General features: G+C 34.6%; 1 protein-coding gene across 1 annotated transcript; it reads left to right on the forward strand.

Annotated features, from left to right (window-relative positions):
• Nucleotides 1–30,442: 30,442 nt before the first annotated feature.
• On the forward strand, nucleotides 30,443–121,141 carry PCDH17 (protocadherin 17; the record flags this gene model as incomplete). The annotated part of the gene is made up of 4 exons (XM_084234983.1): nucleotides 30,443–33,004; nucleotides 62,999–63,057; nucleotides 63,191–63,363; nucleotides 120,459–121,141. The coding sequence occupies 4 exons, from the start codon at nucleotides 30,443–30,445 to the stop codon at nucleotides 121,139–121,141; spliced, it is 3,477 nt and encodes a 1,158-aa protein (XP_084091109.1).
• Nucleotides 121,142–144,179: the final 23,038 nt, after the last annotated feature.

Below are 144,179 nucleotides of genomic sequence, written 5' to 3' on the forward strand. Positions count from 1 at the left end.
AAGCCTCCTATCCATGACAAAACACTCTAATTACAGTCCACCAACAATTAGCAAAAGGACCAATACCTTATGGATATGGGTTTCTTGAATGTTTTGGAAGACCTGGGTCACAATTGTATACCACCTTTTTTTAAATCAAAATCTCAAAGATCTTCCTTGGTTGAAACAAATCTTGTTCTTCTTCATAGGTATTCTCGACTGACATATTATATTTGCAAGAGTTAAGTAAAGGCTTTTGGATTCTAGAAGTCGAGGGTGGCAGGGTGGGTGGTGACCCAGTGGAGTATATTGGGGCTTGGTTAGTGGGAATGTTGTGAAAACACATATTTGTAGAAGTTTGAATCTATAACTCCTAAAACAAATGCAATGTTGTAAACCAACTTTACCTTAATAAACTTAATGGGAGTAATATATATAAATGTTTGTACTTTCAAAAGATATTTTCCTTGTCATTTTTTATTTTGTGTATTGGTCTTTCCTTTCTTTATTCATGATTATGTTAGCTATTGGTCTGTCTTTTAAGTTAATTACTTTAATACATCTGCTTGGTTATTTATCTATTAGTTATATCTTCTTGTTTTCTAACTTGTTAATTTCTTATGATAATATAGTTTTATTCATTCTGCTTTTTTTCTAATTGTCTTGTTCTTTCTCTAGCTTTACAAAGTGTATCCCATCTTCCAGTTTATTATTATAAGAGCTATGCATTTTCTTCTGCATACTGTTTTAACTATATTCTATAGATTTTATTTTATACAACTTTGAACATTTCTAAAAGAACTTTTATTTAAATTTTGAATTGTTTTCTTCCTTCGACTCGAGATGTTTATGAGGACTTTAAAATTTTAATTGTAGAGATTTCCTCCTCTTTAAAAATTAACTGCTAGATTAATGTATCATGAGATTGTTATTTATATTATTCTTTTTAATGAAACATATTCTGCTTTATCCTATTTTTATCAGCTAAAACTTATATATCCTTACTTAATAATTTTTTATCCCAATTACTTAAAAAGCGGGATCTTGGTTTATCTACTCTATTTTGTACTACCTTTACACACATGAATCTCTCTCATATATAATCCAAGGTCTTTCCAAAGTGTAAGTCCACAGTCAGATGGTAAACAAGATTATTTTCTTTCATGGTGTAAATCACAACACAATTTCTCTGATATATAACATAATTTCTCTGATACATGAAATATTTTTAAAAATGAGTAAGTTACCTGCCATATTAATAAAATATGTAAAAATAACCTAAACTAAATGGTTTAATTATGTTAACAGTTTGAATAATTATTACCAAAGATTGATAAAAGCTAAAATAATTTTTACAAGTTGGAATCTTCCTTACTCTATTTAATATTATTTCTAGGTAATTCTAAATTATGATAAACATAAATGAACATGGAGTGTAATGTTAACCTTCCTTGTTTTCTATAAAATACCCATTTGATTATCTCCATCCTTTCAGTAGAGAAGAAACAACTGAAGTGATAGTCTTATTCATTAACTAGGATAAGAGGATGATTGATTGATTGCTTAATATTTGAATTGTTCTTCCATGTGCATTGAATTAACTCCTCTGTTTATAGGGTAACTGTCATGCATAATGCTTAGACAGCTTAAATAATGAATTATTTCATTAAAAGAGCTGTAGTATCATCATTGTTATTTGTTATACAAATTATGCTGATTACTATGCTATATTTTAAGAAACTTAAATTCCTTAAAATTAAGCAAAAGTTTTCGGACAATAAAATAGTATACTAGGAGAACCCTTTTGCAAAAGGGATTATGTGAGTCCTGACTTTAGAGAAGATAGCTTTTTTTTTCTTTTAATTTTTTTAAAGATTTATTTATTTATTTATGCACACAAGAACTGAGGTACAGGCCAAAGGTGGGGGGGGGTGAGAGGCTTCACCAGAGACAGAGTGGGGAACAGAACAGGCAGAAAACCTGAAGTACACTGCTGAGGGGAGCAGCAGGTGAGGCAGGAGAGGTCTGCTGCGCCATGTGGGTTGCTCTCTGGCCAGCTGGAGATCAAACTCATGCTGCAGAAGCTGCGGATAGCTTCATAGTGCTGTGCTTAACCCACGAGGGAGGCCCAGAAGATAGCTTTTAATGATGACTGTATATGTATTTTGGGTCACATATCATAAAGATTTTATAGTGTATATGTATATATATATGTGTGTGTATGTGTATATGTATGTATGTATCCTCAATATATTTATAGTTATTTCATGCCATGTACTTCTTACAGTTTAACATGATAAACATGTGTGTTTTTTCCTTCTTAATTTGTAGACTCAAATGTTGTACACAACAGCTATTGAATATTTCCTGCTGTTAATTCAGCTATAATATGTCCTGATATCTGCATTAGCTGAACAGTTAAGAGACAGTAATTGCATAGCTCTTCTTTTGTACCTATTGTATTCTCAGTTAACTGAAGATCCATGTTCTTGAGTCTTCAGACATTTTACTAAATATTCTGTCAGAGGAGAGTTAGCACTATTACACTGTTAGCACTGTAACACTATTACAGGCACTCACAGAAAGAGGTAGGAGAAGTGCTAGACACTTAAAGACACAGAGATGGGAAAAGCATCTGATCTCTAGGTCTTTATAATTTTTAGAAAGAGTTGTGTGGTATATTTAAACAGAAATGATAGTGCAGAACAAAATAAAATATTTCATAAGAATTATAAATTCTGTGACTATTCAAGAAAAGCAGAATCATATCCAATTGTAAGGAATCAAGAGAGGATTTGCATAGATGTGGGCTTTTTATGAAGACATGAAAGGATTAAGGCATGAACTTATGGGATATTAATATAAATGATTAATATGATTTCAACAGCTGTGAGGTTTTAAAGACATTGTAGGAAAAAAAAGGAAAATGTTTAGGAAAATAGAGGCATGTTTAAAGAATGGCAACAAGTTCAGAGTCAGAAATGCATGTAAGCACAACATTATTTTGATCACTGCTTGATTTCACTATTTTATTATTATTACATCTAGAACAGAAAAATTCCATCTCAGAAGCAAAAGTTGGGGAAGATGTAGCAGGTATATAATTCTTTCTCAATAGTGACTACAATACACTAGGATTTTTGTTTAGAAAACCCTCTTATGATGCTGGCCCTAAATGCTGGGGCCATATTTCTTAAGTAATTGAATGAAGATGAACATTCTGGCAAGGCTTCTATGCTCAGCAGTAATGTAGTGCAGCTATTTATCAAGGTTTTCACAAATTCTCCAAGAAATAAACAGTAAAACATATAGATGGAGGAGTAGCAACGAACTCCCAACTGCTTTCTACAAACTTCTATGAGCATCTTCTGGGAAGAATGGAATGATGGGGATGACTCTAACATTCTATCACCACTGCCTGGAAGAGGCTCTTGTCTGTAATTAAGGAAGGAAAATTAGAACTCAACCTTTATTTCTATTCCTGATAGTATAGTGACAAATTTAATCATAAGTCAGGAATCATCAAGGTTTTCAATCTTGAACTTTCATTTCTTCTGCAGGACCCAAAACTTTGGTCACATCTAAGGAGTTGCAAGTGGTCCCAGCTTACATCTTGCATGCAGTCATGTTCAGGAAAGACAATGGCAAAACATGGTGAATGAAGGGAGAAGAAAGATTTATGTGCTTTAGTCATTGCATTTTCTCACTACTCACTTCCTGAAGACCAGAATGGTTTTAACCAGAGTATCTTGCTTTTTAAGATTGGAGACAAATATGTTGGAATAAGAATAAAATAAGACCTAAATAAGAATTAAATGTCACAAATTCCTTGCTCAGTTAATGTACTACAATCAGGAAAACAGCGCCACTGAAGAATTTAAACTCATTATAAATTAACAAACATCTCACCAATAACAAAGAGAAAAAAATTCTGTTTTCAAATTCTGACTTTGTCACCTACCAATTTTTGACCACAAAGTTATCATTTTGCACCAGTTATTTGGTTTCAGCTAAACAACATCATCTATGTGAGAGTTGGCTTCCTTCTTTATCCTTCCTTCTTTATCAATTGGGTGGTGAGGATTGCTATTTACAGTACTGTTAACATTTCACAGAGGAAGATTTCAGACCACAGTGAGGCTAAGCTATGATCACACAGCTTGCACATGGAAAACCCAATTTTGACTGCAGCTTTGGATACACTGCTGTGAAAGGAGAAGAAATCAGCAAAGGAACCTTTGAAGAAGCATCATTATAGACGGTCAATCGGAACAGTTAAAAATTTTAAAAGCTCATTCAGAATTTAAACTTTTTATCACCTGATTTTTATAGAGATATAAATACCAATTCATCTGTTATTATATTACAAGGTTACTGAAATGATTCTGAAGAAAAAAAAATTAGAGTGTGAAGTATGTTTCAATATCACTACAATACACATTAAAAATGATGAAACCATAAAACAGAAAGATCTTGGGGCAAAGATTTTGAAGGTAATGTTTCTCTCCTACCCCTCATTGACAACCTCCTTGAGTTAAAATAGACAAAACAGGTTCATGTGGAACAACTCTGGCTACCAAGATTCTACATTCACTTTTTTCCACATACACTGTTCTGGGGCAACCATCCTCATAGTGATTCTTCCCATTTGATGAGTCATCATCTTTGGAGCAATGTGTTTCAATGTCTGTCATTACAAGGAGTCAAGAAGTTGTTCTTCTTATATGATAGCTTATTGAGCACATTTTTAGATAATTAATGCTCATAAGTTATGATTAAATTATTTCTGAAAATAGTGCATTTTAATGTATAACATAATCCTTTCTTAAAGTCACAGAAAAAAAATCATATTGCTGACTTTTTTGAGCAGTTTTAAGAACAGCCAGTGTGAAAGGAAAAAAACCTGGGACTCAGAGTGAAAGAATATTTTGTATGGATATTTTTAGTCTATTAGTATTCTGGTTCATGATCCTACTATTCTTAGATGTTATGACCTTTTTATTTTCTATTCATCACATGCATTGCATTTAATATAATATATTATGACTTAATTTGAATTCATTAAGCCATACAATTAGCTGCATATATTAATATTTTGCCTGTTTTTTTCCCTAAAATGATTCTCAGAGATTTACACATTAAAAGCAAGTGAAATGTCCTTGAGGAAGGTTCAGTAACTGGACCTTAGTAAATATTATAAAAACAATAATTTCTTCATCAGTATGGGGAGCCAGTTTCAAAAAGCTTGGAGAATATAAATTAAAATGTTCTCTGGGAAAATGGAAAAGGTTAAAATTCATCATTTTAACTGATAGGCTTTCTACAGGAAAATAAGCAATGCAAAGAATACTAAATATAGTTTTAATTTTATTGTTTTCCCAAGCACGCTTTTACAAGGAAAAACAGTTTATTTCAGTGGAAAACAAGCTTCTTATGATAACTATTGATTTCATATTTAATTGTCTTTAATGAGATATATTCCTAGGTTTAAAAAACCATTAAATGAAAAAAAATAATGCCTTTCTTCTTTTATATGAAGTACAACCCAAGAGCTATAGTTTTAAGTCCTTCGTGTTTGATGTGCTGTCTCAGGCTTCAATTAGTTTTTAGCCTGATTTTCATGGGTACAGTGACACAACTAACTGTAATCCTAGAATTAAAACATCCTTGTCTTCTCAGTAGTATGAAATAATATTTTTTAAAAAGATTTATTTATTTATGCACACAAGAACTGGGGTACAGGCCAGAGGTGCAGGGGGTGAGAGGATTCACCAAAGACAGAGTGGGGAACAGAACAGGCAGACAAACTGAAATACACTGCTGAGGGGAGCAGCAGGCAAGGCAGGAGAAGTCGGCTGCACCATGTGGTTTGCTCCCTGCCTGGCCGGGGATTGAACTTGTGCTGCAGAGGCTGCCGATAGCTTCATAGTGCTGTGCTTAACCCCGTCAGCCACCAGGGAGGCCCCGAAATAAGATTTTTTAAATAACCTTGCTATTCTTATCTATTGGATTCCCTTTATTGGTTTGGGAGTAAAGTAAGAGAAAGTTCAAGGTCATTGGTGTCCTGGTGTGATTAGAAAGAGAAATCTTAGTAGTAAATTGTGACACGGAGATGAGGAATTTTTCTGAGTTTCCAATCTCGGTATGATTAATGCACGCCAAAGAGTGTCTCTGTCATGGAGCAGCTCTGGCATTCTTCCCTTTACTGAAAACCAAAATGAGAAAGTCATCACTCCATGTCTAAGCAGAAAACTGGAGGTTGTCTTACAGACAGAACAGGCTCCAGGCAATATGCATAGTGCAGAGGCATTTATGTCTTTACTCCTTTTGCCTTTTAGCTTTTTATTTGAGAGGCCAAGGGATCTTTGCGGAGGCCCTCAAACTGTGTTTCAAGCACAGAGGAAGAACAAAAATTTCCTAGAGATTATTATTGAAAGAGAGATGAATTTATGGGATATTAATGTGAAAATTTTGGTTTGTTTCAACAAATGGGAACTTGTATGATCTGGAGGAAGTCTAAATAGCAGGATGGACATGAGGACTAAGGGCATAAAATTTCTTTCATGTATGATCTGTGTGTAATGAAATTGAATTCAGGATGTGTGTGTGTGTGTGTGTGTGTGTGTGTGCGCGCGCGCGCGTGCGCAAAAGAAGAACTGGAAGCTGTTTTCTTCCCTGAAACGTTTTATGAGAGAGAGATTTCCTAGAGCACATCCCTGATACTGATACCAGATCAAAAGCCAAAGTGAGTCCAAGGGCTCAGGTTGACCAGGAAGTACTGAGGTGAAGTTTCGACAGGTTAGACTATGATTAAATACACAGGTAAATACTTAGGAAAGGAAATTCTGGTCTGTACCTATGGTATTTCTGAGTTTAAAATATGCTTCCAGGGTCTCCCCGGTGGCGCAGCGGTTGAGCGAGCGGTTGGGTTGAGAAGCTGCCCGCAGCCTCTGCAGCCCAGGTTTGATCCCCGGCTGCTCCCCGGCCACCGGGGGAGGGTCCCACATGGCGCGCAGACCTCTCCTGCCGCCCGCCGCCCCCCTCAGCAGTGTCCTTCGGTCCTTCTGCCTGCTCTGCTCCCCGCTCTGGCTCTGGTGAATTCTCTCACCCTCCTGACGCTTCTAACTGTACCCAGTGCTTGTATAAATAAATAAATAAAAATCTTTTTAAAAAAATATGCTTCCAATGTCTGCTTTAACCCTCATTGCCCATTATTTTTTCCTCTAGTTTTCCATATCTTCTGTGATATCTCAACATTTAAGAAAAACGAATTCTACTTTTTACAATATCAAATGGAATTTTTAAGGCTAATCTTTTTCTTTTTTAATAACTTATGTTTTTTGAGGTAATGACTTATATAACACTCTATGTTTTAAGGGTATGGGTTCACGCACCTACAAAACTGTCATCACACCACACCCAAAAAGCCACTTATAAGTCTCCAGCATGGTTCATTGATCTCCTCCCTGCTTTACTCCTTACATCCCTCTACCTTCTGGTACTTCAGTGAAGCAGTCAGATTTCTAGAGTTTATTTTGGCTCGATTTTGTCTAGTTGTTTTTTTTTTCATTTTTGCTTTGTGTTTATATTCTATATATTAGTAAAATCATCTGGTATATTTCTTTCCCCTGACTTATTTCACTTAGCATAATTCTTTTCCCTCTATGTTATAGCAAATGGAATATTACTAACTGAATAGTATTCCATTGTGTACCCATACCACAACTTTATCCACTCATCTCTTGTTGGAACTTAGATTGTTTCAATAAAAGTTAATCTATTTCTAATCTTAAATATTTTTTGTTGTTAAAGATTTATTTATTTATGCATACAAGAACTGGGGTACAGGCCAGAGGTGTGGGGGGCGAGAGGATTCACCAGAGGCAAAGTGGGGAACCGAACAGGCAGACTGAAATTCACTGCTGAGGGAGCAGGGGGTGAGTCAGGAGAGGTCTATCGAACACGTGCTGCAGTGGCTGCGGCGAGCTTACAGGTTGCGTCTTAACCCTTTGCACCACCAGGAAGGCCCTAATCTTACATTTTAACCTTACGTTTGTTTTCTAAATATGGCCATGATATTAACTGGGTCATTACTATCTATGTAACAAGAAATTCTTTAACCTCTCTGAATTCCTCATTTTTAAACTGGTGAAATCACACATCAAAATGTTGTCTAGAGTATTAAATGACATGATGCATTGGAAATTGGTCAGTGGCAATAAATAAGTGATTATTATCATTAATTGTAAAGCTCCATCTAGTCTCTTAATTTTGTATCTTTAAATTCTAGGGCTTGCTAGGTAACCTAAGATATAAGGTTGGCTTTATTGATGTTTTGGTCATATCATCATGGCACAGCCCAATTTGCCTAGAAATTTAGGCATTGTTGCTGTGCTGCCAGTTTGTTTTATCCCCATGTTGGAGAAGAGAAGAGTAAGGTCAATGAAGTCTCCTCAGTATCTTCAATCAGTTCATCATAATGAGCAATTAACTCTCGGATGTTTTTACATTAAGTCTCCACTGGATATGAAAAATAGCATAAAAATAAACTTGAAATTTTGTGAGCAACACAAATAAGAAATCTAAATAAATATGTATCTTCAGGCAACAGATTATCTCTTCTTATGAATTTGTATTAATAATTATTTGAGTGGTAATTCAAACAGTCTCAATTATTGATATTTTAAGTTATTTTTACTCTGGTGAGAGATAATCTTTAAGACAGTCAAGTGCAATTACATCAAATATATTTAGATACACTAGATGTAAATACATTAGATACATTTGATCTAAATACATATATATCAAATACATATTGTTTTAGTCTCAGTACTGCATGTCCTTTGTTCATACATTGTTCTGCTTATTTCTAACATGTCTGTTTAACCCAGTTTGCTGCTGCATGCTTTTAATGAAGCTGAGCATGGATGACATCTGTTTTCAGGCCATTAACTGGATGCTATCCACATACCATAACCCTAACCTACAGCAAATTGTACTAAAATTAAATTTGTTTGTCCCAAGTGGGAAAACAATTTGACATCCATGTCTGTACGAGACAAGTCACTAGAGAAGAAACATCATCTAAATCTAGCCTTCTCAAACTACCTGTGCTGAAGAGCCAGTTTTTTTTTTTTAAAGATTTATTTATTTATTTATACAAGCACTGTACAGTCAGAAGCGCGGGAGGGTGAGAGAATTCACCAGAGCCAGAGCGGGGAGCAGAACAGGCAGACGGACCATGGTACACTGCTGAGGGGAGCAGTGGGCGTGACAGGAGAGGTCTGCGCGCCATGTGGGACCCTCACCCGGTGGCCGGGGATTGAACCGGCGCTGCAGAGGCTGCGAGCAGCTTCGCAACCCAGCGCTTAACCGCTGCGCCACCGGGGAGGCCCTGAAGAGCCAGTTTTTAAGAAATATTTTTGCAATGTATACTGGACTATTACTTTTGTAGTACATTATAGAAATGAATTACCAAAAGATAAAATGAGATGATATATAGAAATGCAAAAAAAAAAAAAAAACCAACTACAGTGCTACATAAACATATTATTATTTATTCAATGACCTTTATAAGTTCTTATAAGTTCTTACTTTTTTCCTTGTTTTTTTTTTTTTAATTCTTTTTCTGCATAGAAGACCTGGAAGGGGATGGAGGGTGAGAGGGTTTACCAGAGACAGAGTAGGGAACAGAACAAGCGGATCTACTGAAACATACTGCTAAGGGAAACAGCTGGGAGACAGGAGAGGTCTGCTGCACCATATGTGGTTTAGCTCCCTGGCCTGGGATGGAACGCAGGCAGAAAGCACTGAGACTTAACCCCTATGCCACCAGGGAGGCCCTTCCTAGTCCCTTTTGAGACAAAACAGTTAACTGATATTCAAATCCTTTTATTTTTTTAATTCTTGGGTATATATACTCCAAATCATAGAGACATGAGTGGTAGTTCTTGTTGTGGGTATTTTATCTTGATTTAGAACTATCGCCTTATAGAAATAGTTTTAACTTTCATTCCATTCTCCATGAACCCACAAATAAAAATATTATTTGAACTCTTAGGTCAGTTTCTGCTTTAGCATTAGGTTCGATTGATGACCTCTATTCACAGTCATGGTGTGAGTCAGGTTTATGATTCTCACAGGGGTCTAAAGTCTTTAGACCTGTTCATATACCCCTTACTATTAGTTAGCCCCTAAAAGTGTGGCTGAACATTTGAAAAAAGCTTATAAATCATTTCAAGCTGTCCATCCAAAACAACTGGTTTGACGTACCATCTGTTATTTTTCCTTTAAAACCCTTTAGTCTGTTTATCTTAGGCAGCCATTAACATTTAAAATGATGTTCCTTTTTAAGGTGTGTGATGGACTGATGAAGACATGCTTTTGTTTTAATTATCAACAATTTCTGTGATGCGATATAATTTTTGCAGTGCTCAGGGCCCTTTACAAATCAAAAGGAATCCAACGAAAACAGTAATTAATGTCAAATGACTAGTCACAAAAGGCCCTATTTAATTAAAAAGTTCTAATCTTTGATTAAACCTCATCACACATTCTCCTGATTGCAAACTGTTGTTAAAAAAGGAATGTAATTGGGTACATAGTCTATTGTCTCTCTAAAATGACACCTGCAAATTATGTAAGATGACTATAGTTGTCTTAAAAACTAAAAATCATTCTTAAGTAATATTTTTCATTGTTTTTCTTTTTGCTACTCTATTGGAAACTTTGTTTTTCATTAAATAACGTACCAACAAAATATTAGTAAGTCAAATAAACTTAATTATCATTTATTAAAAATACGTTAAGAAAGATATTTTGAACTGACCATATTTTTTGAAGTTGAAATTAAAAAGAGTAGCATTATTCTTATAAAATCATTTGGAAAGTTGCAAGAAAATTACAATGTTAGCTCAACTTATATGGCATATTTTGTGCTTATATTTAGAAATATTTTAAAAATACAGTGGCATGAAATCTCCACTTTTTTAGTTCTTTTCATATTCTAAGGCATATTGTCTTTTATTGCATGTTGAAAACACTGTTAATTCAGGTTTATTTCTATATATTTTGTTGCACTTACTTGTGATGGTAGTGATAGATTTAATTACATTTCTCTTAAGTTTGAGCATTAAAATAGGCATAATGCTAATGGATACAAAGACAAAAGTTTGTTGGCATATTCTGGGAGGTGGTTACTGCCTTGTTTTTCCTCCATTTTGATTACAAGTATCTAAACCTCATGCAATCAATTAACACTATGCTCATTCAAGTTTTAATATTATATATTGACAAATTTGATTGAGTGTTTTATTAGTGAGTGTTTTATTGTTATATTTTTTCCCACATTTTCATTGTTTTTATCCATATCATCGATATGGATACAACCACATCCAGCCTTACGCCTATCTTATGTTCCATTCTAACCTGTGTGGTACTTGCCATTTCTATCATTTCAAATTGAATTAATAAAGGAGAGATTTAAGAAAACTTAGGGGAAGAAAGATAATGACATTCGTTGTGTCTATTACTGCCCAATGTGTAGCATTTAATATGTATCATTTAATTTAACCTACAAATCAAATAATTCATCTATATTTTAAATAAAAAACTTATTTTTGTATTTATCACATGGAATATATATAAAAGTAGAATATGTATATATTTTTTCATCATATAAAATATAAGTAAAGCATTTTAATAGACATTTCTTGAGCTTATGACTATTTGGTATCATCAAGTATTTTAAATTCTAAGATCAAGCTGATTACTAAAGAAATAGAAATTGTTTCTTAAATTCTCCTTTTAAATTAGAATTTAGTCCTTGATTAACTAACATAACACATCTTACATGATAGTATTTATTCACTTATATGTATGACATGAGAAATGCAGTTTGCTAAACTTGGTGGATTTGCCCCTTGAGTAAAAGATGGAATTAACTTCATATTATAATTGAAACAAAAACACAAGTTAAAAGGTAATCATAAAATGATTCAAAAATTACTCCTGTCACGCATTTAGTATATGATATCAAAATTGATAAGCTCGGGCCTCCCTAGTGGCTCAAGGGGTTGAGACACAGCCTGTGAAGCTGTTTGCAGCCTCTGTGGCATGAGGTCGAGCCCCCACCAGAGCTACCCACATGGTGCAGCAGACCTCTCCTTACTTGCCAGCTACTCCCCTCAGCAGTGTATTTCAGTCAATTCTCCTGTTCTGCTCCCCACTCTGTCTCAGGTGAATCTTCTCACCTCCCACACCTCTGTCTTGTGCCCCAGTTCTTGTATGCATAAATAAATGAATCTTAAAAAAATTGGTAAGCTTTTTTTTTTTTTAAGATTTATTTATTGGGTCTCCCTGGTGGTGCAGCGGTTGAGCGCTGGGTTCCGAAGCTGCCTGCAACCTTTGCAGCGCCGGTTCGATCCCCGGCTGCTCCCCGGCCACAGGAGGAGGGTCCGGCGTGGCGCGCAGACTTCTCCTGCCGCCCGCTGCTCCCCTCAGCAGTGTACTTCGGTCCTTCTGCCTGCTCTGCTCCCTGCTCTGGCTCTGGTGAATTCTCTCATCCTCCGCTCTTCTGACCATACCGTTTTTGTATGAATAAATAAAGAAATAAATCTTTTTTTAAAAGATTTATTTATTTATTTAAGCAAGCACTGGGTACAGTCAGAAGTGCGGGAGGGTGAGAGAATTCACCAGTGCCAGAGCGGGGAACAGAACAGGAAGACTGATGAAATACACTGCTGAGGGGAGCAGCAGGCGAGACAGGAGAGGTCTGTCGTGCTATGTGGGACCCTCGCCTGAGGCAAGGGATGGAACCTGTGCTGCAGAGGCTGCAGGTAGCTTCGCAGCCCAGCGCTCAACTGCTGCACCACCAGGGAAGGCCCAAATTGATAAGCTTTTTAAAATGAAAATAAAATATATAAAGTGTTACTGAATTTTGATAGTTCTCTACACTGAAAATGAACCAGACTCATAATTCTTTTATATATAATATTATAATAAATTATCTAATTCTGGATATCATTATCTTTTATCTATTGTAAGATACATGAAATAAAAATTCCACCAGACCAGTTAAGTAGGTAATGAAAACTTTATTCAAGACAATTGCAGTTTTGGGGTAAGATTGTACACCATTGAAACAAGACAGGAGAGTTTCAGCACACAGGGCTAACAGACCCAGAAAATTGCAATTTAGCCACCAAATATTCTATTGAAGAATTTTCGAAAAGCCTTATTTTGACTTTAAGATGGAAATAAGTGAATTTACCCACACATTTAAGTTAAATTAAACAAACTATTTTTGAATCCTTAATAGTTCTCCCTTCACTATTTCATGTTTTTAAACTAAATAAATTAACTCAAGATTTATTGATGTACATCAAAGCATTAAAGCTCTGTTTTTCTGCTGTATCAAATATTGTCTTATACTGACAATTTTTTTTAAACAAAAAGACAAGTTTCCTAAAAGTTGAAACTACAAATAAATTTAAGTAATGCATACCTTTATATAAATACATAAAAATGTCTAAAAATCACATTACAATTTTTCATTTGTTAATGTGCCAATCAATATATATATAATATCTGTTAATAAGAAATTATGTAGAAATAGGACCTTTGCACTTGTAAAGTTCTAATTCAGTTTATATTTTTTTATATAGTTTCAAGTGTATTCGTTGCAAAAATAGTGCAAAGAAATACAATGTCTCCTTCACTCATTAAATACAGTTTTCTTCTTTTTTTAAAGATTTATTTATTTATTTATTTATTTATTTATTTATTTATTTATAAAAGAACCAGGGTACAGGCCAGATTTGCTGAAGGGTGAGAGGATTCACCAGAGACAGAGTGGGGAACAGAACAGGCAGTCTGATGAAATACACTGCTGAGGGGAGCAGCAGGCCAGACAGGAGAAGGCTGCTCGCCATGTGGTTTGCTCCAAGTACCGCGGATATCGAACTGTCACTGCAGAGACTGCAGATAGCTTCACCGCGCTGCCCTCAACCGCCTGCGCCACCAGGGGAGCCCCAGTACAGGTTTCTAAGTACAGTTCTTGGTAGCAAAATATTCAATTGCAGACTCACTATTGTGTCCAGCTATGTGTTGGTGATAATTGACTTTGGAGCAATCTCTAAATTTCTCCTTAACTTCCTCAAATTTGGCAAGTTTGGATAGTATAAATAAGTCATCTTTCAGATTACCAATAGATCAGTTTCTTATTGCCTCTGTAACAGATTAACCCAGTTTTGTAGCTTAAAGCAACACAAATTCAGCATTTTACAGTTTTGAAGATTAAAATCAAATGAGTCTCACTGGGCCCAAGTCAAGGTGCCAAGGTGTTTTTCTCGAAGCTCTAGGATATAATCTGTTGTCTTTCTGTTTTTAGCTTCCTCTGGTTTTTTTTGTTGTTTGTTTGTTTTGAGTTAGAAACCAGTCTCACTCATTTCGTGACTTGTCATCCATTTGAAGTTTCGTTGGCAAAGGACTACTTGGGGTCTCCCTGGTGGCGCAGGTGGTTGAGCACAGCGCTGTGAAGCTGTCTGCAGCCTCTGCAGTGCGGGTTGGATCCCCGCCCAACTCGGAGCAACCCACATGGCACAGCAGACATCTGTTGCGCCCACTGCTCCTCTCAGCAGTGTATTTCGGTCTCTGCCTGTTCTGTTCCCCACTCTGTCTCTGATGAATCCTCTCACCCTCCTGCACATCTGGCCTGTACCCCAGCTCTTGTATAAATAAAAAAATAAATCTTTAAAAAAAACAAAAAAAAAAAAACCAAACCATCAACCACAAAGGACGACTAAGTCTTCTTAGTAGTGGGGGATAGAAGGAGGGAAGTGGTTAATAACATTTGAAGAAAGGGGGTAAAAAACAGAAAGAGTCCTGAAATAGTCTTGTAGTATGAGAACAGTTTGTAAATGTCTACAGATTTTTATGTTTTACTTAGAAGCACAGTAATTTCAAATCTACAGAAAAGTTGCATTAATAAAAGTGTAAGGAACACCTATAAATCCTTTACTAGATTTACCATTTCTAAACATTTTGCCACATTTCCTCCTCATTCTCTCTACCTCTTTCTTCTCCCTTTCTAGCATGTATATATAAAAACATGTATCTGTATGTGCATAAATAAATATGCATGTGAATCTGTGTGTACATACATTTATTTTGTGAACCATTTTAATTTTTTTCTTTTTTAAAGGATTTATTTATTTATGCATACAAGAACTGGGGTACAGGCCAGAGGTGTGGGGGGTGAGAGGATTCACCATAGACAGAGTGGGGAACAGAACAGGCAGATTGACCAAAATACACTGTTGAGGGGAGCAGTGGGCAAGACAGGAGAGGTCTGCTGTGCCATCAGGGTTGCTCCCTGGGCCAGGGATCGAACTCATGCTGCAGAGGCTGTGGACTGCTTCATAATCCCTTGTACCTTCATAACCCCTTGCAGAGTCTGTGGACTGCATCTTAACCCCTTGCACCACCAGGGAGGCCCTATTTTGTGAACCATTTTAAAGTAAGTTTTGCATTGCCATTTTCTCTTAAATATTTAAATGCATATTTCATCAAAATAAGGTATTGCCAATAAAATTATAGGCATCAAAATTATAAAAGTGATACATTTCATCCATCCTAATCAACTATGTGCATTAAAATCTTGTCTTTTTATCCACTTATACAGCATTTATAGCATTTTAACAATTCAGTACAAAAGTCTAAGATCAGGTATTATGACTAATTGTCATGTCTCTAATTTCTTTTTATCCGAAATATTTCCACAGTCTTTGTCTTTTATGATACATTTGTGAAAAATATAGTTTCCTTAGTTTTTTGTAGAATATATCCATTTTTTATTAAAATATGCATTTCTTTTGATATAGCTAATTAAATTCTCATAAATTTGTGAAAATATTTCCATTTGTATATAAATATGTTAGTAATTGTGTCAATCTCTACACTTTCAAAATAGTACATCAAAATCAATCTATAACTTGTCAAAAGGCAATTAATTATTTATATGATTATGTACCTATATAATGAAATACTGCATATATTTTCAAAATCTTTATGTTCTGACATGGAAAGATATACTTAATTTATCATTACTGGGAAAAAGATAAATTAATATAAAAGTATGGTAGAAATGTAATTGTATTCAAGCAAGCCCTATTTATGTCTATACCCCAAGAATGTGGTAGATTATTGATGCCTCAAAAAGGCACTATGATTGAAACATTTTTTAAGAGTTATTTTTTTATTATTTTTTTATTTATTTATACAAGCACTGGGTATGTCAGAAGCATGGGAGGGTGAGAGAATTCACTAGAGCCAGAGCAGGGAGCAGAGCAGTCAGAAGGACCAAAGCACACTGCTGAGGGGAGCAGCAGGCAGCAGGAGAGGTCTGCGCGCCATGTAGGACCCTCCTCCAGTGGCCGGGGAGCAGCCAGGGATCGAACCGGGGCTGCAAAGGCTGCGGGCAGGTTCGCAACCCAGCGCTCAACCACTGCGCCACCGGGGAGGCCCTATGATCGAAACATTTTTGAAAAAATTATATCAACACTATTTTGCACTAAATTTTATTTCCTATCAAATACACATGTTTAGAATACTATTCAACTTGTATTTTGATATTAACCTTAATGATTAAAATCTTTCCCATTAAAAAATTTTAGAAATGTTCCTATTCATTAGTTTTCTGACATCATATATCTGTAACAATTTTACTGACATCCAAAAATATCATAGTCCCAAATATTTTATATTTTATTAAGTCTATGACTTCTAATAGCAAATTGTCTTTACAGATACAGAATAGTTATATCCATGATTACTTTGGAATTTGTAAGGTTAATATTATCAATTAATGTAACTGGTAGTTTTTAGTAATCTATCTAGTACATAGTCAAACAAATTATATGTTAAAACTGTGCTTACATATGTATCAAATATCTTTTAAAATAATGTGTTGAGTATCTTCTGAATCAGACTTACAGACTTATAACAGAGAAGGGCCCATGTAGAAACACCCTCTATGTAATCAACATGCATGTCAATGTCAACCCCAAATCATGCTATAGGCAGCAGAATATTGCTGCTAATTGGTATATGTTTTTCTTCTGAAAGTGAAAATGCTAACCTTTTACTTGACAGATGTTTGGGTAAAATGCCATGTAACATTTTGAAAGCTTATCTGTGCTCTTTACAATTGTGTTTATACTACCACATTTCCGGAGCAAACAAATGAAATAGTAAACAAAAGTTAGAAGATGACCTAGCTAGCTATTTATAAATAAGCATAAAATTCAAAAGCAAGTTAATTTCAAGTATGTTAAATATGTAATAGATCAATCAAATAAGATATCAATAAGTAATTACATTTCTAATCATTTAGAACATTTGAAAACTAAAATCATTAGGATGGTTTAGAGATTGGTATTTATAAGTAAATGCAATTACTGTATTTTTTTTAAAAAAAAGTGTATAACTCTTGAATGTTCACCATATCCATTTTTGTCATAACTTAGCTACAGAGGAACTAACACTGCAATAGTAATGACAACTGATTATTAGTCAGGAAAATCCTTTTCATTTGGTCTCCACAAATTTGGAAGGGAGGAAAATCAGATATTTCATTAATTTTTTTTGAGATGATAAAATTTAGTCTCTGGGAAATTATTTACCTACTGAACCAGATAAAAACCAAGGTCATCTAGTAACATTTTCAACATCAGTATGATACATTCTATTCTGATCACCCAACTGACCCCACACATACTCTAAGATTGTCATAAATTCTAAGATACAATTAATACTGCCAGTGAGCCTACATATAAACAACAGTGAACCATAGCAATTTAGAGTGTCTTAGCTAGATAAGTCACACAAACAAAAGGCAGTTCTCAGAATTAAGGTCATGGAACCCATAAGCATCTTAATCTGCCTCAAATTTAGTGCTCCATCTATACCCCTTTTCAGAGGCCTATTATCAGGCTCACCTCTTAATTTTAATTCAGAAGGGGTCTCTCATCACAGCCAGATGTTTATCTGCCCTTGTTTCTCACATGCCTGTTTATCAGTGTCTTCATAAACTAGTGGCTACTCTTTAATTGATATCTGTAAGTTGTTCTCTCTTAATTGGCCCCACCTTGAGATTAGTTGGGGTCATTACAATGTCAATATGTATAACATCTTGATCAGTCAGGAGCATGACAGCATCAATACATATGACAGACTTAATTACAGCAGTCTATCTGCTCTCTGCCCACAGGGTGGAGCCTACTCAAAGCAGTATAAAACGGGGGAGAAAAATTTGGAGTTAACATTTAACTATATATTTTTTGCATCATCCTTGAAATTTGAAAATCAAGGGACTATTTGTGTTGATTTTCATATTTTCCCTGATAATCATTTGAGCTGTTTTAATTATTTTTTTAAGATTTATTTATTTATGTATATAAGAGCTGGGGTACAGACCAGAGGTGCAGGAGGTGAGAGGATTCACCAGAGACAGAGTGGGGCGCAGAACAGGCAGATCTACTGAAATGCACTGCTGAGGGGAGCAGCAGGCGAGACAGGAGAGGTCTGCTGTGCCATATGGGTCACCTCCCTGGCCAAGGATAGAACTCGTGCTGCAGTGGGTACGGATAGCTTCATAGTACTGCAATTTAAACCCTTTCGCCACCAGGGAGGCCTCTGAGCTGTTTTAATTATTGAACTTTGATTTTTTAATCCAAAAAACCCTTTCTCATAATTTGTGGTTGTACATTTCCCTGTTGTATTTTTTTTTTCACTTCCATAACTTTCATTATTTTTAATGTTTTCAGTAAATGGATATCCTGTTGTGTTTATTTTTCTCTGATTTCATTTAGCTCCATTGGTCCCTTTCACCTGAATTACAGGAAAATAGCTTAACTTTTTCGTGAATTTGCCTAAGTTTTTTGCCATATTCTTCCTGCTGTTAACTATATCTACTGTAGATTTGCATTTCATAATCACGCCTTTTGAAATTTTATATTATTTTCCTAACTCAGCTACCTCTTCAAGATTCTTGGATTCATGATCTCCAAAAATAATTTTGAGATCATAAACCAGAAGCTTGCAAGACATTCTTCTGTTTCTGCATTAATACCACTACAGTAGAGCAAAGGTTTTATTGCCTCAGTGTTATTTGAAACTCTTACCTATAACACCTTTTCCTTTTTTTTTGAATGATGCACTTATTCTGTTCAACTTCAAAGGGGGAGATGATTGAGTGTAAAAACAGTCTCTTTATGGGCCTTCCTGGTGACTCAGGGGTTAAGTCTTAGCTCTCCCATGTTTCATACCAAGCCCAGGAGCTAACCCATGTAGCTCAGCAGAACTCTCCTTTCTGCCCACGGCTCCCCTCAGCAGTGTGTTTCATTCAATCTGCCTGTTCTGCTCCCCACTCTGGTGAATCCTTTCCCCCTCCCAACCCTGCACCTCTGACCTACACCTCAGTTCTTGTATGCATAAATAAATACAAATTGATCTTGAAAAACAAAATAAAACAAACAAAAAAACCCTGTTTCTTTCTTGCCTGGGAGACTGTACAGATTTTAGTCAGATTCATCTGATGCACTTCCCAGAATTAGTAATAAGTTATTCGACCACCCTCTCCCCATAGCCTGATCTTTTAACTTCTCTCTCTGAAACATGCCATTTACGTTTCTCTAGGTCTTTTCCTGTAAATCTGGGGAGTTATGAGAAGTTTCCTTCAATCTAGTCCTGTCTCAACTATATCTATAAAACAAGTGTATTTGTTCAAATATGTCATTATTTCCCTTTCCACATTGATTTTACATTTCTAAAGATATTTTTATTGAGAATGTAGGGAGATTTAGAGGCAAGGGAAGAAGTGTCATCTATACATATCACTGACTCACTTTGAAACTAAAACCAGTATTGAGACTTTGATTAATCACAAATATTTCTTCCTCTTAAGGTATGCATGCATTTAAAACCATGCACTTTGGATTCCTTTTCTTTAATATTTTCACTGTTAACCTAAATTACACTGTTACCCAAAGTGTTCAAGATTCTTCTGAGTCCAGTGATGTACAAGTAATTCCATTGTTTGCTCTTCATAAATGCTCCCTTAAAAAGCACGTAATAATTTCAATGTATGTTTTCATATGCAGATATGTTAGAAGTAAATTTTAAATCACTGATGAGATGCCTGCAAGTATCCCTGACTCAATAGTCTAGTTACCACTTTTCAAATATTGTTAATTTATGCTTGTTGAAGTGGCTGAGTCATAAAATAAACTTTTGTAACTTTACCTTTTTTTTTAAGATTTATTTTTTTTATTTATTTATGCATACAAGAACTGGGGAGTAGACCAGAGGTGGAGAGTGGGGAGCAGAACAGGCAGCAATACACTGAAATACACTGCAGAGGGGAACAGCGGGTGAGACAGGGAAGGTCTGCTGCGCCATGTGGGTCAGCTTCCTGGCTAAATCAGACTCGTGCTGCAGTGGCTGCAGATAGCTTCATAATGCTGAGACCTAACCCCTTGCGCCACCAGGGAGACCCCTGTAACCTTACCCTTTCATACTCTTTTGTCTGTTGACACCAGCAGTACTTTTTACCTCTAACTATACAGAATTATATGTCTATTGTTCTCCAGAGAGAGAAAGATCTCTATATCTTATGGACTTCTTGATGCTGAAACTGAAATAAAGGAAAATGAAAAGGCTACGTTCTGGACAATCTTCTAAATCCTTTCTGGTTGAAAGATTCATTTGCAGCATGATAGCTATGATCAATTAAGCTTATCACTGCAAATGAAGCTTTTGGTTAAAGTACAGGAAGCTTTTTATTTTTTAAAAAAAATGGATTTTTGAATTATTAAAATATAGCTTTGGAGTGTAGTGTGTCACATAAATTCATCTCACCTCTCTTAAATCTTAATATTATCAGAACAAATATTAATTTGATAATTAATTTTGTTGTTTGTACTTAGTGAGTATGGTAATCAAGAACATTCAAATCCTTGGCACCTCCCCTGGTGGCTCAGGCTGTTGAGCTCAGTGCTGTGAAGCTGTCCACAGCCTCTGCAGCAGGAGTTCCAATCCCGCCCAGCAGGCAAGATTCCCACATGGTGCAACAGACCTCTCCTGTCTCGTCCGCTGCTCCCCTGCGTGTATTTCAGTCAGTCTGCCTGTTCTGTTCCATGCTCTGTCTCTGGTGAATCCTCTCAACCTCCCTTGCATCTGGCCTGTACCCTGGTTCATGCATGCATGAATAAATAAATCTTAAAAAAAAAAACAAAAAACATTCAAATCCTACAAGTGTTCATGTAAATATTTCTATAAACTGAATTTATAAATCACCATTAAATTTATTGAAAAAGAGACTATAACATTCAACAAATTCTTTATTTTATTTTTTTTTATTTGTGCATACAAGAGCTGGGATGTAGGCCAGAGGTGCAGGGGGTGAGAGGATTCACCAGAGACGGAACGGGGAGCAGAACAGGCACATTGACTGAAATAAATGCTGAGGGGAGCAGCGGGTGAGACTGGAGAGGTCTGCTGTGCCATGTGGGTAGCTCCCTGGCAGGGGATGGAACTCAGTGAGATAGTTTCATGGTGCTGAGATTTAACCCCTTGTGCCACCAGGGAAGCACATATTCAGCAAATTCTTGGAAGGATCCTTGACACAAAAATTTAGTAACTGTTGTTCCTTATTGATATATCTTCAGAATATTTTTAATTTATATTTCTATAAATGATTGAGTAGTGTAATTTTTTTTCCTTTTTCAAACTTTTCTCTGATTTCTATGCTGCAATCAAATCATTCAGAAGGATAAAGTAGATCACCTCAACTCATCTAATTATTGCAGTCAATATGCTTGAGAATTTAATCTGTATTTTTCTATGGTAAATATTAAATAAGTGCACTGAATCTACTTTTTTTTAATACTATACTTAAGGTTGTCACATATCAAACTTATACTACAATTACCATTTTTGGTAGAAATAAAGTTATCTCCTTAATTACCAGTATTGAACTCAAGTTCTTCAATGTCTAAAAAAATATTATGAATCATTATTTTTCCTTTTCAGTATTGACAATTTGTATATAGGCATGGCTTTTTTCCTGAATATTCTATTCTCATCTTCTAGAAACAGGTGACACTGACTCAGAAAACTATGGCCACTCTCTAAGAATCTGTAGTTAGAAATTATGTTCCAATTATCAATCCAGCCATGGTAATTTCAAAGATGACTCATTGCAGTGATTCCTTTTATTTAACATTTAATATGACTTCAAAAACATCACTCAAAAATAACAGACAAAATGTTATTTGTTGTGTACCTGTTTATGGATGTTTGGCAGGCAAGAAAACTAAGCAAAGCTTCTTTACCTAAAACAAAAGTGTACTATTTTCAGGGTGACAAACAATAGCATTTAACAGCCTGAGGTTTTCAACTGAACTGCTCTGAATTTTTTAAAGATAAGAGGAAATAATATGCTTAGTTCACTGGAAAGAGGAATTTGCATAAGTAGAACATAATTACCCAAGTAAGACCTTGTCACTGAGACTTCAGAGGGTTAATGATTATGATGATAATTAAAACGCAGAGGATTTGTAGAGCACTTATTTGCTTTCTGAAGAGCTCAGTGACTTCCCGCACATTCTCATTGATCTCTGTGCAATAGCTATATAACAGGATGTTTAAATATCTCAGAATAATGGAAAGGAATGTGTGACCCGCTAAAACCATAAGTGATTGTAAGCTTTTGGGTTTTTCCTCACCTGAAAGGCAGGACCTCCAGTGACACAGCTTTTTGAAACATCATTTTAGGTCATCATAACAACTGACTGAGGAAAGAGTGCCACCTACTGAATCAGATTTCTCGGGTTCCCTCCAAGGGCTGATCTCTTAGTTTTAGCATTGTCCTACCTACTTAACTGTAAGAAATAATGGGATTGCTGCTCCATGCATGACATACTTATTATCTTTTTTTCCAGTTTCAGACACTTTGTTTTAACGACCCAGCCGTCACATCTATAAATTAACTATTTCATTCGTAAACATTTCGTTTGTTTTAAAAAGTAGTATGCGAAAACTGAACAAACTGAACTTTATTTTAATGAAAGAAATTTCCAAAAGAAGTGGCTGAATTAATGTCTCTCTTTTTTGGTAGAAATAACCACAAGGGGGAGCTAGCATGTAACGTCTTATGGGGCAGGAGAGTGGAGATTTCATAATTAATTGAATCCTCTTATTTCTGGCTAAGTCAGGAGAAGATATAAATGTGTCATTTGGAATTTATGAGGCTGAAGATACCTTTTCTCAGAATTATATTTTGTATAATGTAATCCAACTTCCCTTTTAAATATATACCAACTAATACATTAGATATAATGTAATATTTTTGCTATGACAAGTTCTGTTTCTATATGGTCTCTCTCATGTACTCTACATTCAGGTAGACACACACACACACACAAAATCTATTTAAAACATACCAAATACCCTTCACCTCTAAAACAAATACAAAATATTAAATTAACTTCTAAATTTGTCTCAATACTTTGAAACAAATGCCTTGAAATATGTGCAATTGCAAAAGTTAATTGTTGTCAACTAATACCTGAATTTTTCTTCTGATGTATATGTATTTATTATAAATATTACATATATAATACATATATAATAACATCAGTTGGAAAATTAGTTCATTTATTGTGTGAAATTCAAATTAACATACCTTGCCTGTTTTTATAGGGTTAATCCTGTAGCTTAAATTTTTGACTGTTCCTTGGAATACACTTACCACGTATGGGAGGAGAGCACAGATATGTATCTGTTATGTCATAATATTACATATACATATGAGATAGAAGAAAAGTGAAATATATTATTTACTGAGAAATACTTTTCTAATAGCAAGATTTAATAATATCAAAAAAAATTAGAAAACATCACTATTTAAATTTAATGTACTGGTTTTTAGAGATATTTTGATTTTTTTATTTTATTGCTGTTAAGTAGAAAGTAGAAATAGCTGAGTTCTCCAAAACTTTTTAAATTATAAAGCATTTCCTTTGAAGCTTAAAATTTCAAATTAATTTGTTTTGCTTGATTGTAATTCTTATTTATCATTAAGGAGAAAGATATGTTTAGGTGATTCTCCTACTGGTAGTGTAAATTTGACATTTGTTAAAAATCAGATTTGACATTTGATTAAAAGTAAGCAAATGGTCAACAGCTGTGAATTAGAGCTGAGCCACAAATACCTCTAAAGTACAAAGAAAACTAGCTATGAATAATGTACTATTATTCATTTGAGGATTTAAATGATGTGAAATCTTTAATATTTATTATATCTAAAACAGTTTACTTGTTATGTTAAATTTATTTATGAAAATTTTCTCTTAATATGAAAATATTTGAAACCAGCTAGTGAATAATGATAAAAATGAAGAAAGAAAGAGTGGGGAGAGAATTATTCATTCATCTAAACCATGGCTGTGTTGAAAATATCAACATCAAAAATTTTCTGTTAAGAGCCGTATTTTATTGAATTCAAGAATACAGTAAACAGAATGTTTTTGAAGAATGTTATAACTGTTGCCATTATAGTTACATGAATAAACTCTCAGACGTACAATTACCACTTGTAAATATGAATTTTAAAGAGTCTTTCAGAGTCAAAGTTAAATAGTTTAGATCACATGAAATTTCATGAAATAACATTTTTTAGAACATGTCTTAAAATAATATTAACTTAATTTATAATTTAACGCAGCAGTATAAATCAGATTTTGTCCATCTATAAAATAGACCTTTGTAATTCTATTTGAATTTATTCCAATATAATAACGTATTTTAAAACTCACCCAGATTAGCATAATAGCTAATTAAGTGTTACATTTATATACGTCCCTCAAAATACTTTTTCTCAATGAGTGTGCAGACATATTATATCTTGATTAACTCACACAAGGTGATTGGATGTTCAGTATATATGTAATAAAAAGGATTAGTATAATTTTGGTTTAAGATTGAGACTATAATTATAAATCATGATTATCAACTAGCTCTTGAGAAGTGCATGTAGGTATTGCTACATGCTAGCTATGCACAATGCTACATTTTTCTAGATTCCTCGACTAGATCTCATATATTTATAACCTGGCATAAAAACTAATTGGATTTTTTAACTCTTTTATCATATTCACATCATCTTTGTTTTCAGAAACATTGATTTCAATAGTTTAGGCATAGTTTAAAAAAATCTCCAATAATGACATTGCAAATACATATGTAAAGTATTTTGGGGGAAAAGATAGAAGTTATAACATATAATATGATTAAAAATTAAGAAGGATTGTAGTTTTAAAAACTGTGCCTGTCTAAAGGGAAGTTAAATAATTAAAAATATCAGTTGATTCCATGTCCTTTCAAAATAAAATACTGGGATGATACATAAGGATGAGAACATTTTGGATATATGTCAGTCTAACCATAAAACTCAAGACTACAAATTAAATAAAATATGCGAAAGACATTTGACATAGTACTATTTCCTCCCTTTGGCACATGCCCTGTGGTATTTACCATAAGCATGGTCATTCTCTTACCACACACTAGGGGGAGGTGTGACATAATTACTCTGAAGGGAGGATGGGCACATTGATACTTATGAAGATGTATTCATATCACTAGTCTCCTCTTAGACACTGTCTTTCTCTCCTTAGTTATATAATATCACATCTAATTAAGATTAATTAATAATTAAAAATTCCTTTCCTTGGAATTTTTATTTGCTTATTTTTGTCTCATCATAAACAGATATTTTATAACACTTCCTAAATAATAATGTAATGCAAAAATAAAGTCATAGATTTGTCATATTTAGAAGTAATGATTAATAACTGAGTTTATAATCTTTAAGTTAGCAGCTGTTTTTCAAGCCTCAAAGCTTCAGCTTCCAGAATACAAGATATACTAACCCAGAACAGATGTAAAGGTGATGTTCACAACGGGCAGCATGGTTAGGTACCCACACAGCAAAACAAACAGATTTCTACAAAGGTCTAGCTCCCCTGCATAGCACCACTGCATACATATCAAACTATTTATCTAGATTATGTAAAAGCAGACTAGGACTAGAAGGTCTTACTGAAAAGAGCTCCCCTTTGAATTTTTAAACTGTCAAAGATAATCTTTAAGGGGAGTGAATTTTGGATCCAGATCAGACAGCAAATTCAGACTGTAAGTTAGCTCACTGGATCCCCTGGGAAATAAATTATTCCCTTACCTGAATCTTTCAGCAATTATCCCAATAACAATTATCAGAACTTTCTTGTAATTGTACTTGATTTGATTTCCTGAATTTTCCATGTTACAATTCATATGTTAGTCATTCACACTTTATAAATGGCAACTTAAATTTAGTATTTATGAATTGCGATCAATACTCTAGCAATCAAAACACTCACCTTTTCTATTTCAATACTTCAATTTTCTTTTTTCGTCATAACTCTTTCCCAGAACAACTGGATCACAAGCAAAACAGTCCTGGTTTGTGGATGTTTGTGATAATAGTTTGGAAAGAAAAGAATCTCTGGGATTAGGAACTGAAGTTGGAGTAGTGGTTGAATCAGGAACCTGTGGGAGAGGGTGAGGGGGTTGGTGGTCTTTGTGGTGATGGTGGTACTTAGGATGACTTGTAACAGATTTCCACTGATCTGGCTTCATATTTTACCATTCAACTTCCATGCCCTAGGAGCGCTGACAATGCGGTTTTATCAACGTCTATTTGGTCTTATGAAATAAAATTCAAATTGCCACATGAAACTTTAATAACAAGATCAAAGTGAACAAAACACCAATAACTTCTGGGGGTGGGGGGAGCTTGGGGGCAGGGGAGACAGGATGTCCGCTTTGCCTTGAATCTAGACTGAGACGTAGGTGACTGTAAAGTATAGAATCCTAAGTATTATTTAGCCAGATTTGAGTTTTAACGAACTATAAAGCTTGATATGCCAGAGAGCCTTTCTCCTTAAAGGAGAGGTGCTTTTCCTCTGGGAAGAGGCAACCTCTCTTTCACCAGGCTTCTGTTTTTCTTCTGAAACACTTTCATAATCAAGTGTCTTTCCTTGCATGAGTGCCTGGGGACGAGTAATTTTTCTCCCAGGATAGAGAAAGTTACCTATTGATTGCTGTTGCTCCCCATGCGCGCGCACCAGCGCCCTGGAATCCACACACGATCCCTGATACATACATAACACTCCCCAAAAACACACACGCGCGCGCATAACCACACACAACACCTCAGACGCACGCACACACTCAGACACCCCTCTGCAGCTCATCCAGCCAGATCCACGCACAGTCAGGAAATTTGCGCCTCCCTTGGCATGGATGTGTATATGCTAAACTGCGGCGGTGGAAAGGGAGGGAGAAACAGAAAGACAGAGGGAGAGACAGACAGAGAGAGTGAGTGTGTGTGAATGCAGAAAACCCATCAGGAAGACCGCAGCTACCTGATTCTGCAAGCACGCTGCGATGCCGGTGTCTGTGTACCTCTGACCAAAAATAAAATAAATAAATAAATCGCTGTCAAACTTTAAAAGAAAAGTCTTTCTATTCCAGGGATAGACGGTGGAAGAGCTTCTGCTGCTAGTTAAAGACAAGGGAGGCCCGGCTGCGAGGCCCTGGGCGCCGCGGTCACAGGAGAGCGCCGGGCTGGGCCAGCACTGCCCGGCTCCCATCTAACTGATCTAATCAATGACTCTGAAGCTCTGGGGTTCCTGGCTCCACCCCCGCCAGTTCTTCTGTTCCCCCCATTGGGCTCGGGGCTGGGAGGCAGGGCTTGGTTCCTCGCGCGGATTGGCTGGCAGGGAATCAGTATCAATGTTTAAGCGGCGGCGTGAGGTGAATAGAGTCAGTCAGCTAGAGGCGCTGGGGTGAGAGCTGGGACCGCCAGCCCGGCGGATGCTGCAGCCGCGGAGGGCGGCCAGGGAGACGCTCTCCAACTGTTGAATTGAATTTTCACCTTTCATTTCCTCTGATGCTTTGCTTGCGGAGATGGATTTATTTGCTTTGAAATCCGCAAGTCTTTCGCAGGCTGTGAGCTGATCCTGACAGGCACCAGATTGAAAGAGACCACCCGTGGCAGAAAAGGAGGAAAAAAAAACAAACCAAAAAAAAAAAAACCAAAAAAACAAAAAAAAAACAAAAAACCTCCACAACGGACTGCACAATTAACTATGCACACCGGTGCTGGACTTTGTGACTAGAGAACATTGAGGGGAAAATCTTGAACTATGGTGCGGGGCTAAGCTATGAACATTCACTGGAATCCTGATTTCCCCCCAAGACTCTGAAAGATTTTGGGGTGTCTCACGTCTAATCAAGAGGAAAGGGTTTTGTTTTTTTTTTAACTAATAATTATAATAAATAAATACACCTAGCAAAACAGAAGACTTGTTTTCCAGAGCCTCGGACTCCGACAGAAAGAGGTAGTGTAAAAGTGCTGCTGGATTCAGCTTCACCTTCTTCCTTCCCTCCCTCCCTTTCTCTCGCTTTTTCTTTATCTCCAAAACATGAATCTGGCTTTTCTTTCTGTTGAGTGAGTCAGAGAAAGCGTTAGGAAGAAGCTGCAACTAATGTCTGTGAAGGGAGGACCATGAGGCGAGAGTGAATACGATTCGTTCCGCTGCTTCTGACTCATCCGGCAGATCAGAACACCTGCATTTCTGGATGTGTCATTCCCGTATGTCGAGGCGCGTCGAGAACCCGAAATATGTATAGACAGACCTGTGCCTAATATCCCCCCAGAGGTGTCTCCCCGGGGTGGGCGCCCCTGGCAGGATCGTGGCTTTTTTTTTTTTTGGCTGCAGCTCTTCACACCCTGCCCTCCCCGAGTCGCCCAGAGAGACTGAGTACGAGGCAGACTGCAGAATGCATCACGCCAAACCTTGATGTGTTTCTCTCCTCCAGCCCACTCCTTCTACTATTAAATTTTTTGAAGAAAAAAAAAACCCGCACTTTATTCGCTTCAAATATTCGCCACTTTTATTCCTAGCCAAGGTTTTCCTTTTTAAATGAAGAGGACTGAGAGGCAGGGCCATTGGAAGGAGATGCTGAATAGAAAGAAAAGAGAGGCACTTGACAGCCCAGCCCTGTGAATGCAGAGACTGTTTCCCTTCTAGCGAGAGACAGGGAGTGTGTGTGTGCTAGGACTGGGAGGGTGGCTCCCCCTTCCTTTTTATTCCGCCTCTCCCTCCCCCTGCAAATCTGCACATCCAACCATGAGTTGCCTGTTGATTTCCTTTCGCCTGGGAAGAAAAGCAAACTGGAATTAAACTGCATGGAGAGAAGTCCTTGCTTGCGGGCAGAGGATGGGATGGTAGCGGCAGCTCCTGCCTGGGTTTAGGGAAATCTCTGAGTGTGTGTTCTACGAGCAGAGGCGGAGATATAGCTATATATTTTCCCCTCCCAATAGACTCACACAGCAAACGCTGATCTGGCTGTGGTTTTCCTGACTTGGGGGAGAGCCTTTTCCGAGGAAGAGAGGGAGGAGCCTGCTGGAGGGAGGAAACTACAAATCGGGACACTAGTTCTTTGCGCTGCATTTCCTCCCCTCCCTTTGGCTGCTCGGAAAGGAGAGAGAGAGAGAGAGAGAGAGAGAGAGAGAGAGAGAGAGAGAGAGAGAGAGAGAGAGAGAGAGGAAAAAAAAAATACGCTGGGCTGGGAGATGCAGTCCGCCGCCGCCGCTGCTTCCACCGGCAATGCAAGATTAAATCTCTAAATGCAGCAAAACACTGCCTGAAAACAGACTAGCCCGCGAAGCAAGCAGACATTTCACAGAGCTCCGGGGAAGCTTCAAAATACGCCCGACTCTCTCCTCATTGCTCCTCGTCCCCACCAATTTGAGACGAAAAATAAGTAAGGATTTTACTTTCAGATCTGCCTGGAGACACACCTCCCTGCTCCCTCCCCCACTAGCTGTGAAGAGTATTCCAGAGACTAAGGGCGGGAGTGGATTTGCAGCGCCCTAGCGGGAGCGAGGAAAACCTACGGATTCTTGAGCTCATTATCATTCCTCCCGGACGCGATTTCCTTCTCTTCTCCGGCCTCATCGCTCAAGTTTGAGTCGCCCGAAGTCCGGGCAGGAGAAACAAAGCCCGGGGCTCGCCCCCAGCCGCAGGGAGTCGCCGCCTTTTTCGGTGGCCCTGCGGCTTCCCTGCACCGCTGCTTCTCACCCAGTGCGGATGCTGTAGATCAACAGGTTCGGGGAACTTGAGCGGAATAACGAAAGACCGCCAGTGCCGCAGCCGGGGAGCCCAGGGAAAGAAGGACCCACAGACTTGTGGCTCGCGCCTCGCGCACGCAGCGCAGGGACTCCAAGCTGGCGCGCGCCCACCGGCTCGCCTCTCCGGTCCGGCTGCTCCTGCCCCCACCCCACCGGTCTGGGATGTACCTTTCCATCTGTTGTTGTTTCCTCCTATGGGCCCCTGCCCTGACGCTCAAAAACCTCAACTACTCGGTGCCAGAGGAGCAAGGGGCCGGCACGGTGATCGGCAACATCGGCAAGGATGCCCGGCTGCAGCCGGGGCTTCCGCCCGCGGAGCGAGGCGGCGGCGGGCGTAGCAAGTCCGGCAGCTACCGGGTGCTGGAGAACTCCGCGCCGCACCTGCTGGACGTGGACGCCGACAGCGGGCTGCTCTACACCAAGCAGCGCATCGACCGCGAGTCCCTGTGCCGCCACAACGCCAAGTGCCAGCTGTCCCTCGAGGTGTTCGCCAACGACAAGGAGATCTGCATGATCAAGGTGGAGATCCAGGACATCAACGACAATGCGCCCTCGTTCCCCTCGGACCAGATCGAGATGGACATCTCCGAGAATGCCGCCCCGGGCACCCGCTTCCCGCTCACCAGCGCGCACGACCCGGACGCGGGCGAGAACGGGCTCCGCACCTATCTGCTCACGCGCGACGACCACGGCCTCTTCGCGCTGGACGTCAAGTCCCGCGGCGACGGCACCAAATTCCCAGAGCTGGTCATCCAGAAGGCCCTGGACCGCGAGCAGCAGAACCACCACACGCTGGTGCTGACCGCCCTGGATGGCGGCGAGCCGCCGCGCTCAGCCACGGTGCAGATCAACGTGAAGGTGATTGACTCCAACGACAACAGCCCGGTCTTCGAGGCTCCGTCCTACCTGGTGGAACTGCCCGAGAACGCTCCTCTGGGCACCGTGGTCATTGATCTGAACGCCACAGACGCCGACGAGGGTCCCAATGGTGAGGTGCTCTACTCCTTCAGCAGCTATGTGCCAGACCGCGTGCGGGAGCTCTTCTCCATCGACCCCAAGACCGGCCTGATCCGCGTCAAGGGCAACCTGGACTACGAGGAGAACGGGATGCTGGAGATCGATGTGCAGGCCAGAGACCTGGGGCCCAACCCCATTCCTGCCCACTGCAAGGTCACTGTCAAGCTCATCGACCGCAACGACAACGCGCCGTCTATCGGTTTCGTCTCCGTGCGCCAGGGGGCGCTGAGCGAGGCCGCCCCGCCTGGCACCGTCATCGCCCTGGTGCGGGTCACTGACCGCGATTCGGGCAAGAACGGACAGCTGCAGTGCCGAGTCCTGGGCGGAGGAGGGACGGGCGGCGGCGGCCTGAGCGGGTCCGGGGGGTCGGTGCCCTTCAAGCTGGAGGAGAACTATGACAACTTCTACACCGTGGTGACCGACCGCCCGCTGGACCGCGAGACCCAGGACGAGTACAACGTGACCATCGTGGCGCGGGACGGGGGCTCGCCTCCACTCAACTCCACCAAGTCATTCGCCGTCAAGATTCTGGACGAGAATGACAATCCCCCTCGGTTCACCAAAGGACTGTACGTGCTGCAGGTGCACGAGAACAACATTCCAGGAGAGTACCTGGGCTCCGTGCTCGCCCAGGATCCCGACCTGGGGCAAAACGGCACCGTGTCCTACTCCATCCTGCCCTCGCACATCGGCGACGTGTCCATCTACACCTATGTGTCCGTGAACCCCACCAATGGGGCCATCTACGCGCTGCGCTCCTTTAACTACGAGCAGACCAAGGCTTTTGAGTTCAAGGTGCTTGCTAAGGACTCGGGTGCGCCCGCGCACCTGGAGAGCAACGCTACCGTGAGGGTGACAGTGCTAGACGTGAATGACAACGCGCCGGTGATCGTGCTGCCCACGCTGCAGAACGACACGGCTGAGCTGCAGGTGCCGCGCAACGCTGGCCTGGGCTACCTGGTGAGCACCGTGCGGGCCCTCGACAGCGACTTCGGCGAGAGTGGGCGCCTCACCTACGAAATCGTAGACGGTAATGACGACCACCTGTTTGAGATCGATCCGTCCAGCGGCGAGATCCGCACACTGCACCCTTTCTGGGAGGACGTGACACCCGTGGTGGAGCTGGTGGTGAAGGTGACTGACCACGGAAAGCCCACCCTGTCCGCAGTGGCCAAACTCATCATCCGCTCGGTGAGCGGCTCCTTGCCCGAGGGAGTTCCCCGGGTGAACGGCGAGCAGCACCACTGGGACATGTCGTTGCCGCTCATCGTGACTCTGAGTACGATCTCCATTATCCTCCTAGCGGCCATGATCACCATCGCGGTCAAGTGCAAGCGCGAGAACAAGGAGATCCGCACCTACAACTGCCGAATCGCAGAATACAGCCACCCGCAGCTGGGTGGAGGCAAGGGCAAGAAGAAGAAGATCAATAAAAATGATATCATGCTGGTGCAGAGCGAGGTGGAAGAGAGGAACGCCATGAACGTCATGAACGTGGTGAGCAGCCCTTCCCTGGCCACCTCCCCCATGTACTTTGACTACCAGACCCGTCTGCCCCTCAGCTCGCCCCGGTCCGAGGTGATGTATCTCAAGCCTGCCTCCAACAACCTGACTGTCCCTCAGGGGCACGCGGGCTGCCACACCAGCTTCACTGGACAAGGGACTAACGCGAGCGAGACCCCTGCCACTCGGATGTCCATAATCCAGGTAGGAGACTTTTAGCATAACTGGTGCTTAACTTTATTGCTGGGTTTGGACCTGTCCTGCAGCCTTAGGAACAGGACAAGCCATCACCCCAGCGGCAAGGAGAGGGGGAAGTTTCCAAATGGAAATGGTTTTGCACTTTTGCCACTGTGTGTATGTACAACAGAGTCTATACAAAAATCCTCCCGTGTAAATAGCCCAATACCTACAAAATGTAAATTGTCTTACTTTTGTTGCAGTTTTAAAGTTTATTTTTATAGATTTAAAATGTTTGCACTGTTTAGTATTTATTTTAGATTTTACTTTTATTTGTTGGTCTACATTTCTTCCAAAACAAAAGATTCCTAGAGTAGAAAAAAGTTTTAGTTTTATCTCACTTTAAGTTTTTAATTCCATCAAAAAGTCTGATACCAAAAATGAAAGAAATGTATACCTGAGTGTTAAGAAGGCAACTCACTGAAGTTCAACATAGCAACCAGTCAGAATTCCAGAGCCTGGACTGATTTGAATTAAGTCTTCCTCCCTCAACAACCCATTTTTTTTAGTTAAAATGTGTTTTCAAGGACATGAATTCCATTTTTTCTTCATTTGGAACTGATGCGTAATGTAATAGTGGAACTGAGCTATGGAAGTGTGAATCATGCTCTCATTTCTAGTTCTTTCAAAAGTTTGAATAATTGTAGGCTCTGGAGAATGACTACTAACTATGAAAAGTTCATATTTAATTTAACCTGTGGTTTTCCTAATCTGTTTTTTGGTTTTTGTTTTTTTTTTTTGAATCATTAAGCAGAGTACACCAGGGGGTCGAAAACTTATTTTGTGCTATTGAAAGAGTAGGCATCTGATGTGTGAAATAATTCTAGGCTGCTTTAGGTTTGTATACTGTATATTTTCAGTATACCTAAGTGTTATACGATATACAGTAGTGAGTGTAATACAAAGTTGTTCATTTAAAATACTAAACAACTGGCCCATCACGGATGTTGAGTTTAACAACAGCAGATGACTGGCTGTATTGTCTAGTCACTGCTTAATTTCTTTTACTCACCATTGAGTTGTGTTATAGAAAAAACGTAATTCTTGCCTATTAATAAGTCTTGCTACAAATTTATTCTGGATGAGCAGGACTTGAAATTCAAAACTGAGTTAAACTAAAATTGACATTTTTGGGAGGAAGTATAGTTTGGGGCAAATGAAAATAACCTGCATAATTTTATGCTTTGAAAAGCAAATACCTTTTAATGACACTTGACTCAGTAATATTTTTAATATTAAAATTGAGTATTAAGATTTCACAATCTTATCCTTTCTAAATGATACTGTATAAATGCCAAAACTAAACAAACCATATTTACTTATAATAGAATATCCATAGAAAAGACTCTTGTATTTGAGGATACTGAGTGCTAAAGTATGAAATGTAGTATTAAATTCCACTTTTTAACAGTGTTTTACTGTATATTAATAGTCATGATTTTTTGAGGTCTCTATAAACTGAACAAGAAACTCATCCCTTTAAAAAATTTTCTTCAAATGTCTGCACCAGTATAAAAATGATATTTATGATCATTTATTCAGAGGGAGATATGTTAAAATATATCTGTAGGTCTTTGTAGTTATTTAATAAGTGCATAATATGTTACATACTTTTTAAAATTTTTACCACTGACAATTTCAGAGATATTGCAGAGGTGCTAAATTTTTACTTCAAGTGCTATGAGTTGACTTATTCTTGAAATCCAATAAAAATGAAGTTGGTGCCTTAAAATTCTCAGCAAGCCTGATTCTTTTAGTCAGATTAGTGAGGAATAATCTTTCATAGAAGTATTCAGAAGGTTTTGATGGGCAGGAATGACTATATTCTATTTACACCAGGCTGTTCTTAAAGCTGGTCACTGTTTGAGGGAGGGATGCATGAGGATGAGGGTGATGATGATTCCTTTCATTAGGAAGAAAATTTAAGCCAAAGCAAACACACACACACACACACCCACACACACACACACACACACCCTCACTCACTCACTCGCTGGGGTGTTGGGAGGTGGGTATGGTAAGACAGAAAATTTCAAAGGAAAACAAAAGACAAACTGCATTCCATTGCTTTTCCTCTAGAATCATTATCCATGACATTAAAGTCTTAGAAGTTTTAGTTTTCAAATCTTGATTTTTTTTTTTTTACCAAAGTGGTTATTCCCTATATTGCTTCTTCCATGGAAATATTCTCAATATAAAATGTTAGAACAGGCCTTTTTTTAAAACTTGGTTTTTACTTTGTAAATTCCTAACATGCTTATTTCATTTTAAATATGTCAATTTTTTTCTTAATGCCTATTAGGGAGAACAGAGTAAATTAACTGCAATGACCTTTCTTTCTCTTTTTTTTTTTAAGTTAGTGCTGCATACACTTTGTCTTGGAGTGACATACTTAAATTAAAATGTTCAGGTATCCATAATTTTGTTTCAGGTGCATTTATTAGTGTGTGCATTTAACACACCACACTATTAATCTCGTGCAATTCTCAAGAAAGAATTTTAATCCACAGAATGCTTGTAGACTAGCATCTAATAGGTCCAGTTTATTTTCCAGCATTTTGTGTACTGTTTAGAAGATGCACAGTATATTTCTATTGATGGAATGAAAATAATTTCATAATTGTTTCAAGATTTCCTGGTAAAGTCTGGTGAAGTGAAATTTTGGACTTAAGGATTTAGTATAATTCAAATTATGGCTTGGTTAGTATGAAAGCATTTTGTGTGAGTCACAAGGTCTAAAGATTTGAAGCTTCAAATCTGTAGGTTTGTAGGTAAGAGTATGTTTTACTGCATGTGAATGCTGAATAGTCATGTAAGCTGGTATAGCAACTGGTTTGTGAGAAGAGATTTTATCGCAGATTTTATTCAAGTGTCTCAAAGTAAAGTCACCTCTAAGTGATGAAACAATAGACTGGTGATTAAGATATTTTACTAATCATGCCCTAGTTCAACATTGTTAAAACAAAATATTTTATCCATTTTAAAGCTATAAAACTGACTTTGAAAAATAAGAACAGTATTTGTGGTAGGTGCGGCAAATTGATATAAATTCATTTAAACATTTTCATAGGCTTAATTTCCATGTGAATTATTTCCTATGTTAATAGGAGAATCTAAAAAATCAAATAGAGATCATTGCTATTTGTCAGAAACAACTGCTAATCTTGGCTTATAAGAATTATTTGTTAAGTTTCAGGGTAACTTCTCAACAGGTGTTTTCAACGAAGCCCTCACTGAGAAGAAGGGAGGAGACTGGGGACTTCTCACTGGTGGGAGAATTTACAGTTTTGTTTGAGCATCTGTGTTTTCAGATTTTTTTGTAGCACTACTACAAGTCATTTTAATGTTCTCTGGAAGAAAATATATTGAGCCAGCAGAATAAAATCTACAAAAATAAGTTCTTTTTAATAATACATTCATATATAGTGTTTTACAGTTCAATTTCGAAAGATTTACTTTAGGGTTGACTTTAGACTGTCTTCTAGGAAGGGAAAATTCTTTTGATATCTAAGAATGGCCTTTTCAATAAAAAGAAGTTAAACACATGGTAAATATTACTGTAATCCAAACATATAGAAATTATATTGAGGCATATAGGGCTAAAGTGTTTTAGCACAGACAATAAATCCAATGTTTTATAATAAAAAGGTGGAAGAGTATATCTTTACAACCAACATGATTTGTTGTCTGGCTTTATTCTTACTTCTCTAATGCAAGAGCTTATTGACTGTAGATGACTTTTCATGATCTTGAAAACTTTTCTAGTACACTAGTGATTTCAGTAACAAACAGAAAGCACATGAAACATTTCTTTCTTCATTTATGATTTGAAGATATTTTACCAAAATTTTATTATGAGACAGCATTTTATTATGAGTCGCTGCTTGCATTAGTTTCATAAATTTTTATTTTCCATCTCTGTTTTAGGGGTTTATGGTAGACTGGGTAGGAAGGGAATGTGCCCCTTCAGGAGTGTTTGTCCACTTGTCTGTTTTTAAGATATTTTTTAATACATGGAAGGATCCATTCCTAATTAAAATTAATATGAGTACGTAATCACTTTTTCTAGGTTCCCATATATGAATAGTAGTACAAATAAAATACACATAGCCTTAAGTTAAAAGTAATCAGTCACTTAGGTGTTTGAAGTTTCTATGGAGAAGAGTTTAAAATTCAAATTATTATCATACTTAGTATACTTTACCTTATTCTTAGTTTTTTGTGCACCCATAAAAACCTCAGCTCCAATGTAAATATGTGCACTTCTCCATTTAACAATAAATGAAAAACAGTTTAATTTTTTTTAACTGTGTGAACTACAAGCCAGAGAATCTTATCTTTAATAGTGGTAAATATAAGTATTCAAAAAGCAATAACTTCTTTATCCGTTAGCTTTTAATTTTCAATAAAATTTCTAAAATATAAGCTGGAAACATTTTACTATGTTCATATAAATAAATTCATCAGAGTTTTAAAATGTAGGAATGGGATAATTTTCAACTTTATTTCTGTGAGTGCTTTAAGTTTACTTGAGTTCTATGAGTGAACTCTGTAATTTACTTGAGTTCTAATGTTTCAATAAATATCGTATGTAAGTCTGCCTGGAGGGAGGATATTGAAATTTTATTCTTGGCTTCTTCATGCTATTTAAGGCTATGAGTGATTGTGAAAAATATCAGATAATAGAAAAGTATGTCCTAAAAAGCTTATCACTACTTCTGGAATGTATTTTCAAAAAAAAAAAATTTATCTGTTCTAAAGCATTGTCTAGTAATTGTGACTATATTGCCTAAGTCACACTCTCAAAATAAAAATGAAAACAAACATTTTCTAGGAATTTTTTTCTGTAAAGTTGATATTATATGTTTTTCATTTTTTTACAGTGCAGAGTTACAGGTTTTTATATGAGGTTAAAATGAATTAATTATTCTTAAAATAATCACAACTATCATTGCTATTAAAAGTTAAGAATATACATATTTTAAGAGTAAGACTAAAAAGTCTCCAGACAAATATTTAATTCTATTTAAAAACATATTTATACTTTATAATGTTTCACTACTATTGTCAGATTTCAAATTTTTCACTGCTGGTGCTGCTTATGTAATAAAACTCCGTAGAAATCTATCTATACAAATAATAGATGTAAACTTAAAAATATTTTATGTTTTTTAAGACTAATAAAGGTTTACATGTATTGATTGCAGTGAAGGTCGGCTCTGCCTATATTTATGAAATGTGAACAATAAAACTGCTTGGCAAAATTACAGCATGCGTTTACATGTATATATATATTTATATTTTCAGTATAATGTATGTAAATACTTATTTAAGCACAATTTGGATATGAGACTATTAGCCCATTTTTATACTGTTTTAGTGCAAAGATATTTCTCTTTTTAAGGATGGGCTTTATTTTTCTTCAATATATGTTAAAACTTAATTCCTTTTCCTGGTATAAAGCTTCCAAAATTTTGATTTTCCTTAGAATCAGTAATTCTAGAACAATGAAGGAGCTAAGGAACAGCAAGTCTTCTGTGGGGAACATTGAAGCTTCTGTAGATTAAGAGGGAAAAACCTCTGATTCTTTTGGGAGGATGATGGGATGGCTTTAGCCATTGTGAGAATATACTGTAAGCCTGATGATGAAATACTAGGAGGAAGATGAAGCCACTAGCACTGGGCTCATGCCAGTTAGGAAGTAAAACTTAACTCCCTAAAGCTGAGAAGTCTTGCAATATACTCAATAGTGGGTAAATTCTTACAAATGCACCCACTAATTATGATATTAGTCATTGCTCCAGAATGTATTCCCTTTAGTGATACTTCTGTTTAATAAATCCCACAGGGCATTATCTTAAAGTCATATTTTAGTAAAGCCATTAGGGAAGATTTTTTTGTATTGAATTCCTTCAACCCAATGATTGTATGTTTGTTTGAGATTAGTGTAAAGTTCATTTTACCTATCAATTTGAAGATAGTGTGACTTGTGCCACCCACCCACAAAACTCTTTTAAAGTTCATCAGACCTACACTAATCTATTGTCAACCTTTTTTAGAAAAGGAGACATTGACAAGCATTTCCTTCAATGGCACACAGTATTTTACAGTTAGTCATTGCTTTCACCACTAGCTTTGACAGTGATAGATTGCTATCCTTTGGTCTCCTGAAATAAATTATCTATAATAAAGAAGTCCTTAATGACATCAACATTCCCTGCTGTGACTAAGCAGAAGCATACTCCTGCTTCTTTGCTACTGCAGAAGCATAAGCTCAATATTTTGAAGGTAAAGGGGGCGGAGGGTGAATACATAACAAAATGCAGATACATAAGTGTCACTGTGTGGGTGGCATCTTTCTCTTGTATACACCGAGTTCTTCCAGTGATAGACTGTAAAATTGGTTTCAGATAGTGTTTGAGAGAGCCTATTGATATACATGTGACACACTCCTATTTGTCTGTTCTAGTCCTAGTGACATTCTGATTACTGGTATTTGTAGGCCTTGCCCTGGATCTGTTCCAGGCAGTTTATTGTAGTGAAATGGCTCTTACAGTTCATTGAGCATCTAGCATAACTGTGCCGAATATGATTGGCGCGTTTGCATATATTTATTCAAAAAATAAGGCAGTTAAACAGCATAATTATGGGAAAATGAATCATAACAATAAAAGATCATTTAAGTTAACAAGCTTTGTGATCAAAGGATAAATACAGGTTGGATAAATGAGACTTCAGATGTAACTAATCTACATAAAAAGATTTTGGTCTGATTAGAGGAATAGAATATATTAAAATAATTTACTCATATTGAAAATGCATTTTATTTCAGTCATTTTGAAATATTTAAAGAGCTTTGGTATTTTCTTTCTGTTCAGTATTTTTGTTGGGTGGAAAATGGGCAAGGTAAAGGTAAATATTACCTTCTAAGCTTCTGTTTAGTTCTGGAATACATCCTGTCTGAATAATATTTATTCTTTTTAAAATTTGTAATGTTTCTGATTTATTTTTAATTAAAAATATATTAAAGGGACAATTTAAAAGATGATTTCTTGTTTTCTCTCTTTCTCAGCTAAAAGCAGTCTTTGTGGAATTTGAAAGCAAGAGTTTTATAAGTATTACAAGTTTTCAAAGCCTTACATTCATAATGTTTTATAGATATGTTGTGGTTAAAAACACACTGAGTACATTCCCATAACTTACATTAAAACATAATAATTTTATATTCAGAAAGGTTCTAGTACTATTTTGATAGCGTATTTGATTCATAGTGTGATTAAATAATTTATTTTAAAAACCTATGGTCCTTCAGATGTATATTTTCTTCAGCTTCTTTAGGTGGTAATTTTTAAAATGTAATTTAAACATAAGCCATCAATTGGTTTGCTTACTTGCAGTATTTCAACCTGAATCCTTAAAATCATTTCTAAGTAATGACTGGATTCTTCTTTTACCTAGATCTTTCATGTTGTCCAATTCCAGAAAAGCTCAAATTGAAATATACACATATTTCCTAAATTCCAATAGCTTTTAGGGAATGGAGATGGAATAGATATCTTATTTTAGGAAGAAATGGTCATGAGAGTCAAAATATCTTTTTTGTTTTAATTATCCAGTTTTAGGCCATCAATTTATTTGATTACATTTTTTTGTATGCAATACTAAAATTAGCATCAGTTTTGAAATTTAAAACCATATATATATATTGTTCACCTTTATGCTATTGTGTTCCTTTATGTTCAGAGGCCTCAATATAAGTACCACTGGTAATAGTGGTTCATTTTGCTTTTTACATTTTAGCAGATTATAGATTATTTTATGAGTAGATAGTGATAGATTTTTCTATTGTTTCACAACACCAGAGCAATTGCATAAGCAGGACTGATACAAAAGCAAATTCACCTGTGATCACCAGAAGTGTTATCTAACCACGCGTAAAGTAGCCTATCTGTGCTTTTAACTGATGCATCCATTGCACTAGGTGAGATAGCATAAGAAATTAGAATATTTGAAAAGCAGTATGCTTAAAATTTGAGCAAAATTTACTAAGAAAAAATATTATTTAGTAACTTGGAAAACAAAGAAATTAACTTCAAGAAAGGATATTTTCTAGTTCAAACTTGATACTTGATGTATCTTTACCTAAATATTAATCACAAAAACTTTCTGAACAAACTTAAAATCATTTGCTTTCATTTCCATTCTGTCAGCAAAAAAAAAAAAAATCTGAAAATCAGCTAAATATTGGTGAATTCTATCATCCTGTCTTCCTGAGGCACATAATTCTTACTTCTATTTTGTGCCAATGGTTTTAAAATTGATTATCCCAATCTACTTATCATATGAAGAATGTGGATAAGAGAAGTTATATTATGCAAAATAAAGGAGAAATCAGCCATCTATGTTTTGCTATCATTGTCATTATGATAGAATTCAAAATTGCATACAAATTTGCTTTCATGTGTTTTAAGGCAAGATATTTGATTGCTTTATCTTTATTATTATTTTAAGTTTTACATTTTCTCATGCTACATCAATTAATCATTTTTTTCATCTTAAAGCAGTGCCTGATCTGTTATTTATCTTGGTTGATTAAATTAGAAATTCCTGATTATGAAAGATTGTTTGGTGATATGCATTGATTTCTGCTTGGCATGGTATGCATGATATACATTTGTAATTTTAGAAAACAATGAAAATGAGTTGTTGCTAGTGCAAGAACATAAGTGTAGAGTAAGATACAAGGTAGTTAAGACTATATATATTTGCATATATGAATAATTGCACATATTTTAATACAAAACATAGATTGTGAAGAAGTCAATAGCCTTGCACTATTAGTGTTGGCACGTACATGGATTGTAATTATTAGCTAAATTTCCAGATCCTGACCTTCTGAGTAAGCTGTTATTTATCCCTAGATGATAATAAGGCAGAAATAAGAACTATCCTATTAAACAAATCCCACTCACAGCAATTTGTAAGGGTTGTTGGCAAAAATCTATTCTGTAGCGTGGTCCTAATGTCAGGTGTGCCAGTGCAACAAATGAAAAAACACCCCTAAGTGCAAGAAAAGCTAAGAGACAAGGAATACATTTAAAGATACCTTTTTTTTCCTTCTAATTTTGAGCAGTAGACTTTATAAGACTTTTTATAATCAAGACAATTACATAGTAATTTGGGTTAGAATGCATGCCCAGTTCCCCATCTCAAAACCCAATTTGTTACCACCTGTGGCTATTTCTATTAAAAAAAAAAAAAGAAACATAATTACTATGAGTCTCAGCAGTCTTAGAGTAAATTTTTGCAATTACAATACCTCCCTTGGGCAGATGTGTGAAAATGGCAGATTAATTCCTGCCAGGATCTTTCTGTTCCTGGTGCATTTTTAGGTTTGGTGTCGCCTTCTTATTAGAGTAGTCCTGTTTGCTCTGGTTAAATGTTATGTCAGTGTTTCCAGAGTAAATGTCTAGAAATGAAAATTCACGCATCAGCCATTAAATTTTGCTTTAAGCAAAAAGTTGACATGTAATGTCTCGGCAAAGGAATTGATGATATTTTCCATCACACTCTTCTGTTGTCTGGTTAAGTTTGAAGTAAATGGTAGTAAGACCATTTAGCAATGTTGATAAAGCAGGACTTAGACTAGCAGGTAAAATGGAAAGTGTAGTCTTTTTAGCTGTAGAATAACATCTAATCATCAAAAGTCAATGGAAGTATTTTTATTCTACATTTGATTCTAAAGTCACTGAATACATAAGTAATTTGATAAAGCCATAATAAAATAGAGACTAGATGACTAAGGAACAATTTAACATCCTAACAATTTCCGTTCATTCCTTTTCCTGGTTGTGGTATGTAAACTCTATTCATAATTAAAAAAAAAAAAAGCTAGCTGGATCTGTGGTTTAACTCTTAATTCATGGAGTTAATTTGTCACAACTTTATCTAGCAGAATATTGGAGGAGAGGGATCATATTCTTGCTTATCACCATAGTTCAGAGAACCCAGCAAGGTTTCCAGCACATAGTGGACACTTTAAAAATATGAATTATTGGTAATTTCTTATGATCACTGGTCAGATGTGAAATGCAGCTTGGATTCAAACATGGAAATTATTAAAGTCAAAGACTAAGATTTTATTTATGTAAACATGCTGAAATAATGATCTGCTGCTAATAGTTACTTGAAGGTGGCATATTTTGGTATTTTTTATTTATAGGTATTGTCTTAACTATAATGACAATTGTATTAACAATATTACAAGTTCATGGAAAAAATCAGTTGATCAATGTTTATAATTGTGAGAATAAAGTGTTTACATCAGTTGCCTATAAATGTACATATACATCCACACATACAGACACGTACAATATATCAAGAGAAACTAATGTTGGTAAGAGTATTTCTTTTTTGCCCTTTTCCATAGTATACTCTATAAAGTATCGAAACTGTATATTTCAGATATTATATCTATTTATTGCAGTGTTTAAGATCACCAGGCTGTAGTAAATTAAGAAGCGAAGTTGATTTTTTTCTATATTTTAATTAATTTGAAGATCCTTATGCTTAAGGAAACATTTATACAGGGTAAATACTTATTTTCCAAAACTTTAATGAAATTATAGATAAAACATAAATAGTAATTATGGGAATGCATCTATTTTATGATTTAATCACTTTGTTGCCGACCATTTGCCATCTGATGATGAGAAAAGAAAATCATTGTGGGCAATTGTAAAATATCTATAAATAATTACCACTTAAAAATTCCTCTCAAAATTTCGGAATCTATCTTGTGTAGGCGATATGAAATTATCATGCACATATTGAGGAAACATAAGATAAGCATTTGTGTAAACACTATGTTGCCCATTTTAATATTGTTATTTAAAATTCATCCACAGTCTGCAGAGTTGTTCAAACCATATCCATTAATTTCATTAGTAGATAATGAAATAATTTAAAAAGCTATTAATTGAAATAATTCACTACTTTTAAGCTATTAGAGGATTTAATTACTATTTATCTGAATTTTAAATTCTAATTGCAAAATCCATATCAACCAACAAGGAGGTTTGATAGAATGGAGACTTCAAACAGAATGAGTTTCCTAACCCTATTAAAAAAACTAATTGTTACCGTTTGACAGAGAGCTGGGATACAATATGAAAAAAAAAAAAAAAAGAAACGGGGGAAAAAAAGTATAAAATTTAGGACTCACTCCAATTAATACTCATTCCAATTAACACAAGAGATACTTTCTGAAAGACTAAACTCAGTGTAAATATTATAGAAGATTAGCTAGAAATAGCAAGTTCTAAATGGGGACACATCCACAATTATCTAAACTTTATAGTTAAAGTTCACTTGTAAATTCACCCTAGAATATTTAGCATTTTGGAAAAGAAGGCACATGATTGATCTGCTGTTCTCTGCAGATAGACTGCCAGGCTAGGTCTGGATTGGAGATAGGTTGGATTAATTATTATTGTGTTTGACATTGTGAGAATGCATTTGATTTAAAAGACAAGAAACTTTTATTTATTAAAGTAGAATGTTTCTTGATTTTCCTTTCATTTAGATCTGAGTATATATTTTAAGAGGTAAAATGTTGATTTTTCTTTTATACAAAACAATAAAATAAGCATCTCCACATGATTCTTTTTGTTCTTCAGGCAACATTGTGTTCTGTTGAGATACAATGAGATAAATCCTCCATCTGTCACTTCTGAAAACAAAATGTTTAATTTTTTTTTAAATATGGGAAAAACATTCTCTATATGTTTATACCTATCCAGGTCAAAAAATTGACTAATGTATCAGCTTACAACTTAAAAAAAAGCAAATATATATTGAAACTTAGTCAACAAATTCTTTAAAATTATTTCAATTAGAAATTTCCCATGGAAACTCAGTGAACTTAAGCTTGATATTTATGTTAAATACTTATTTAGCTAGAGATATCAGATCTCCAAGGATATATCTGTTATTTAATGATATTATAGTTTGGTTATTGTTTGATAGGAAGTGTGAGATGCTAATGGAAAAGTACTAGGTGTGGGAGAAAGGTAAGGAGCTGTGATTCCATGTCCCCAGGTAATATGATATAAATAATTGGAAAATGGATATATCATTTCAGTTGGTTAATTGTAATAAACCTATTATCTTGTTAGAGCATTAAGGTAGAATCAACATGTTGGGAAACAGATAAAAGGTGCATGAGAGCATTTAAAATTCAATCATTAGGTTTCATTGCATCCATCTGCTCCCAGGAAATATAATTGGAAATATGATTCATTGACCTTTAGCTGCCATTTTGGACCACCATTTCCAAATCTGTTTTCAACTGTATATTTGAAGTTAATTTGATAAGAGCCATATTCAACACATTTTTAACCCAATTACCTTTGTGAAGAAAATTTGAAAAAAAAAAAAATTAGGCTTAATGGGCTGTTGTATATTTGACAAAGAGTCAGCACAGTTATTTAATCCTGATCTGGTTAAAGCAACTAATGTTCAACTTCATTAAGGTTCGATTAACTAGAGGGACTGTTGAACTTTTTAGTGTTATTTTATGCATGAACTCATGCTTTTTATTAATTATTCACTGGGTCCATATTACACTACATTTATACTTACAACATTCAATTACACTAAAATTACCATAAGTAACAAAAAAAATCAGTATTTTGTGTTTCACGTGGTTATCTTGAATTTCAAAATTTATGGCACCTCCTGAAACCCTTTTATCAAGATACCAAGGAGCCTTCCTTAAATATTTCTTATGTCTTCACACTGAACGGTGATAGATTGAAAATACATATTAAACTAAGTACGTGATATAAGTTGATTGTGATTTATTTTCAGTATATGTGTAATGCTCTGCTCTCTGAAGTTCAGGTAATTTGGAACAGTGTCATGATTAGACATGTATTTCTTCAGTCTATGAGATGAAATTTCTAAAATACGTATATAGTGACATGCCAGATGTATATAGTTTAACCTTATAATCCCATTTCACAGAGTTTCCAAATACTTGGAAACTTGTTAAGTATGAGCCTGATTACTTTGGCAGCATATTGCCATTAATAGAATTTAGATCTTCCTTATTTACAAGCCAGTACTCTCAATATAATCTAATTTATTAAATCAATAGAGAAACCGAAAAAGTAGAATCCACCTAAGGGTAAATTGACGGGGAAGTTTTTTTCCTACAGTTTTTAATTTTTTAAACTGATTTCATAACATTGCACATACATAAAATAAGTAAATGATCTATTAATAAATATTTTGGATACCATGCCACTTCCATTGTGGTGTGAAGAACTTTCTGCTCAGAATCTTGTACTCTCTCCTAACCTTGATGTCAGCCACATAATACCATGTATCTGCCCTTTATAAATATTCCTTTCAGCATCATCCCAGTTGCAAGGTTTACTGTCTTTGGCATTTGAAATTATTTTAAATACACTTTTTTTTTTTAATGAATAGCAGCAATGCAGAGTAATGTGTCATGATTTTCATTATGCTTATTTATTGGTTCTACAAGCATCGATGGAGAGCTTATTGTTATGCTTTCAGCTTGAGCTATTTATGTTGTCTCCTACTTGTTGTACAATTTTATATTTGTGATGTTTTCTCTTCTTAAAAACGGTGTCAGGATCTTTAAATCAAATTAGACTAAGGGAAGGGTTTTATACTTTGTCTTTTTTATATTAAATAAATAGCTTTTATAAGCTACCTGATTCTGCTTGAATAAACTCATGCTCTTTCAGAAAGAGGAAAAACTTATTTTTCAAATTATGTATGAAAACTTGGTTCCCTATATTGAAAAGAAGGAAGGATAAAGCAGGCTATCAGTGAATACTTCCACTTTTTCATTTCTCTTTGAGAAGGAGTATTTATTTTGTATTTTCTAGGACAGCAATAAGACACAGCACTTAAAAAAACAACAGAGAATGAAGTAATCTATAAAAAAGTATTTTTAAAGAAAACAAAAATGTAAATATATGAGAATTTTAGATCCTTGATTTTTTGTTCCATGACAGTTACTGCAAAGCTGATGCTACTCCACTGAGACTGTGGGTCTAAACCTGTGTGGCTGAGATTCAGGTACTGCTAGTCTAGTGCCTCTTGGATTTCTTCTGCTCTGTCATTGAACTGGGGATTTGTTGTCAGCCTCCAGGGATGTTTGGCTATGTTTGACTGCAGGGCCAGTTACTCTTTTCCTGTTTGATTTTTAGCAAGTCAATAGCTTCCCAAGAAGAAGAGACAAGAAAAACAACAATTATTACAAAACCCTAATATGCAAAACGCAAGCTTTTGCATTAAAACAATTTCAGAGTCTTTTTTCCAGTATACCTTTGAATTTCTTTATCTTTTTTTCAAAAGTACCTAATTATCAGAAGAATTGTTACCAATTGCAACTACTCAAAATATATCTCAAAAAGCTCCCAGTGTATGGAACAGAATTCATCACATACTTGTGATATGAGTAAAGGTGAATTTAAAAAGTAATTGCTTTTAAAATTTAGTTCTCAGAGGTATCTATTGCTAACCATTTGTTGTTCAGATATACACAATCTTTTCTTTAATTATGAAAGACAAAAGACTCAGACCTGAACTGATTTAAGACTGTATTTAAACATTTATTTACTCCACTTTGTGTTAATATTAACAATTTTAATTGAAGAAAGATTAATAAGTTTAATTTTGAGATATCATTCATGAGTCCCTACTGGAATAGGTAATACATGACATACACACTAAAATATCATTATAAAATATGAAAGAGTTAGGAAGTACAGAATATGTCTGGTGCAAGGATTTTGAATAAAAGACTGTGAGCCTGGATATCTTCTGGCCTCTTTATGTGCTCATGTATGCATAGATACAAGCACAGAGTTAGATTTTTTTTTACAAAAAGTGATGTATATCAAACATATTAGGCTGTTTTTTCCATTAAAATGATATAAATATATCAAGACATTTCTGAATGTCAGTGATATAATTTCATATTTATTTTAACAATAGTGAAATTCTGGTTCAATTAGTGGATATATTATCAATTACATAATCATATATTCCTGAATGATAGATTCTTTACACTGAGATTCTGATTGTGGTATTTGATTTAAAAAAAAAGTAGATTTCAGTTCAGAGGGCGTTGCGTAGCTGTTGTAATCTTTTCTTAACCATGTATAATAATATTTCCTGCTAAAAAATAAGGATGGAATTTAATAATGCATATAAATAATATATTCAATATTAAATGCTGACTAATTCCTAACATGCATCATTAATGTTGCTGTTAACTAAAACATGACATCAACATTCTGGAGAGATTAAATTTTCAGGTCCTATGTAGACATTCTCTTTAACAACATTATTGATATAAATATTAGCAATTGTATAACAAGGTAGTTTTATGCCAGTGTAGTTATAATTAAAAAAAGTGATTTTGCTGGAACGCTAATTTATTTTACCGTACATGTCCATTTTTACTTCTCTAAGCCAGGATTCGTCACTTCTGTTTTAATGTTCAAATAGACATTTCTAAAAATTACCAGATTTCGATAGACCAGCTTGTAAAAATTAGTTTCTAGATATCTTAAACTTCTTAAACTACCAAACTATACTCTCAAGTGGCAATACCTTACTAAGTCTTTTTAAAAACTGTTCTTGTTACACAGGGAGACATCATAGGGAAAAAATTCACACTTTGTACAAACTAAAGAATTACAAAAGACTTCTTGAACGACAATGAATACCAGAAAATTAGAGACACGTGAATGAATCAGATTTTATTTACACTTCTTTTCATGTTAGAAAAAAAATGAAGCACAGAAATGTTACCTAAGATACACAACTATCTGGGAACAGAATTATGTCATATGACCCAGAGCTTAGTGGTTTTGCTCCTATACCAGGTGGGATATCATGTTTGACATGTCTTTCTAGTGAAGTTTTTATAGAATACTAAACCCTCTTATCGCATACACATGTTATTAAGTTTTGGTTTTTCTCCTGCTATTATGGCTATTATTAATCTGTTTGTCCATACAACCTCAGAACAACCAAGATGGGGTAAGGGGGTTTTCCCCATGCATCCCAGCAGATCTGACTTTGAATCCTTTAATATAATCCAAATTGTCCAGTAGAGGCATTGCTTTTTGTGTGTGTTTAATCAAATTCATAGTTGAATAGTTACAGGAACAAAGTTATTCAAGGGGGTGTAACTTCATATTAGAACTCTGTAGGGTGCATTGATTAACAAGCTTTATTAGAATGAAAATAATAAATCTGTAAAAGAGATCAGACAATGATAAATAAGATAAAATAGAAATTAAAATATAATATACACAATAGCAATATGAATCACATGATGCTTGCAGGTTTTTTATTTGAAACAATGCAAAATTTTGAGTGAAAAGAAACTTGTTCATATTACTTACTCATACTGGGAATTCCTCCTTGTCTTTCATGAATTCCACTGACCTCAGTTTTTCTAGCCATTAAATAGAGATAATTATAATGGTCCTAAGATGAGGTTGAAAGGAAATGATAGATTTGGAAAGATTGAATTACAGTGAGGAAATCACCCTGTGAAATATGTAGTTAGTACAGGAGACAAAGGACCAAGAAATGAAAAGTTCTTTTTTCTGGAAAGAATAGGTTACTTACTCTTATTCTAATTACACTCCAGGGGAACATGTAATACACTTCAGCAAACTTCATGGGTCTAAATACACTTCATTTTCAGGTGTTCCCATGATGGTATTGTCTCTACAGCTTTAAGTAGTTTGGAATTGAATATAAACAAGATACGAATCACCTAACAATGAAATATACTTAAAAAAATACGAAGTTTTCAACACTTTCCAAATGTATATCTTGTGAGGGAAGTCTGTGTCCTAGACAGAGTTATAACTATAAATATTAGTGAACAACTGTAAAATAACTAAGACCCAATAATGCATAATGCATATATGAAAATGCCCCCATATTTTACTTATGGGAATGAATACAATGAAAGTGATTATATGGTTAAGAACTGGCACTTACTTAGTCTTTTTAAGCCAGGAGTCTGCAACTTTTTCAACTAAGGGCCTGATAATAAATTTTTCAGGATTTGTGGGTCATATGCTCTATGTCACAAATACCCAAATCTGTCAATGGAACCATAGACAATAAAAGCAACCATAGACAATAGAAATGAAACAAGATATATTCCAATAAAACAAATAGTGGACCAGGGGTCACTGACTGGTGTTGTAAGGCATTAACAACTGTTTAATAATATTTCTTAATTTTTTTTCCATTTCTGAGTTTGTTAAAAAAAAAAAAAACCCTGCTCAATGTAGATTATAGACAGTTTCAAATAAAATTAAAATGGGGCCTCCCCTGGTGGTGCAGGCAGTTGAGCGCAGTGGGTGAAGCTGTCCACAGCCTCTGCAGCGTGGGTTCGATCCCGGCCGGCTGGCAAGATACACACATGGCACCGCAGACCTCTCCTGACTTGCCCGCTGCTCCCCTCGGTAGTGTTTTTCAGTTGGTCTGCCTGTTCTGTTCCCTGCTTTGTCTCTGGTGAATCCTCTCACCCTGCTGGCCATCTGGCCTGTACCCTGGTTCTTCTATGCATGAATAAATAAATCTTTAATAAAATTAAATTGATTGCTAATTTAAAACTAAATTTGGGGGTGGGGGTGGAGAAAGGAGAGCTTGGGGTCAAAAAAAGGGGGTTTGTAATTGTAAGGGGAATATAAAAATAAAATTTAAATAATAAAAAAAATAAACTACAGAAAAAAAAAACTAAATTTGGAAGAATGTAGGCCTATCGTCTGCCTCATGAAATGACTGCTTAGGTAAGATTGCTCCTTTCAGTAGAGAAGGACAATTCTCGGATTAACGTGTTCAAGCAAAGAAAGAGCTGGGGATGCTTGAATTAGGTACTAAGTGACAGTCTAATAAAAGGTAGAGATATTTTATTTCATTTTGTGTTAATGTTTGATTTAAAATGTCACTGTTAGTAAAGGTATGCATGTCAACCTAAAACAGACATTCCAGTAATCTAATACTCATATATTTGATTAATAATTTTTCCTCAAATTGAGGAATGCTTTTCTTTTGTAATAAACATTTCTGAGCAAAAGTCTTCCAAATTCTTTGTATATTAGCTAAGGAATTTTCATAATAGTGTTCTGAAATTGCTCTTTTGTTTTCAAATGAGAAATTCACATCCAATGGGTAAAGGTTTTTGAAAGTTAAATTTTTATGCAGTGTTTGCATTTTTGGGGAACTATTTAGCAAGCATGTTTAAAACCAATGAAAAAGATTGGGAATACCCAAACTCCCCCAGAGCATGCACTTTTTATTATCAAATATGTTGTTTAATTAGCTGGCTGACTGAATTGTTGTTTATAATGATAGAGTTAAAAATTCTCTATGCCTCTCAAGAAGAGTTTTGTAAGGAAGGAACTAGAAAGATGTATTTTTCAATTTCACCTTGAATTCCTTCTATTGTTTTTCCCCTCTTGTTAGAAAATGGAATACATCTATTCATGTGATGATGTTAAAGAATAATGCAGAATCAGGCAGAAAACTAATCTTGCTGAATTTTTTTCATTTGCAATTTTAACCCAGTACTTAAATAATTATAATTGACATTATCTTTCAACTGACAACTTAATATTTTGAGAAGCAGACCAGTGAATTTTACTTAATAAGAAATCATAGCATTCATTAATTTTAAATTTCAGTATATTGTAAAAAAATATAAACTGATGAAGTGGATAGCAGACATACAACTTGATTTATTTTTTAAATTAATTATTTGCTTGTTTGGCGATTTAACATCAGGATTGATTAATATAATATCTTAAATGTCTTCTACACTGAAAAGGTAAGTGTTCAGAAATGTCTATTGAACACTTTATATGACTGTAATGATGGTAAGTAATCATGTAGTTAAGACTATAGCATGTATTAGAATATTTGACAATAAATGACTATTATTACCTTTCTATATTATTAGCCAAGAAAAAATCTAGTTATTGGAGTTACATAAAATGGCAGCATATTAAAATAATTTAACATGAAAGTATAGAAAGGTAAAATGCCAACTCTTAAAAAGCTGTCTTGTTTCTTGGGGTAATAGTAGTAGCACTGTTTCGCTTAGTAGATAACAATAATTTAAAAAGCAATTCAAGGAAAGTTACATTAATTTTTCATTAACTTATTTGTGAAAATACTGGAATGGATCATTATTTTTCCTCTGTTTCTCAGAGAGGCATTATAGCAACTGACTGGTCTGGCTGTATCTGGCAAGTGCTATTGTTCTGCAATAATTTGGGTATATATTTGGCAACTCTATGAAAGTCAGTTAACTGCAGTTTCTGTTTAAAAAAATGTAACAGTAGCACTATTGTGTTTCCTAGAGCAACTGAGAAGAATCAATAATAAATATCAACAATGCTCTTTTATAGATCCTAATAAAAGACAGAATACTCCAAATTTTCTAGCACCATGTATGTTGAGACTTAACATAGTATGGCTTCAAATCATGAATGAGCTAGGCTAAATGAGTTAGGCTAAAAAAAACAGATTGAATCTAAATAATTTAATTTGTAAAAAATTTTCTTTTGTTTGTTCCCAGATTCCTTAAAGTTAATAAAATGAGATTTTAAGGACATATGTCTTGCCAGACATTCAGCATTCATAGTATTAATAAGTAAAATAACATCAAAAATTGTCTCCGTTTTCCCTCCATCTTTTTCTTCATATGTGGAGGGCTAGAAGTTCAGACTTATAAATAAATTTCATTGGGTACAGACATAGCTTTGACTTTTTAGTTTTAGGGATTGAACTTCAGATAATTCAGTTTTATATAGTCCCTCCAGTGGGAAAATTTTTTCAACATTCTTAATGGAAATAAATGGTAAAAAAGCATGACAGGAATGCAAAGAGAGTCTCCTAAGACTGAGAGCAAAAAAACAGAAAAGAACTTCAAACTTCAAATCCTGTAGTGGGAACGGGGAAGGGGAGGAAGAGATAGGCAGCTGGTGTGTGAGTATAGGTGGTTTGGTGGAAGGTGAGTGGAACATATACACATGTGGAAAAAAATTAAAAATGTCAGGGCCTCCCTGGTGGCACAGCGGGTTGGGCGCAGCGCTGTGAAGCTCTCTGTGGCCTCTAGTGCAAGTTCGATCCCTGGCAAGCCAGGGAGATTCCCACATGGCACAGCAGACCTCTCCTGTCTAGCCTGTGGCTCCCCTCAGCAGTGTTTTCAGTCAATCTGCCAGTTCTGCTCCCCACTGTGTCTCTGTTGAATCCTCTCACCCTCCTGCACCTCTGGCCGGTACCCCAGTTCTTGTATGCATAAATAAATAAATCTTAAAAAAATAAAAATGTCATAAAAATTAAGTTGTTGTAAACATTCAACCCTCTCCCCCTTCAAAAAGAAATCCTTAGCCACTACCACCACTGGAAAAAGGAGGGAAGGCTGGTTATTTTATAGGTCAGATAGAAAGGCTGCCCTCTGGAAGAAAATGGATTATTTGGGGGATTTTGAGGTTAGCAAGTCTGAATTAAGTTTGGATTTTTTTTCCTAAGACTTCACCTCATGGCATCCTGCTATGGATGTCATTGCAATCAAGAGAGGACATCTAGCATTAAGTACCATCTCAGCGGCCTCTTTAACAAATGTACCTAAGAGAATGCATACCATTCTCTCTTTTGTGTACCTTCATAGATATAAATAACATTCATCTTACCTTTGGATGATCTCAGTTTTCTACTTGTTAAGGATGATTTTCTTCAAGATTTGTAAATTACATAATTAAAAATTGACACATATTATTAATATTATGAATGTCATTGATAGTTAACATTTGCAAGAAGACTTAATATACAGTCAGATCACTTTAAAAAGTCATCCAAGTCATTCTAATTGAGCAACAAACAGACTTGAAATTCTTGCTCATAGGATATGGTTGTTCTCATCCTCCCATTTTTAATTTAAAATAATGCTAGTTTTTGCTAAATGTGGTAAGGATTTCTCCTGTTTTTATTATGCCTTTAGTAACAAAACACAAATGTCGACCACATTCTACTTATATAAAATGTATTATTTTGAAAATCGCTGATAAATATAGTTATTGCCATGCTTCATGCACTTTAAAAATTCCAAAGCCATAGGTGCTGTCAGATAACTTTATAAGTGGTGGCTTAAAATGCTGTTGCCTACTTCAGCTATGTAGAAAGAACCACACCATATATTCTGTTGAAGGCAGAGCTATCAGAAGCAATGTCGGTATGAAAAGGCTTAAAGTGAATTATTCACCTCTTAACACTCCCTGGTGTTCAGTCTGCTGCAAAGAGAATGCTTGTTATCAATGTGAAAAGCAGTGCCTTTGAATTAAGGGAAAAGTTCAACTTGTTTTGTTTTCAACCCAGTGGCATCAATATATGCAATCAAACTTGTGTCCCTGGTTTCAAGAAATTCTCAGAATTCCACTTCCCTGTGCCTTCTGTACTAGGGAAACACTGATCTTCTAAGGATAACTGAAGCTGTAATGATATGATTTAACACACACCATGACTACACATCCAATGCTAAATTGGCTGAAATATATAAGTTGCTTTCTTACTGATGATTTCAAAGGCAAAGATATACTTCATTTGGTATTTTATAATTCCTTTTCTAAAACAATACATCTTGAATGAAAACTTTCTTCATATTTATTTTGCAACTATGCAGAGATCCTTTTTGTATTTCACATACCTGTCTTTAATATCTGGTTTATTAAAAATATATAAAGAAAATGTTAACACAAATATATAAAGCTTATACAGATAAATACAAAAATAAATTTAGTAGTATTATAATTGTTGAGGCCAATGCTTCTAGAATCTGGTACAATATGTTGCATCTTTTCTTTTTTAGTGTCTAATCTGCTATCAGTACTATCCAGTGTTTTTAATTTCTAATATCATAGTATTCATTTTTAGAAGTTCCATTTAATTAGTTTTTATTTATTTAATCTTAATTGTATTATTTTTCATTGACGCAACATTGGTTTACCATACTTACAAGATTTAAAAGTGTGGTTCACACATCTTCATGTTACCATCCCATACCCCAAGCCCATGTAATTTTCCACCAGAGTCCATTAGGGCCCCTCTCCTATAAGGTCCATTCCCTTTTTTGTTTCTTTTTTGTTTCTCATCTCTCATTCTCCCTCTCTGATAGCCTCACTCTGACAGCCAGATTTCTGGGGTTTGTTTTGCTTTAGTTTTGTCTTTTCATTTGTTTAGTTTCTTTGTATTCCACAAAAGAGTTGAAATCGTCTGGTATTTGTTTTCCTCCTTCTGACATATTTTACTGAGCACAGTCTCCTCCTGTTCCAGCCAGGTTTTTGCAAATGGCAAGATTACATCTTTTTTTTTTTAACATATCTATAACCAAATAGTGTTCCACTATGTAAATAACATATCTTAATCTACTCATTTGTCATTGTATTCTGACCTTCGGGAATAAGATTAAGATGGGACAAGGGAGGTACTTAGAGTTCAAAAGTTAGGTACTTACTCTCAGGGTCATGCTTTTACATTCCTGACCATATTGTTAATAAGTCTAATCAATTTTTAAGGTCCTTATCGGTTAATTCCATCATGTCTTTCATGCCTGAGTCTGTTTTATTGATTGATTTTCTTCTAGGTATGGGTTGTACTTTCCTGGTTTATTGCATGCCTTGTAATTTCTGATTGGATTTCAGATATTGTGGATTTTACACTGTTGAATACTGGACTTTTTTTTTTTTATTGCTTATGGTCTGAACTAAATGTGTGTGCTTGTGGAACGTATTTTCCCACTGGACTGCTGTCCCTAAGGTCTCCTATTTGGTAAAGAAACAGGCATAGAAAAGCAAAGGATATCAACAATGCTCGCAGTTTATAAATCAGTGTCTCTTATATATCCATACTAAAAATTCTGTAAATGTCAGTTGTCTAGTCTGTCAACATTGTTCTTTCCATAGGGAATTTCCTGACTATCTTATGACTCTTTTCTGGGAAATATAAATAATATTGACGAATTAGCTCCAAGGTATTGTTTATGTATTTAATTATCAGACAGTGATTATACTAATCACAGATTGAATTATAGCTTAACTAGTATCTGTCATGCTGAAAACTAACCATATAATCTAGTTTCCTAAAGCTTACATTATTCTTCTCTTTTCCTTTTGCAGGGATACATTTGGAGGATAGTTCTGATATTATTTCTTAGAAATTCATTTGAAATGAGACTCAGAATGATGAGGTCTTTATTTTTCTCATCCCACAGTTGTTTTATTTTCTAGAATCAAAGTATTGCCAGATTTTCAACCAGTTGTTATTTCACGGTCATTATAGTGCTGCATCTAGGATTTTATACAAATTGAAACAGTTACAATAGGAATTGTATTATATGTTCAAGAAATCTTCATATACTATCTCATATAAAATACATTTTAGAAAGTAGTATGCTAATTTGACTACCAAACTTATACATTTATTTTGATAATATTTTTCAAGCACTTTGATTCATTTTAAGTTCTAATCATATCACAATTGGATGTCTTTACAAAGATTTTCTATTTACTTCCTTAAAAATGTTTACAATGTTATCTTCTAAATTTAAAAACTCACCATTTCTGAGAATGAGCCCAGTTCTTCATGACTTAGCCATGTCTGATTCCTCTATTGAAAGAAAAGACTTTGCAATAAATACAGCCTGAAATCTTTTTAAGTATTTATTTTATGGCTGTGTAAATTGGAACGGCACACAAGGAAAACATCTTTGAGAGAAATGAATATTGAGCTAAATAATTCATGTTTAAGGTGACTGTGTTATAGAGCTGCTGTTTGGATTTGCTAGTGTGGCTAAATAGATCTTTGTAACCCAAATCCATTTGTAGTCTGTTCAAATGAATATGGGATTTCTACATAGGTTTTTAAAAGTTGGATCATTATATGAATATAAAAAATAAAGATCAGAAACACTTTTTATAGAGATTATTTTACAGAACTTCTAGATGAGAGAAAGGAATCTTTAACTTACATGAAAATCAGATGATCACCTTAAATATGTTTTTGGAATTTCCTAATAAGACACGGTAAAAATGACCTTTTCTTGAATGTTGAGTTTTATGTATACTAACACCACAATCAGAACACTAAACAGTTCCATCACTGTAAAAAGCTTCTGTATGTTATAGCTCTATAGCCAACTTTAACCCCTGGAAATTACTGATCTGTCTATTGTGACAAAATATTATGACAAAACAAACTATTATGTTTTTGTCTCTTTGAAAAGTTTTATGAATGACCTCATATAAGTATGCAAGTTTCTGAGACAGGCTTTTTTCACTTAACATAATGCTTTTGATTGAGATTCATCCAGTTCACCAGTAGTGCATTTTTTATTGTTAAATGGTTTTCCATTGTATGTATGTACCACAGTCTATTTATTCACCTGCTGAAAGATATCTGGGCAGATTTCAGTTTTAACAGAGTTCCTGTAAACTATGTTTTGTGTGAATATAGTTGTTTTTGAGGAATAATTGGTTGTTTGAGTCTCTCCCTTCACCATGGATCATGCTTTAACTTTGCCTAATTCCAGGTCCCAGTTTTTTTTTTTTTTAAGATTTATTTATTTATTTACTTATTTACTTACTTATTTATTTATACAAGCACTGAGTACAGTCAGAAGCACGGGAGGGTGAGAGAATTCACCAGAGCCAGAGCTGGGAGCAGAGCAGGCAGAAGGACCAAAGTACACTGCTGAGGGGAGCAGCGGGCGGCAGGAGAGGTCTGCGTGCCATGCGGGACCCTCCTCCAATGGCTGGGGAGCAGCCGGGGATCAAACCGGCGCTGCAGAGGCTGCAGGCAGCGGGCAGCTTCTCAACCCAGCGCTCAACCGCTGTGCCACCAGGGAGGCCCCTATGTCACAGTTTTTCTGCTAGTTTTAATTCTAAATTTTTAGTCTTATGTTTTACATACAGGTCTATGTTCTATTTTGAGAATTTTTGGTTTTGTTTTTAAAAAACAATGAGAGGCATTAGTTGAGGTTAATTTATTGACTTGGCTTTTGCAAGTTTGTTAAAAATAAGTTGACCTTAATCTTGTGTGGTCTTTTATTTCTCTTTGTTCCACATAGATCTATATGTCTTTTCCATGGGCAATACTGCGTTGTGTCGATTAGGATAAATCATAGCAGCTCTTAAAATAGGGTAGCCTAATTCCTTCAGTTTTATTCTTCCTTTCAAAATTATTTTGCAGATTCTATTTCTTTTGCTTTTCTATATACATTTTAAAATTATTTTGTGTATATGTACAGAAAATTTTGCTGGGAATTGAGTGAGATTATATTACATGTATTTTATTTGAGCAGTAGTGACATTGTTGTCATTTTATATATTCTGATCCATAAGCATGATAAACTCTTCATTTATTTAGGTCTTTTATGATCTATTGCATCAGCATTTTTTTTGAGATTTATTTATTTATGCATACAAGAGCTGGGCTACAGGCCAGAGATGTGGGATGGTGAGAGGACTCGCCAGAGACAGAGTGGGGAACAGAACAAGCAGACTTACTGAAATACACTGCTGAAGGGAGCAGCAGGTGAGGCAGGAGTGGTCTGCCTCACCATGTGTGTTGCACCCGGGTTGCTGGGGATAGAACTCCTGCTGCAGAGGCTGCGGACTGCTTCATAGTGCGGTACTTAATCCCTTGCGCCACCAGGGATGCCGTATTGCAACAGTTTTATAACGTTCACCATACAAATTCTGTACTTGTTTTCTTAAAATACTTATAGTGCTATTATTAAATGTACTTCTTTTGAAAATTTGGTTTCCAATAGTTCATTGCTAGAATATAGAAATAAGACTGATTTTTGTTTAATGATGAATGTGGCAATTTTGCTTAATGTATTTATTAATTCTAAGAAGTTGTATTTTTTATTCCAACTTACTTTTTGCCTAAACAATACTATTTTCTGTGAATAAAATAATGTGAAACATTTTTTTCTTTCTTTCCACTTTTCATTTCCTTTGTTTTTTTCCTTTCCTATTAAAATTAGGAATTTCAGTACAAAGGGGACTATAAGCGGTTAAAAACTAGGGTGAAAGTTTTTAGTCTTTCACCAGAATGATGTTAGTTTTATTTTCTTTATATAGCTGAAGAAGTTTCATTCTATTCTTATTTTGCTGAGAATTTTTGTCATTAATAGTTCAATTTTGCCAAATTTTTATAAATTTTGAAAAATTCTGTTTACTAGTAGTAAAATACATTTTGACTCCTTTTGCTTTTTATATTCAGTTCAACTTCCCTAGGCACATGTAAGTACCTACAGCAAATAAATCTATTTCCACAAATAAAATACTTAGCAATTTCAGCCAGCATGGCTGAGTTTCAGTAATTGTGTGGGCTTTTTAAAAATTTTTCTTAGACACACTCATTCATTAAATTTCTAGTGGGATAAACAATTTGTCAATGATGGCAGATATGAGGGTAATTTATTATGAACTGCTATTGATAAAAATTCTGTATATCATTTATAAATTTACTCTAATTTTCTGAGTTATAGCAGAGAAATACATAGACAAAGAAACCATCCATATCATGCAGACTTTATCTACTTTGTGTGATTGTTCAGTTGATTAGTTCTTTGTGTTTTCTGTACAAAGCAAAACTAAACTATAAAAACTAAAAAACTAATAAAATAAGTACAATTTTATTATATTCATCAAAAATAGCAAGAATAAAAATATCAAAATAAGAGGGCACAATTAGTTTCACGAGTTAGCTCAAAGTGTTTTGTTATGAGCAAATTATCACAAAAACACAACTTGTCTTATTGACTTTGGAATAGATTATAAAGATCATTCTATACTAAATTTCTTAAATTTTGTATTTTATAACCTTTCTGTAACATACCCACAAAATCTAGGTATACTTTTAAAAAGTAATAGACAATTATATGTTTTTAAAATAATAGATAAAATCACTGTGCTCAAGTTGAATTTGAATGGAAAACATTCTAGGGATGAGTTTTTATGGGAAAGGATAATGTTTTTTAGAGTTATAAATATTCATATTTAATTATTCTGCTGACATGAAAAAGTTACAAGTATTCAACCTCAAATTTCATTTTCTTCTGAAACTTAAAAGGTTTATAAATATAAAAGGTATTTTGCAAAGTGTACAATTTTTTAGGGTACAGTGTTATAAAATACCTGAAAATTCTTCTAAATTGAATGATGCTATGATACATAGGTCTTTTTTCTCTATTTTTCATTTTAATATGCAAATACTATTATATTTAGATGATTTTAAATGAGTTTTCAGACACCCTTGGAGACTCGATAATGAAAATGTTATTTTCTATATTAAAACCAGTGTGGTTTTTTATAGTCAATTAGTTATATGTTTGTTAAAGGCCAAATAGCTCTTTCATTGTGGTAATTATAAGCACACACACGATCTCTCACATTCTTACCTATTTTAATGGATGAATGCAGACATTGTGGACATTATTAATAAACTCCCAATATTCTGCTATTAAGTTACACAATTGTAAAATTGTACTTTGTGAATTCTACAATAATAAACCAACTTTGCTTTCCTTTTTTTACATGTTTTTTTACCTCCCTCTACCCTCATTTCTCCTCTTTCATAGGGCTTTATTTCCTCTTCTTTCTTCCCTTCCCTGTTACCCTATTTTATGTTTCTTCTCTTTTTTTTCTATCCAAAGTTCCTTTTTTCCTAATTCCCTTTTGTTTTTGTATTTTTTAAAAATTTTTATTGAAACATCTTTGGTTTGTAACATGTTCAGGTGTATATCGTTGTAAATTAGCATCTATATATGCTATATATGCTATATACATATATATATGCTATATTTATCTATACATATAATATGTTCCCCTCTAAAAGTCTGATCCATCCTTAGCCCAATATTCTGTAGCAATACCTTTGTTCAGTGCTTATCAAAAACAGACATACAGATACACACATGCATGTGCACCGCATGCACATATAATTAAAACATAACCCTTTGCTTAAAGGAAAAAATATTTTTATTTTTTAGCTTAACTTCTTAAAACTTTAAAAATATGCAGTTTTGGATACTGTCCCTTTTAGAACAAGGGAAAAAGTGTGTCCCCAATCTGTCTCCCTGTGTCTGTCTGAATAGGGATTCGTAGCCAATAACCTCCACCTAATTAAACCCTTTAAAATCACAGGACAACTCATAAGAGCATTTATATTTTCTAAAGAGAGTTACCACTTTCACTTCATAGTTTACTTTCACCTTAATACTCAGGATTCTGTTTTTTCTGAAGTATTCTAAGATATTAAAGTAAGCTAAGATATATGCTTAGCTTTTAATTGATAACAATTAAGGAATGGATACATAATTTTTAGCAGTTCAAAAGGTGAATTAGATTTTATTAAGTTAAAATTTGGAGCTTGTTAGTGATTGTAGTTTTAAATATTGCAAATTCTTTTGTGGACAGTTCTTCCCACTATCCTTTTTACTAGATTAAGTTATTTTTTAGATGGATAGTTTAGCATCATGGAATCAAAAATCAAGGTGCTTCATGTGATCTAGAAACGAATAAAACATGTTGATGAAAAATGACTGCTACCCAACTACTAGTTAATAAGAATTAGGAGGAGAAATGAATTTGCTTGGTTTAACTTCATCTTTGCATTTAATTTGATAAAGGTCATTTGAATACCAACCAAAAAGTTACAGATTTCTTGTCCCCCAACTTCTCACATACAATGAAACTCAGTGCTTAAGCTGCTACTTTTAACATGCCTTATTTTCCCAGTAGTAGTTCAAAAAAATACAAAAAAAATTAATTACATGGGGGAAAAAGTACTGTTAATTTAAATTAACCTTATTTATAAGGAAAACACATAGTACACCACATCATTCCTTACCTTGGGCCCTCTGCATCATGAATCGCATACTCCCGTGTCACTGGTGCTTGCATGCTGGATGGTCTTGTAGGAACCCATAGCTGCTTCAGAGCACAATGGTGTGATATGAAGTGATTCAGAAAACAGGAGAACCTTTGTTGCTGAGTCAGCTGCAAGAAGAAGTAACGTGTATCAATGTACAGTATAGGGAGATCTATGAAAGATCTAGTCTCTTTCTCCCAAAAGACTCTGTTCATGATACAAGGAGAATTCAGTTCTTTTTGGCAGACTTCCATGTCAGTTTGGAAGCAGTAAAAACAACCACAAAAACAAGCCTGGTTCCTCAATGTCTTTACTCTCAATGTTTTAAGTAACATTTTATTTCTTATTTTTATTGTACTTAGTTTTTAATAACTAGAAAGTAACACCCCTTTCCACTGTAATATTTGAGTACAATTTCCTTAGTAGGGATATATATGAGAGTGAGTAACAGATATGGGTTCAACCATATGTTTTTTGTTTATGTTTTTTTGGCAAAATTTAAGGTCTCATGACTTTGAATGATACTATATCAAAGAGAGCCCAGAATCCCAGAAGATGTAATTATGTTTAAAAATGAGTATTATTAAATAATTCACACTTTTAATAAGAAGAAATTAGGTCATTTTTCCACTCCTCCCACAAATATTCAATCTTAATATCTAAGTAATGAAACAACACAGTGTTATCCATCCTAGCACTAACGGAGAATGCCAGTTATGACAGGCTCATTGTTTACTTTAACAGGTAATTTGTGGACCGGAATCATTTAATTGTTCTGAGTACATAATTACATGTCAGCAATTTCCAATTTAATTAAAATGTACAAATCTGAAGATTAAGGGAATTTTTGAATTATTAATCATTTTTCCACTAGGAAATCTTGTTGCTCTGCAGGAGATTTGTCCAGTGTACAACTATACGTATTTTTTTCCTTCTCTTTCGCAGACAGACAATTTTCCCGCAGAGCCCAATTACATGGGCAGCAGGCAGCAGTTTGTTCAAAGGTAAGGCCTATTAAATAACTTTCTCAGCTTCCCCATTTGCATTCGTGTCAAAATTGCTTTGCAAGAGACTACACTTCAGATTCAAACTGGTAGAGACAACACTTTCTCTTCTTTTTCTTTATATGTATTTCAGTAGCTCCACGTTTAAGGACCCAGAAAGAGCCAGCCTGAGAGACAGTGGGCACGGGGACAGTGATCAGGCTGACAGTGACCAAGACACTAACAAAGGCTCCTGCTGTGACATGTCTGTTAGGGAGGCACTCAAGATGAAAACTACTTCAACTAAAAGCCAACCACTTGAACAAGGTGAGTGAAGCCTTCCAATGCTTACAAAGTGTAAAGCTTAAGCAATCATTATAAACCTATTAGTACTAGAGTTGCAGTTTATCACGGTGGAATGGACCATTGATAATATATCAAAAGAAACAGCAAATCCTGAGCTAGTCCCAGACTAAAAGCAACTGCTCAATACCTCATAACAACAGAAAAAGAGGAAGACCATGGGTATTAGACTTTAATCTTCTTAAACTGAGAACTGGAGCAAAGTCACTAGATTGTTTTTATTTCTATTGATGTCTCCTAACCTTTCCTAGTTTGTGTGTTATTAACAAGGAAAATATGGCATATATTAGTTAGAAATGCACATTTTAATATACTAATTTACAGGATTAGAAATAGTAAATTTAACACACTTAAGTGAGATGAAAACTTGATTGGAATTTTATAGCTCTAAGCAATGTTGTTTTTATCATGAATTTTTAGCATCAGAGTAGTTTTTCAAGAGAGTCAAACCGGAATTTGGACTCTGATTTTCATCTCAGGTTTTGTAGACATCAAATAAGCTTGAACTTGTTTACCGTTATAAAGATAGAAATACTTCTTAATAAATACATATAAGTCTATCTTCAATTTGATGTCATTTTATTAATTTTGATGTTTTTATTGTTTCAAATACAATGGAAAACTTACTAATGAGACATTTTAATAATTAAGCTACTTTCAGAGGCTGTGAATGCATGTTTTTATATTTATTAAAAAAAAGAACTGTTACATAAATCAGATTTCAGACTTATAAATGCATGCTATATGAACATAATGTTAGTTTCAAAATAGTGTGTTTTAAAATATATTTAGTGTTTATTATTTATGCTTTTTAAATGAGAATTAAGCTATGGCTTTAAAGTCACTTATTGATTGATGACTCATAGAAAGTACATTTTTGCTAATAAGTTCATTCTATCCTATTTTATATATATATGTATACACACACATACACGATCAGCAAGTATCATGTTTATTTTTAGTTTCCTAATAATGCTGAAATTACAAACATTCATATGCACATATATACATTCAATGCAGAAATAAATATATATTTAGCATAATATTTATTTAGTATGAATATTTCTTCACTGAATATAATTATGCTGGTTTTATGTTAAGGTTAACTTGTCCAAAAACATTTTCTAAGGGATTAAGTGACAGATAACTTTTTTCCTGACCTTTATCTTTTGCACAGTGAATTACTGTGTAATATTGTTTTTTATACGATTAACAAAAGTTATTTGAATACTTAGTAATATTCAGCTTCTGCAGAGTTGAATGTTTACTTGAAGTGACTTATATTGCCTTGATGGGTTGTAACTATATGTAATTACATGAATCTTAAAACACATTTTAAATAATGGGTTGTAGGATATTGATATGTGAATACATAGCATAAGATAGATCCATGTGTGTAATAAATAAATTAATTTACAGATAACTCACTGACTACCATTTGTAAAACTGCGTAAAGACTTTGCACTTACTGTGACATCTTTAAAAGAAACTTTGCCAATAAAAGAATAATTACCCTGAGGTTCACATTAACACTGATTTCTTGCTGTCCACTAATTGAACAATATATTGATGGGAATGAACAAAGACTCCTATAGTAGGAGGTTTCCTTTATGTGTGAAAATGCCATTTATACTGAAAAACTATTTCTTCATTGTTGATAACAGAAAACAATATCTTGTAAAGGTAGCTGTTTTTAAAGAATACATATTTGATATATATTTCAATTAATATTACATATGAAATAATTGCTAGTATAAGACTGAGAATGTTAGTAAAAATGACTGAGAATGTTAGTCGAAATGACTCCTCTAAAACAAGTAGTTTCAACATATCCTTATTAACCTATATGGAAACACATAAATCTGAAAGCCATAGAGAGTGGTTTTTACTTTTAAAATGATTTTGAAAAATTAGTTAAAATAGTATTTTATTCATTTATTTAATAAATATCTGTAAGCACTTTCAATATGTAAACAAAACGGGTTTCTTCAGGAACATCCAAAAATAAATTTGTCTATATATCTGGTAGATACACTATGGAACTAGCAAACCAGTCTCTCTCTCTTTCTCCCTCCCCTGCATATCTACTGTCTCTATCCCCATCTACTGTCACCTATGTCCTGGCTATCACATTATCTCTTTCCATTATCAATTACTTCCCTTTCTCCCTACCTTTCATCCTCCCCCTCTCCCTTCCTTTTTTCCTAAATTTATGCTTACATTTATCTACATAAACTTACCCAGATGCACAGGAAGAGACCAACATGTATTAAGTTCTTACTAACATAACTATGCTAGCTTCATTTCCACATTAATTTATTTAAACTTCAAACTGTCAAGTGGTTTTCATTTTATTTGAGTTTGGGAAATTTATTAACTACTCAGTAAAGCAGCAAGTTGGAGGTCTAGATACTGTCCAAACCTGTGACTTCTCTACACTTTATCCCTAAATGGGAGTATTTGCTGAAATAGAACTTCTAATTCATTGTTAAAACTAGGTATCAGATAAATATTAAAGAGTAAGATAAAATCTGAGTTCGTGTTTGCAAATCATGGGAAGGCCATCACAACTACACATATGTTTATTACGCAACACTCCAGAGCTTTCCTCTTAACCAATACTATGTATTGAATTATGTATGTATTTAGTAAATTTTATGTATATAATTTTATTTTTTTTAAGATTTATTTATTTGTACACACAAGAACTGGGGTACAGGCCTGAGGTACAGGGGGTGAGAGGATTCACCAGAGAGAGTGGGGAGCAGAACAGGCAGATCTACTGAAATACACTGCTGAGGGGAGCAGCAGACAAGACAAGAGAGGTTGCTGTGCCATGTGGGTAGCTCCCTGGCCAGCCGGGGATCAAACTTGTGCCCCAGAGGCTACAGATAGCTTCACAGTGCTGTGCTTAACCCCTTGTGCCACTAGGGAGGCCCTAGAAATTATTTTTAGATGTTTGAAGAAACAACCATTGTCTTGGCAAAAATATTCTGTTAATTTATTTGAAATGCATCATAGATCTATTACCAAATTAATTCAATGCATATCAATAAAGAGTAATTTCTGTACTGATGCAACATGATGACAGCCATATTGAAGCCTTTATCACATGTCAAACTTTATGTATTAAATGCAATTTTTTAATACCTACCTTTATAAATTTCCTGAGAAGCAAAAATAGATTTCCTCGTAGGAGAAAGAAACAAAGCAAAACAAAAAGAAACCAATTAGCAATGTTTTTCTCTTACTAAACATTTGTAGCTGTGACTTAGCAGATTTCATTTGAAAAATCAGTAGCATATTATAGTTTATATTTTTCTTTTAGTTTAATTGGTTCCTTTTCATATATATATATCAGTTAAGAAATCAATGTTCTATTTTCAAATTGAAATATTGCTTTACTTAGAAATTAAAATCAATTCCAAAAATAATCTTCACATTTTCAGTGGAATTTTCTATGCCATAATGGTTTTCCTTTGTAAATGGTTTAGGTCTTTGAGATTTTATTTTATTAGCTCAAATACTAGATTTTCCCTTCTCTTTCATGCACTTAGATTTTTTCCATCTGTTTTATTCCTGATACTTGTATATTTTTTCTACCATCAACTTAATCATCGCAAGTATACAGCACTAGTACATATTACCCATTATTTTAACAAAATATTTGACAGGCTTCAGAAGTTAATTTTATGGTACAAATTAATTTATATAATAGCGCATTATTTAGAAAGACAAATACACACACAAATATATATTTTGTCTAACACGTATTGTTTATCATAAAATAACATATAAAATTGACCAAAATACATTCAATTTTATTTTGCAATAAGGAAAGCTGATTTACATCAAGAACTAAAAAATACATAAAATGTTTTTCTGTAAAGAAAAATGAAGTACAGTTTTATTGAGAATAACACTCTTCAAAAATTTTTCAAGTTAACTTATTTCTTATTTCTCAGAATGTATTCATACTCTTTTAAGGAAGCAGTGTAACTTTGAATTTCTATCTCCTAGTAGTTTTGAAAATTATTTTGATTGTTAGCAATAACTGTTTCTTCTTTAAGAAGATCCAATAATCTTTCCCTAAAACACTGTAATATCATTGATTCCCAGATAATAAATATGCTGTTTTCAACTACACTGACCAGTGATTTCTCTAAGCAACTTTTTGATAATGAGGTGACAATTTTCAAAAATACTTTGCCTTTTAATATTTTATAATTGAATGAAACTAAACCCTTGAAGTCTGAAGCTAGTGGAATACTATTATACATCCTAACTGTTAACCTAAATCAGGGATTACAGTGTAAATTCAGACCCTTCCCAAAATCCAAGTCCCCTTTGGTTGCCAGCTGTCAATCCCTTCCCTTTGATTGGATTCTAGGCTTTTCTGATCCTCAAGAGTTGCTCCATTCACTTTCTCTCTTATTTCTAATTTTTTAATTGCTTTATAATTTCTACTTTTCCCTTTACTTCTGTGCTTCCCTTGTCCTCTCTCTGCTGCTAAAAAATCTGATATCTTAAATTACCTTTGGATGCAAAACATTTCACAATGGAATCCTGATTAAATCTAATAAAAATAAAATCAATAGAAAGTTGAGAATAAAAGGAATACCAAATAAGCCAGGTTTGCTCCAGTGAATTCCAGTTTTAAAACTAAATTACAATCTTATGGGTTGCTTTCCTTTTTCCCAGAGGACATTCTAGAAAACTACAAAAACTAAAGATAATGGATTTTGTTTGTTGTTGTGTTTTTTTTTGTTTGTTTGTTTTCTAGTAATCAGTGTTTGAATATTGCTTGTGGGCCCATTATTCAAAACAAGATTAAGCTATTTTAAAGGACTGCAGTATTTGTTATATGCTTTCAGAGTCTGGAGAACACTGAGCCCTCCCCACTTCTTTACATCTCCCTTCCTAATTCTCTGCAAGTGACTACAGTTTCACCATGTTTCTAATAATGTTCAAAAGAAAACAGTTTCAGGTTTTCAGAGTCCACACTTTCCCATGAAATAGCTAATAAAAAAAAGCTGCATTAAGGAAATGGAAGAAGAGAAGGTGAAGCTCATATTCATTGAACTGAGCTTGCGGGGGAGGTCCACACTCAATTTAGGAAGTTTTTGAGCAAGAAGATTAAGACACTGAAGATAAAAATGTTCTGCTTCACAATTTTCCCTTGAAATAACCCTGAATAGATGAGTACTAGGATAGTACTTTTTTTCCCCCTAACGTTTCCCTTCTGTTTTCTTTTCTGCAATGCAGTTACTTCCTACTAAGCAATGTCTCTTCCCAGACCTTCCCATATAAGCAATAGCAAATCCACTTTTAAAATGACCAGCAGTGGGCCTCCCTGGTGGTGCAGGTTAAGTTTCAGCTCTCTCAAGCTATTGCCAGCTGCTCCAGCATCAGTTTGATCCTCAGCCAGGGAGCTGACCCACTTGGGGCTACAGACCCCTCCTGTCTCACCCTCTGCTCCCCCAATCAGTGTATTTATTTCAGTAGATCTGCCTGTACTGCTCCCCTCTGTTTCTGTTGAATCCTCTCACCCCCCCACGCCTCTGACCCATTTCTTGTATGCATAAATAAAAAAAAAAAATAAATCTTAAAATAAAATGACCAACAACACAAAGGTGGTGACTACATCCCTCAGTGGTCATTTAATGATCTCTAAATATAGTTTTTAAAATAAATATTGCTATAATATTATTAATAATAAATTTGTTTTAGGGAGAAAGTGGATAAAACTGGAAAAGATTATGTTAAATGAAATAAATCAGAGAATGCCAAATACAAGATGATTTCACTCATATGTGGAATATAAAGAAAGGAAGCAATGGAATAGACAAAAATAATCCAAAACACAATGTAGAAATCTGATTATAGAATTAAGACTACCAGAGGTGGGATGGAGATTGCCAAGAGGGGAGAGGGCAAATGGGCTTTGGTGGAGGATTATGGGTGCTTGGGTGGTGGGTGTGGTGTAGTAATATACATCTGAAGAGGAATGTGCCTATCTCTATACCTCCAAATCACAGACAACATTGTAACACAACACTATCTCAATAAAGAACAATACAGGAAAAAAAAAAAAAAAGGGAAAAAATACTTACATTTATGGGAGCCAGGAAAGCTCTGTTGAATATTTGGTGTCAGACATACTGAACTTAAAAAAAAAATTCTGTTATTTGCCAAGAATGCATGTTATATTCAAGCTCTGTGAGTTTTTATTAGACTGGATTTACTTAATAGAACTTTAATATCAATTTTCCCATCCTCACATACAGAATTTTAGGACTGTCGGAAGTCATTTGATTTTACATTTTACTTAATAAAATAGTCCCAAATTGTGAGCAGCTTCAGTGTATTTTTGCTTACCATACTTTGCAATTGTCCCATAGTTCACCTAACTTTAAAACTTTCAATGACATGTCTTTTTCTCATGTGCAAACATCTGCTTCCAAAATCTAGCAGCTGGTATCATGAAAAAGAGAGATTTTATCACCATCACATTTGTTGCTAATCGTAAAACCTCCCTAACAAGTGCAGCATGATTTACTATAGACACTCAATGTGATTTTGAGGTTCCTTTGCTTTTGGTAAGCATGGCAATGACTTTTGCTAAAACACTCCAATTAGGGAAGGACAATATTCCCCCAAACTTCTGGAACTCGTTTTGTTGCATATTTGGAGATAGGGCCAACCTCCCTAGACTTTGGTCATTCTGTCTCCTAATTATTCCCACACAACCAGAGGACATAATTCTTTATAATTTTCTGGTAATTTTTTTTTCATTTTTATATACATATATTGCATACACTCTTATAAAACTAGGATTATGCCCATAAACTATGAAAATCTAGAATAGGTATCAACTCATCTGCTAATAAACAACTGTAATATTATTAATAGGTTTAAAATTCCTCAGAGGAATTTTCCATTGTTTCACTTTGAAAGCATATTCTTATATTGCAATTTCTTTGATCCTTAGAAATCCATATTATAAAAAACCAGGGTAAGAAAAATCTTGCATCAACTCCCCTGTTGCATAGGTTAAAACAAGCAAACAAAAATAAGTGGGTAGTTTGAGTGATTTTCCTGAAGACTTCAAGCAGTATGTAGTACAGGTTTATAATTTTCTGCCTTGAGCTCTTTCATCTTTCTATGTCATTCTTGTAACTCATAATAGAGACCACAGAGTCTCCTAGTAGATAATTCAGATTTGTCATCACATTTCATTTTCTCATTGACCTGATTATGTAAGGAATCATACTTGAGAGTTCATTCTTTTCTCTTTCATGTATATTTAATAAATGTCATATATTCATATAATATATAAATTATAAAAGCTCCAAAGTTCAGTAAAATGTGTCATTACAAATGTGTTGCTACTTGTCACCAAACACAGGAAAGTATATATTTCTTCGACGTGCACACTAGACCACACTCTCCCACATATGGGTCCCTGTTACTTTCTTAGTGTACTAGGGAATCTGGATTTAGGAAATAAGTCTGTTTTTTTTTTAAGATTTTTTTTTTTTAATTTATTTGTACGAGAGCCAGGGTACAGGCCAGATGTGCGGGAGAGTGAGAGGATTCACCAGAGACAGAGTGGGGAACAGAACATGCAGACTGATGAAACACACTGCTGAAGGGAGCAGCGGGTGAAACAGGAGAAGTCTGCTTGCCATGTGGGTTGCTCCGAGGTGGGCGGGGATTGAACTGGCACTGCAGAGACTGTGGACAGCTTCACAGCGCTGCGCTCAACTGCCTGCGCCACCAGGGAGGCCCGGAAATATTTTCATTCATTCATTTACTCAATCACTTATTCTTTCTTTTAATAAATAATTGTGCCAGAGATGCAAAGATGAGCTAAGGCATTGGCTGGGTCCCCAAGGAACTCAAACTGTTGTAAGATAATTTGCTATATAAGTGGTGATATCAGTACAGCAAGACATCCTAAGTTATAATGGAGTCACAAGAATGAAAACCCTGTCCAGATTTGGGACATCAAATTCCTAGATAAGGAGACATCTGAACTGATCCTTCAGAATTTATGTGCGATGAGAAATGGCTGGTGTTATACTAGAGGCCGGGGGGTTGGGTAGAAAGCCCAGTGATGAGAGACTTGATTGGAAGTTATTGGCATTTCAAACAGTAACTATTCAAACTTCCATTTTATAGATAACATTTTTATGGCAATATTTTGGGAAATGGGTATTTTTCAATTTCATAGTTCCCATGAAATTTTGAAAGTTGATGCTTTGATGTATAAGCCTACAAAATTAGTAGAAACACAAGTTTTCCAGAATTAAACCTTTTTTTAGAATTCAGACAGGTGATGTAATGCAAGTATCTTTTTATATAACAGCCAAAAGCCTTACTGGAATCTGTGGCAATACTCACATTCAAACACATTCGTAGCTTCTTAGTGAAAGTCTGAATATTAAAAAGAAAAATTGAGTGAGTGAATAATATAAAGAGCCCATGTCAGTTCACTTTTCATTATTGAATTAGTAACAAAATAACATTTAACTCCTAAATATATTTGTGACTTCAAAATTATGTAGAGTGAATTATAGATTTGTACTTAATTTGCATGTTGGGGTTCTTTCTCTCTTGAATTCTTGACAGCCAGTTATACTGATGATGATTCAAATAGTAACACAATTTAAAAATATATCAACCACAAAGAGAAATTATTTAATCCAGTTTCCTATTAAATCATACCAGACATGTGCAGTTGAGATCTTGCTTCAGGCCAAATTTTGAAAAAAAAAAAAATAGTTTATCACATTGTAGTAGGTTTAATATGATAAATATTTACTTTGGGAAGTGTAAAAGTAATATAGAAACATTTAAGTGTTTAATCAACGCATGAGATTATTTGTAGTAGTATTTTTAGGATATGCAAACCATTAACAAATGCACTCTACCTCTGATACAGGATATATTTTAGAAGCAAAGTACATATTTCATGGAGATTGATTTGTCTTCTCTGGGTTTTATTTTATGAGGTTTTGAAGAATCATAATGAAGGATGAAATTGTTCATTTTATCTTTGTTTTATTTTCTTCCTAATTTTAATTTGTGTGTTTATTACAAACTATCCTTTGTGTAGACATCTGACCATTTACCCCCCCAAACTAACATGAATAAAAACACAGAAGAGAAAGATGGCAAGAAAACTCTAGAAAATTTTAATACACACAGAATGACTTCATGATATACACAGCCATTACTCCACACTGTTGCAAAGCAATATGCAATAGATTGAATCTTGGTCAAGTATGTATAGCTGATATATATTTGCTGAACTCATGGAGTTATAGTGTTTTTTTGTTCCAGAGCAAAGCTCATTTTCATTAATTCCATTAATTTCATAGTTAAGCACTATGATATAGGTGTAAGTAAAAATAGCTCTGCTAGAGAAATAAATGGGGTATAACATTTTTAGGTTTTTTAACAAAAGAATTATTTATTTATGCATAGAAGAACTGGAGTACCGGCCAGAGGTGTGGGGGGAGAGGAGTCACCAGAGACAGAGTGGGGAGCAGAATAGGCAAATTGACTGAAATACACTGCTAAGAGGAGCAGTGGGCTAGTCAGGAGAGGTCTTCTGTGCCATGTGGGTAGCTCCCTGGCCGGGGATTGAACTTGTGCTGCAGTGGCTGCAGATAGCTTAACCTCTTATGCCAAGACAAGGACTATAAATTACAAGGTGAATTGCATATTGGAAACTGGGATAATAATGGCTCAAAGACTTTGGGATATGACAAATTACAATATAATCTATGGATGGAAAATAAGTAGAAGATTTTTTTTTTTTATTGGAAGATGAGGGTATAGTTGTAATGGGAAAAAAATTGATACCGGAATTGTCAGGCCTAGTCTCCCAGCCAGGAACAGATCCCAGGCTGCAGGGGCAGCGCTGAGCCCCAGCCACTAGACCCCCACGGGTTGGTGTCTCACGAAGCCGCAGCAGGAACTTCGCAGACTCTCAGGCAAGCAAGCGAGAAGAGGCAGTTTGTTTAGAGAAAGAAAAAGTTTATTGAGGAGAAAAGGAACAGAAAGTGGGACTCCCAGGCCAGGAAACCAGGCCTGGGAGGGGCAAGGAAGCCAAAGTGGAGTTGTGTCTCAGGGAATATATACCTTTTTTCCCTCATTATTCTAAAGCTCCACCAGTCTCTTTGTGATTGGTCAGTTCTCATCTGTCTCACTTAATTTGCTACTGAGTGGGGGATCTTCACATTCCTTATCTAACAGCTTTCTCTTTCCCCATTTGTTACATCTTTATCTTTATGGCCCAGTCCTCTGGATGGGCATCCCTGCATTGAAGTTAAACAGCTGCCCTTCGAAGTTGTCCATAAATTAAACCACTCTCCATTTCTCCAATCTCCGCCTCCCTTTACCACCTGAAGGAAACCAGGTCCAGCGTTAACAATGTTGTCCTTGGTCCTGAGATGTTTGTTTTTCCTAGTGGAATGGGTTACATTCCCTTGGTTGTCCTTATCTGTGAAGCCTCCCTAAATTCTTCAGAGGTCCCCTCCTGCACTGTCCCTAAAACTGCATAATTCCTAGCTTGCCCTGTGTCTCAAAATGAATGGATAAAGGTCAGATTATGAAAGACCTTAAATGTTGTACTAAGGAATTTGAATTTTACTTTATAGGCAATTAAATTCTTACTTTTGATTGAAATTACCCGATAGGGTTTTTGTTTTCGAGTGATCAATAACAGATCTAAAGAGCATTAGAACTGAAAGAAACCCATTAGCTAAACTGATCAATAACAAAGGTGGGAATATGTCTAATATCTGCCTATCATAATTTTGTATAATTTAATTTCTGTGCAAGAGTGCTTCTTGAAATCCTTCTGATCAATTAATTGTAACTCAAAAGAAAAAATACTCAATTTAAAGTACCATTTATTTAAATTTGTTGATTTTTCACTTTTACTTTACAGCAAAGATAACAATTCCTCTTTAAATATAAGTATAAATGAAACCCTTAAAAGACTACACATATATGACAATCTGTGTGAACTTAATCACGTAAAAAAGATCAACAGTAGTGAAGAGGAATTAAAAAGAAAAAAGTATTATTGAATATCTACTGTATGTTAACACTGTTCCAAGTACTTTTAAACAAATTCATCCTCATGGCAAGCGAACAAGATGGTTGTTTTTCCTTTGATTGATGAAAAACTCAAGCATCAGAGACCTGAAATCACTTGCTCACAGCGATGCTGTTACAGGGCAGGGAGAGAGACACCCCAGAACCCCCAAACCTGCCTCCTCTAAATGGTTTTGCCATCTACCACATCAAGACAAAACATGCTCTAGTGTGTAAGACTATCAGTGAAAAGGAACATTAATACAATTAGTGTGCAATACAAAAAAGGGAAAGAATAAAGTTTCCAAATCAAGCACCGGAAGTTACCAGCACCCTGTTACAATGCCTTCAGAAGGGTAGCAGTTGTCTGTCTGATGTCATGTTTACGCTCGTTCCTCTCTAGTCACTTTTGCTTATTTATAGTCTTCAACAATATATGCAAAGAGATTTCCCAAAAAGTGACTCTAGTATTTTGAAGTTGAAAGTAGTGTATCTTACTTTTGAAAGTTGAATTGAATCTGATTTTTTATGTTTCTGTGTATAGATTTATGAAGGTTTTGTTAGCACCACCTATAGTTATTGAATTAATAGACATTATTATTATAATAATTATCATTATTATTTTGATGGGCTCTGCAGCAGTATCTAGATATTTGGACTATTGGTTTTGGTCCTTATATATACTAGTTGCCTTTACCAGAATATCTCTATTTCTTTGCTATAATTCTGTAGTTAACCCTGCTTAGTGTTATTAACAAACAGTACAAAACGTTCCATGTTAATGTGTTAGTACCATGTGGAAAATAAATTAATTTCCACATACTCCTTAAAGTCCCCTTCATATATAAGGCTTAGCTTATCAATATGTGATCACTGGTAAAAATTTATAAATGGACAGTTCTAAATATATATTTATGGCCTCTTAACTTTTTCAAAATGGCCATTATGCTAATCTTGATCAATAAATAAAACAACTTTTTTTTAAAGATTTATTTTATTTAAACAAGAACCGGGGTGCAGGCCAGATGTGTGAGAGGGTGAAAGGATTCACCAGAGACAGAGCGGGGAACAGAACAGGCAGACTGACGAAATACACTGCTGAGGGGAGCAGCGGGAGAGATAAGAGAGGTCCTCTCATCATGTGGGTTGCTCCAAGGCTGGCGGGGATTGAACTGGCACTGCAGAGGCTGTGGACAGCTTCACAGCACTGTGCTTATCTGCCTGCGCCACTAGGGAGGTCCCTAAAACAACTTTGTTTTTAAAATAATGTATTTAGTAATGTCTAGCATTGCTCCTTCTTTTAGAACTATTACAGACTACAGATAAAAATTATATACACCAATATAATTCTATATTATTGACAATCTATCATCTGCAAGGCTAATCCAGATGCAGTCTTAAAACATTTCACGGTTCTACAGGTATTTGCTCAAAGTTTTTGCACAACTAAAAATAGAGCAAAAAACTTTGAATATATCCAATTTGCCTCATTTTTTCCCTCCATCTCAACCCTTCAGTAGTATTTTCTCGTTACTTTCCCACCCTCTCCCCAGTCAACTCCTAGTCCCAGTAAGTGTGTTACTATCTACCTGGTCATTACAATCAGGAACTAGCAAAGAAATTTCTCTCATTTCCTTTCTCTTCTTCATCTCAGCGTGTGCCATTAAGTCCTATTGTTACCACCACCCAATGCTACTTGCAGCTTCTTCAGTTTACTTATCCATTTTCTACCCTGCCCAAGATGTGCCTCTATCTCACCACAACACCCTCCCAGGCAGGTGGTCATCTCCTTCCCTATTATCCTGTTAATCATCATCCATTAGCAAAAAAGGGATCTCTTTGAAATATAATACAATCATTTTATTCCTCCAGTTAAAACCCATTTGTGACTTCCAGAGAATTCTTGGGGGAAAAAAACCAAAAACACATGGATAATTTACCTTGTAAACCTTCTCTTTTCTCACTCTTGCTAGCTTATCATACACGATTTAGAAAATGTTCTTGATTCCCCCCCCCCCTTTTCTTTCTCATCAGAGAGGTGTCTAACACATAGCATTTTTTTATTTTTGCATTCACTTTTCTCCCTCATTTTTCTGCATGTCCCATGTGCAAAAGAACTATTTTTTTTATTCTCCAGTATATTTCCAATGTTTAGTTTAAAAATGGGTTACCAAAGATTGACACTACAGATTAAGGAAATTTTAAGAATTTGAAGTCTCTGGGTGAGCAAGCTTTGGGGAGCCAGTTCTGTTGCATTTAGAAACAGATCCAGTAAACATTTAATGGTTTTAAAAAAACTGAATTATGAACATTTCCTTAAATTATTTTATTTAACAAATACATCTTTTAATTTCATAAGTTTGATGTGGTTTTTGTAGTGTGCTGGGTCCTTGGGTTCACTCTGGGGAAGGTTTCACCAGAGCTCCTGTTTCAGAGACACTCGGGGTGTTTCCCAGGCGAGTTTCTCCACGAGACAGAGACGTTAGTTATATTTAAAGAGCAGGCTTATTAGTGAAAGGGACAGAAGAATGAAAGACACTTGGATAGACACAAGCGGGCAGGAAGAGCTGCCCTGAAAGGGACAGGTTTGCTGAAAGAGGCCTGCATGGTCGCAGGCGGGCGGCCTTGAGGAGAGCTGCCTCCGCTGAGGGAGGTCAGTGAAGAGAAGCCCCAGCATGATGCAGGTCACGGGCAGCCAGAAAGCTGCTGCCCTGCAGAGAGTTGGTAAAAAGAGGCACCTGCGTAGTCACAGGTGGGCAGACAGAGTGCTGCTCCGAGCCTTGCAGAAACTGCATGGATATAGTCCTTTTCTCTTTGGGAGGGGCTCACTCCTCCGTGGAGTGGCCTGTTTGCTGCTGATTTTGGATAACTAGGCAAAACTAGAAAAGGATCAGAGATTCCAGGGTGGGCCCAATCTCCGTATCTTTGCCCTCAGGTCTTTGCTCCACTCCCTATAGCATCTGATCCTGCATGGGTCTTATACCTTGTGATAAGGCACTGGTGCCAAGGGTCCAACCACTACAGTTTTCAGTTTTTTTTCTATTCCTGTCCTCCATTAAGCTCAGTAGTGTTATTTTTATTTTGAATGTAGGAAATGAATATTCTAAGGTCATAAACTTTTATGTGGCTAATTCAAAATTTTAAACTAATGTACTTGATGCCAATTTCTTGAGTCTTTTTATCTGATAGTGGGAATAGCCTAAAACTAGGGAAGTCAAACAAGTCTGATAGTGAAAATTAAAGAGATGCAGTTTGCCAATATTTGGAGATTAAAGGTCTGAAATTCTTGGTAGGCAGTAGGAAGGAATCACAAAAATTTTCAACATTAAAAACGACCATCAGTTCTTAATATTGTTGGGATATTGAATAGTATTAGTTCACTAAAGCAATGTGCAAACAAAGCAGATGTACAATAAGAATGGGTGAAAAGAAAATGGGACAATGCAAAAAAGTATAATCTATTTGTAATACATGACTACAGATGTTCAGAATATATATATAATATTGAAAAATTGATGCAGTTGAGTTAGCCTCAGAGTATCTGTTACTAATTACTAAAGTAATGCACAAATTAGAACTAGTGGATGAAGTGATACATTCAGAAAACTAGAAAAGCAAGTTACTACTATGAAATACAGGAAGCAAGTCAGTAAAATGAAAGTCCTATATTAATAAAATGTAAGGAAGAAACTTGGCAAATGCTAGCCTCTGAACTGTTTCTTTAATTTTTGTTTCAAATATATGTCTCTCTTAAATATCCTCTCAAGAGGATCCATAACAAATAAATCTCTTATTTCATGTGTAAATACAATATAGAACCTTAGGTGAGGCAGGTGATGATTCCACAGGGCTCAGAAGTGATCTTTCATTTACTGAACCCAGAGTCAAACTTGCAATAAACAAATTAAAATTGAATAACCAGAAAATACTGTTCATTTTTAAAGTAACTATACTCTTGGCCGTATTCATATACTAATTTAAAAAACTGTCAATTTAGGTAAATCAATCTAGAGAAAAGAAGTGTGGGAAAAATGGTGACATTTGAAGATTTGGGAGAGAGTTACAGAAGCCTAAGAAAATTAATCAGAAAGTATTCCTATATTGAGTAGTTACTAAAGTAAAAAGTAAATGTACTTCTTTAGAGCAAAATAGTAGATCCACTTGAGAGTATGCTTTAAAACGAGCACAATTAAAAAAATGGGGCCTCCCTGATGGTGCAAGGGTTAAAATGCAACCTATGAAACTATCTGCAGCCACTGTAGCATGAGTTAGATCCCTGGCCCACCAGGGAGAAACCCACGTGGCACAGCAGACCTCTCCTGTCTTGTCCGCTGCTCCCCTCAGCATTGTATTTCAGTCAGTCTGCCTGTTTTGTTCCCCACTCTGTCTCTGGTGAATCCTCTCACACACACCCCTCCCCCGCATCTCTGGCCTGTACCCCAGTTCTTGTATGCATAAATAAATAAATCTTTAAAAAAAAAAGTCAAGAGAGCTTTAGTAAATAAAATGAATTTATTGAACATTTTAAAAAAATGATTAAAAAAAATTCCTTCAATGTTAGGATTGTCCAAATTTATTCCTTACATTTTACTAAGATTCTACTTTGTCTTTTCTTCTGCAAAATAGTAAAAAAAAAAGATAGGCTACATAAAACTCCAAAGGTTAGGAAATATATCTCCTACTATATAGATTTGTTTTTAATGGGATATAACTCTGACTTTCTATGTCCGATTACTAAACATATATTATTTTTCATAGCCCCATTTATAAATAAGAAAAAAAACATGATTTTATGTAAACACGTGTATTTATCTTTAAAATTGGATTGGCAAAGGCTTTAAACTGTTTCTAAATTAAATTTAACCTATACACCAGGATATCACTAATTTTGAAAAAAATATTATAGAATTATAGAATGTAGAAATTATACCAGGTAATTAGAGACTTCTCCTTGAAATTACAAAATGTATAACTAATATATAATAATACATTTCCATACAAATTTATTAGCTCAAGAATATTCTAAAACCTATTAGCAACCTAATTATGTCTGTGTTCACATGACAATATTTTATTCATCGTCATTTAAAATTTTTTGAATGTTGAAAAGAGTAAAAGAAGCAGCTTTTTAAAAGCCATAGAGCAAGTTATTTGGTTGTAAGTATTAAGTATTTATGAATACAGCTTAACTATTTGCAAACTTGGCAAATCCTAGCCTCTGAACTGTTTAATTGTTATTGTTTTTTTAAAATGTCTTTCCTAAATGCACATTCTGGAACTATGATGTCATGAACATAGCTATGTACATTCATTTCCGTATACTTATTACTTATATATTATCAGTTTATTTGAACAGTCCATATATTTGTTAACATAAACAATTTTGAGTCATTTTCTTGAGATATAACCATTTTCTTGATATATAACTGTTTTTTTCTCTGATATCAGTGTTAAACTGCTGAAATTAACTCTAATAATATGGCACAGTAATTAATACTGAGGGTAACTATATGTATCATAAATTGCTTTAAAAAGAAGTTAGATTACAATTTTGCTTTGATTCAAAGATGTATTGAAATTTAAATTGAGTCAATAATATATTGCCATGTAAATTCCTATTTGAATCCTCACAGATAAATAGATATGATAGATAGTAATTAATATGTTATCTATAATTTGCTTCTAATTTATTTGAAGGAGACTCAAAATTATTTGTTTCTTTTGTGCTACAAGCATCCCTTTGTAATTATGTTTATACCTTAATGTGCAATATCTATTAAAATACTGGACAAGGTAAAAACATCTATCTAGTAATTATTATATTGATTGATATAAAAAGTATTACTGATGCTTCAAAGTGGCATCTATTCTTTACTATATTCTCAAATATATTTTCCATTACATTACTTGATATTTCTCTGTACCAGACACTATATAAATACAAAGGAATAAAATTACACACACAACAACATAAATCATGATTTTGTAGTATCCATAAAATGACTTTTGTTTATTCAATGCTCTTGGAAAAACATTTAGGTTAACTATTTATTATTTAAACATACCAATCTGAGAAATCTGAAAAATTCACCATACGAAAATCAATGAATTCTTGGGTATTGACTTTAAAATTTGGGTGAAGTGAAAATATATTTTATCTGTAACTATGGAACTTATAGGTTAGAAATTTTATCTCTTTGTGCAGATAAAAATATTGAGGAATAATATCATACTTGGAACCTTTGAACAGAAAAAGGACTTAAGTAAAAAGTATGAACCTCTGAATAAAGTATGTACTTTAGTTAATAATTTGCCAATATTGATTTATTAATTGTGACAGATGCACTATATAAATGTAATATGCTAATAATGAAGTCAATTGAGTGTGAGGCACATGGAACTCTCTAGTATTTTTTAAATTAATTTTTAATTGATAAATTTCATTGTAGCATTGCATTTCAGGTATATATAGTATCATTCATTTTTCTGTAAATATAATAGTATTTTAAATTTCAAAATTAAAAGTTGTGGGCCTCCCCGGTGGCGCAGCGGTTGAGCGCTGGGTTGCGAAACTGCGCGCGGCCTCTGCGGCGCCGGTTCGATCCCCGGCTGCTCCCCAGCCACCAGAGGAGGGTCCCACATGGCGTGCAGACCTCTCCTGCCGCCCGCTGCTCCCCTCAGCAGTGTACTTCGGTCCTTCTGCCTGCTCTGCTCCCCGCTCTGGCTCTGGTGAATTCTCTCACCCTCCCGCGCTTCTGACTGTACCCAGTGCATGTGTAAACAAAACAAACAAACAAACCAGCAAACAAATAAATAAAGCATGCCTCTATAAAAAAAAAAAAAAAAAAAAAAAAAAAAAGTTGTTAATAAAAATTTACTTTGGTAGAAAAAAATTGAAGACATCAAATTGTGCAGATATTAACCTATTTTTGATATTAACCTAAGAATGTGTGAATACTTTTAATGATCAGTAAGAAGTCACTGAAAATGTGTGGGCAGGAGGATAACATAATGCAACCACTTAGGGAATTCTATATCTATACAGATTAATTGTAAGAAGGAAGTGGTGGCATCAAGGAGAACAATCTGATTCATAACTTCCATATAAAAATGATAAATACTTTAATTCATGTGGTAAGTGGTGGTTAGTGTGAATAGACAGGTAAAGATTTGAAATAGTTTTAAAATGTGATTAATGATATTTGACAATTTAGTGAATATGGATTATATCAGAAAAATAAATTCTGGGTGATTTAGAGAAGAAATTTGCAGTGGATTTAGAATAGGAAAGTGGATTTAGAATAGGAAAACAATATATAATTTTTGACTTAGGCACTACAGCTGCTGGTGGTGTTAAATCAGGGTAAAAAAAGATGTATTTGAGTTACCTAGACTAAATGAAAATTTAATCATTTCCTTCTATAGTTAAATAATATGTGAAACCTCTTGTGCATAAACAAGAAATGTTTAGTACTTTCGAGACTAGGCTTTTACTGTGGTTCGTTCTATAAATCTTTTTGTTATGATGATCATGTTCTTAATAGAAATATTAATATATTCTCAGGAGCACATAGTGAGCCATACTCTCTTACTGCCTCAAGTAAGAATTGGGAGTAAAATAGGAAAATTTCCAGATGCTAGCCTGTTAATCAGTAATCTCTAGCTTTTATTCAGAATATTAATTAATGGTTATAGCAGGAGTCTAAAAATGGCACATTGTTAAAACTCCAAATTCATTTGATAAAGTGAAATTTTAAGTAGTTAACTTTTATTTTATTCTCATTAACATTTCTACATTTGATTATTAGAAGTAATTTATGTTCCATATTTCTTAAGTGGAAAAATAAATTATGTCTGAAACTTTTAAAGAAGGGTAAGTATTGAAATTGTCACATTTGAAAATGACCCACAATACATGAGTAAGGACTTGAAATAAATAGCAGAATCCTGTTCCTGTATGTGGAATGGTCCCCTTGATGTCAGTGGAGGTGCCTAGAATGTTTTTGTAGGTGATGTGACGTGTTCAAATTAGAAATAACTATTAGATTAAATGGAATCTGAATTGCATTTAAATTTGCATTTTATAGTCTCAACTGGCTCTTTAGGGGTCATTCTTATTAAAGGAACGAATTCTTCATCAAAAAAATTGTAAAATTGCTTCATCAAAAAAGTAACTTGAAGTAGTTCTGGAAGGGGAGGGGGACTCACATTCATCCTTGGACCTGTTCAGTGCTTTTCATTTGGACTCAGTAAAGTGTGATCTATAATTTTATGATTAAATGAATAAATTATGTATACATTTGACCACCAGTTTGACCACTAATACCTGAAAAGTAATGGAGTTTTTGTTTGCACAAGAAAATGGACAGCACAAACTCCTGCCATTCTGGGGATGTTCTCTCATCCCCACTATCATCTACTGTCTGTGGCTTGACCTGTGGAGGAATCTCCCTCAGAGGAGCAAATTTCCTCAACCGGGTGCAAATATTTTCAGAATGGCTGGAATCCTGTGAGAGTATTTAGTCACTATAAACAGGGTAGGTCATGCATAATGTCATGGGATCCAAATATCTTTGTAAATTGTTCCTATGCCAAAAAGACCTAATCTATGCCCCTTCAGCCACCCTATTTTCTGTGTCATCTTTAGAGGTCATGTGCTTTTCTTATTGTACAGTTAGATCGTTAGGGCATTTAGCAATTTTTTGGGAAAAGTTGGGTTTGCATAACATTTCTATTTTTATACTAATCAACACATACTAATGCAATTCCTAATTTTTTGGGGGGGGTCAGAAAATAGCAAGGTTAATGACTTATATTGGAGGCTGATTTTTCTCCTTAATTCATGATTTGTATTTGCTTTTGCTTTGCTATAAATATCTACTGACATTTGGGTATCAGCTCTGGTTACATGAAAATTCATACATATGTTATATATTATCTATCATTGCTTTAATGTATCATCAAATATACAGAAGACCTGAAACTTTCTACATCATTATAATATTAGATAAGGCATTCACAGAGTTGGTTCTAGCAATAATGCCAAATGCACATACATTTCTTTAGCTATGACTTTAACTTTCTAGGCCTAAAATTGCTTATCTATAAATGAATGGACAAAACTAGATTATTTCTAATATGACAGTCTCTTATAATGCCACTTGAGAATATTTATATATCTATAAATCTATATATCTATATACCAATATATCTGCTTATCTATATCTACATCTGGATCTGGATAGATGGACACTGAAAAGTTTTACTATTTTGGACTGATTTTTAATCTCTACTCTAATTCTACCACTTATTTTCTCAGTATGGAAATATGATTAATTTTTCAGGTAGTAATATCAATAAGAATTCATTGGAGAGAGAGTTCATTGTGCTGTCCCAAATTTGAGCACGCTTACTGCTGTTAGTGACAAAGATGATGATATATTAATAATTAAATGTGTTGTAGCAATGGTAGACAGGAGTCCTCATGGAGAATATGGCTTTCTAGTCAACATGAAAGTAGTGAAGGAGGACATTCATAAAGGTAGATGGAAGTACAGCCAGGTAACTCTGAGGGACAGAATTCCAAGCAGAGAGACTGTCCCTGCTTTTCTGTCATGTAGAATCATAAACACAAAGTTCAACATGACCAGAACAGAGCAGAGGAGGTGAGTTTGAGATAGAAGGAGAAGAAGATGGTAGATAGATCGTATGGGATGATATAGTCATAAAACCGAAAGGACAAAATGCCTGTTTGTTTAATTACTGGTGATGCTTGTGATTTATTTATCAAAAGAATCATCTAACTAGGTGCTTTTATAGTAAAGCACCAAACCTTATAGATAATAATCAAACTTGCCTAGAGATAACCTTTCTAAATAATAACATTTATTACATATAATGCAATTGGATTCTTTCCAAATATATGACTTGGGCATTTCCTTTAATAGTTAACATTATAACTTGAATTAATCCCTGATTCTTAAATTTCTTCAAAAGCATTAGTCTTATTCAGCTCAGTATTTAAAACTGTCTTTGAAAATTTTTTATTAAAGCATATTTTGAAAAACATATAATACACATGTATTTCAAAATTGCTTTATAAAATAATGGGCTCTTCTAATTACTTTTACAGATATCATACTGTTTGGAGGCATCTTTTATAATAATTTTCATTTTTTTTCCTTAAGGAGTGATTCTAGCGAATGTTTTTGAAAAACTAAAACTCCTGAAGAATTTAAAATAAAATTAACGAACTGTAGATTCCTAAAAATTTTACACACAAAAGCAGCCAAGTTTCCATAACGGAAATATTCTTAAGAAAATGGAATTAGATTTTCATATTTAAGTAGATCTCAAAAATCATGTTTGAAAAATGGTTAGTTAAATTTTATTGTATTCATGCAGTTTTTATTTTGTTGTTGGCATTACTTGGGCAAAAATGTTTTCACAAATTTGTTTTAGGAATTACTATAATGTCCCTATAATGTAATAAAAAGTTTAGAGGATTGTATTTGTCTTTCATCTAATTAGAATGAAAATAGATCATTTAGGAGCTCCCTGGTGGCATAAGGGGTTAAGAGGAAACCTATGAAGCTATCCACAGCCACTGCAGCACTTCTTCAATCCCTGGCCAGGGAGCAGACCTCTCCTGACTCGCCCCCTGCTCCTCTCAGCAGTGTATTTCAATCAATTCCTGTTCTTTTCTGCCTGCTCTGTCCCCGCTCCCTTTCTGGTGAATTCTCTCACCTCCCACACCTCTGGCCTGTACCCCAGTTCTTGTATATATAAACAAATAAATCTTTAAAAAAAGAAAGAAAATAGATTATTTAATAGCATAAGGGAGATCAGCTTTTAGATATAGCAGTTCAGAAAACCTAAAATTATTACCATATTATTCACAAAGGATATACCTCGTTTATAAAATTGTGCAACTGAAATTGAATAGAAAAATGTGAAAGTGAGCAAAGTCATGAATTTTAGTAGGTATAATAATATATGTAGCATGTAGCTATATGCAAAGAATCTGACTCTGAATAAAACAGAAAATTCTCAAGTAGTATAGAAAATGAGCCAAAGCATGAGCCATAATAAAATCCTTTAGAGTATCACTTTTATGTTATGATTTATAATGTACAAATAGTGCAGTTTTTACTTTGTGTCATGTACATTTTCCAAAATAATTTAGCTATAATATGTTCACTAACTGCAGAATTCTATCTGGCTATATTGTATGTCCTTCATTTGATACAGTATAACTATATAATCTTTCAAAATGGTATCCCTTGTGATTCTGAAATGTACCATCAACATTTGGCAGAGTCATTTTATAAGCATTTAAGTTACAAGCATTTGAGTTAAAAATTATATCTGAAAATTGTCTGCAGTATACTTTTTAATTGACTCTTGCCTATTGGAAGTATAATAAATTAATAATAATTGTTGGTGACTCTTTACCAATTCATTAGTCAAAATTGATTCCCAAAATTGAATATGAAAAAATTATGCACAAGTGTTAAGCTATTTCAGTGAAAATTCTATTAGTGAAACAAATAGGGGGAGAAAATGAAACAAACTTTGTGTTCATTTGAAATAAAATTTACTCATTAATTCATTTACTCATTAATTCTTAACCATCTTAATAGCATTTAGAGCATTTAGAAGGATGAGGATATGATTTATTATCCAACTTACTAATTTTTAGGACAAAGGGAACATTTGTAATACTTTACACTGAAGCAGATTTTATAGGTCATATCTGAACCTATGTTCATCCTAACATATAGGGATTTTTTAAATAATGAGATAAAAAGGGATTGTGTAAGGAAAACAAAATATAAGCACAATGAAGAAATAAAAATGAGAAGGAAAATAAAGTACTCTTCTCTTTTGCACCCCATGTGATTATTTTTTAATGCTAAAGCTTTAACACTGCATTTTAATTTTTAAAAGCCTGCAAAAACTATTTTTGTTACTTATAGATGTAGTATATATACATATCAATTAAAAGTTTAATAGCTTTACAGATAGCTTTACACGTCTCCTTTGAGTACTTAAAATGAAAGTAGTAGTTTGAAAGGGAATACATGAGAAACAAAATTATTTAGAATTTAAATCATACATAAAAAAAGCTTACCTAAAATAATTAAAAAATTTTAGTTGCTACCTAGGTGAAAGTATATTTTCCTTACATAGTTTGCCTTTGCTTAAATCAATAGACAAATTGATATGTCAAACTAATAAATAATAAAGGTAATTTATTTTTTAATACATGGCATATCTATATTTGAATGCATAGCAGACTGTATCTTTCTATTTTGAATGTATGCTAGAGTTTATTAAATTTTAATACAAGTAAACCAATTTAAGGTGACTTATGGTTTAATAAATGCCAATGAGAACAGGAAGTTAAAAAACTTATAAAATTCAGCAAGATAATTTCAAGTTGATAATGTTTCATGGTGCAGATGGATAAAATTTTCTTTTGCTCTTTGTTTTCATTGTCTATTTTCTGCAATCCAGACATTGATATTTAGCAATTTCATGCTTTGAATAATATAGCAATAAGTTCTATGCTTATTACTAAATTGTCCATAATTTTAGGGATAAATGAGTGACAGTTTATTTCTCAGCCAGGCCAGAAAGCATCCTGGTAGCTTTCATTTATAGAAATGAATTGATTATTACTTTTAACTAGCTGTTCTCTTAGTGTATCAAGAGTTAATTATATCTCTATTAGTTTACTTTTATTTTTTAATTTTTTAATATAGTAATATGCTTTGTGATTAACAATGCTGATATCTGGCAATTTTACTTGCATTGGAATAAGGCTTTCAATGCCTTTTATTTAAATAAGTTAAAATGTGCCATAAACCTGTTAATAGTAATTACTATTATAGTTCAGCCACTTCAATAGTAATTTAAATATTTTATTTAATAGAAAAGAGTTACATCTAAGAAGTTTAAAATGTAGCATATATTCCTTACATGTTGGAACATGTCTCTAAGAATGGCATTATTAGATGAACTAATATAATCTAAAATGAAAGAGAAGCACAAATTAAATTGTAAATTAACTCACTTATTCTAGGTTATTTCTTTTCCTTCTCTTTCATTTTTTAATCTCTTTCATGCTGCCTTTTCATAGGGGTGGAAAAACTGCTTATTTAATTTTCCAGTTCAGTTTATAAAACTAAATCTTACTTTCAAAATTACCATTTTAATTAACAAATAAATGTATATATACACATATTCTCAGTAAGATGATCAATATAAAACAATCCATGCTTTAACATTTATTTGAGCTTGTTTTATAATCTAATTATTTATAGTCACTTCTCTAATAAATGGATATAACTTTAAAAGGCTTAAGAATTTCTTCAATTAAAGAAATAGAGATATTAGAATTTTGCAGCTTTCCCATAGAAAGAAATCCATGACACAGTTTGTACTGGAGGTTACAGTTTCTTGACTCTTCATCTCAAGGGATGTGCCTGTTGCCGGTGCTTCGAGACATTTTCAGTTTCTAAATTGCAAGGAAGCCAGTGCTGCTGAGGTAGTAAGGACAAAAACTTGAATGGAGATCAACATTATTTTACTTCAATGTGATAAATCATTGTGAGTTGAAATAGTATTTGAAATAAAAAAATTAAAAAAGAACTTTATATGTTTTACTTACTTTCATAGGTATATCAAGGAGTTAGAAGACAAAATATATTATCTCTAATAATAATCAAATATTGAGACTCAGATCTATTAAAAATTTGCTTTGTGGAAAAAAAAATTTGCTTTGTGTTCTCATGTTTTCATTTGTAAACTTGCGGAATAGAAATAGAGAAATTGCAGCTAGATCAGAGTGGAAATGGAGCCTATATATTTTATTTAGCAATAGTGAGATCAAGTTGCTTAAAATCACTTGGATTTTTTTATTTCAGATATTAGGATGGGGTACACAATAATTCAGCACTGTTGATTAGTTTTTAAAGTTCAGCTACACAAAAATAACTTTTATAAGAAGGGTTAAATATTATACAAGTCTTTGTCCAGTCAAATAATAGTTGTCTTATCCACACGAAGCTCCTTATATCACTTTTCTCATATTGTATGATATCTTATTCTTTGGAGAGTGTACATATTGTCAGAAGGAAGCTAACAGTTTTACAAATGTTGTTTTAAGAAAATAATCTCAAAAACTGTTTAATTCTTAGCATTTCATAGGCTATAATCTTTTTAGAACATTTTAAGTGACCAATGAAAGTTGAAGTAGCTTTTAAAAATACTTTGTTTGTTTTGTTTTGTTTTGTTTTTAGGTCAGTACATAAAGAATGGCATATCAGGGAGGTGCAGATAATAGATGACAACACATCTTGGATAACTCATAGACAAATTTTATTTCTTTTTCCAGATCAAATAAGATGCAAAATGAAATCAGTGTTACCTTGATATGGCAAAAACTGAATCTTGATTCAGTTATTAAAATGTGAACTAAAAGCGGGTAAACATGTCCAAATGTATGATCCTTAAGCTATGTTTTATCGGTCAAGAGTGTCCGAGTGTTGTTAAAAAAGCCCAACAGAAAAGGTTTATCGTTGCAATATTTTTGGAACATAATGTAGTTGCTACATTATAAAAGCTACTTTCTTATCTGTAAAATTACATCAGTCATGCCTTGCATACTTACCATAAAGGGCATTTCTTACTGTAATAAGAAATGAATATGAAACTTTGATGAGAGTGAGAGACTATCCCCCTCTGGTCTTCCTTTTAAATGTGGGAATTTAGCTGGGAAAAGTGCATGTCCAGCATTAGGAAAAATACTGTGAAGCATTAACTAATTCAGAAATTAGAAGCCAATTTTTAACCCTGTATACACCTGGAGAGGCAAAATCCTATATTTCTCAGTCATATGTAGTATCATAAACCTGTATTACCTTAAAAAATTACAAAATAGTATAAAATGAAACCTGTGTGAATTCATAATGTAACAATCAGAACACAAGTTTAACCTCTAAAGTAAACTATATAGAGGCAAATTTTTATCTCTGTTTTAACAGCATGAAGTCTTTTCTCTTGAGATTAGCATTAATTACAAAATTTTTAGTCTTTTGTCTTGTTTTGTTTTATTTTGCTACAAACCAAAAAAGAAAAACACACACACAGTTGCAGGATATAGTAGTATAATTGTTCCGTTTTAATAGAAGCTATTTTTTTCCTCAGTCTTCAGAGAGCTCATATGTAGGCCATTGCCAGATGTATCATTCTATAGTATATTAATCAAGGATTTGAATCAGGATGGCAACTCCTGTGTGTCCAAAGAGCTGGGTCAAGATGTTTCTATAATTCCCTCTTGAGGAGTAGAAAGATACTGGCCTTTTGTATTATATAGACTTTAATGTTTTATATTTTATTAACCACTTGCTTGCTGCTCAGTGTTCCTTTTAATTAGGACACTCTTGTTCAAACAAGTGACAATCTCTATTATCCGATTGAATGTAATTTTTGCAAATGTTTTCCTTTGCTTGCAAGAAATGAAATCACCATGTTTTTCCTTTCCAAATAAATTAACACCAAGTGTACAGAGAAGAAGGGAAAGTTGAATTGTATTTTCTGTATTTTAGAGTATCTGATATAAAACAATTGCACCAAGTAGATTGATAAGTTACATTCTAAAATAATTATCTAAAAGAAGGGACTTGATCATGTTTAGTTTGTAAATTACTGCTTTTCATTTAGTAATTCTAGGGTAACACCTTGGTTTTGAGATGCTGCCAGAAACAGGATTTTCTTATAAAAGGATACAAAATAAAATAGAGATTATAAGCATAGTAAGGAAAGAAGAAAGGGAGAGAGAAAATGAAGGAGAAGGGAAGGAAAGGTAAGGATTCCTTTCTAAAGGTAAGTTACAATTTTCAGGAAAAATTATACTTACTCCAATTACTCCAGTGAAAAATCCACCCACTATTAAGTTATAGTTTGAAGTTTACCATTTCCCTTTCAAAGTTAATTTTACGTAAAGTAAAATTAATTTTTTTTATTTATGCATATAAGAGCTGGGGTACAGGCCAGAGGTATGGGGGGAGGGTGAGAGGATTCAACAGAGACAGAGCAGGGAACAGAACAGGCAGACTGACTGAAAATCACTGCTAAGGGGAGCAGCCGACGAGCCAAGAGAGGTCTGCTACGCCATGTGGGTTGCTCCCTGGCCAACTGGGATCACACATGCACTGCAGAGGCTGCAGACAGCTTCACAGCGCTACGCTCAATCACCTGAGCCACCCGGGAGGCCCAAAATTAATTTTTTTAAAGATTTATTATATTTATTTATGCATTCAAGAGCTGGGTTGTAGGCCTGAGGTGCAGGGGTTGAGAGGATTCACCAGAGACAGAGTGGGGAACAGAACAGGCAGATCTACTAGATATGCTGCTGAGGAGAGCATCAGGGAGAGGTCTTTTGCACCTCACTGACCAGGGATTGAATGTATGCTGCAGTGGCTGCAGACAGCTTCCAGAGTGCTGGAAGTGCACTTAATCCATTGTGCCCCCAGGGAGGCCCAAAAATAAAATTAATTTTGAATAGGAAAATCAGACCAAACTTAAGAATTTTGGATAGTGAACTACCTACCTACCTTTTTACTGTGTCTTTACTTTTAAACATCCCTTTACATATATCATCACTTCTCTGATTCATAAGAACTGCAATTTAGATGTTATTCCCATATTACTAGGAAAGAGATTGTGACTTGACAATTATTCTTGGCTTGCTTGTCCTTCCTCCTTTTCTCCCTCCCTCCTTCTTTCTTTCTAAGTAACATTGGTTTACAACACAGTATATGACCCAGAAATAGGATCCCAACATTTCAGGTGTATGCTACCACCCCCCCACACACACCACCAAGGCACATGTAGTCCTTCACCATCGTTTTTTTGTACCCTCTCCCCGACTTCCTCTCCACCTTTTCTGTCCCTGCTGGGAACATCTATTTACAATCACTTTTTTAGGGTTTGTTTTTGGTTTGGTGTTGTCTGACTCTTTGTTTTGTTTCTCTGTATTCCACATATGAATGAAATCATTCGGTATTTACCTTATTCCATCTGACTTATTTCACTTAACATTATCCTTTCTGGTTTCATTCTTGTTGTCACAAATGATAAGAGTTCATCATATTTTATAGCTGAGTAGTATCCATTGTGTATGTATACACACACACCACTCATCTCTCCTTGATCATTTAGGTTGCTTCCATAACTTGCTATTTTAGATAGTGCTGCAATCTGCTCTACCCAAGATGTCTTGTTGTTTCATGTTGATGTAAACAATGAAGCAGAAAACTTGAGTTCTGATTTATTTTTGGATATCAACATTCCCCTTGTGAAATCTAGAACAAATAGCAACTGTTCCATCTCCTTTGGATATAAAGTTCAAGTGCACATGGTGTATGAACTCTGTATTTCTATACATATATGATATTATTAAAACAGTTGTTATTAAGAAGAAATAGAAATATATTGTTGATCTTTATGTATTTGATTTGTAACTATTTTTCTGGTTTCTGAGCCAGTTGTTGTTAACTTCTCTTTATTTAGGAAAATACTGTTTTGATTCTAGAAAACAAAGAACACTGCAACTAATATAACATAATTGAAATCTTCAGTTTTAGAGAGCCAAATTCTTATTTTATAAATCAACAAAAAATTGGATCTACAATTTTATATAAACTAATTGCATTTAACCCTAATTGCATTTAACATGTTAAGAAAGAAAATCACATTAAATAAATACAGAAACATATTAAAACAGACTATCAATAGAAAATGTTGATGTTGCCTCAAATAGTTTAACATGAAAATATACATACTTTCTGCATGCAAAAATGAGGAAAATATTGGACTTCTTTTGAAATCTTAGAATTTATTTCTACAATCTATCTCAAACTACTTCCAACACCACATATTATACATTTAAAAACATAATAGTGAGATTGAAATTTATTTTTATCATTATATTGAATAAAGGAGACTCATGGTTCTCTTTTTCAAGTAAGATATAAGACATAATGCACATTTTGAGTATTCACATCAGAAATTGGAAAGGAATTATAAAGTGAAAGGCACAATGAGGAAAAAAATACTTTCCTTCTAAATGGAAGTAAAGCTACTGAAGTTTTTCTCTGTTAGTATAAGAAAGAAGTCAAATATGAAGGTTAGCAGTGCTTTCATCTACTTAAATTCCTCCCACATCTACTGTTGATTGACATTCTCAACAAACTGATAATTGCCCACTTGATTTGTTTTAAATTATTCTTAAATTTTTTTTTGGATTTTTAAGTAGACATGAAGATATCATTAGGAAATACTTGCATCAAGTGGAATGATTTTTTTAATATTTTTGTCTTTTATCATTTATTTATTTATTTATTAAGACATTATTAGAACCACCATTTGCTTATTTTATGTTTAAATGAACCATTTTTTTTTTAATGAAGATGATTCAGAGAGGTGCCTGCTAATGTTTTCAGGTGCCGATTCTCCAGTGAGTTGTACGCACTTGTTTTCATTAAATGAAAAGTCCATGAATTCAAGCTGGTTTCCCACTCTTTCTAGTCTTCCTGGCAATACAGAGTAGTTCTTGTTTATTCATAAAATAAAATAGCTTTCACTGCATCTTAGCTGTGTTGCAAAATAGAGATTTAGCAAACTTTTGTGTGAGTGTTTCAGGCCAGCATTCTAAATATTTATTCTTGAAGGGACATTAACTTTAAAAAACTCTCCTATTAGATTTATGTTAATATGTCTGACCTATACTATATGCAATTTATATGGGAAAAAAAGGTGCAAAATAATCAAAGTGGGGAAAATGCTATTTAGAAGCCACCTATGTCATATCTAATAGCTCTGTTACCAGGTTCTCTGTTATTTACACTTACCATAATAAGTTTCTAGCAAAAGTGAATGACGTTTCCACCTATTAACAAATCATACTGCTTAGATATGGATGGCTGTCTGCATACCCTGTATAGAGAACCATAAGTAAAATATTCTAGAATATAATTTTTTTAAAGATCCTAATACTATCAATGAAATAAAACAGAGTATCTATGTTTCGAACCCTCATCTTATAGCTCAAGAAAGAAGTTTTTTTTTTCTTGTTAAAGAAAAGAACTGGGGTGTAGGCCAGAGGTGCAGGCGGAGAGAGGATCCCACAGAGAGAGTGGGGAGAGAGGCAGATCTACTGAAATGCACTGATGAGGGGAGCAGTGGGCAAGGCAGGAGAGGTCTGCTGTGCCATGTGGGTTAGCTCCCTGACTGGTTTGGGATCCAACTAGTGCTGCAGTGGCTGGCTATAGCTGTGATAACGCTGTGTTTTTAACCCCTGTGCCACCAGGGAGGCTCCCTGTTTTGTTTTTTTTTGTTTTTTTCCTTAAGGCTACAGTGGAAGTTGGAAAGGGTCAGAAAGAAAACAGAACAAAAGCTCCAAGTCTGGCATGCTTCCCATTAAATTAATTAAAATTATCTTCATTATATGAAATCAGATCATAATTCTAATTTAGGTTTCCATCATTCTTTCAAATACATTAAAATATACTTTAATATCCCAGATATTCTTTAATTCATTCCATGGCTAATCAAGTCATAGTTGCATAGCATCTGAATTCAAGGACAGGGAATATCCAAAGCCTTGATAAAACAGTAAAATGTATATTTTACAAAGCTTTCATCAAGTAAGATTTTTACCTTGTTCTAATGTATTTTGTGACATATTAGATCTAAAAAAAAGTTTTGAAATGACTTAATTGATGGCATTTCTATAGATAAATATGGAAAAATACATGAAGAACAATACATGTAGCAAAAGATTTTTTGTTTATTTAACTTTAAAATTTTTTAATAGCACAGAATCCTTCATTCATGCACTTAATTAGGTCCCATGACTGAGATATATTCATGAAAACAAAGTTCTTGTTGGTTTGATAGAGAAATTGATAATAAATACATGTGCAAAGTCACAGGTTTGAAGTAAGATCAGTGTTTATATATTTGTCTTCAGTGGTTTGTGAAGACCATACTGCTTTCTCTTTATCATCCTACAATGCAGAGGCTGACTATAGAGCTTGGGCAATTATTCCCACTCATGTTACTAAAAACAGCAAATAGCTGCATACTGTGTTTTTTATAATTTCAATCACTAATTATGAGCACTAGCTAGTAAAATGAATTTATCTATTTTACAGAAATTATTGGATAACATGACAGTCCTGGAAAAATATTTCAACATTATTTCTCATTCTGGAACTGATTCATTCAGCTCACAGAGATACAATAATCAGAAATGTTGCCTTATAGAATGGCCTTGAATACTCCTGAAGATGGTCTTTAGAGCTAAAGAACTCAAATGAGCAGCCAACTTCACATTGTGTAACTTGTCTTTATGAGAGGGGAAATGTGATCTTCAGCACCTTGTGAAAATCAGAATAATATATCAGCTAACCATTTCATGTCAACAATTGAAAGGAAAAAAAATTAGAAAATCCTTGACACCTCTCCTCCTGCCCCAGATTTAGTTCTATGTAGACAGCTCCATTTTGACAACTATTTTCCTCAAGACACAGATTTGAAATAGAAGAGATAATGGCAGATTTATTAGATTAAGTTTTGTCAGGATCTTTTAGTGTCCTAGATAATTACAAGCCAATATATATCTGAATGTTTTCAGCTTATGTTATTGTAATGTGTGCATTCCTTTGTAGGCATTGATGTTGTGTCAAAAGAGATATTAGAAGGTTTACATATTCAGTTATGTTTCATTGATTTGTGTTGAATGTATGTGAAATAATTTCATATCTCTGGATTTAATTTCCCCCAAAATTAAAAAAAAAGGTGAAAGTTCCTTTCTATTAATTTCCTGAATTTTAAAGAAACTGCTCTCTGAGCTATCTTCTAATTTTAATTATTGGTATGTCATTCTTTGATTACTCAAGTGAGCACCACCAGAATCCTTCATCAAATTTGCACATATTTCTCCCTTCTGTTTTGTATGATTAATTCACACAGTTTCTTTGCATTCTTGCACTTCATTCTGAATCAAATGCCTTTTCATCTTTTATTTTCATATGTTGTTCTTTACTAGCTGCTTTATACATTTGATTTTTTTTTACAAGTAATGTTTTTCACACTACTTTTTATAAATTAATTTAGCTTAAAGTTTCCTTATTTGTTTAATATTTTATAGGAATTTCCCTAATAATCTTTTTTTTTTGTCCACCTTGGTGCCTATAATTTCTCACAAAAACAGTATAATTTTTCTACTGCATTTTTCTATATACATAAAATGAAATATCTTTTAGGATTAGTCAATAAGTATGTAATTGTTTTCCAGTTTTAAAAGATAAAAATTCATACTCTTTTCTAGAAAAAATGTTAATATTATTGATTCCAAATGCAATTTTATGTGATTTAAAAAAATATTCAAAAGATACTAAACATGGTCTTTCTTTACTTTCTATGGAGCTTATCACTTGCTATTATTTGCTCAGAAATCTCTCTATACCTATTGTCCAGGTATAATTATTAATATAGTCCTTATCACTTTAAAAATGTCTGTGGTTGGACAATATAGTACTGTGGTAACCTGTTATAAGTACTACGATAAAACAACATAAAATAAAAATATGTAATGTATAAAAAAATTGGGCTTGGGATCAAAAAGATAATTTTTTTATTCTGCCACTATTTATTATAGATCTCAATTTTCTTATCTGGATAAAAAGACATTTTATTGCATGATTTCTAAACTGACCCTCATCTCTCAAATACAAATTATCACATATAATTGCATTTATTTTTGAGATCAAACTACGCAAGATTGTGTGCATATAAATAGTTGCAGGGAAGGGAACATAGATCAATATGCTCGATTTAAGAGAGACCTGTTTACAAAAGTGCATACTTGTTTGCTTTTGTTTGCAGTTATGTCAATAATGTCCAAACACCTTTGGAGAAGTGGAAGATGAATTTATTACTATAATAATCAGTCTGTACATGAATTATTAGTCATCCAAATGGAAACTTGAGCTAGATTTTTGTAGAAAACTTCAGAGCAAGCAGTGATGAAAGTGGGGCTATTGGTACAACGTTCAATTAAGGGTTAAAAGGATATACATTTTTGTGTGCCATCATTTCTTTGAATATCAATAAGCCATATGTAAATCATGAAAAGACCAAACTGAAAAATTATTTTCCTCCAGTATTAAAATCTCAGAAAAAGGAATTATTAGAAATGAAATTTAGTTTATTAAAAAAAATCGATGAAAGAAAAGCTAGCATCACTTTTCATTTTGTTTATCAAATTATCTTGTCGCAGTATTACTTTATCTCTTTGTTTCTTTGATTTTGTTACATAAATTATAGTAGCGGAGGGTGGAAAAATACTTGTATGATAGATAAGAAAGATAAGAATATGCTTTTTAACCTCTAATCTGCTTCTAGCATGTGGGTAACCTAGGCCAAATCCCCCTACTTTTGGACTTTTCTCAGATTTTTCCGCTAAGAGATCCCTAAAGTACAGAAGAATAAATGCATACTTATAATCCACCAGAGATATTTGTTTCTTGTGTTCTAATTTTAATATACTCATTATTTTGCTTTCTGAATAATATTTACCTTAAGAGAGGCGTGATTCAAATCACTTTCCTTTTTTTTTTTTTTAAGATTTATTTATTTATGCATACAAAAACTGGAGTACAGGCCAGAGATGTGGGGGTTGAGAGGATTCACCAGAGACAGAGTGGGGAACAAAACAGGCAGATCGATGGAAATATACTGCTGAGGGGAGCAGCAGGCCAGTCAGGAGAGGTCTGCTGTGCCATGTGGGTTGCTCCCTGGCTGGGAATCGAACTGGTGCTGCAGAGGCTGTGGATAGCTTCATAGGTTGCATCTTAACCCCTTGCGCCACCAGGGAGGCCCTCAAATCACTTTCCATTCAATAATTTTATTCTTGAACAGAATGTGTGATAATACTTTTGGGTTTTGTATCTTGACCATACTTTCCTGTTAGAGAAGTATAGAAAGAGTTGATCAATGACTGGAATTCTGATCCGTTCATACAAAAATGACGTAGAGGGGAGGAATAAGTGCATTTATGACTTTCAACCTCAACTGTTAACATGCCAAAAAAAAAAAGAAAACAAAACAAAAAGAAAAAAAATCCGTTTAATGCTTTAATCAAAACCAGGAAGAATTATATTGAGCACATTAATACAACAATAACTGTATGTTTTTGCTTTGTGATCTAAAATGTAGAGTCCCAAAGTGAGTGTTTTTCATTTGCAAGAAGTGCTACATTCAAACTGAATTTGTATATTGTACTTTCCTTGACTTGCCAATCCTGCCTTAGTAATAGTTAAATAGTAGCATTTATTGAATGGTTTTCCTGAATTACTCTAACTGCTTTGCTTGCATGTGCTCATTTACTCCACACAACAGCCTTATAATGATATCCCTATTTTACAGATGATGAAACAAAATTTGAACCAGATTTGAACCAGAAAATCTATAGTGATATTTTAGATTCAGCTGTGAGATTTTAGATACAAATTCAATCCCTGCGTTTCCACAAAATTCTAACTGCCACACATTGTTTATATTTGCTAAATTCCAGCTCAAGAGTTTTAAATTTTCAAATCTCCAAATGAAGCAGTTAGCTCCAGTCAATGCTGTATTGTCTATTTCTCTGTTTGTGGTCTTTGAGCATTAAAAGAACTAGGTAGTAGAGCGTCCAGCTGCAGGTAGCAAGACAGGTAATTCTTATAATGACCCACATACACAGCTCACTCTCCCTCCCTCATTGTCTCTGCCACATTCTGAACCCCAATGCTTACAGAAAGTGGGGGAAAGAAGCAGGCAAATCTAGGGATACTGCTGGCACCTTTATGACACTGGTCTTTTTGTCTCTGCAAAAAGTACATATGTATTGTATATATGAGGTGCGTGCACGTGTGCATTTGTGTGTCCTGCCTTGATTTCATTTTTAAAATTTCAAAACTGAGGCTGTTTATTAGTTTTGTAAATGTCCTTAGTTTTTGTAAAGATAGTCTCTTTGACCCATAAAAGCTCACGAAAAAATAACTTTTTTAATAAATTTTGAGAAAGTGAGGGTTTATTAAATCATGTGACTTTGAATATGATTTTATCAGATAATTTTTAGCTATACTGTGTATGAACTTCTGGGAATGAAGTAAGTTTTCTTTCTTTTTTTTTTTTTTAAAGATTTTATTTATTTATTTATACAAACACTGGGTACAGTTAGAGGTGTGGGAGGGTGAGAGAATTCACCAGAGCCAGAGCGGGGAGCAGAGCAGGCAGAAGGACCGAAGTACACTGCTGAGGGGAGCGGCAGGCGGCAGGAGAGGTCTGCGTGCCATGTGGGACCCTCCTCCGGTGGCCGGGGAGCAGCCGGGGATCGAACCTGCACTGCAGAGGCTGCAGGCAGCTTCGCAACCCAGCGCTCAACAGCTGCGCCACCGGGGAGGCCCTGAAGTAAGTTTTCTTAAGGAAGGAAGTCCATAGGGCATTTGGTGGCACATACGCATGGGGGGTAGTAAATAAATCAAAATGGGAATTTCCAGTTGGGAAAATAAGGGAAGACAAATTTAGGGGGGAAGATATTAAGTGAAGGGAAGGTAGGAAGGAACATCAGAGAAGATACTTGTCCTCTTACTTCAACAGTGAGAATTTAGCTGTTGAGGTTTGTAGTCTCTGAAATGCAATTGTGACTGACCTATACCTGTTGGGGAGCCATTTTGATTTGAAATCAAAGAATTGTAAAGCATTGCTCAGTAACTTGAATTCCTACCAAGAACCCACTGAAATCTAGGATGTGGATATGGTAGTTAAAAGACATTATTTGAAACAAAGTGAGGGGTAATTTGCTATGCTGCAATAAAACATGCATTGATCTTTTATATAAAGAATTTGAAATAAAATGGCAGAAATATTCTATTGTGAACAATATCACAAAGCAATATAAAATATTTTCTTACATTTGTGTCTAGAATACTGATGTCAGTTTTTGCACACCATTAGATTCAATCCCTCTCAGACACAATATATAACTTGGATGGATCAATTTTTGGGCTTTGCACTTGCAGAGGATAAAATACTCAATAATGATGTAATCTGATATTTATGTACATAAACTTGAATATATGTATATAACTATAACAGTATTCTGTTTTCATTTGTAGGTATTTCCACATTACCTGTGAGATTTGGCTCAATTTCAATTTGGTTCACTTATTTTCTTTCATGAAATAGAATACTGTTATAGAGTAAATGTTTGTGCCCTCCCCAAATTCATATGTTGAAACCTAATCCCCAATATGATGCTTTTGGAAGGAGAAGAATTTGGATTGATAAGGCCATTTATGTGGAGTCTACATAAATGTAATTGAGACTCTTGAAAAATGGCATTGAATCTTCACCATATGAGGACATAGCAGGGAAAAAACTTCCTGTGAGCCAGGAAGCAGGTACTCTCAACACTGAGTTGTTCTTGATCTTGGACGTTTTCTCAGGCTCCAGAACTGTGAGAAATAAAAATCTGTTGTTTGTAACCACCCAGTCTATGGAAGTTTGTTATGGTAGCCCAAAAGCACAGGTGTCTTATAGGAAAAAAAAATAAATTATTAATATATTAGGACATAAAGGCCAAAAGAAAAACAATGTATTTGTGTGCTCTAAATTAAAAAGAAATGCATGTTAATAATGCATGTAATTATTGCTACAGTACATTTTGGTAAAATTTAACAATATATTTCTAAAGGGAACTATATTTCAGCCTTATTTTTTCCATTTAGATGAAAAATTTAGTCAAATGCCTCCAAATAAATGTATGAAAATTGAATATTTTAATGTTTATGTACTCATTTCCAAAGAAAGTGGAAGCATTTATTAATGTATATATTGAGATATGCAGAATATCTCTGATTTGGAATCATCTATACACTCTTGTCTATAGTGTGCTTCTGAGAACAAATGTCCATGTCTTTGAAGCCTTATTACAAACATGGAAATATATTTTCTTAACAAGAGACTATCTTTTTACTGTTAATCCAAATACTCATGCACATATTTTCACATACCTATGATTAAGACATTTTGTTTAGTAAGCCACTAGTATAGTAGTCCATTAAAAGGAGTGCTTTAAGCAAATTTGTCATGCAAATGTGACTAAAATGGGATTCATATACATAAAAATCAATAGTAATGCAAACTGTAAAAAGAAGTCTTAGTAATCTTAGGAGTAAGCACACAGAGCTATTAACTTGCAGACCTTTTGATGGAATTTTCAGTTTTAGTGTACTTGGTAAAATGTAGAACAATCTTATTCACACAGACACACACAGACATTTTTCCTGGGTGATTTCAGTTGAATGTTATATTCAGCAGATCAATTTTACTGGCATAAGTGCTTATCTTTTATGCCAAGTTTAGTTTATTTATGAATCATAACATAGAAGACAACATTCTAATTTAGTTATATCTGTCTAGTGTAACTTTTCAATATCCTACTTTTTAATTTGCCCCATTGTCATTCTCAACAACAGTTGGCTTGTTTTTTGTTTTTTTTTTTGACACCTGGGTATTTTATACTTTGATGTTTCATTTTGACTATGTATGATAAGCTTACTATAATAAAATATTACTGATTGGGGGTACTACAACACCAGAAATTTATTATTGCACAGTTATCATGACTAGAAATCCAAAAATAAGATATGAGCATGGCCATGCATGCCCAAGTTCCAAGAAGAGGATCCTTGATTGCCTGCCCAAGTTTCTGGAGGTTTCCATCAATCCTATATACATCACTTGCAACTCTGTCTCTATGGTTATTTAGTGTTCTCTTGTCTTGACTGTCTCTGTGTTTTTTGTTTGTTTGTTTGTTTTCTCTTCTTGTAAGGTTACCAGCTATTGAATTACGATCTACCTTAATATTAACTTAACCCACTATATCTTAGGTAATTATTTTCTTTTTTTCTTAAGATTTTTTTTATTTATTTATTTATACAAGCACTGGGTACAGTCAGAAGCGTGGGAGGGTAAGAGAATTCACCAGAGCCAGAGTGGGGAGCAGAGCAGGCATAAGGACCGAAGCACACTGCTGAGGGGAGCAGCGGGCGGCAGGAGAGGTCTACGCGCCATGTGGGACCCTCCTCAGGTGGCCGGGGAGCAGCCGGGGATAGAACCGGTGTTGCAGAGGCTGCGGGCAGCTTCGCAACCCAGCGCTCAACCGCTGCGCCACCGGGGAGGCCCATCTTAGGTAATTATTTTCAAATACAGCCTTATTTTCAAATAAGTTCACATTCTGATTTTCTAGGTGGACATGAATTAAGGGTTTCACTGTTCAGCACTGTCTATCCTATAGTCCCTCAAGTTCACATCCATCCCATTTATATAATACATTCAACTACTCCCAATATCATCCAAATGTCTTAACATTTTCCAGCCTGAATTGGAAATAGAAGCTTCTAAATAGAATAGAATAGAATAGAATAGAATAGAATAGAATAGAATAGAATAGAATAGAATATAGAATAGAACAGAATAGAATAGAATAGAATAGAATAGAATAGAATAGAATAGAATAGAATAGAATAGAATAGAATAGAACAGAATAGCTTCTAAATAGAAGCTCAAAAAAAGTCCCAAATCTCAGCATCTAAATTAGACATGGTGATACTCTAGGTATGGCACATACTGGAACGATGTTTCTCTTCTTCACAGAACTATCAAACCAGAAATCACGTTCTTGTTTCCAAAATTTAGTGATGGAATAGACATAGGATAGACTTACTTACCTGAAAGTGAAAAAATGGAAGGACTAAGGGATAGTAGTTTAAAAGAAGTGGACTACACAGCATGGCAAATTCCATTAAGTTTTAAGGCCTGAGAGTAATCCTTTTGGTTTTATTTTGTCTTATCCTTTATCCTTTAATCTTTCTTTACCCTCTAGGGAAATAATCGCCCTTCCTATTCCCTGTGTCTGTGACTGTTCCATGGGACTGTCCCACTCATTTTGTTGCATTACTGCCCTTTCAGTCTGTGTTGACCATGTTTGTTTGTTTTTTTAAAGATTTATTTATGCATATACAAGAACTGGGGTACAGGCCAGAGGTGTGGGGGCTGAGAAGATTCACCAGAGACAGAGTGGGGAATAGAACAGGCAGACTGACTGAAATATACTGCTGAAGGGAGCAGTGGGGGAGTCAGGAGAGGTCTGCTGCACCATGTGGGTTGCTCCCCAGCTGGGGATCAAACTCATGCTGCAGTGGCTGCAGATAGCTTCATAGGTTGTTGTGTCTTATCCCCTTGTGCCACCAGAGAGGCCTCATGTTGACAATGTTTTTACTACAGAAAATGCTCAAAAATTTTGTATTCTGGCATGTTGAGAGCATCCACACTGTTAGACAAGATGGTGTCCATAGATCCTGCTTCCAAAACCCCATCTTCAATCCTGACTTCTTTTGAGATAGTTGATTTGACCCATATATCACATGCCTAATCTCTATAACAACTGGCTATCCAGCCACACTGATGTCCTTGTTTCCAAAACATTTTATTTGGATAAGCAGAGAATTTTTCAAAGTATGTCCTGGTTCTTTTTGCTCCTTTATTTCACTCAATCTCTTTCTCCTTACATGTTTCTATAACCAGAAAGAGAAACCAAGCCACATCTTTTACACTTTGCTTGGTAAGCTTCTTAGCTAAATACACAAGTTCATTATTTATACATTTTATTTTCCATGTAACAAAGTGGCCAAGTTTTCTGTGACTTTTTAGTATTACTTTCCAATGTCTATCTGAGACTTCATGAAAAGCATCTTTTATATTCATATTTCTGTCTACTTTTTATTCGTGGTGACAGCAGTATATATACCTTCTAAGATGGTGAGTGCTTTCTCCATAGCTCTCCTCACTTCTTTTTGAGTCTTCATCAGAATCACCTTGAATGTTTGTATTTCTCCCAATAGTCTCTTTAAGGAAATCTAGGTTCTTTTTCTTTTCATCATGAATCCCAAAACCTTCAGTTTCTACCCATTAACCAATTCCAAAGTCCCTTACACATTTTTAAGTATTTCTCACAGCAACATCCCACTTCCTGGTACCAAAATCAGTATGGGTTTCTAGAGCTGTCATAACACAAAACTGTGAACTGGGTGGCTTTAAAATAACAGAAACTTGTTCAATCTCAATTCTGGAAACTTGAAATACAAAATGAAGGTCTTGGCAGAGACAGGTGCTCTGATGACTCCAGGAGGATTCTTTGTTTCCAGTTTGCTTCTGGTGATGACTAGCAATCTTAGACACAACATTCCAACATCTATTTCTATCTTCACATGGTATTTTCCCTCTGTGCTGTCTCTGTGTCTTAGATTTCTCTTCTTATAAGGACACCAGACTTTGGGATAGGGCCCATTCTTATCTTCTATGACTTCATCATAAGTAATTACATCTATAAGGACCTTATTTCCAATAAGGTGGTATTCTGATGTTTGGGTGTATATGAGTATTGGCAGGACAATGTCTAACCCAATGCACAGTCTGAAACTATTTTTTCCCTCCAATTTGAATGTGTATATTTTTCTGAATTTTCTATCTCATTGATATTAACATAATAATTATATATATGAGCTATTTTGACGATATCTAAAATATATTAGCTATTGGTTTCTGAATTTGGATTATTATCAAGTGAATATAAAATTCATTTTACATAGTAAAATGGTCAGTGGATAGGAGAAACTCCAATTTTTGGTAGGATTAAAAATTTAAGAGAATTGCATCAAATCCACAAACAGGCAAACAAGTTTGGAAACAAAATTAAGAATAAATGAATGTTGTAGACAATAAATTTTTCTTCATATGTATTTTGCAAGGCTAAATTGTCTCTTCAGAATTTTAAATTGAACATAATAGCAAGATAACTCCATTCCCCTAAACAAATATACTGCATATTTTGTATTCTCTTTACTGCATTAAATATCACAATAGGCATCACTTAAACATGTGCATGAGGCAGACTTATTTTCAGGTGTTTCCATCTGTTGTGGGAATATACTTTAAGAATAGGAAAGAAACATACACAAATTAAACACAAAGCCAGGGGAAGAAAGGAAAAAAGTGAAAGAAACATCTGCAGGGCAACAGTGCATAAAAGATGTTTGAGCTGCCTGTTATTAACTACTCAACCTGTTTTACATTGGAATCCTGCAAATTACATTCCAGGGAGGGGCAAACAACAGATGTTGAATAAAGGTTGAAAAGAAGAAAATGAGACTATTTTAAAAATAAAGCTACTTTTGCTCACCAACAGGGTCTTTTTTATTTTTGGCAGGCCTTTTTGATTTTAGCAATAATTTTTATAGTCACTGCACATTTCGGCAACATTAATACAAATACAATGTTCTTTTTTTTTTCAGTCTAAGAAATTGATCAATTGTATACATCCACAAAATACCTAAGTTACAGGTTCATAAAACCAAAACAAAATATTACAAAAAATGCTTTATGTCAGGTTTAAAAAAGCACAAATTGTTAGAAAAATATATAAATGTACATATAAGTATATATGTTTATATTTCTCATTCCTGAAGTCATAAACTGTTAAAAATTGAAGATTCCTATGTGAACAGTAAAATGCTAAATTATAGTCATTGCTTTGAATTCCAGACATTATGTATTGTGTAGCTAATATTAAGAAACAATGAAAGTTTTTGTTTAAATCTTGATCTCTAGGGATATAAAAGAATAGACTGTTTACAACTTCAATTTTGGTGGGCTGCTTGTTTACATCTTCTCCCCACTATTGCCAAAAACTATTTTATTTAAGATAAGTGATTCCATCACCATCACCAGAGCCTTTTTGCCCCTGACCTAGGCAGCTATATTGTTATTTTGGTCTGTTTCTATCTATCTAAACTGAAGTACTCCAAAAAAGCAATTTTCTTCCAATAAGACTAAGTCTTATGTATCTGGGGAAATACAGTGTCCATACCTTTTAGGAATTGATCAATTTAAATAATTTTAATATGAAAGTTAAAATCAATAGAGCATTCATGATTCAGTTGGCCCTTTTACCCATTTGGTTTTTCTATTTGTTAACTAAAAATATTTTATTTTTCAAGCATTCCCGACTTTGCTTTCCTTTGCTATCCTCACCCTACACACCATCACAAGTAGACTTCAGTCTGTTGATCTGCTTCCTCCAGGTGAGCAATTTCTTCATCTGCTAGCTTTCTTCTCTGTGATCTGCATTTTACTTGTTAGATGATGGCACTCATAAAACTATACACACATCGATGTTAATGGATATATAAATATATGTGCATATGTATACACATAGATATAGATTTCCATACAGAACATGTAATTTCCTTAAAGGGTAATAGCATAGCAAATAATTTATTCTATTACAGCTGCATCGATACTATTAGTATTTTGGGAAGAGCTGTGTAGTGAGCATTAAGGATTGAAAAGAGACTAGAAATGTTTCTTTATATTGGGGTTTTTCTTATTCTTATGTGAGTATGTGGCCCAGTTCTTAATTACTTAATATAAAAAAAAAACTATCACATGTACTAATGTCACTCTGGAGGTGGTATAGGAAATGTTAAAGGAGAAATTGATGGAATGGAATGTGGGCTGGTACAGAAAAGGGAAAATGACTATTTTTTCTTGGATGTTAGTTGTGGTTGTTTAACAAGTTGCTTCACTGTTAACATCTGAAGACTTTGATTTGAGAAAGTGCATCGCCAAATACTTTAAGTTTTTTTGTCAAACAACTGCACTCCATACTAGAGAAATAATATTTTGTGGAAACATATTAATGCATCTTTACACATTATTTCATAAAGTCTTTGCATATCACTCTAATATAGATTCCTAGAGGCAGGGCAGTATAAAATTCATATAAATTAAATTAAAACAGCGAGACTCAATGTTAAAATCCTCTGAAATCAATAAATTTTGCCAGTATATTTTAATATCTCTAAAATGTATGTGACTCAGATAATCTGGGAAAGCACATTTAAATTTGAAATAATGGATAGATTAAGTGAAATGCAGAAAAGGGTATCTTGCTTAGGAGAAATTTTAACTCACCACATATTTTTATATGTCTGGATTATATGTAGTTAAAGTCTTTGAACCTTTGAATGCTTTTGAGAGATTTGGTTTTTGAGCAGTTTAGTCTTTGCATAAGAAAATCTAGCCAGTGGAGAAAATTATTATATCAGGTTGTTTTTGTGTTTGAAAAATATACATGTATGTTATAACAATCTAAGAACCACTGCTATATTTATTTGGGTTGCTTTACTCATGCAAAGAAAAAGCAAATAGGTTTGTGGTATTTTCTGTATGGAAACAGGGAAGAAAATATTAGAGAAGACCTTAAATATATAACATTAGGTTAGGAAAGCTCTGTTTGTTCCTGATTTTGGGGGGATGTGGTAGGAAGTTTGACAACATGTAAGTGAATACATGTGCAGCTACTTTTATGTATAACTTCTCTCTATATCCAGTTGTGATTTCACATTCAGTTTTATCTGTTGGGGAAAAGAAATCTTATTTTTCAACTCTAAATATTAAATTCAATACTGACATTTACACTCATAAAACATTTTAATTTTTAGGGTGTAATTTTCTGTGCATCATTTTATGTGTTCATAAAAATCTCTCTCATCTTTTGACATCATTTTCTGCTCTTACACACTGGCATGTGCCCTGATGTATGTACACGTGTGTGCATGCATACACCTGCACTTTACCAGTGGCCATTAACCAGCTTGAAACAGAGCCAGCTGGACTCTTGGCTGGCTGGTCACAAGGAAAGCCAGAAGTCATTCTTAGGTGGATTTATTTTTATATCACTAAATGGTTCTAGAACCCATTTTTCTCTTAGGAATATCTTCCATTCATTTCCTTCTGGCATAAGAATGTGCTTTTTCATCATATATACAAAGGCACATACATAAGGATTTGTGTGCTTACTATTTAGTTGTATTCTTTGTTGATAATTATCCAACATATTTGAATTTATTTCAAAGCATATATTTTTTCATTTAAAGTATCAAAATAGTGAAATTTATGATTCTTTTCTATTAATTTATATTCTATCATGAAAGTTTACAATTTAGAGCTCTATTGGAGTTTACAGAGTGCAGTTTTTTCTCTTTCTGTATATATGTGTATATAAATATTATTTTTTGATTATTATAAAAGAATTATAATCATTTTATATGTGAGGTTAAACATAATCAGAATTTTATCTTCTTCATTTGTTTAAATCATTATTACTTTCCAAGAACCTGGATCATATAGACTTAACCTATGTGTTTGTGGTTATGATAGGCTAATGAGTATGTTAGATTATGTACATTTTAAATAAATACTTAATCTCACAATATATTAGTATTTGGAATTTTATGAGAATTTTATGTTGATACATGTGTCTTTCAATAATAAAACAACCATACCCAAATAACCAGGAGATATCTGTATTATAAGTATTTCTAATTTATTCCATTTTGCAAAAATTCTTGACTACAATAATATTATTTGCAATAATAATTTACGTAATTTTCTTGTGTGATCATATATATTTTACCTACATGTATAAAATAAATATTAAAATACTTTACTCTGTTTGCTTAACTAAGTGACTAAACTTAATTTGGTTTCAGTTGTACTATGAATTTTAATGCTGTTTAATTTTATATCAAAGAACAAACTTAACCTGAAGCTGACAAATTAAAATAAGTCACCTAGAAATTTTAGACTAACTTGACACTTTCTCAAGTTCAAGTTTTTCTTTCCTTGGAGCAGACTCTGTGATCCCATCTATGAAGTTAGTATCAGGTATACCTTCTTCAATTGACACAGGTAATTTTAATATTCTAAAAAAAATTTAGGGTTCAGTTAGAAGATTGCTGTCATTTTTCCTTAGCTTGGAAAGAAATTAACTGTGAAAAAAAAAGTGTGCAGATTTGATTTATTAGAACTTTTCAATTTTTTTTTTCTGTAAGGATAACATTTTCTAAAGAATTTATTTGGGATGGATTATGAAGGGCTTTGAAGGACAAACTAAGAAGTTCAGATTATAAGCTTTTTCACTAATGATCACGGAAATTTTAAGTAGTTATTCAAAAATAGACTTGGTAGCACAAAGGATCACTTCTTTCTAAGACTGAATATATACACTTTTAAATGGAAAAACTCAAATATAGCATGCCTAAATTTAAAAGACTATCTCAATGAATTTGCCCTGTGATGTCAGTATGAATTTCCTTTTAGATTAGATTTAGATTACAAGATGAAATGGAATCTCATACATTTATTTCCCTGTTATTATTACTCATGGAAAATGCACTTTGCTTTTATCATCTGTCCTTTGTTTCTGGCATGGTTGTCAATTAAATCATAGACAGTACTATCCAACATAAGAATGTATCTAAAAGACATTTTTTTAAATTGCATAATAATTTTTTAAATTGCATAAAAATTACATAATATATGGTGTGTTTTCATATTTTTCCCATAATTTTTATATGTTGATAACATTGATTTACAATAGTGGATATGATTTAAAGGAATAGGTTCACCTACCACCACAGCACCCATGATCTTCCACCATAGTCCACTGTGCATTCTCACCCTTTTGTTCAGCACCTACTACCCTCTCTGCTCTGGTAGCTTCAATTCTGCAGTCATATTTGTAAGGTTTATTTTGGTTTAGTTTTGTCTGTTCTTTGTTTTGTTTCTTTATATACCACATATGAGTGAAATCATTCGGTGTTTGTTTTTCTTTTTCAAATTTATTTTATTTAGCACAATCTCCTTCAATTCCATCCCTGTTGTCACAAATGGCAAAATTTCATCTCTTTTTATAGCTAAGTCATATACCATTTTGTACATATGTCACTTCTTTTTCTTATCTCTCTTTGGGCACTTAGGTTGCTTTTATAGCATGGATATTGTAAATCGGTCTGCCAAGAACAAAAGAGTGCATATATCCCTTCAAATTGGTGTTTTTGCATTCCTTGAACGAATATCAGGGAATGAAATTGCTGGATCATTAGGTTGTTCTATTTTTAATATTTGAGGAACATCCGTACTGTTTTTCATAGGGTCTAGACTAACCTACATTCTTACCAACAGTGTAGGAGGGTTCCTTCTTTTCCACACCCTTGTCAAAATGTTCATTACATATCACCCACGAAATGCAAATGAAAACCCCACTGAGATACCATCTCACATCTGTGAGAATGACTTTCATATTATTTAAAAACATTTGCTCTGATTCAAGTATAGCTTTCTTATATACCTTTTTGACTCTCCATTTCATTACCTAGCAGAGTGATCAGAGGCCCATATCTCCTACCTTTTCATATCTGAGTTTCTCATTATTGTTTCCTAATTTCTTCACTGCTCCAGTGTATTCTAATGATTGCACAATGTTAAAGCTGTTACTAGAAAAATGGCTTGTCATTGCCAGTAAAACCTATTACAAGAAACATTTCTGTATATTTACTCTAGAACATGGCTATTGAGTGTATTGATTTTGCTTAAATTTTCATTCTTGGGATGAACCAATCATACAGGATAAAAAACACAGGCTTCCAATAAGCTTACAACACACTAAAGATAATGAGAGCAGAATGGTTTTAGAGCAGTAATTCCAAGAACAGACTTTATTTAAAATGTCAATTATCTTTCCTTTTCTACTCTTTATATAGTTTTAAACTGTCTATAATAAATAATAACAATAATGGTGGTATTATTAGCAGTGTGGTGGTAAAATTGTTTTATTAAGAGTGAGACCAAATTTTTCAGTTTTAAACTGCCCATACTTTACTCTAAAACTACGTTTGGACACTATTTTCTTTTTCTTTTTCTTTTTTATTGTGGTAGTGTTGGTGCACAGAGAACTTTCAGGAAGACTTCTTTTTCCAGGAGGTATTTTTGTAAAGACATATATTTATTATCATTTGTGTATGTGTATGTATGTGCACATTTAACTTCAATTATTTTTAATTGAATATAATATAAATGATTATTGTAAGACTCATTTGGTAGGGAAGCAAAATTTCAAATATATTTTCCTTTAAATCTTAAAATATCTTTTGTATTATTTCTTTAGGAATATTATATTTAAAAAATATCCATTTGACAACACATTTTTTTAACTATATCCATCTAATTTAAGGTAACTTAATTGAACCTTTAGGCCTATCTCTAGAGTACTATGAATTTAACAGGCAGCTTTTGGAGACTAGAATGCCATTAAAATATAAAAACACTAAAAATCTTTCTTAGAAATCCATTTTCTGGGACTTCCAAATCCTCTCGACAAGCATTGGTTACAAATAATAACCAGGGGAGGTTTAGTCGTATCTGAATTAATTCAGTATTCTGAGAGTGCTAAAAATGATACCCAATTCTGTTTACTTGTCTCTGACAATTGAAGACAAACAAGTGGTAGAAACAAGATACACAACAGGATTTAGGCTGGTAAATAGATATATATCCCAATAGAAATCAGATAGCAGGCATGAGAACAAAACACTAATAAGACTATCTGGCTTGCTTCTGACAAAGAGTTTGCCTTAATAGGCATGTTTTCATTGACCTTCCTTACAGGATTACCACTTTACTCAGAGGATGACTTGAATTTTCAATGTATTCATCCATGTCATCAAAAATGGTGTCATTATCGGAGATGGGGTTAGCTTACGGAGGCAATACAAGCAGGAAGAAAACATCCTCTCTCAAGATGAAGAATAGTAGCATATTTAAATAGTCTTGGGTCTGAAATTCACAGTATTATTTAAGTTGCTAGAATTTTAAATTTGTCCTTGTAAACCAAACAGCTTTTACTAACTATCGCATGCTAGAGCATAGGTTTCTCACTGCATGTAAATTAGATTCTTTTGGAAGCTGCATTAACCCTTTTAAGACTCTAAAAGTGTAAGAATTTATTAATAAATTTATATGTTGATGATGCATTCAGATAAATATAAGATTTTGGTTTTTTTTAAAACATAAGAGACTGACACATTAGTCACAAAAACACAATAGAAGAAAATTAGGACAAAAAGAGAAATCTAAGAGAGAAAAAAGAAATTTACAGATGTTGAGGTGTGGGTTTTCAGTATATTTACTCTTCTCCATAATTTAAAATTTAAAGAGGTGATTATTTAAACATAAGCTTCAAATTCAGTAACAGTGTCACTGGTTTAAAAAATTCTCTAAGGGAAAAATAGTCTGACCATATTGCAGAGTACTATATGTCAGGCAGGATTTATTCGACTTATTTCAAATAGTACCCTTGATAATAAATAGAAAATTTTAGATTTTTATATAAACATGATTTTTAACAGAACTGATGTTTCCTTAAGCACTGTATATTTATTACACATAACTTCATCTAGGTCCCAAGGTCATTATGAAAGCTGACATTATAGCCTCATAAGTGAATCATTTTTGAAAGGAGTAAAATGTAAGGATTAGTTATTTCTATTATATATTACTAATAGTATTTGATTCCTTTTAAATTTATTTTTCCTTTACATCAATGAAAGCATTTTGTTCAAACTGAGAAGTGTTTTTTGAGTGTGTTTTGTGTACTCCAGGAATGGAGTATGAATTAATATACTTTGGTATCAGTGTTTTGATCCTCAGGGGAGTATAAGGGTCTTAAGGAGCCAAGCAATTTAAAAAATAGTAAATATTAGGGAGTAAAGCTAGAATATATAATTTAATAGAAAATGGGGGCATTATCTTCATCTAAAACTGAAAAGCTTATTTTGGAAAACATTTTCAGAATTTCCTTGAGTTATTTATTCTTCCTGTGGTCCAGAATCAGCTTGGACAGATTTCTGAAATTCAACATCTAATTCAGTTGTGGCTGTTCTTTCCTTGTAGGAATATTCCTTACCACTCTCCTAGATACTTATAAGGATCTTCATTTTTGTAGACCTTTCCTTTTTGGCCTTCTAAAAGAATCCTTTAATCTTTCACATGTGATCATATGTGGTATTATGGTTAGAAAAAACATTAGAAAATTTGAGAGAGGGAAGAGAGCTAAAATAAGTGTAGGAAGAATTTTTTTCTAATGCTGAATTATAAAATCAAGATTATACTACTAATATAAAATACCAGTTAAATCACCATGCATTAAGACCAAATTTTTTATAAGTGGAATGTGATGTAAACAGAAAAGCAAGCTTGTGTTTGGAATGACTGTCAGTGAATTAGCACACCAGGTCTTTCTGTGGTACTTAATTCATTCTTACCTTATAAATGATTGCATATAGTTCTCTAAACTAACTGTTGAGCTGCACGCATCTGATTCTCCCACAGAATTTGAGCTGTCCTTACTCTGGTGGAGCATTGGAGATTTATTGCTTTTCTTTGAGAAGCACTGTCACAAAACTTTTCTCAAAGAAAATACACAATTCGTTTATTTCAGTATTAAACTTCAGAGCCAATTATCCTAAGGGTACGTGTAAAGAAAGAGATAGCCCCATTTATCTGTGCCTTCATATCCAAGCATCTGCTGCTGCTCTAGGTGATGGCTATGTCTACAATTGAGAATTGGGGGAGGGACACAACTAAATTTTGAATGTTAATCTCAGAACAGCGTGCCTTGGGGTATAATTATTTTCATGCCATAGGTTTCTAGTGGATGATTTAGATTCTCATTTTATATGTGCGTGTGTGTGTGTGTATTCCTGTCACCAGATTAAGTGTCCTTATATCCTTCAGTATGCTTCAATTTAATTTTGTTTTCTTCATGTCAGAGCATTATTCTGTGTAGTCAATGTATATGCCAGAAAATTTATTCTGGTAGATGTGGTACTATGTCCAAAAAGTCACACTCATATAACTGTCCCCGAAGGTGTGCAGGTGCACTGAATATTCCATGTGCTCCAGATACCCAGCTGTGATTGAATTCCATTGAATGTGATATAGGCAAGTGGTTTCTGGTGTCTGAATGCAACCGTGGCAATATATTCAGAAGCATTGTACGATGCAGGTGCACACTAGAGGATTGGCACTTCAAAGCTGCTATGCTTTAACTATTTGATAGTATTATACTAACTTCCTCTTTGTATATTTGTTGTTGTGTGATTGGTAAAATGACATAGATACCCATGCACGAGTGAAAAACACAGGAGCTCAGTGTAACAGATGAAAGGACGCTTAGCTAAAAAATGTGATTGGTTCCCTGATGCCACATTTTGCCTTAACCATCTCTTTTCAACCCCACATAAGAGATACACCAAGCTTATTAAAAATAATACTCATTTTAGGCTTGGTATTCTCGTGGACACCTACCAGAAGAAAAAGTTACATTATAAAACCGTAAGAATATCCCTTTCCTTTCTAGTCTGACTGAGGGGGAAAAATGATATAGCTTTCCAGTACTGTCTTTAGAAATTATATTGAAAGTGAAATTTTTCTCCTCTCATAGAGAGTGAAATAAGAAGGTTTATTTTTAACTAATGTGTCATTAAGTAGGACATAGAAATCACAAATGAAAATAACTGGAATGAATATAGGTTGATAGGATGCCATGTATATGAAGTGATTCATAAGTGAATAATAATCAGCGTGGCCAAAAAAAGAAAGAACTGTTTATGACAGAGAAGTGTCAGTTCACAGGATATTGTAAATCATGTCAATTTCCTGAAAGAAAAATTATCTTAGAGGTTTGTTGGACTGTATTCTGTTAAGTTTTATATTTTAGTATTGATGTTTTTCTCTGGTATGTTAGAATTTATTTGGATAATTTACAACTTGTATTCACATAGAAATTGTGTGTGTGTGTGTGTGCGCGCACACTCGGAGAGAAAAAAAGACGGTAAAAGCAAGCTGTGTTTACATCATTAAAATCTTTCAGTAGAAACTGGTAAACGTTGAACTCCTAGTCGAAGGTCTTGACTGTTACCGCTTGCTTATAGGTCATCTGTGCTGGTGCCTAGTTGAGATGCTATAGAGTTAATCTCCAGATCACTTATGCCAGCCAGAAATAGAGAAGGGTACCTGCTCTGTGCTTTTCCAGACGGCTAATTAGATGTTATGAAAGCTTATGTTGTTGAAAGAAGGTAAATTAGAAATAAAAAAGAAAAAATGGGAACAAATAAAAAGTGGACTTCCATTTATAGAGTTGTCTACTTGGAAACAACCCTAATTTTAAGATGCTGTTAGAAACAGTAGCAAATACTCCGTTAATAGAAGAGCACTATTCCTATTTAAAGCTATTTACAGAGCAGAGCTAAAACTATTTTGTTGACAGTCAAATAGCAGAGAACACAACTCTCAAATAGCCTTCTGTGGCACATAGGAACACCTTGCTGATACCCTGACATAAGGATTTGGTTTTTGAATGACTAAAACACTGTCATCTAAGTCTTCATTATAAAAATTAAATCAGATGCATGTCTGAAATCTGATGCTAGAAACTATATGCATGTTTTCAGATGTACAAATATGTGAGCTCCGGAGACAGCAGGCAAATTTGAAACTAAGGAAATCCTTTTATGTTTTCTAATATTTCCCTAAGTGGTAACAAATTAGTTGCCAAGTATCTCTCTTCTTCGGATAATTTGGTAAAGTGTTTTGAAGACCAGGAAAATAAGCTTAACTTTTGATTTGTGATAGATCCCTGCCTGTGAGAAGACAGAATATAAGAAAGAGGTAGATGTGCACCGAAGTAAGAAAATGCAAGACTGATTCCTCCTCTTGTTTCTATGTTTATTTTGCCATGAGCACCACCAGTCATAACATGTAACAATTGGTCCCTTGATTCTCCAAAATAACTACTTGCAGCAGAGTCTCCCTTAATCTTTGTTAATCCTTTCTGATTTAAGGAGTTCTTTGGCTTCACATTTTAATCTTATGCATGGTAATTATTGACACTGATTTACCCATCCTTGAAATGGCTCTACCCTCATAATAATATATTACATTATGACCTTTGTGTAAGATTACACAAATAAAATAATTGAGAGCAGATAATTTTATGCTTTACCTAATTTTTTTTTTTCTTCACAGAGATGTAATTTAGTATAAGTCCACAATGCCAGTTCTTTTGATCGGATGTTTTGGCAAAATGATTGCTTGCCGAATGTCTCTCAGAGTGTGATTAAACTGATTAGTCTAGGTTAAAAAAAGAGTGAGTGAGACATTTTAGATATATCAGTCGCTGTCAATAAGAAGATTTCAGGAATCTTTATGTTTAACTCAATTTGAATTACATAAATTTTTAAAACGAAAGGTAGACAAGTTGTGCATTCTATCATAGAATTTGCAGCCATAGTTGTAAGGCAAAGGGAAAATTAAAGTGTTATTTGTTGGTGATTTTAATTCAAAAGATTCATATATACATGTTTTATTTATGTGTGTGTATATATATATGTTCCTTGGATTATGTAATACTTCCCTGTGCATGCTCTTGATTCACTCATATTTTCTTGTGCCAATTACTGATAGTTAATTTTCAGGAATGCTTTGGATATATATTCAAATTAAAAGGTTTTTTTTGTCAATATTCTGGAGACAGGGCCTCCCCTGGTGACACAGGCGGTTGAGCACAGTGCTGTGAAGCTATCTGTAACCTCTGCAGCACCGGTTCGATTCCCGGCTAGTCAGGGAGAAATCCACATGCCGAGACAGACCTCTCCTGTCGTGCCTGCTGCTCCCCTCAGCAGTGTATTTCGTCAGTCTGCCTGTTCTGTTCCCCACTCTCTCTCTGGTAAATCCTCTCACCCTCCCGGGCATCTGGCCTGTACCCTGGTTCTTGTATGCATGACTATGTAAATCTAAAAAAAAAAATCCCAATATTTATAAAAAACAATATTCTGGAGAGAGCTCAATATTATCATACAACACATGAAATACTTGTCTATGTATGTTTGTGTGATTTATGGCATATGAACTGCATGGACTACGGTCATTGAGTTACCTTTATACCTTTTACAAAAAAAAATCATATAAATTAAGATACAAAATTGAACTCATTAAGGTTATTGTGTTTAGATAACTCCCTTTGGGAATTTATATAATAGATGTGGCTATAGGAGTAAAGAAAGTGATCCTTAATACTAAACAAGTATATAAATTTATCTGACTGTCATATGACCCTTCAGGGAATAATACATTTAAAAAATTAGACACTGTAAACTTTCCCTAAAGGCAGAAATGCCCAGGGTTCCAGCTGTTAGACTTCAGAATTATTTTCTCTTTGCAATATAAACATGATTAGCAGTTTCTATCATCTGCATACCATTTAGATTATAGTATCTTTCTTGGCATAGCATACAATTTGAGAAAGAGTAAATATCGTATTGAGGAAAGAATAAAAATGTGTGTAATAATTTCTTCATTCTCCCAGATTGGTCTGGTAGAAAAAAAGTGAATCTTGGATTAATTTTGCTTTGATTTCTTCTGCCCAGCATCACTGAAATTTTTTTTCTGTATCTAGTCTATGCAATCATAGCTATCTAGATAATTCATTTGCCTTTTATCTCTATAGCCTGTATTTAATATATCTATTCTGGTATTCATTCTCCTACAGAAAGAAGTTTGATTATCTACCTTTCTAATTCAGGAGCTGGAGGAACAGATGTCACACACTAATTATTACATACTTAGCTTCGTTTTTTAAACTAATCTTTATTTTCTTACATTGCTGTATATTTTTGTACAATATTTGATTTCTCCCCTCAGGTGTAGTTCCTGCAAATCTCCTACCACCATGCCCCCCTGTGTACTGTCACCACAGTCCTTGGGCTTGTCCCTTTCCTGTTTTGACCCCTCTTCCTCTGCTTCCCCTGCTGTGCACCTCAGATATATAGTCTGCCTGCAAGTTCTTCTTTTTTTGACACTTTGGTTTCCCTGTATTTCTCCTATACACACTCCTTTTTTTTTTTTTTTTAAAGATTTATTTATTTATTTATACAAGCACTGGGTACAGTCAGAAGCACGGGAGGGTGAGAGAAATCACCAGAGCCAGAGCGGGGAGCAGAACAGGCAGACTGATGAAGTACACTGCTGAGGGGAGCAGCGGGCGGCGGGAGAGGTCTGCGCATCATGTGGGACCCTCGCTGGCAGCTGGGGATAGAACCTGTGTTGCAGAGGCTGCGGGAAGCTTCACAGCCCAGCGCTCAACAGCTGTGCCACCAGGGAGGCCCTATACACACTTCTTGAGGCGATTATAGACATATATTTGGACGGCACACATGGCAGAAATCTTCCCAGTCCAACTCGTCTCCACTAAACCCCTTCCTGAGGGAAACCTCCCATCCCTCTTGCTCCCTCTTTCCTCCTGCTTTCACTCTAATTTCATTCCTCTCCTTCCTCCTTCCCTTCCATTTTTTCCCTGTCTATTTTTTTCTAGTTAGTCACTCAAATATACTATCTATGTCTCTTGTATGTTCCTACCCATTCATCTATTTATTTCTGTTACTTCAGAAATAATCCCACTCTGTCATGATTTCTTATTTGACCCTTGGTATCTGAAGTTCACTTTGTGCTCAGGATTTCTGCTGCTTCTACAGAAGTGTCCATTCGATTTTCTTCACTGTTCTGTGAACTGCTGCTGTCAAAATTACAGTCTAATTGCAAGGTGAACAGGTTATAATGTATCATAATCAATACTTAAAATTTGTTCCCTAGAATGTGACATAAAGGAGTCAAGTAAAAAGCTGCAGATTTTCAGCAGCAGAGTGCAAACAATCATTTTATGTTGATAGTTTCAAATTCAAGGTCGATTTATACTTTCATACATTCTGCATTATTCTATCTCTTTAACTGTCTTCTTAAATTCATATTGGATTCATTCAATGCTGAGGCTATTTAAATTGCTAAAATGGAAGGCCAATCAATATTGGGTTTTAAAACTATGTTAGCATATTTCAATGAGAGTGTATAGATTGTAAAATGAATATTTTAAAAATCACAGCTATAAAAGATACAAAAGTATTACCAAATAAAGTAGACACTTCTGTCTTTTTTGAAGAAAACTGACTGAATGAAACGATACATATTATTATTTCTAACATCTGCTGACACAGATGTAGAAGTAATATTTACGATCCCTTTCAAAATAGGTAAGGGAAGCAGACACCTGGTATTAAACTTTTTTGATATCTTTTCGCTTTCATTTAGTCTCTGCTCTACTTTAAAGTCATACAAGAAGGTTCCCTAGAATGTGGTATATGCTTAGTTTCTTCTGTTGCTGTTATGTCCATCTGTCAACACCTTTCAAGGCATAGGTAGTATTTGGATTTGTAGGTGGGTAGTTAGTTTGAGACTGCCTTTCAGCATTCTTGCCTGATTAAATAATAATGTTAACATATTTCGCTACTCATAGGTAAGTGTATTTTAAAAATATGATGAAATTAAAATAGAGTCAAGCTACCTAAATACTTTTTTAACATTTCAGAAGTGTGAATGACACATGGTATGAAATACCACAGTATTTTTGTTATCGAGATGTCATTTTGCTTGCTTTCAAAATTATTTAATCTCATAGGAAATTCTTTTATCCTGAACCCTTTTGAGATAAAACAGGTTGTGGCTTATTGTTTTCTTTCTCAATAAATAATCATATTTATTTAAATATAAATTTTGAAATATAATTTAAATATAAATTCAGGTTTTATATATGTCTTTGAAAAGTAACTATAAATTTAGAAAGTTATTGAATTTTTTGTTTTCTGATTTAAATACCATCATGTGGACTTTTCCCTTTGTATAAGACACTGTAAATTTGTGGGGATCCTCTTGCATCAATTTAAGGGCAATCCCAAGAGTTCCTAAATGTGCAGGGAATTATATTCCCTTCACACAGAGGAAATTGTAAATATCCTTTCCTGGAAAAAAAATAGTCCCTGACTTTAAAAGGATCATTAAACATAAGGGGAACCACCATTTGTAGATGAAAGGGACAACTGGGAAGATTAGTTCAAAGGTATAGTGTAAAAAATGGGTCATGGGACATTGCAGCTACTGTCATCATGAAGGGATTTTCTTTCCTATTTTCTTGTTCAGCATCTTTGAAATAGAGAGCATTAAAGAATGTTTTATTTAGGTGCTCTTATATGTCAGTTGATAAAACATAGAAGAAAAATTCTCACAAAAACTGTTATCGTTTAAAATAGGAAATCATGATTTGTCATTTATTCTGAGCTATATCTGTTGGCTAAATCCATTTTCACCTACTTACACCAAAAACAAAAGCTGAAGTGAAGAAAAACAGATTTATATGATCCATAAGCATATCTAATAAAATAGGAATGTGCACTTTTTGACAACCTTATTCATAACACACTCTGATAGAAAATTTTATTTGCTACTCTCAGTGGGAAGAGACTTCTAAAGGAAACCTTTTCTTACATGACTGTTGCCAATATAACAATTACAAGCGAAATAGGGATAAAACATGAAGGGGAAAAGCACTTTAGGAGTTGTTAGGGAAGTTTGCAATCCAGTGGTTTCTGCTATTTGATTTGGAAAAAATAATCCTGGTAATCTATTTTGATGTTCACTGTTTCCAGGATGGGTTATACAGAACAAAGACTAACTGATATGCTCAGGAGATTAGTTTACAGTGATGTTGTATTCTATGGAGAATGATTCTCCAATGACCACTTTTTACTTCTTCTCAGGCTATGGGAATTCATTAATATCTAGAGAATAGACTTAAATAAAACCATTGTCTCAACCAGCAGGTTTATGCAACCATCCTGAAATGTTTTAATTATTGTTTTCTTTTCTTTTTTAATTAAGAGACCAGAGGTCAAGCAAGCCCACTGAGAGCTGATCGCAGCCTCTGGAAATTTAAAGCAACCCTAATGATTGGATTTGCTGTTTTCTCTTTTGTTTTGCAGAACCGGAAGAGTGTGTTAATTGCACAGATGAATGCCGAGTGCTTGGTCATTCTGACAGGTGTTGGATGCCACAGTTCCCTGCAGCCAATCAGGCTGAAAATGCAGATTACCGCACAAATCTCTTTGTACCCACAGTTGAAGCTAATGTTGAGACTGAGACTTACGAAACTGTGAATCCCACTGGGAAAAAGACTTTTTGTACATTTGGAAAAGACAAGCGAGAGCACACTATTCTCATTGCCAATGTTAAACCTTATTTAAAAGCCAAACGTGCCCTGAGCCCTCTCCTCCAAGAGGTGCCCTCAGCATCAAGCAGCCCAACCAAGGCATGCATCGAGCCTTGCACCTCAACAAAAGGCTCTCTGGATGGTTGTGAAGCAAAACCAGGAACCCTGGCTGAAGCAAGCAGCCAGTACTTGCCCACTGACAGTCAGTACCTGTCACCCAGTAAGCAACCAAGAGACCCTCCATTCATGGCTTCAGATCAGATGGCAAGGGTCTTCGCGGATGTGCATTCAAGAGCCAGCCGGGATTCCAGTGAGATGGGAGCTGTTCTTGAGCAGCTTGACCACCCCAGCAGGGATCTGGGCAGAGAGTCTGTGGATGCAGAGGAAGTCGTGAGAGAAATTGACAAGCTTTTGCAGGACTGCCGGGGAAATGACCCTGTGGCTGTGAGAAAGTGAGGGGGAAAAAAAAAGCATTGGCATTTTCTTGTCTCTTCTGTTGATTTAAAAAACGATCCCTTATGGTGACGACCCATTTTACAGGGATGAAGAAAGACCAATGCTACTTTAAGGCTTTTAGTGAACATCTGAAGTGCCCACAAGTATGTTCTTTTCACTGCTGTTTCTTTTACAGAGATAACAATGGTTTTGTTTTGATCAAACTTATATTAGGACAGAATTAATGATGCTCAAAGAAAAAAAGAAAAAAGAGAGAAGACAAAGGAGGATGAGAAGGCGAGTTACCTTTTGACAATCTGTTAGGAAGGTATGCAGCGTGAGAACTGAAGTATTTCTGATCACTTTAAGACTGTCCTCCGTGATTTATGCTGACTTAACTGTTTACCTATAAACCCCATTAAAGCAGGGTCATAATTTGTGATCTGTGGTGGATTTCTAGCAGTCATCACAGGCTTCTACTGAAAGTCCCCAAAAGACCTTGCAGTAGTCCAAGCTACACCAAACATTAACACATATTCGTGGTAAACATTTCTGTATAAAGTTACCTGCCACACATATAAACACAAAGAACATTCCATATCATTAGTCGAAAAAAAATTTAAATACTTGGTCATCTGTAAGACACCTCATGTCGTATAAAAGTTAAATGTAAAAAGATATAGTCCATTTTGTCCTGCACACACATAGACTAATTCACTTCACTAAAAGAGAAGAAAATGTAAAGGTTTAAAATGCCTTTTTAGCATTTTAGTGTCCTGGAAACATACAAATAATGATGGATAGATTTTAAATTTGACCTAGAAAATTCTGGAAAATAGTTACCACTGAGTGATACTATTCAGAGAAAATTAACGATTAATATGTTTAATTCATTGTGGACACTAAAATAGCTCAGGAAAGTGAAATTGTCTTTGACATACACAAATCACATGACCATTTAAATGTGCAAATGTAAGAAGATTCAATGTGTTTACATCAAATGACATATTTTTATTGATTTATTGCAGATTCAGTGCATATGAGCCAAATTGTTGAGTGTATAAGAGCTATATTGTGTATTTTATTAAATTAATATATAGTTGTGTTGCAAAAATATTTGGGCTTATATTGTAAATGGCAAGTGTTGCCTCGGTAGCTGTCGAACTCTATGAGTTTTGTTTTTTTCTGCTTCCTTTTCCCCATGGAGTGTGGGAAGCAGTGCCTCAGAGCAAAGTCTCTTGTTTAATGTATAGTCTACCAAGTACTACAGTACATAATCTGTTCAAAATGTGTTTGAGTGAGCTGATGGAGCTAACTGAAAGGTCAAAAAATACATCCATCAGTCATGGTTATGTGCAAGTCCTTGTAGAAGCTTTGATTAAATTCATGCTAAATCACAAAAGTTACATTTGTACCAATACCTGAAACTTCTTCATGTTTTTTTTCAATAGCATACAGCCTCTTCCTATGTAGATATCATGCTGTTGATTGGTTCTCAAAAATATTTTAAGTGGTTCAAGATGTGTGTTCCCATTATATTTCAAAACCATGAAAAATACTTTAATGCATGTGTGGTACCAGCACTGGTTACTTGCATTGTGTAGTGTTTTTCAAGAGGTCTGAGTCTTAACAAAATGTTTTTCCTTTTTCTCAATGCTCTTCGGCCTCTTTTTGTTGGTGTCCTTTGAGAACAATACACCTTCTATTCCTTCATTTAGTTGCACCTTTTCTTGTGATATTTAGCAAGCTTCCATATGAGGCTAGGAAACCTCACATTTCAGGAATTGGAAAAAAAATAAAATTAGCACTTGCAGAAGTAGCAGCAGATGGGAAAATGCCTTGATTGACATTTTCCTTCAGCGTTTAAAATTTTTGGCATTTTACAGCTTCATGACAAACAGTTTCCAGCCCATACCTTAGAAAATGTGGTGCTGAGTTAAATAAAGGCTGTTTGTGCACTGGAGCAGAAAAATGCATTATTTGCAAACTGGTGGAGAATTCTGTGCCTTCTTTTCTGGCCACCAAGCCAGTGTAGAAACAGCATAAATGTCATAAAATCCTTACACTTAAAACAAAAACAAAGCAAAAACAAATATTGAACCGAATTAAGTTTTGTAATTTTAAACCTCAAAAAATTCTACTGAAAGTATTTCTGTCAAATACTGTCAACATTTTAGAGTGTACCTCGTTGGCAAAACCGCTTGAAAGGGAAGAGTGGACAATTCCCATCAGCCTTATTCTCTCAAGAACTGTTTTTGGTTCCTAGTAACAGCCTTTCCAAAGCTCTACTCTTGGTTTTTATTATTCGTAATGTTTAAATAAGAAAAGAAGGGATCTTGTACATGTGAAACCTAATTGACTCTATATTTTGGACAATTTATGTATCTGAAATGTGTTGTCTCTGTTATATGATGTTATTATTATTTTTCTTTTTTGCCAGGAGACTACAGGTTGATTGAGCTTGATAGCTGAAATTTGATGGAAACCTGATTTTCATTTAGTCTTACCAAGTGTTGCCTCTCTCTTACTAGACAGATAGCCACTTAGTAAAATCCATGGTAGTATGTAAATGAAATCAACAAAGAGAGTAGGGCTTATTTTTAAAACATACTTAACATTGAGTAACCAGTTGTTCAATTTATTATATGTGTCTGAAGACATTAAAACACGATAAGATTTTAAGAATTGGTTGTGCCAATGTGTGAGGGATTTACCTTTAGGCTCTCTGTCACCAGTGATTTACTAGTGTTAGCTGTTTAACACATTATCTGTAGTCAGTAGTGATTATTTATTTACAAGTTGGTGGTAATTCAACAGTCAAGACTCTAAGCTTTTATAGTTAAGCTGAGGGAATTTTGTTTTTATTCATTTGGCTGGTAACTGCCTTTATCACAGACCTCTGGTGCTTGGCTTCCAAGGAAGTCTCTGAGATGCCAAAATCATCCTTTTGGGGAGCAACTTGCTCGAAAGGGTGATGTATGATCAAACAGTTATATTTTAAGGGGTTTCAGCATAACTCAGAATGTGAAAAAGTGTCTTAATTCATATCCTCCCAATGTTAATCCCTCAGAAAAATCCCACACGTTTAAAAATGAATAATTTGATATTTTGTCTTTTAGGTCCTTAAGTAACTGAAGTCAAGCACAGAAAAAGAATTTATAGAAATTTTAATAAGAAAGTCAAAGTTCTAAGAATCATTTACTGATGAACTAAAAACAATCAGTAACAAAACAAGCTTTTTTATTAAATGTTGATGATGAAAGATCTTTGCATTAAAGTTTAAAGTAGTGGGAATCAGTGTTAGTCGTACCTATACCAAAGTAAACATTAAATGGACATATCATGCGATTTCAGAGAACGCTCTCATATTTCTTAACCCGACATACTTATCCTTATTGCAAACAATATACAAAGATTGGCACACTACTCCGTAAATCAATTAAATTCCTGGTTAGGAAATTGACTTCCTTTGCTTCCTAAATTATTGGAAACCTTGTAAAACATGACTTCCCTTTAAAGGATCTAGGCACTGCTCAATTTAAAAAAATGACGCCATAAAAACAAAGTCATGCGGTAATATGGAAGTATGCTTTATTAGAACCAGGTTAAAAGCTGTTTGTTGCCTAATGGAGTAGAAGTTGCTGAGGTCAACAAGTAGACTGAGGTCTAGCATAATATATGCCCATTCATTATTGTCTAATTATATTCTTTTGACAACAGACAGCATTTATCAGAGCATTAATTCAAATGAGAGTTTTGGCTATCAAGATGTGTTGATTTGAAACATAATTGAATGAGACCTGATTAAAGTCTGACTTTCCTGGCCCCAGTGTTTTGCAGGTTGGCTATTCCCATTTATCAGCCCCATCACTCCATATAGTTCTTAGCTGCACCAAATGATTGGTGAACAAGGACAACAACAACAAAAGCAGCATACATTGTATGGATTTATCTCAACGCTATTGTTTAATGGCTGTGTTTAATGTGACCTATCTGGAAAATGAGGACTCCGAATAAAAAGCTATTACTAATAGTGGTATCGCCTTCCCTTGAATTCATTAATACATGAGTGAAGGGTTATATGCTGTATACATCAGGACCCTGAACATATCAATTTTGGAAAGCAAACACAATTGCTTTTCTAGTTATTTGCCAATAAAACAGGATTAAAATTATTTAATAATAATTTCACTAAGTTTTCAGTGGGGATGAGCTAACAATCTTTCACATAGCTTAGATAAGATGGATAGTCGAATAATTACCATGGAGTCATACATAACAATATTTGCAGTTTTTAATAGTCATGATTGGTTTGAAGAATTAGACAAGTCGGACATTAGTCGGACAAGATCTTAAAGGATTTTAGGAAAGTCGTTTTTATAAGCCCTCTCATAATCTTACATGACTGATGAAACTTGTATTTATAAATGGCATTTTAAAGCAAATGCATGTTTATCGTGGCATCTCAAAGTAATAGGCTTCTCTTTCTACTCTTTCAACAAACATCAGTGGAATCCCCACTGTGTGTTTGCTCTGGGCTATTTATGCCCAGGAGTAAACAGTAAAGAAGAATGGTGACTGAGTCAGTCTGGTGGGGGAAACAAATAGGTAAATTCTAATACACATTATCCTTTATAAATTGGTTAGCTGGGATTGCATTTTTCCTGTTACTCTATACAGCCCATATTTCTTTCTCACTCTCAATGAGTGGCATCTCCTAAATTGCAGACTAACCAGATTAACATTTTTTTATTTAGATATTTCTTTAATTTGAATTTTTTTCTGACAGCATAACATATACTAAGAAGAATGATTTGCTTTTCCAAATTTAAGATCTTTATGATTTAGATTTGTAAGGCAAACTAAATGGCATGTCTATCTATGCTTTTTTTTTATTTTGTTCATTCATTTGCTGAGTTTTTGTTTATTTTTCATTGAATACAGCTTAGGTGTCAGATGCAATAAAAGATCCTGAGGTACAGGAACTACACCCATTGCAGCCTGCCATCTGAGTGCTTAATTGTTGTGCCCAGGTGATATACATGAATATAGGACTTTATGGCTTTATGTTGCCTTGATACTATTACCTTTACACAATGAAAACAATCTCACTTTTAAGAAGAGTAAAAATCATATGCCTACCATATCACTCACTTCTTTCAAGTGTTAGGATAGTGTTAATGGAGTCACCTGGAATATGACCAGCATGGAGGGAACACTGAGTGATTCAAATGAGGAACACTTCCTCGCCATGCCACAATTAGAAGGTAGTCATGAATGGAACATATACTACAAGCTTGCTGCATGTCAATGAACCACTGAAGCCCCTTGAATTTGCAATTTTAAATAGGTATGCCCACAAGTTACAACTATTTGACATTACAACAGAATCATTCTTTGTAGGATATAAAGAGAATAAATTCACAGAAGTCATTATAGCATCAATGCAGCCTACAGAAGCAGATCAGCAAGTTCATGGATCACCTTCAAACTCTTTATTATATGCGTTTGAAGATGGTTGCACATGGCTCACCAAGGAAATATATCATTTTTGTTCATTTTAGATGCTAATAATAGTGGACAACCAGGTGTACATTAGGGGATTAGTTTGCAGTGTTATTAAAAGAGGGTGCAAATTCTTTTGCTGTTCTTATTTTAATATTTCAGAAAAATATAAAAAAATACAGTTTTTCTGTGTTAAGTAATTTTGTTATTTTATTTTATTTTTATAAAAAGATTTATTTATTTATTTATACAAGCACTGGGTACAGTCAGAAGCAGGGACAGAGCGGGGAACAAAACAGACTGACTGATGAAATACACTGCTGAGGGAAGCAGCGGGTGGCAGGAGAGGTCTGTCGCTCCATGTGGGACCCTCGCCAGCAGCCAGGGATCGAGCCAGCGCTGCAGAGGCTGCAGGCAGCTTCCCTTCAAAGGCCAGTGCTCAACCGCTGCACCATCAGGGGAGGCCCAATTTTGTTATTTTAAATGACAACAAATATCTTGTGTGGAAGGATTGATCAAGTTTTGCATATACTGAACTAATAGGATTACTTTCTTTTTAGAAATGCTTCCATAAACTATAGTGATATTTAAAATATTACATTCACACATATGTATTTAAGCACATATAAAGACCTGAAAATCAAATAATTTCTAAAGTCAGTATCAAAAAATAAAGGAGAGAGGGAATTTAAGCAATAGTGATATGGCTAAGGAATAAACAAATACTGCTTTTTTATTTATGACTTATCTGATCCACATTGGGAAAGAAATATATCATTGGCTTCTTCAATGATCAGATGAGAAAGACAGGTAATTACCATTAGACATTTTTATGTTTGAGAAATCAAAGTCAAATAGGTAGGATCTGCAAAATGTATCAATATTTCCTCTTTAGCAATATTAAATCATTTTTGATAACATTCTTCTTTACTCTCACAGTTGAAAGACTGTATTTCCAGTATAATAATATGCTTTGAGATTTTTGAACTTTTATTTTACCTCCTCCCTTTTAAATTAGATTTTTTTTCTACAGCTCTGTTTATAGTATTAATTAAATAATCTTTAGAATTTACTATGTCACATATGGCTATTCTTTCCTTTTCATCTTCATTTAATTTCATAATTTTCTCTCAATATCAACTATTATGTAAACTTTACTTATTTTTCCACTAAGATAGCCCCCATATGTCTCCCTCCATGCTTATAAGTCAGTTGTAGAAGTAGAGTGGAAATAGAAATTAAACAGAAAATGTCCAAACTGCTTTATTAAATCAGAGGAAAATTAACAAAATTTGATTTTTAAAAAATTTTTTGTTTAGAACTGTGGTGTAGGCCAGAGGTACAAGGTGGAGAGAGGAGGGGGAGGGGATGAGAGGATTCACCAGAAACAGAGTGGGGAGCAGAGTAGGCAGATATGCTGTAATACACTGCTAAGGGGAGCAGTGGGTGAGACAGGAGAGGTCTGCTGTGCCATATGTGGGTTGCTCCCTAACCAGGAATAGAACTCAGGCCACAGTGGTGATAGCGCTGAGACTTAACCCCTAGGACATTAGGGAGGCCTTTAACAATATTTTTTAATATGTAACCTAAATGGAGCATTAAATTTGACAAGATGATAAATAAAATGTAACAAATGTATGCAAAATGATAAATAGGTTAGGATGTAGTTAAAAATCTTAATGCAGGAAGCCTAGCTACTTCTTTAAAACCTTGAAAAAGTGATAGAAAATGAATCATATGTCATATTACTCTAGTATTCCTAATTCTTAATTTTTAAGGACGCTTTCCTTTAAGATTTCATCATGTGACTTTTTGGTTTGGATAGAAGAGAAGAAAATGTACTTATTTTTGAATTATGTCCTTAGGAGTTTTCAATCTGCATTTCTTCCCAAAATGCCTATAAAATTCTATTATACATACTTCATTACTTCTTTCATTTGGATAACTACTAACACTTAGTCTTGTTCATAATCCACAGGAGAAAGGGACTTCTCTGATGACTTTCCTTCCTGACGGTGTGACATCCAAATTCAACATTAATTTATGGAGCATGTATTGTGTTTTTGAACACAGTGGCCATGCAAATATTGACAAAGTGCAGTTTGTGTCTCTATAGAAATTTAGAAGTGCTGGGAAATTAACTTATTTACACAAATACAGTTTTTATTTGGTACTATGAGAGAAGTGCAAGAGGAAGGGGGGTGCGGAGAAAGGGAATTTTCAGCTGAGGAAAAGAGAGGTAGAGGGGGGAATCAGTAATAGCCTCCTAGAGAAGCCAGCATTTGCATGGAACATTTTAAGGTAGAACAGAATTCTGGTAGTGAAGATGTGTAGGAAATACATTCAGGAAGAAGAGAGAGGCAGCATATGCAAAAACTTGAAATAAAGACAGAATATTTTCTTTTTTTAAAGATTTATTTATTTATGCATATAAGAACTGGGGTACAGGCCAGAGATATGGGGGTGAGAGGATTCACCAGAGAGAGAGTGAGGAACAGAAGAGGCAGGTTGACTGAAACACACTGTTGTGGGGAGCAGCAGCCCAGTCAGGAGAGGTCTGCTGCGCCATGTGGATCACCTCCCTGGCTGGGGATTGAACTTAGGCTGCAGTGGCTGTGGAGAGCTTCATAGGCGTCTTAACTCCTTGCACCACCAGGGAGGCCCCAAAAGACAGAATATTTTCTGCTTAGAAAGTTAGGTTTGGAAAAGTGAGTTAGGTCAAGTTGGGAATGGTACGGGATGTTGAATTTAGGAGATGTCCTGTTATTGCCTTTACAAACAAAGCAACTTGAAAACACCTGAATTAGGCTCACAAGTTGGAGAGCTCTGTGCAAGTCTTGCCAAGTTGAACATGAATTCAGGAAAATAACACTAAGACAGCTTGCTGCTGCCTGGTGATCCATTCTTTATAAGATGCTGCCTAATAGCACCTTGTTCTTGGGTTGGGTCCAACTATCTTGAGGCAATGCCAACTTTGCTGAATCTTGCAATTCTCAGCTTCAAGCCCTCAGCAGAGTATTTATGTGTATGTTTCCAACTTCCCAGAAGTAATTTCACCTTAGAAATCTGTAATCATGAGAGGCAAAGGGAGACTGAAGAGAAAGTTGAAGATGAAGGGCAAGGATGATTTTTATCCCAGGCAAAAATGACTCTTGTGTGTTCCCAGATTCTCCAAGCATCTCCTGGCATATGCTGTGTAAATTCTGGTTTGCAGAATAATTCTATTCTTAAGTTCTTTTGTCTGTGTTCATTGACCCAGGAACGACCTCCTGCCTTTGTTGCCACCCACCCCTATCTGACTATAGATATCCTATATTAGTGCTTCCATACTGGTGTATGCATATCAGTACAGGAGCTTATAATAGTTGACTTTTTAAGCAGTGAAATGGGGAATAATGACTTTAGATTAGTGGTTACAAAGTATGACAATTTTGTCCCCAGTGAATAGTTAGCAATATCTAAAGACAATTTGGGGTTATCAAAATGTGTGGGAATTGCACTGTGATGTGCCTGGTAGCTACTAAACATCTTATTATGCACAGCACAGCCCCCACTACCAAGTTTTATCAAAAATGTCAATAACGCCGAGGTTGAAAAATTCTGCCTTAGAGAGAAAGGATGTAAGAAAAGAGGAATTAACATCATTGGGCTTTTGATCATGGGTTTTGAATGCTAAATAGGTTGATAAGGTTTTCTTTCAGAGAGGAGTCCTGGAAATTTCCCTGAAATTACCTCGCAGAAAGGTTTATCTACAACTTCATGTAGGTCTATTCTGCTTGGCAGACTGGCAGGGACAGTATCTTCCCATAGAGAGTAGTACCTCAGGCTTTAATCAGTACCACAGCACGTATACTGGAATAATTTCCATGGAATGAAAACGAAAGGTGTTGCCTGGTTGGCTGTTTTTCTCATCCATCTTGAAGTGGTCTAAGCTAATTGTCTGAAATGCACAGATAAATCAAATTCCCCCAGATGTAAAGGGAGAGAAAAATGTACCTTGGAATTATCTCTAGGTTTGCCTTACAGGTCAATTGGCATGATCAACTTATCCTCCAACTTCAAATCACCTGCCATGTGCAATGTTTATTGCAATGTGTTTGTGCAATATATTTATGCCCTGGCACAGGGAGGGGGAGGTTTAGGGCCAGACACTATAAAGGTGATGATGGTGGGGAGATGGCAGATCAGGGAATGGCCATAACCAAGCAGAAACTAGGTGAACATAAGTGTGCCCAGATTCAATACAATGAATATCTCTATTGATCTCTAAGGTACCTCCCAGTCATAGATACTGACTTTGTTTTATTTTTCAAAGTAATACATGGAATACCAAAAAATGTCAGATTGACTTTTTAAATGAGGTGAGTGGAAGGTGAGTGCAAATGGTTTCTTAAAAGTTTTATTTCTCTTGACACATATTCTGTTTTACCCATCTGCAATACAGGGTGGGCGGTTCCAATGCACATTTTATGAATTTGAACTTGAAATGACTCTGGTTTAAAAATAATAATGGTAATGTGCTAAAAGGGTGACAGGAACTTTAGTGGCAAAGTTGAACGTCTACACATTGACAGGCTAATTAATATAAATAGTAATTACCATAGCCAATCCACATTTGAGATTTTATTTGGTATAACTTGACTGCCTATGCACGAAGTGTGTTTAAAATAAAGTTATAACGTACAGGAGTGAATCTAGTGTTACCAATAGGACAGGGGCACTTTGAAAAGATGGAGGGGCAGAAGAGAAAACCACAACTTTAGCTGGGGAATGTCTCTTTCTACTGGATACTCAGTCACCTCTCCCACACAAATACAATTTTCCTGGGTTTTATTGATGCTGAAATCTTTTTATATTAAAAAGCATTATAATTGCTGATCTACCAAAACTGTTGGAGCTAATTTGCTTCCTAATGGCCTATTTGCATAGTGGAATTTGCATTTTATTTCACAGCAAACATTATGACTCCCCCCGCCTTACTTTAGATAAAATACCAAAATTATAGAGAAAACAGTATTTAAAAAAATGTAATATAAGAAACATGGCATCCACCCCCCCCCTTCTTGGCAACACTGAACCCAGTTGCAGGAATGGGGATGACAGACCCCAATGTTTCTACCCTGCAGACTAACGCACCGATTTTCTGTTTCAATCTCTCTGTGTCTTCACTGTTGCAGTTCAATAAAGGTAATTTCCACAGGTGATGTTGAGCCACCCTGAGTTCATTGTGAGGGTATATCCATTTTGAGAAATGTTAAAGACAAGTGAGAAGTTACATGCAGACACAGAATGTCTCACCAAACTTTGACATCACTTTTGCGTGTCTGACTTTTAATGGCCTCAGACAGAGGTGCAAACTGTAGGTCACAGCCTAATATAACAAAGCTTTGTTTTCTGACCTCTTCTGTGGTCCAGAACATGAAATTTGGGGACATATTTTTCCTTTCCATTGAAGCAAAGGCATCACTGTGGGTATGTGTGTGTGTATTCATACATAGATGCTTCAAGGTTTAAATCCTATGGTGACCACTGCCATTTTAAAGGTAACCCATCACAGTCATTTAGAGAGTCCCCTAACAGACGTATTGGACTTTGATTCTCAGGAAACACTGACAGGTTAAAATTCTCTACAGTTTTTAATCATTTCAACAAACTGATACACATCTGTTCATTACCCTCTTTTGTACAGTGACAACACAGTAGGTGGATGGTAAGAAAGTGCTGCATTAAAAAAAAATCATAAATGTTTACATGAATAAAAGAAAATGTAGGTCAAAATATATTTGAACATTTATTTTTTTATCCATAGGCAGAGAGTTCTTTTACTTTCAATAATAGCTTTCATATTTATGCTATGATTCAGAACAATTCTTAGGTACCCCATAGAAGTAAAAGCATTCAGTACAAACTATGAAAATATAAAGAATAAAACAAAAAAATTACACCAATTAGGAGGCATTGTTCTTCTCCTTGAAAACTTTAATCATTACACAGTAAAGATTCCCAAATGAATGGAATTGGAAGTATTTCTGGTTACAGAGTTAACAGAGAGGAAGGAGAGGATCATAGTTAAAGATAACCAGTGTGCAACTGAACTAGAGCAGTTAAAGTCATAATGCTTACCTACCACTCCCTGGCTATTTGACTTGATATCAGAAGTGGGTAAACTATGCCCTTTGGGACAAATCCAGCCCCCAGCCTATTTTTGTAAATAAAGATTTATCAGAGGCCTGTCACACTGATTCATTCTCATATTGTCTGTGGCTGTTTTCCAGCACAACATCAGAGTCAAGGAATTACGACAAAACTGTATGGGCCACAAAGCAGAAAACATTGACTCCTGGCCCTTTATAGAGGAATTTTGCCAGATCTGAATTTTGTAATTACTCTGTATCTCAATTTCTCCATCTCTAAAATGTGTAGTAAGACTATCTAACTCCTAAGGGAATAAATGAGGTAATATATAAAAAGCTTAGAAGCACATTGGGCAGATAACTGTCAATGAGTGATATCCTTTTTTTGCAAATGCATTTATCTCAGTAAAATAAATCCATCCCGATAACCACACACATCATTTCAAAATCCTGTTGACGGTTTCTGTTAGATAATGATTCTAAAAGAAAACACACCAAAGCAATAACATAACAGCTCAACTAGTTTATTCCAGTTCCCCAGTGATTGCAAACAACTACATTCCTTGTATATTAATGTCACTTAGGCACTTACAGTATTTCACTAGAACCTTGGACCTCTTTACCTTGTTTGCCACTAGCTTGTAGAAGTATGTAGTCCATGGTCAAATGCTCCTCAGTAAAGTTAAACAAGTGGCAGCTGGCACCATACAGCTCTGTTATAATGAAAACATGAGGTGGCTGCCATTACACAGTCCTGCACTAATGAGAACAGTAGGAGGCTAGCATTACAATGGTCTAATGAAAACAGGAAATGGCTGGCATTAAATTGGTATAATAAAAACAGGAGGTGGTTAGCATTACACTGGTAGAATAAATAAATTAAGCAATGTCAGGACTCCCCAATCTCATCTCCATTATATATGACCACCCTACCCACAATTCAGACCAGACCCACTCAAAGATAAACCAGTGTTGGCTGAAAACAAGATTTTTTTATACTGTGCTTCCCAAGTTTTTTATTTCAATTTGTATTCCCCTTAGACCACTGCAAGCTCTTTGTAAAATAATGATATAATTTACACTGAAATCTCTTTTTCCCCTTAATTCCAAAAAAAGCAACATTATTTCCAACTCAGAAGTAGATTGGCTAGAATAAGAGCCAACATTTCAAAAAGAGTTTCTAATTTGGTCCTTGCCTTTTCCTCTCCTTTCTCTTTTAAGTATCCAATGGTGACTAAATACTCAGAGCTGCATAAAACACACTAAAAAGGAGCACAGAAAAAAAAAAAATGCTGTAGAGAAAAAATTAAGCACAAAATCAATTATTTAGCTAATGGAGTTTTTTCTCTGAACAAAAGGTCAGAGTTTCTCATATGTTGCCTGATTAAAAATTAGTATAGATAGAAGACTCTTATGTATAGCTCTTGGACAATACATTTACAAGAATCTTATGCTTTATTGTAATTCACAGAGCCAGCTGTATCTGATTCATCCTGGTCTTTTTAATCCAGGCTGAAAACACAGCAAGTTGGCACTGTTCAAGGTCAGCACATTAAAAGAGGACATCAGTCCTCTCTCAGTGGCTCCAATTCCCATTACTTCAAATCTATTTTACTAATTTTTTTGTTTAAAATATATATATATATATATATATATATATATTTACAAAAGACTTTAAAAAAGAACAATGTTAAAAATATTTCCATAAAAAAGGTCAGGTGTTTTGCAAGCTCACATATGCTGAAAGTTTTAGCTTCCCAATGCAGGAAATGGCAAGATACATTCTGGTAGGGTAGGAAAACAGCAGAATAATTCAAATAAGGTGAAAATAATTAAATATAGTTATTTTAGTTCAGTTTTCTACACTGACATTTAGTTTTCTTTGCTCCATCATGTTTTTAGTCTTCTCTGAGACTTATGGATTAGCTTAATGAACAACTCCAATTTCATGGATACATTTTTATCTACTAAAGAAGCAAGTTAGTTGAGAGGCAGAATAATCTTATACTATGGCTATCCATATTTTTATATTTATGTAAAATTATTTATTTGACTATACCTTTATAGGAAATGAACAAAATTGATATTAAAATTTTACTAAGGAATCATACACCAAAAAGTGTGATTCAATATTCCTTATTCATTTTTTTCAAATAGGTGGAATTTTTAAAGTAAGGGAAATAATTTCTGTCACCCGTTTAAAACCAGCATTAAATCTATAATGTGCTGAACACTAACACATGTATTTTCATAAAATCTGTTGCTGGGCTTGCATGGGATTCACAGACATGGCTTAATCGAGACACAAAGTGATGTGTGCCATGCATTCAAAATTAGCATCTGGCCCAGGGCCACTAAATTTGGCATCCCACGAACAGATTCTATACTCTGCCAAGTTTCGCAGGGACTAGACTCACTGAATTCTGAATCACAGCCTCTAATTTCCCCTTTAACAGGCTCTCTTTGAATTGTGAAACCAGGGAAACTTGCAAGTGAAAACAAAATTGAATGTGAAATATAGAACTCTCCAAAGAACTTTCTAGATAAAGATGAATAAAGGACATGAAATAATTCCAATTAATCGATTGTGATGTGGGCTGCTTCCTAGCCAGTTCAGCCTCTATTCAATCTGTGTGTTTCCTAAACAAACAGAAAGCACACTATTGGTTGTCCATGCTGGCCAACTCCAAAGAAGAAAAATACTTAAGAGCTTATGAATTTTGCATTCCATAAATTTACTTGACAAGTCTCATCACATTATAAGCAATATTTTTATTAGGCAACTTTGTAGAACACATGGCATTTTCCCCTAATATCAGACTAACTAATTTTGTCAAGGTTGGTGTCTTTATCACATTATTAAATGCACCAGTCAATAGCACCTGGTGTAACTGGGTCTCTGAAAAGCAATTCAGATAGCTTTTAAAAGTATGGATTTTTTTCTAAATCAAATCAACAAGCAGAAAAGAATATTTTTAATGAAATTTTAGAAACATATATATCACCACTGCAACTATTTCTGAATTAAAATAAAGCATTGACCTTTCCTCAGATTATGCTCAAAATCATTTATAATTGTTTTCCACTGAAAGAACTGCATTAAGCATTTGATTATATGTGATTTCAGCTTTGTGTAGCATGTGCAATGCATGAAACTGCACCTGGAAATGACAAGGGGATCACACATGAATGATGTGGCAAATGTGAGAAGAACTTGAAAAGGTTTGCTTAGAATTGAAAAATGTGGAGGATAAAAATGATCAGGAAAGACACAAACTAATAGAAGAAAAACAAAGGGTTAATTATTTTGAAGTATTAAAAAAACAACTTGAAAGAAAAATCATAGTATGTTTTCTTGGAGGTCAATACAATTAGTTTTAAATAAGTAGAAAATATGCTAAGGGAGGAAAAATTCAAGGAAAAAATGCAAGTGTTTAGTTTTCTTTATTCTCAAAGCTCATTAAACCTGCTTTAAATGCCTAGATAAAATAATGGCATACAATACAGTTAAATTTCCAAAGACAGGCTTATTATTTAAAAAATCAGAATCTAAGCTAGAAAAAAGCAACTTAATTTCTGAATTCCCTCAAAATCCTAAAACCCAACACCTGTTCCACTGTGTTTTTTCAAGGCAAAGTAAAATATTCTTTTGATATTGTCCAAGAAGAACATAATCCCCATGAGAAATTTCTTATGCTCTTAGCATACCTGAACTTTTAGGATTCTATAAGTAGAAATTTTAGTAATAGTCCACACTGGGGAAATTTTTATGTAACTCACTTTAAATAAAAATGAAATGTTAACTGAAATATTCTTTAACCCAAAATATAAAACATAACATAATCACACATTTTCAATAGAATTTCCAAAAGTATATTGAGAATAAAAAAGTAAACTTCTGAAAAGATAAAATATATTTTGGGGAATATTTCCATTTGCTGAAAGCTATTCCTTTAATTTCTTTTAAGTCCAAATTGTGTGTAAGGATAAACATTTTAATGTATATGTGCATGTAAGACTAGTCCCAAGATTAAAAACAAAAATGACCACCAGAGATAAACAATATTGTCCAAAATACTCCTTGAATTTTTGTAATGCTCCTTTTATTGTCAATTGAAAACATCTGGACATTACTGGGTATTGTGGGCAGAGGATGGAGAAGAGTAAGAGGGTTGTTTCTAAGTGAGATTTAAGTTCTATACCATAGCTGACAAAAGCAGGCTCTTCATGCGATTGCATTTTTATATTTCCACCAATAGACTCTACTGAATATTTTGACAGCACAAGAGTAATTTAATACAAAGCCTATATAGTCTCTCATGAAGGCTTGGTTATTTTATTGCTTTTCTTTATCCCATTTCAGTTTTTTGGCATAGGCTTTTCTTAGGAAACTGTTCCTATTACGTTCTCACTACATTTCATTTCAGAGATCTCAAAAACTAATAGCTAAATTTGTCATGTAGCTCACAATTTTCTGTTAAGTACTTAGACTTGAATCCATATTTGGGAGATCAGTTGGGTAAGTAGATGGTATGTCCAGTGCTGGGTATCCCAGAAAATAGACTCTGCCCATGTTAAAATATATCAACAGAGCAGTGGTTAAAAAGTGGAAGAAAAAGCTTTAAAGTGATTTTAATGTTTGGTGTTTTTAAAGGATCAAAATGATTATAGAAAGAATACAATCGTTATTGGATCTCCTCACAAATCTCCTGTTTTTATAATATTTTTAATTTGAATTTTATATTAAGGGATGTAGTATTTATTTTATGTGTAAATTCCTTATAATTTTCTTTTTTTGAATTACTTTATTTTATATAATTCTTACATCATTTTTCATTTTTGCATAATGTATGCATTTTCATTTTGGTTATATTCTCCATACAATTCCCACCCCCTTTTTCTGACCCTAATCCCTTTTCTCCTCCCCCTGCCCTCTACTGTAGTGTGTCTCTGGTCTATAGTTGCTTGCTGATTTTGATTTTTACTTTATTGCAATTAGTCTTTTTCCTGGTCCTTTATTTAGGCTTTCTAAATTCCCGCTATCATCAATACTCTCTATAGTATATCTCCTATTGATTCTGATTTTTCTGGAAAACCCTAATTTTTTTTTAAAGATTTATTTATTTATTTATTTATTTATTTATTTATTTATACAAGCACTGGGTACAGTCAGAAGTGTGGGAGGGTGAGAGAATTCACCAGAGCCAGAGCGGAGAGCAGAACAGGCAGATGGACTGAAGTACACTGCTGAGGGGAGCAGCGGGTGCAGCAGGAAGGGTCTGCGTGCCACGTGGGACCCTCGCCCAGTGGCCAGAGATCGAACCGGTGCTGCAGAGGCTGTCGGCAGCTTCACAGCCCAACGCTCAACCACTGTGCCACTGGGGAGGCCCTGGAAAACCCTAATTAATGCAAATGGCATACCATAATATTGCCAATGGTTAAAGTGAATTTGTTTAAAGGTAGTTTTGATTTAAGACAGTTGAAGAGCATGTTGGAAAATGTAATCTGAATCAATTTTGTGTCAGGGCATATACAAGTTTATTCTCTTGAGCATCTTTGCCAAAATATTTACCACAGGAAGTACCTAGCTAGCTGTTTTTAAGGATAAAAAGAAGTTTGCATAATGAAAGTATGGTGGGAGAAATGGGTTTGAAGACTGGAATTCCAGGAAAGGAAACAGCACAGTAAAACCTGAATGCCAGAAACAGTGTAACTTGCTTGGATAATTCTATTAATAAGAAACTATAAATAGAATGATTGATTGCCTACAAAAAGTATCAGCCCATTGAAAGATTTCCTGGCAAGTGTGGTACAGAAGATGATTGTTCATTGTTTCCTTCGAACACATCTACATATCAAAAAGTGTTTAGTCATTAACAAATTATTTGTATTGCTGTGTCAGTTCATTGTATACAAGAATAAATACAAACCTAAATATGAATTCCATATATTGAAAGTTCTTAAGCAAAGGAAAAAAAAAACACACAAAATTTACAAATATATACAAGCAGGAATACAAATCTAATAAAACTCCAATTAACCACAATTAATTTAAGATAATGAATGATTTTGTTTTGTTGAAACTAAATTGCTACTTGAAACGCAAATATGAATATGGCACAATACTCTGTTTAGGGACAAACTGCAGGTGGTTCCAAGTTTGGCATTGCTAAATTACTGTGCATCTTATAATGACACAAATCTCTTTCCACTTATCTCTCTTTGACCTATTATAGAGCATTCATTAGCACACATACCCTGATGTCTTTTGAATGAATGCTTAATTTACATGTTAATTCTGTCTGTTATTTTTTCTTCAGCCTACTGCTGAAGATATAGTGTTCTATGAGTCTTAATTTAAAAAATTAAAATTTTTTATCATTTAAAAATGAAAAACTTCATTTTGCAAGTTCTTATAGAAAATATTCTGAAACTCCAGAACACATTTGCATATACCAGAGAACATATTGTACGCAACTGAGAGAAACTAATATGTAAGGGATTTTTATTGTGGTCATTTTATTGTCTGGAGTGCTTTTTTTTTTCTTTTGTCCGAATTCATTTTTTTCTCTTTACCCTGTTTCTCGTAATTGTTTTTTTCTTCCATGCAGAATATAAGCATTCAATTGTGAGATGCAAGAGAATGTGCCACAGAAACAAAATGAAATACATGATCCAGCTTTAGCAATTGTATTTGATTTCATGAATTAAGACATGAAATCAGTTCAGGAATAAGCAAATCAGTGCCATCTAGGGAAACTGCACAACATGAAAATGGACTTAGGTGAAGCAAGAATCTTCCAAATGTAGAAAGGTCAATGAGATAAGGCACTGCTTAACAAATCTTTAAATTTCTGCATTTTGGCAAAGTTCCTAACAAGAAAGCAAGAAGTGGAACTGAAGTGTCTCATTCTCACCTTGATGAGTCCTTAAAATGTAATTTACTGTTGCTCTCAATTACTATATATTCTACAGGTGTTGACGATTTTTGGCTTACAGCAGCCTCACAGTCAAATGATGATGAATGAATATAATGATCTGTTCTGTTTTAACAGAAATCTAGTGTTACAGCAAAATAAGATATTTAGACTAATCTGTATGACTCCCACTTGAAGTTTTAATAAACTGCCAAAACAATGTGCTAAAACTAGAGTGAAGGAGTTATTCCAAGAACACAGATATTTTTCCAAGGAAATAAGTGATTTCCTTCAAAAGGAAGTGATAATTTGGCATGTTTTCCAAATGTGTTATTTGTATTAATTATCAAGATTCTAGAAGGTTTTCTAGAAACCTGGTAACTAGCTGAATTGAAATGTCTTGAGTATGGCAAACATTTACACTTTGATGATAAGCACTTTTCCTGAAGTAATGGCATATGCGCCACATATATCTTCTGATATATGTGTGTCTGTGTATATATTGGCTGTTTAAGGTCTAATGGTGGCCAAAGCAAAACAACAAAACAAAACAAAAACTAACTAAAAAACATTGGCAAAGATGATGATACATATGGATGTGGGAGGCAGTGTTTGAACAACATATCTGGTCGTCCCTAAGGGAACATTTCAGGAAAAGAAATATTTATACTAAACTAGTGTATTATGTTACATTTAGTGAGGGTTTCTCCCAAATATTTATATAATATCAAAATTATAACCTTTGCTTTTGTTGGCTTGCTGCCTCATTTCTGAGCTAGAATTTTAGATGGTGTCTGGTTATTCTTTGCCCTACACATTTTAAAATTTCTCTTGTATAGAATTAGTTAAAAAATATTGATTTTGCATCATTTATGTGTATTTTACAATATGAATATCACTATTGTATTTATTTTATCAGGCCCATCCCTTGGGCTAGAAACAATGAAGCAGAATAAATATATTTGATATTCATGATCTAATAAGTCCTGAAATGTTCATTTATTTTTCATTTACTCTCATCTAAATGTTTTCATTCTATAAATACCAGAACGATAATTAGAGATCATTTATTAAGCGTATACGATTTAAAATGAAAGGTATATATGTACCAGTATGTTTCAAACTCTTTCAGACTGAGTGAACTTGGGCAATTTATTTAAATTATCTGCATTGTATATTTTTTCATTTGAATGATTAGGTCTACATCATTAGGTTATTGTGAAAGTAAATGTACATTCAGTTCAGTGTCTGGTTCATATTAATCTCTTTTCAAGTGGTAGTGATAACTATTAAGAAATTCCTTTATTATTCAAGTTACTTTAAAATCTAAATTTTTTGAGCATTAAGGAAATATACTAGATCCTGTGTAAATTAAAAAATGACTAATATAAAAGGATTATAGGTATAGAAGTGAATAAAGGGTACTAAGAAAAGTGAAAAGAGACACTCTTCAATTTACTTAACATATTTTAGTCCATTTAATTTTAAATATAAATACCTTGCTACATATTATTATTATCTTTTTTTTTTTTTTTGGTGGAACTCTTGCTGGTAGCCGGGAAAAGAACCAGCACTGCAGAGGCTGCGGGCCGCCTCGCAGCCCAGCGCTCCACCACTGCGCCACCAGGGTAGGCTTTGTTATCTTCTCTTAAGGAATAAGAAAGCTGAAGCCTAGACAGGTTAATGCACAAGATAAATGCACACAGGATTCTAATCAAGACCCAGTCTTGGTATATGTACCAAAATTAATTCTGTCATGGTGAATTCCAACAAAGAATATGGGAACACCTTTGTGCTTTTAAGAATATGCTATTTACAGGGCCTCCCTGATGGCCTAGGGGCTAAGTCTCAGTGCTATCACTGCTACAGCCTGAGTTTAATCCCTGGCCAGGGAGCTAACCCACATGGCATAACAGACCACTACTGTCGTGCCCACTGCTCCCCTCAGCAGTGTATTTCAGTCGATCTGCCTATTCTGCTACCCTCTCTGTCTCTGGTGAATCCTCTCACCCCATACCTTTTGGGCTATACCCCAGTTCTTCCAAACAAAAAGGAAAAAAGGATATGCTATTTTGATTAAGAAGATTGAAGAGTACTGTGAGATAAGGTAATACCAAGAGCAAAGTCACAATTAGCTAATATTTTATAGATTATTTGGATATTGGCATGTATAACTCATGAGACTAAAGTATGGAATGTGGAAGAATGTGCTAAAATGAGATATTCAGAAAATAAATTTAGACAACCTTTAATACTGTGTTGACTGTGTACTTCATACCAAAGACAATCATGAAAGATTTTTGAAATTTCTCTCTAGTAACATAATGTATGGCAGTAACTGACAAATAGAGTGATGTGGTGAAGTAAATGTCCTGATAAGAAGTTATAATGATATTAACAGTTTTTTTTACAGATACAAAGTACATTCACTTATCTCATGCTGTTGCTTCATGAGAAAGTTGGAGCAATCAAAAGAACATAACATATGCACCCACATACTCTACCTCCTCCACAGTTACCTTGGATGAGTGCTCTGTTTTTCCATGCAAACCACTTCTGCACCAGATTTCATCCTCTCTGGGATTTCACTCAATTTTCATCACTATTCTGAATTAATGACTAATTCCCTGTAAAGAATTGCAATTAACAAACGTTGCTATTTTTTAAAGATTTATGTTTTTTTAAAGATTTATTTCTGCATACAAAACTGGGGTGTAAGCCAGAGCTGTGGGGTGGTGAGAGGATTCACCAGAGAGAGTGGGGGGCAGAACAGGCAGACTGACTGAAATACACTGCCGAAGGGAGTAGCCAGCACTACATGAGAGGTCTGCCTTGCCATGTGGTTAGCTCCCTGGCTGGGGATAGGACTTGTGCTGCAGTGGCTGACGATAGCTTGATAGCACTGTGTCTTTCACCCTTGTACCACCAGGGATGCCCTGACATGTTGCTATTTATAAGCATGCATGTGCACGTACACACACACACACAGACACACAGAGTTCTCCTGATCCAGTAGACCCCAGGAGCTATAGTAGGATTTTGTTCGGCTTTCCCCATTTACAATGAAAATTCTTGAACAAAATTGTCTCTGTATCTTTTCTTCCATTCTCTTTCTAGTCCTCTCCCATCAGGCTTTTGCTTCTATCCCTCATTCCCAAGGCACTGCTCTTGTCAAAGTCACGAAACCCAACTAAGTTCCAAGATTTTGAATACAATGGTCAATTACATTAGCAACTTTCTCATAGATGATCACTTCTTCCATATTCCCTTACTTGGATTCCATGACTCTCTCAATTTTCTTTCTGATACTTGATCCATTGGTATCATTTGCTGACACTCACTTTTCTTCATAAATTCTTAAATTTGGAGAAACCTAGAATTCAGTCTTCCATCACTGCTCTACCTACATTCATTCATTTAGTAGCATTTGCTTGTCTCAGCTTTAATCAATGTGTAATTAAAAATGTGATGGAAATTAACCCTACACAGGAGTTGTGTCAAAGCCACTTCATGTGGCTCCTACTGGCCAAATTCAAGACTATTAAGCAAATTATGAAAGTTAGTAATTATTTTTAAAGAATTAAGCATTTACTCTCTTTTATTATAAATGGTAAAACCAGGTCTTTTGTTTGTGCCTAGCAAGCCAAACTTCAAAATGACTGTCAAAGGGAGACTGTGGCACAGGCACATATCAAGAACTGGCTTCCCAAATAGCAGGAGAGCTGGGCTTATATAAAAGAAGAAGAAAGAATGTGAGGGAAATGCAGGGCTTCAGGTTTCCAGGTCTGATGAGATCCAGGCAGTGTAGGTGACATGAGTCAAGGTGTTTGACTTTCTCAGCAGGGTATTTTCTTAGCTTAGCAGATGTTTGTTTCTGATGCCACTATCAACCCCAGAGAGGCACAGAGAATTTTATTAGGGATGTAACACAATCAATTTTCCAAGTTCCCAGGAAGGCAGGTGGAGCCAGTTAACTCTTAATGACAAGGAGTGGGTAAAGGAAATAGAGAACAAAAGGTGATTTGAGCTTAATTCCACTCATTCCTAATATTTAGGCTAGGGGATTTTTGTGTGTGTGCAAAATAGAGGTGCTTTGGATACATTTTTTTTTTTTTTAAAGAGTAACTTTAGTTTCTCTTCAGATAGCAAGGAAGCATTTACTTACAGAAGAATAAAAGTAAGTATTCTGGTAAATAATACCAGAGAAGAAATGATAATATTGGGAAACAATAATTTTATAATCTGCTATGAAAAGATTTATTTACACAAGCTTCATAAAACAAGACTTTAACAATGGAAAGTCTCATGGCACAGCTTACTTGCTGCTTACTTGCAGCTCAGTTGCTGCTTGGGAAGGGAAAAAAATCTCAGTAGAGACTTGTCACAACAAATTTTGAGCGGTTATTAAATTTGAGTGGTCAAATTTTTATCATAAGTAGTGAATAAAATTGATATCATGTGCTTTCTAGGACAACTGATACAAATAATTAGAATTAATTATGG

The sequence above is a fragment of the Talpa europaea genome, assembly GCF_964194135.1.
Source record: "Talpa europaea genome assembly, chromosome: 6".
Taxonomy (NCBI): Eukaryota; Metazoa; Chordata; class Mammalia; order Eulipotyphla; family Talpidae; genus Talpa; species Talpa europaea.